Source organism: Pinus tabuliformis, chromosome 6, assembly GCF_031772625.1.
Source record: "Pinus tabuliformis cultivar Carrire ecotype Pingquan chromosome 6, CPIR1, whole genome shotgun sequence".
Classification (NCBI taxonomy): domain Eukaryota; kingdom Viridiplantae; phylum Streptophyta; class Pinopsida; order Pinales; family Pinaceae; genus Pinus; species Pinus tabuliformis.
The window spans coordinates 627612203-627756381 of NC_142292.1; the positions used below are offsets into that span (position 1 = coordinate 627612203).

A 144179-nucleotide genomic window follows, 5' to 3' on the forward strand; every position below is an offset into this window, starting at 1 on the left:
TAACTTCCTCATGCTCAGTGTAAAAGGTTTTTTTGTTTTTTTGTTTTTTGTTTTTTTGTTTTTTTGTTTTTTTTGTTTTTTTGTTTTTTTGTTTATTGTTGTTGTTGTTGCTGTTGTTGTTGTTGTTGTTTTTTTTTTAATGGAAATTTGAACTCATTCATGTCTTGATGCTCAGTTTGCCATTTTTCTCTTACCTCACTCATCCTTCTACTACAATGAATTATGATTGATTGTCAGTAAGTCTGCCTATCTTTCCCTTATTTCAATTGTATCATATCCCTTATTCAATTGGATCTGTAACAACGCTCTAATCCTAAGTAGTTTTCCCCTCTACACACACCTTCAATAAATAAATAAAAACAAATCTTGAACTCTTGTTTGATCCTTATAGCTAGCCTAAGATCAAGAGTTTTCAGTCACTAGATTGACTGAAAGAAAACACAGTGAAAGAGCCCTCTCCAAGGCTTGGCAAGTTGGACCTTAGACTAAAATCAGTTTGTGGTTACCTTTGAGATTTCTCTCCTCAACCTAGGGAAATTTACAAAGTGCTAACACTTACCTAGTAATATTCTATTTTCCCCATTGTCATCCAAGAACTCAATAACCTTCTCATAACAATCCACCTTAGTCATGTGAAGATAACAACCAATCCATACTCAAAAGCAAACTGTATGATCCCAACGGAAGTACATTTAGATGCACTAATGTAGGTAGACCATTCAACTAAAATGCACAAGCTCTTACCAATGATGAACTCTCTTCTTAGTACTTGTAGCCAACTGCACTAACTAAGGCTTTGCATGCACTTATTTTCTCAAACCACACTTATCCACCAGGGAAGGGTTAACATAACTATAATTAGATCCAAGGTAAATCAAAATAGAAACGAATTGATCACAAAGCTTGCTATCCATCTCGATAATAGATGCATGTTGACGTGTTTCCCTGTTATCCAATGTTACATAGATCTGAGGAATTCTCTGCCCAACATCCCCAACAATTTGCGCCTCTTGTACACCATCGATCTGAGGCCTACCACTTCAATACAACGGGAAATCCTTCTTGAGATGCTCCTTGCCACATATCCAACACTGCAATTGTCCCCTACCACCACCTCTATTTTGTTGCTCTCCAGGTTGCAACCCATGTCCCTTCTCAACTGCATTAAACTTCTTATAAGGAACAACATTTTGTTTCTCACATGTATCCTAAGGTCTTGTTCACTTCGGTGACCATTTATCTTTAGCCTTGTCTTTCCCTTTCCAACCCTACTGAAACTGTCTTATGCTTCGATTTCTCATAATAGTGCTTCAATTTCCCAATGGCTTCTTCCAGTGATTGAGGCTCATCATACTCAATTTGATCCTTGAATGCTAATGGTAATCAATTGACAAATCTCTGAACTTTGGCTTTCTCATCCTTAAGATACGGTACATACCTCAATAACTCCAAGAATTTAGGCATTTACTCCTCATCTGGCATCGATCTTATCTTCAACTCATAGAACTCCTTAGCTTTACTGTCATAGTACCTTTCTGACAAGTACTTCTTCCTCAAATTTCTCTTAAATTCATGCCAACTTAACTCCTCTCTCCTAATGTGTCTGACACGCTTCACATCTTCCCACTAGATGTTTGCTTTCCCTTTGAGGTTGAAAATAGTTATCTTGGCCTTCAAGTTCTCGGTGTAATCATGCAACTCAAAGAAGTTATTCATCCCAAGTAACCATGCCTCTACATGTTTCGAGATCTTCCACTCTCCATGAAATGTAGGTAGCTAGCCTTTATTTAACTCATTTGACAAATATCCACTGTCATTCCTCCTGTAAGGATTATAACGACAATGATTGTGATACATGTCTGAACAAGAACTAGAGTACAACCCATGTCCACTGCCTTTCCTATTAGGTGTATCCAACAATATGTCATCTATGATTGTGTCATCTCTATCCAACCTATTCCCACCAAAAGATCTGCTACCATATGCTCCATTAGTCATGTCCTCCTATCCATGGTTGATCCTAAGCGGTCCATGTCTCTCCAAGTCTTACAAACTCTAAAGGATAACCGCATTGACTTCTGCTTGTTTCTCCTGTGCCTTGGCATGTCTCTCTTCTGAATGAATGATTTTGTCATTATCTACTTTGCAACTTCTTATTTTTGCCTTCAAACTTCTCAAAGTGTCTGCAATGTCAGGAGAGTACCCATCACCATGATGTTCATTTGATTTGTAGGGGGAGTCTCGTGAACTATAATCCACCATTTTGCTAGTCATCTTTGATCTTCTACTTCCTGCAAGTATATAATGTCAAATAAAGCAAACATAAACATAACCAACCCACCTCAGTATAGTTCAGGGGAGGATATCTCATTTGAAAGATCAACCATATTAACGTGATACATGTATAATCATAATCACATTAATAAACCAACACGATCTCAATCATCATCCCAGTGACCATGCATGATGTCACAAACTTTAACACCAACTAGATATAATGCAAGCATAACAAAGATATAGAAAATTGACATGCATGCATGACAAACACATTCCACCCTTCCAATCCAAGTATGGAACCATGTTCTTATACCAATCTGTAACATCCTCCTCCCAAACTTACCCAAGTTCACTAGTCCACTGAGGTGAATATGTGACGAAAAGTTACTATGACATGACTCAACCTCCTAGGTACAATTTAGGAAGTGGAATTGTCCAACCAAAACTTTATTGACCTTCCTTGGGAGCTACAAAACCTCTAGGAGCTAAACAACCACTCTAGGTGCCATAACCCTAAGTTAACTTGCTTTTTCAGTGACCTACGCTTCCAGCCACATGAATAACAAGGCAAGCCAAAAATTGTAAGCCTCCAATCACATGGATAACCCTTCCTCCCAACAACTGCAGTCTAATTTACTTAGTTCTTGTGAAAATTCCTACACTCTGAAGGAACCCCTACTACAACAAATCTAAATCTACTTCACCTACTTGATTTTTAAAATTACATTCATCAAGTTAATCTTCTGAATACTGAAGCAAATTACTTCTGCAGCCTACACTAATTAAATGTTTGATCTCTTGAAATAGAAAACAGAGCAAAGAACAAGATACATAGGACACACTTATTTTTGGACGGAATAGTCCCCGGAAAAACCCAATGAGGGAAAATCGGTGCAACAGTTCTAAGGGTTTATTATAATGCAGGAAAAATATCTGAATACATATCTAGGATGCACATCTAGCAATCCTTTACAGAGAAAATACTAGTGGAAAATCTAAGTGAGTTTTACCTCGCTTCACCCAACAGAATTCCGGCTGATCCAACGCAAGACTCGCTAACCCCATCTATTTATGCGTTGGCTTTGCGTCAGCCCCGTGTCACCTTCTCTGCCCTCTACGTCAGCTCCCCTGGTTGTTCCAGTTGTCTCGAAAGTTTTGGATTCTTCTACATCAGCTCTCACGGCTACTACGTTGTCTTTACGTCATCTCTCTCGGCTGTTTCAGCAATTATGGATTCTGCGTGACATACAACTTTTATGCGTCAGCTCTCCCAGCTACTACGCTGCCTCTCTGCAAGCTCTCTCCGCCTCTCTGTTCTGTATTTTCTAGAAAGTCCTCCTCGATTCTCTCTGCCCCTCAGCTATAAGATCTCCCCAGTCGATTTTACTCCTCAGAACTTCTCACCTCAAAAAATCGATTTCCTCAATCTCTTTGTGTGTGTTTCCAAATGAACCCCAATCCTCCATTTTATACTTTTACTGTTGAGTCTTCAACGACCAAGGTTAAGTATCTGATCAACATATAAGATTAAAACATTACTTGATCCACCTTCTAGATCATTCTCGCCCATATTTTGATTAATACCCATTAATATTTTAATTTCCCTAAGTTTAGACTTAGGAACTCCATTAAAAATATTATTTATTTTAATAAAAAACAATCTAGGTGGAATTTCACCAAATGGTTTCTGGGTTCTTTAGGAATCACGTGCATTAGCTTCTCCACCAATTTTCAAGGCTAGATCACTTTTGATGCTACCAAAAACTAACAGTTATGTGCATGTGACCCCAAAATCTGAGCCACTTTTTCAAGTCTAGGATCTAGAACCTCTACCCAAAACTTGATAGAACTTTCCATAATGTTGAATGACACAAGGACAAAGCCATTAATGCAAAAACTTAAATAATAACTTGACCTAACAAGGCCTAACCATGGCAAAATTTCATCAAACACACTGTGCACATGTAATCTATAGGTTATAAATGCATGTATGAACATAAGGGTCTCATACTTATCTGAAAATCACCAAGAAGGTATGATTCCCTCACACAATAGATGAAATAATATATATTAGGTCACATATTCATTAACAATTCATTTACTAATCAAAACATGATGAGAGCCATAACTAAAGTCTATCATAAACCATGCTTATAACCAGAATAATAACAATGATAGAACAACCATCAAAGCCCCATAATACCAAGTATAAATACTCATGAAATACAAGAGGAAAATAGCTCTTATTAACTTATGCAAAAGCCAACCAATTTAGGGATTTCCACGTACCACACGACCATAGATTGCGCTGAACCAAATCTTTCTTTTAGTCAATCAACCTCGTGCCATATTCCAAGCATGAATATGGCACTCTGAACAAAAAAATTAGGGTTTCCTCAGGCTTTATCGCATATTCTGCCATTATCGGTCAAGGGATTTCTAGGCCTGAAACCCTCACCTATACAACCAGGCTTTACCACAATCCTGCCATTACTGGTCAAGATATTCCTAGGCCCAAACAAAGAAACATACACTACTAGGTTTTATCGCAATCCCACCAAAATCGGTCAAGGGATCACTAGGCCGTAAACAAGCATGGATGCCTCTGGATTTCTTCACCAATACCTTGAGGAATTTTCCTGTATCCACCCTTAGGCTTACCGCGTATCCTGCTATTATCGTTTAAGGGTTTTCTAGGCCCTTGTGAATTTTCTTGAGACCACCTAACCCGTTCGAAAACCATCCAACAATCCAACTCAACCAAATGAAAGAATCCCATCACACCATGGTTATTTAGAAATGACAAGGTAAAGTTGAAACCTCTGTCACACCTAGCAAATCCCATGCCAATGACAACAAGAGAACCAAATACACACATGCATATACCATGCATGCCAAAAATAGCAAGGAAATCATACATGCAACTCGATACCTTCAAGTAATCCCATTGTAGCCACTTGATTCAACTCTTCCTTGCTTGGTCTTTTCTTCCCTTTGTTTTCTTGTCCTTCCTTTCTTCAATGCCATAATGTTTCGAGAATGCTTTAAGTGTGCAAGAGTATGAGAGAATAGAGATACTATAGAGACAACTCCAAAACTGAGCTCACAAAAAGTTAACTAACAAAAGATGTGAATTGATCCTCATAAGCCTTTTTATCAATGATGCCTCTACTTTCTTCAATTTCCATTATTTTCCCTTCAATTTTCAACACATCCAATCATGTGACCTTTCACCTTCACTTTCTCCTAATTTCATTTATTTTCGTAAAGAAAATGTTAATTAATGCCTCTATTCCTTTTCAATACCTTTTCCATTACCTTTGCTAATTTCCTTAGCCATAATAAATCAAATGAACACCCACTAGGATGTTTTGCCCAACATTTAGATTGGAATACGTGTCCCATAATCTTGGTCTTATCTTTTCCTTTATTAACTTTATTACTCGAACTTTTAACCCGGGGTTGTTACATAAAATGACATGAGTAATTTCACCAGCGCTCAATGCTTCCAAAATCTGACCTTGCAAGATACCTTTTAAACCAAAAAACACAGTTCTTTGTTCTGCACACAGGACACTCGCACCCTAATCCTTCGAAACACATCTTGTCTCTGCTTCACACTGATGTTGTCTCATCACTTTGATTCCAATGCTCTGTCTAATGAAATCAATCAATCTCATGCAAACTCTATCCAACACAGAGGTCAACTCTAATATGTATCTTTGTTCAACTCCTTTCAATCACATGTTGCGAAATATTAACGTACAGATGAATGTAGAAACAACACTAAAGATTAAAATCTTTGCTATAGCTCTTGTAGATAGAAAAATCAATTGGGAAAGAGGACGCACCACAAAAATATCTCTCACTGCAAGTCCAAATTATCACTACATACCTAAGATTTAGAGCATCTAAAATGTCGAGAGTATATCTCTTGTAGACCAAGACCTATGTCGTAGATCAAAATCAAAGATACAATGTTATGGTCATTTTGACACTAGAGCTAACTATGTCTATATCCTCGAGGTCTATCTTCAACTTTGCTCAGCGTATCAGTTTCTAGAAGTTGTAATTATTTCATTAGCATGTCGAATATGCTCATTCTAGACAACTAGAACTCCTACAAATAATCAAATGACATAAACAACAACTTTGTTACCAATGAAATAGCCATATAAGGGTATGTTATGCAATTCCATGTGTATAAAAGTTCTGCAACAATTGTCAACATCCCAACAAATGCCATTAAGGTTCTATGCGTGGGAGTGACCAGATTTAACAGTCACGACACATGTATGAAATCAAATTTAGATAATTCACCATAAGAAATAATGTCGAGCGATAAGCCCAAAAGAGATGTTTGTATGCCTCTTCGTTGTTAATCACACTAGATTTAACTTAATGTTTTTCAACTTATGTGTGCCATAGTGCCATCGCATTCTTTGTGCTAAATTGTGTCACAGATTTGAGCTTTTCCTATAGTTTCAAAATGGACTTACACTCGTGTCAAATGTTGATAGAAAAGAAATCGCTTTTTAGAAAGGGGTCGCAGATGTGTGTTATGAGAAGATCGAAATACCTTTAGACAAGTTGCTTTAGAAAATATGTGACACATCTTAGATAAGCCTAAAAAACCAGCAAAACCATAAGCCAAAGATAAACCATATAGAGGCAAACAAAAATTATCCATGAATGTCTTCTAGTGCCTTTAACAAAATGATGATATTAAGACAAAGAAGTGAGTGCCAATCACTCTTGCAAATTCAGGCCACCTTTGTGTTGAAACATTATTCCACAAGACTGAATTATTTCATTGAAAGATAATTTTCTCATATTGTTGTATATATCCATGAAGGGCTAAAGTGGCAATCATATCCTTGTTGTATTTCAACATATTTACCAGGAAGCAAATAATGTGGCAGATTGTCTATCAAAGGAAAGTCTTCGTGCAGTTTTGGGCATCCTTTGTTACAACTATATTGTGGATGGTACTACTAGGGAGGAAGTCGTGTTGTCACTCATATAACATCTTGTTTTTATTTACTATTACATTATCTTTCCAAGTTGTTTAGTTTTTAGTTGAAAGTATGTCATATGAAGTTCAATATGGGATATTTTGATATAATGGGACCATAAAGATAATATGGAGATGCGAACTCTCCTCCTATAGTAATGCTTATTTTTAGATATATTAGATACCCACATTTTTGTAGGAACTTATATTTATATATATGGACAAATGTACTCGAATTTATATCTTAATATAAAACCAACTATTTTTTGCCTTTGAAAAAAAGTGGCCTTTATATAGATTTTGGAGGGACGTTCATGAGGGAAGTTTACTTGAACATTTGTGGAGGGAAAGCAAAAATCATTTTCAAATCGAAATTTGAATTTTTCTTGGAGTCAAAAACTTTGGTCCAAATTAATTTAATTTTTGGACCAATTTAATAATAAATCATGAAAAATAGTGACTTAATAATAATGAAAGTCCTTCAATGCCCATCGAATTAATAAGTATCTAATGATGGGTTGCCACATCATCTTTTTGGGGACTTTTACCACAACAAGGAGGCTTGATCTTCCAAAACCAATGATCACCTCATTTGGGGTTTTGACCTTCAAGATGGGGGCTTCATATTTGAACAATAATATCTCTCAAATCGTGAGAGCCCTCATGACATGCCACATACCGTTTGAATCCACACAACAAGAAGAATCTGATGATGATGGTCTCCAAGGCAACTTCAATGATTTGAGTCTGCAAAATCTTCAACAAATGCAAGGCGTCTAGGGCTTCTTGTCTTTTAAAGCTTCTAATCGATGCAAACTAGACAAATATTAAGTGCATTCAAGAATCGACGTTAGCATCAATGATAACACTATTCAACAGATAATGACTTGGCATGATGGCTAGGTATTGAGGTGGTGATCAAGAGTTTACACTACACACAAGCTACTTGAGGATCCCTAGCTCTTTATACTTCATACACATATAATATGGAGAGCTTATTTCCTTATAAAATTGATATAAATTCCATCCCACGATACATGCGAGATAAATAAAGTGGCTTTATAAATTAAAGGCCAAGATTCACATGAAGTAGATCAACGATTGTTGAGTCACTAGATTTCAAAGGCCATAACTTTAGTTTCAGATGTCCAAATTGTGTAGATGAGAACTCGCTAGAAAGCTAAAGACATGAAGAAAAACTTGGGGATAGTTTCCTTGGCTAAAATGGCATCTACCATGCCCAACAAAATTGTAATCGTGAGTAGTTTTTACTTGGTATTAAATACATTTAAAATATCATCAATTTAAAGGTTTTTTCAAACGTTGAAAGTGGGCCCTTCTTGGGGAACAAATGTTAAAGTTTATATTTACCAAAGGCACTTAATTCAATAAGCACAAAGAGGAAAAAAATCCCTAACTGTAAAGAGGTTGTGAGAAGATGAAGAGAGGATTATAAAAAAGATGTGAAGAACATTCCAAAGGATAAAGTGAACACTCTTCCAACATAGTAAGTAAAGCGACCTCTTAGTTGAGTCTTTTGATATATTCTTCTAAGCTAACAATTTTCCATCCTTTCATTTCAAAGTAATTTTGAAGGGTGTTGTAGCGGCTACAACCACCCTCCAAAATTTTGCCTTAGCTTCATTTTGGAGCCTCCCTACCAACCATCCTAGCAACATGTCTTGCACTATCAAGTACATAAGCCTCATTGGTTTTTTCAGAAGATTGCCAGGCTGTGCATGATTCATTGCTTCACTCCACTCACAAGCTGCCACTCCGGATTCAGTCCAGCTACTGGCTGAGCAACTCCCTCATAAAATTGCGCAATTCTGGAGGGGAACCAACCTTCCCTCCAGATATTGCGCAAATCTGACTGGCAATCTGCTGGGCTCAGAAATTGCACAAATCTGACTGGCAGTCTACTAGGCTCAAAAATTGCGCAAATCTGATTGGCAGTCTGCTGAGCTCAGAAATTGCGCAACCCTGTCAAACAACCTTCCTTTGGAAAATTGCGCAATCTGGCAGTGTAGCTCATCCCATAAATTGCACAATTATGGGCAACAGTCAGTTGCTCCTCCCAGAAATTGTGGAATCCCTCTAGACAGCCAGCTCAACTTCCTCCTAGAAATTGCGTAAAAATCTCCCTCAGTGAAGCAGGCTGTTGCATGTGCCTTCAGGTTGACTAGTTCCCCCTAGGAGCGAGAAAACTTGACTTGTATGCATGGGCTGTTTTTTTCCGAAACAACAAAAAAGATACATAAAAAAAGCATCCCTATATTTTAGGGATCTATTTTTAGCAGCTGGAGATAACATGCAAATATCATTTTTGAAACTTTCCTCCAAGTGTCATTTTTTCCTAGATTTGTGGCATGCGCATCATGAGCCTCCAACTTATTAATTTGATGCTTCAGAGCTAATTCTTTACATCGATATTGGAGCTCTGACATCCCACAGCACATCCAGGAGTCTTTGACACATCCAGCTCAACTATTTTCGGGTAAGTCCACTTTACTTGTCTTTTGCAACATTTCTGTCGCTTTTTGTGTTTTGGCTTATGCGAGTGTTGTCTACTTGATTTATGTGAACATTTTTTGTCATTTGCATGCATGTTAGCCTGTACAAGCACCGTTTCAGTTTTTGTTTGCATCTCACTGTTGTCGCATGCATGACATTGTTTTGCACGAATGGTCGCCGATTCAGCGACTCATTTCACACACATGCGTCTTGTTCCATTTTATAAATCTTGCATTCACTGTTTGCATGCATGATCATTCACACATGCTTACACTCAGTATCGCCATGCATTCACATATTCATTTTCTTTAAGTTGCCCGTCGGCTGGTCTGGGCAACCTTGGCTCGGACTCTACCTTACCTAGAAAACATTGTGCAATTCTGAGACGGAAGGCTCTACCTTCCTCCTAGAAAATGCACAAATATGGCAAGTCACTACCCTCCAGTATTGCCTTGCGCAATTCTGAGAGGTAGTGACTATTGGCCCAGAAAATTGCATAATGCAGTCCCTCGCCCTGCATCACTTGCCAGCTAAAATTGTTAGAAAATTATATATTACAGAGTAATGGAACACATAGAATATTGCATCAATATAAACACAAAAAATGCATAAAACCAGAGAGACGCAGATATACGTGGTTCACCCAGTTTGGGCTACGTCCACCCCGAATAGCCAGTCCTTCCTTTCTATTATCCAGCAAAATGAAGAGACACAACCTACAACAGATCTGTTGTAATATCCTCTGTTTTCTCTCATAGTCTCACTTCTTTGTTTCTCGCTTGGAGAATACACATCTATTGCACAGCCTCAAATACAATGTCCTCATACAAAGAGAGGGGTTGCCTTCTAAGGCAAAAAACCCTAAACTAAACATAAGTTCTACCATTAGATCATCCGCCTAATGAACGGCCCAGATTGACTAGAAATTACTATACTTTTACAAGGCAATTTTACATCTGTTTTTAGCCGGGGGACCGCTGGCCCCCGGACCCCCTAGCCGAGGGGATTAGCCCCCTCGGACCCTCGCGAGGGGAACAAGTCCCCCCCACACCGCCCCGGAGGGTTGTACAAACTTCCTGGGGTATACATCCGGTTGAAACAAAGACCTCTAAATAATCATGCTCCACACCTAACAGAAATTGCGTAATCTCAGCACCCAGCAGGCTAGTCTGGATTAATTCCAACAATCAACCAACCTCCCGACAGTCCGGACTACCTTTTGTGCAGTTCCGGCAGTCAGCCTCCCAGTGGAAATTGTGCAATCCTTGCCAGCAGTTCCCCGGGTATGTTGCATGTCATCCCTAGAGTTTGCTTTGTTTTTAACTGACATATTTCTTGTCATGCATGTCGCCATGTCTCTAGATATAGCAGGTGTTCATCCGTCTCTCAGAAGTTCAGGATCAATGGCCTCCAAGAGAGCAGGGTCAAAGGACACCGACGGAAGCGCAACTAGAGCAACAGTTGAGCGAGTGTCTACGAGTTTGCCAATTTACGAAGACACCAAGTTGATCGTAGACAAAGACATCAAGCTGAAATGGCAAGAGGTCAATGATGCATTCTCAGGCACATTTGGGGAAGATCTCGAAGACCGCCAAGTCTATGTGAACATTCACAAGTCTGGATTGTACCGGATTGCATGCAGGTATCTCGTGTTCCCATGTGTGGACATGATACATTGGATCATCTTGCACACTAATCCTGAGACGATGACATTGAGCAGTGTCAGCGAGACAAAGATTGCTACCTTCAAGGCACATGATTATCAACAGATGTACCACTTTTCGAAGCCAGTGATCACCATGGAGACACCCTTCAGCATACCCAACAACAATGCCAACTCCAGGGATGTCTTAAAGAACTGGGTGAAGGAGCCGGCCAAATTCAGGATGACACCCAACTAGATTTACAAGATGAAGATACTGCAGAAGGCGTATTAATACTTGGTCATCTTTGCATGTCGCTTGTATGGCCAAGAGAGCACCGAAACCTTCCCACATAGTCGAGAGATCACGTTGGGCTAACTGGCCAGTGAAGGCAAAGCATGTAACTGGTCCAACATGTTGGCTCATAGGCTGAAGGAATAGGTAATAGGAGCTTGGAAGCCACCCAAAGGTTAACAAGCAAAAATCTACATGTCTGCCTACATCTTGGATGCAATCTGTGCCCGTCAAGAGTTCCCGGGCTTGAAGTGGGCATGGACACTAGCGGAAACCTCTGTGAATACTTATTGTAAATTGTTTTTCGAGTGCATATTTAGAGGAATTATCACACAACTATCAGATCTTTTTGTCACCCTGGTGTACAAGATGATATTTGAGCAGGATCCGCCTTGCATGTCGAAGGTAGCAATGGAGGCACTGATCGACGTAGTAGATTGGTATGCCTCACTTTCTGGCACCTTCATATGAATGTACATCGTGGAGAAGCCTTTGCATGTTTTGCCGAAGTTTGCCATGGACAAGCTCATCGTGCAAGAAGTGTCATACCACATCTCGACAAGACTGTCAACTAGGCTGCACAGAAGAAGAAGGCACCTTGGCCCACTCTTCTGTTGTGGATCAGGTTGTACAAGATACAGAACCTCAAGCATGCAGATGTCGAAATAGAGGAGATCAAGAAATATCTTTTCGACACCCGAAGCTTTAATCCATATGACCCTCATTGTTTTGTGAAGGACCATTGTGTGAGAGTACAGTTTCGGTGGATCCACGGGGCATGTCATTGGATGAAGGAAGACCCATGGAGATATTGTCACAACTTATCCAGACCCAATGAACTGGTTAACATCATTGTGGAATGGTTAGCGAAGCAACGTGAAGCAGCATCCAGGAGAGCACCAACAATAGAGGTAAACAAATCGGTGCGCGAAAAAGGTAAGAGAAAGATTGTCGACAGTGCAGAGGCAAAACAAAGTTGCAAGTTCAGAGCAAAACCACTTGTGCAGAAAGGAGCTTTGGTAATAGAGGCGAAGAGGCAACAATGCGACAGGAGGAACATGCAAAGGCAGAGATAAAAACAGAGGATGGAGGAAACAATGAAGGAGTTGCATGAGTTAAAGGAGCAAATCCAAAAGGAATAGGAGCTGCACAAACAGGAGAAGGAAGCGCAACAAGGACAGGTACAACAGGGGGTGCAACATTTACAAACAGATGAAACTGCGCCTATATAGGTAGTAGACTCATACGAACAACTGGCACAAAGCAGAGAGGGTGAGCAGTCACAGGAGCAGGACTTTGCTCAAGAGATTGAACAAGTACTTGAGTAGATGGATACAGAGAGGGAGCAGTGAGAGTTAGAGCAAGACATCGTCCTCATGCCTTACCACCAAGAGGTCGACCCAATAGATTCATTGGATCAGAACTAGAGCAATTCCCAAGCGACCAAGGAGATACTGAGATCCTCGTAGACAACCCGAAAGAAGAGATGCACAACATATCATTCGACGAGTTGTAGCATAGAGTTGTGCAATCACTTAGAGTGTCTACTCCGGATAACAACACATCTCTTGTGCAATTTGAAGAACGAGTGATCGTGTTTAATGTGCGCAAACATCCAATAGCATTGGCCAATGCTACCAGAGCATATGGGGAAGCCACTAGCTCGAGTGTTCGCTTCTTGATAGTAGAGAACGAGCGAATGGCTGAGTTACAAATGACCAAGCAGGGAGGAGAATTGGTTACAGCATCCACCCGAGCAGAGTTGAAGAAGGCAATATTGGATGAAGTATTGTCCCTTGAGGCAGTCATGCGGACATTGCATTCCAAGTTTGGTACCGTGCATAAGGCAGTTGTCCATATCAACAGTTAGCAACAACGATGTGTTAGGAGAGCACATATCTTGTCAAACATGCATGCTACTGTTGACTATATGCAAACATGGACAATGAGATACAAGGGAGCCCCGTTACACTTGCCCAAGATGATGAAGTCCCGAGTGGTCAAGCTGAAGGCATGCATTCGAAGTCAAATCTTGAACTATGAATAACTCCTGCAACTTATCTAGTTTGTAGGCTTCCCATGCACAGGTATTCACAAGCAAGGATGTTGTGTTGTGTGCACATGCAATCCCATCTATTGGGACACTAACTGAGGCAAAGCCAAAGGCACAAGTCCGACTGGAGCTTGACTCTACTTTGACGAGTTGATACGCATAACCACCAGTGTAGACTTAGTGATTAGTGCAGACACCATGCATAAGTTTGTCGCTGGTCTAACCGCACTCAAGATAATGATGCGCATGTTATTAGACGAGTTGGACAGAGGAACAATAGCAGTGTACCCAGATGCAACAGACGCAAGAGTTCGTTTCCATAAAGATGTCACCACAGAGTACACAGACACTATCGCGGACTACCGAGCTTGGGATCAGTTTGCCACCATCGACCACCGTGAGGATTTCGAAGAGTTGGTATTCCCACAGTTGTTTGAGTCATAGTGATATCTTACATGGCTTGCTCAAGCCTATTTTGTTTCGCATGGGTACATGTGTAGATTGTATGTAACGTCTTGTCAAGTGGAACTTCAAGTGTCAATAGTTGAATGTAACAGTCATAGAGTAGTTGAAGAGTCATGAGGGTAGATGAACAGTCACAAAGAGGAATGTCAAGGGTCACCCCACCCTTTGCTCTATATACTCCCTCATAACTCATTGTATAGGTTTTTGGTCAACCAAGCTTCCAATAGGAGTATCTTAGAGAAAGCTTGGAGAGTATTGTAACAAGCCTTGGCTTCTCCAATGTGCAGAGCTAGTACATCTCTTTGGAAAGGGAGGTGACAGTGACTGTAATGTTCCGCTATCGAGGCTATTGGTTGGTCATGGTTGTACTATATGATTGGGACTTTCACTTCTTAATATAACAGAGCCAACATGTTTCATGCATATGTTGTTATTGTATTTTAGCTAACTTGTTTACTCTAATGAAATATGTATATGTTTGCTTACGCATGCATGTATGGACTTTTTTTGTATAAGTATGTATGAATCTTGCTGAAATGTGTTGTTGGTTTAACCATCACTTTGGATTGTTAGCTTACTTGCTTTCCAGTTTGTGATGCATCTTTACTTGTGTGTTCCCTTCTTAGCCACGTGCTTTCACAGGTTTCCAAGGGCGCACTCACATCACCCTCCATGTGTTAGAATCGTTCATGCACCTTCCTTGACTTGCTGCATATGTCACACCCTTGCTACCAACAGGGATATTTTACTTGCCTCTGCGCACAACCACGGTCAAGGTAATACCATACAACCCACTGCTAGGACTCCTACACCAAACGGCTTGAGGTCTAGTTGGGACTTCTTACCAGGGAGATCCCCTGACATGTTGGCAGATCCAGCACCGTCAACATTTCTAGTGCTAGGAGGGCCAGATGACAAGATGTGTCCTCTCATCCTATTTTGAACCTTTGCACATCTATCATCGATTCTATTACACTCATCCCTCCGCAATGTCTTTCGCATGCCGAAACTCTCAACATCATGAGGGAGTTTTTGATCTCTTGTCCGAATTCACGTATGATGGTGAAGGCAAAGTAGCCTAGCTTGAGTACCTAGAAGAATTCTATGTATTCCTTGAGAATGCAGATGAGTTCTATGCAGAAGAGGTTAGTCTGTTGCTTTCATACACACTTCGTGACCCCCCACAACGGTGGTGCTGGAGTCTACCTCCTAGTAGCGTGCACTCACTTAACAAGTTATGTGATCTCATTAATATACTTTCCATGATTTTAATCCAGAACCTCTTGACAAAAAATTGCTACAACAACGGAAGGCCCCGCATGAATCGCCTATGGAATTTTGGGACCGCTTCCATGTGTTGTAGTTTCAAGCTCCGAAAAGTCAGATGAAATTCCAGTATCTCATGGACAGATTTGAGTATTGTCTTACCAAATATGTTAATCCTAAAAGAAAGTTTAATCCCAAGCCCCGCTCGGCATACTTTGGTGATGGAGCTGCACAATCACAGACAGACGGTCGCTGTCACAAGTGACTGCCCGTCGTCCCCTCATCAAACAACTCCACCCCTGGAGAGTGATGTGGGAGAACATGTACACACATCTGTTCAACTGTCACATCCTCCCAACATCACTTCTCTCAATTTTCCCGCAAATTTGGTTGCGAATCCCATGGGTTGTCACATGTATGTTTTACCTCAACCTTCGTCTTCGTGTTTTGTTGATCCTTCGGATTGCACTATCTTGTGCTCTTCCATTTCAGACTCTAAACTTGTTGTGAACGAGGATCAAGTCATTGACGGAGTTGGTGTTACGCAAACAACCTGCGTTATCATTCATGAGGAGTATGACTAGGAGCTTGAGCATCAGTCCTCGGTGAAGGATGACTCCTTTCTGTCCGAGCTTCCTCCGTGTTTTCCTGACATCTTTGGTGATTTTTCCATCCATGATTTTGCATGTGTATCTCCGTCTATAGATGCACCCGTAGTTGATCATTCGCAGAACACACCGGATGTCCGTCCATCATCCGACAATGGAATTATTCATTGAAAATCCACTTGATATTTCATCTGCTTTTTTCAGAAACACAGAGGGTGAATTTTCCTGCTTCTCATCTACCTCTCTGTTTGATTCATCAAATCATGAGGATGTGATGAAATCCTTGATTTTGTTGATCATAGCTATCATGATCTATTTACTCCCGTATTCGATCGCGATGATGAATATATCGCAGTTGATTTTTCAAATCCACCTGTTTATGATGATCTATCTGTTGACGAAGTCGAAACCCCACAGACTGTCGAGGCACTTCAAGCCGAGCTAATGGTTATGTCAAGCCCTCGTTATCATGAGGTTGGTTTCACTTCCGATCAGGAAATTGTTGAAACACCCAAGGCTCGTCATCACTCATCTATATGCATTGAAGATCAATCTCACACACAGATTATGCTTCCTCCACTCAAACTACATGATCCCATCGCTCATGCATTGGAGGAGTCGTACATAGCAAGCACACATGCACGACGCAAGTTGTCTTTGTGTCTTTTGTTTTCTTGCATGTCATAGTGAAGAGTATGCGTAGGCTTAACAACTGCATGCAGTGTCACACAACACCATGGTAAGTCCACAGATTGCATGTCATACACTTGCACTCACTTATGTTATGTGGACACATTTAAACTTGGAGTGTGTTTGTCTTCATTGTTATATCTTTCATGTTTGCTGGTTCACACAGTTGTGTTGTTCGCGAAACATGCCTTCACCAACATGGGTCAACTAATGCGTCGGTGGGTGCATTGGAAGAATCACTTCATGTGAGTAGACCCATGCACCGTTAGCTTTGGAGTAGGAGTAGTGTTTGCTTTTGGTTTGTTTGCTTCTTAGCTTACATGTTTGTTTGCTTGCATGCTTGTTTGCTTACTTGCTTTGCTTACGCATTTACTTATGGTTTTTCTTTGTTTTGTGTTTGTTTGCTTATTTATGTTCGTAGGTTAGTTTCACATGAAACCGTGCGTGACACTTGAAACAAGTTGGGTAAAGTACAAGAGGACTTATGCAGTTATCAATACTTGGTTATTTGTTGTCCTGCCTCTGTATGAAAAACTTGTAATCTTCAGTCCATGATACGTCGATGGAAAATACGTACTATTCGAAGTGAACCTTGATGAAAACACAACACTTGTACGCTAACTAGTGTCACCTACTCTAGTCGGTTGCTTTTGGGTTAACCCTTGTCAGCTTGGTTAAGTTGACTAAGGTGAGGGGGAAAACCTTAACAAGCATGTCAAGGGTATATATAAACTTCTTCTTTGAAGAAACAACCTCTTCTTCTTTCAATAAGTAGGGATCCCTCTTCCCCCTCTGAAATGAATAAGTGCTATTCACAGTTATGAAAAATAAAAAATGGAAAAATGAAAATGTGAAAAAATTTCGAAAAATGAAAAATGAATAAGGCAAAAGAAGAGAAAGGATTCATGTGAAGAGAGGTGATTCAAGTAACTCCGCCAGGGTACTAACCAAGTTGGCTTGTAGCGGAGCGATGCTTGTGTTCCTGTGTGACTCCGCCAGGGTACTGTCCAGGCCTGCTGGCAGCGGAGCAACACCAGAGATGAAACTAAAACTCTGACGACCATACTGCTTGTGCACCAATACACCCCTCATCCCCAATCGAAACAATTGTGTTGGCTTGGCTTGGAATGTGTGTCAACCGATCAAGAGCTTAGGAGATGCTACAGCTTACAATCAAGCAAGTGTGGAAACCAAGATGAACAAAGAATTGAACAATACTTTCAGAGGTGTTAGACTTTCTTTTCTTGAACAAGGTCCATTCAGAGAGCTGGAGTTCTACCAATGTGTCGAGTAGCATGTCTTGCACTGTCAAGTAAATAAGCCTCATTGGTTTTTCAGCAGCTTGCCAGCCTGTGCATGATTCATTGCTTCACTCCCCTCACAAGTTGCCACTCCAGACTTAATCCAACTATTGGCTGAGCAACTCCCTCAGAAAATTGCGCAATTTTGGAGGGGAACCAACCTTCCCTCCAGAAATTACGCAAATCTTACTAGCAGTTAGCTGGGCTCAGAAATTGCGCAATCCTATCAAATAGTCTGGAAAATTGCATAATTTGGCCCAACAGTATAGCTCAGCCCAAAAATTACGCAATTCTAGGCAGCAGTCAGTTTCTCCTCCTAGAAATTGCGCAAAAATCTCCCTCAGTCAAGTAGGTTGTTACATGTGCCTTCAGGTTGATCAGTTCCCTCGGGACCAAGAAAACTTGACTAGCATGCATGGGTTGCTTTTTCCTAAAATAGCAAAAAGCTACATGCAAAAAGCATCACTAGATTTTAGGGATCTATTTTTAGCAGCTAGAGGTTACATGTAAAGATCGTTTTAGAAACTTTCCTCCAAGTGTCGCTTTTTCCTAGATTTGTGGCATGTGCATCATGAGCCTCCAACTTATTTGTTAGACGCTTCAGAGTTCATTCTTCACATCGATCTTGGAGCTCTGACATCCCACAACACATCCAGGAGTCTTCGACACATCCAACTTAGCTATTTCCGGTTAAGTCTGCTTTACTTGTCTTTTGCAACATTTCTGTCGCTTTTTGTGTTTTGGCTTGTGTGAGTGTTGTCTGCTTGATTTCTGTGAACGCTTGCTATCGTTTGCATGCATGTTAGCCTGTACAAGCACCATTTCAGTTTTCGTTTGCATCTCACTGTTGTCGCATGCATGACATTGTTTTGCACAAACGGTCGCCGATTCGATGACTCGTTTCACACAAATGCATGTTGTTTTGTTTTCTAAATATTGCATTCACTGCTTCCATGCACGATTATTCACTTCTGCTTACACTCAGTATCGCCATGCATTCACATCCTCATTTGCTTTAAGTTGCCTGTCAATAGGTCTGGGCAACCTTGGCCCAGACTCTGCCTTACCCAGACAACATTGTGTAATTCTGAGAGGGAAGGCTCTGCCTTCGTCCCAGAAAATGTGCAAATCTGGCGAGTCACTGCCCTCCAGTCTTGCCTTGCACAATTCTGAGAGGCAGTGACTGCTGGCCCAAAAAATTGCGTAATGTAGTCCCTGGGCCTGCATCACTTGCTAGTTGAAATTGCGCATTGCACAATCTCTGCACCCAACAAGCTAGTCTAGATTGCGCATTGCGCAATTCCAGTAGTCAACTAGCCTCTCGATAGTCCAGATTGCCTTTTGCGCAGTTCCGATAGTCGGTCTCTCGGCCTCCCAGTGGAAATTGCGCAATCCTTGCCAACAGTTCCCCGAGTATGTCACATGTCATCCCTCAAGTTGGCTTTGTTTTTAACTAACATATTTCTTGCCATGCATGTCACCATGTCGCCAGATACAACAGGTGTTCGTTTGTCTCTTGGCAGTTCAGGATCAATGGCCTCCAAGAGAGCAGGGTCAAAGGACATCGACGAAAGCACAACTAGAGCAACAGTTGAGCGAGTGTCTACGAGTTTGCCGATTTACGAAGACACCAAGCTGATCATAGACAAAAACATTAAGCTGAAATGGCAAGAGGTCAATGATGCATTCTCAGGCACATTTGGGGAAGATCTCGAAGACCGCCAAGTCTATGTGAACATTCACAAGTTTGGCTTGTACTAGATTGCATGCAGGTATTCGACATTCCCATGCCCGGACATTATACATTAGATCATCTCGCACACTGATCCCTAAATGATGACCTTGAGCAGTGTCAGCGGGACATAGATTGCTACCTTTAGGGCGCATGATTATCAACATATGTACCACTTGCCGAAGTCGGTGATCACCATGGAGACACCCTTCAACATACCCAACAACAATGCCAAATCCAGGGATGTCTTGAAGAACTGGGTGAAGGAACCAGCCAAATTCAGAATGACACCCAACTAGATTTACAAGATGAAGATACTGTGGAAGGCATATCAATACTTGGTCGTCTTTGCATGCCACTTGTATGGCCAAGAGAGCACTGAGACCTTCCCGCGGAGTTGGGTGATCGCGTTGGGCTAGCTGGCCAGTGAAGGCAAAGCATGTAACTGGTCCAACATATTGGCTCATAGGCTGAAGGAATAGGTAACAGGAGCTTGGCAGCCACCCAAAGGTTAGAAAGCAAAAATCTACATGTCTGCCTACATCTTAGATGCAATTTGTGCCCGTCAGTAGTTCCCGGGCTTGAAGTGGGCATGGACACCAACAGAAACCTCTGTGAATACTTATTGTAAACTGCTTTCCGAATGCGACTTCAAAGGAGTTATCACACAACTGTCAGATCATTTTGTCACCTCGATGTACAAGATAATATTTGAGCAGGATCCACCTTGCATGTCGAAGGCAGCAATGGAGGCACTGATCGACATAGCAGATTGGTATGCTTCACCATCTGGCATCTTAGAAATATTGTCGACAACGTAGAGGCATAACAAAGCTGCAAGTTCAGAGCAGACCCACTTGTGCAGAAAGCAACTTTGGTAATAGAGGCGAAGAGGCAAAAACGCGATAAGAGGACTGCGGAAAGGCAGAGAGAAAAAACAGAGCATGGAGGAAATAGTGAAGGAATTGCATGAGTTGAAGGAGCAACTCCGAAAGGAACAAGAGCTGCACAAACACGAGAAGGAAGCACAACAAGGACAAGTACAACAGGGGGCGTAACATGTACAGACAGATGAAACTATGCCTGTAAAGGTAGTAGACTCATTCGAACAGCTGGCACAAAGTAGACAGGGTGAGCAGTTGCAGGAGCAGGACTTCACTCAAGCGATTGAACGAGTACTTGAACATATGGATACGAAGATGGAGCGTCGAGAGTTAGAGCAAGACATCGACCTCGTGCCTTACCACCAAGAGGTCGACCCACCAGCTTCAACGGATCAGAAGCAAAGCAAGTCCCAAGTGACCAAGGAGATACTGAGATCCTTCGAGACAATCCAGAAGAAGCGATGCACAACATATCATTCGACGAGTCACAACATAGAGTTGTGCAATCACACAGAGTGTCTACTCCGGATAACAACACATCTCCTGCGTAGTTTGAAGAATGAGTGATCGCATCTGACGTGCACAAGCATCCAGGAGAAGGTAATCCAGAGTACCCAAGAGGTTATGAGTCGTTCAAGGACAAAATGGCATACTATGGCAATGTTGGACATCCATTCAACAGAAATCAAGGATATGAAGGAGTAGCGTATGGGAGTCGAGTCCGAGATGTGTATGGAGGCCGCGCAGTAGGGAGGGCAGTGCACAATTGAGGGACAGGGACCTGTGTAGGTGAGAAACGTTACACCAGATTATTATGCAAAGGACAAAGAGCATAGGAATGAAGAATATGGTAGATTGCAGAAATGACAGAAGGGAGTTACAAGGGCAAAGAGGGAAGCCAAAAATGGCATTGGCTCTGATACCATGTCAGGCCAGGAGGTAACTCCTCAAATGAATTGTGTTTATTCATTAAGATTACTCATGGTTATATACATGAGGGAGTGACTCTTAGGCTTCACCTCCCGTGGCTCTTTATTTTCCATTATTTACTATTTACATTATTACAAGTCTTCACCCAATCTCAATGATTAGGTGCCAACATGTACCTAAAAATAATTGAGCAAATGAGAGTAGGTAGATGACCTAAAGTTATCTTCAATGAAGGCACGAGTGAAAGAAAGAAATCATGGACGAGACAAAACAACAAATGGAGCAGAAATGGATATTTACCTCAATCCTTGTCCCACAAATAACAAGAAGTTAAAGAATTTTGTTATGCAAAAGCTTTGTAAGTGTATATGGGGAAAATAGTTAGGCAGAAAGAAGAAGTACTATGTTCAGGAATTCAATCCCACTTGTGATCTCCAACAAAAAGAGTACATTGGAGCTAGCATTCCATGGACATAAAAGATTCTTATTGGTCAATTAAAAACTAACTCGCATCAACTTCAGTGTGAAACAAGTCAGTGGAAAAGACCTAAAAAAGCTTGGGAAGAATGGGTGTGTACTTTTTGCACTTCTGGCGCAGTGGAATCGGAAAAACATTTCATTTTGGAATGTGATGCTTTCAGAGATATTAGAGATAGTTACGACAATATATTAACATCGGTTCCTTGACATTGTCTTTACATTAAGGGGATGGTTAGAAGGTTGAGTCAACTCATCATTAATTTGAGTAAAAAATGATTGAATTGCAAAAGGCGAAAAACAGGAGGTTGGAGATTCCATAGACTATTTTTAGTCTTGTGGACATTACAAATTCATTCATTCATTCATGATCTGACTATCCATCTTGTTTTAATGATGAACCACATTAAATGGTTCAAATAAAATTCATTCATTCATTCATGATCCTATCCATCTTGTCCTATAATGAACCACATTAGGTAGTTTGTAGACAAAATGTCCTTGATGGAGTTATTTACCAATTTTTTCCTAACTCTTTCCATTAAAAAACAAATATTTTAATTAAGAAAAAGAGAAAAGGAAAAAGCAAAAAAATCCCAATTAGATCGCATCACGCCAGCTTGGAACTCTGCTATGAAATCAAATGGTGAACACTGCCATGAAATCAAAGGGCATCCGGTAAAGGATTGGCGGCAGCCATTCTAAGCCACGAATGAAAAACAATGCTATTGGGTGAAATTTCTTCATTACAATGCTCCACTCCGAACGTTGCAGAGTAACCAGATAAGCTCCGGCATAAGACACTTCCATTTGATTTTACGAGAGGGGAGAAGGGACAGAACCTAAATCTCTGTTATTCGTAGGTATGCTTTTTTCAGCAGTTCAAATTCGTTTCATTTAAACCCTGTGCCATATTCATTGAAATAATTAATTCCCGAGTTAATTTTGGTCCGATTAACCTTCAGATAGTGTTAGATCGATGCAATCTTATGCATAGCAACAAGAACTCTGTGGTGTATGTTATACTAAGGTTTAGGGTTCGGTGGCCACGGATGTCTGTTATTCACCAAAGTCTTTTAAGGGAATCTATTACATTGGTCTCACCTTGGCATTTCGTAGAGTTTACGGATAACTAGTTTGAACCCTTTTAAGCCTAGGCTGGTGAAACGTCAAGAGTCTTTAAAACCTTCGAGGTGCACATCTCCCAATTTTACAGGTTTTGAACCTATGTAATTGTTTTTAGGGTTTATGAATTACCTTGTTCTTTAAAGTCGTTGACTTCTCATTCTTGAATTCATATAGAGATGCAGATGTCAAAGGGTTTTGATTTGGCGGTGAATGTTGTAGCATTGCTATATTGATACAGTCAACTTACCTGCATCTCAGATGTTTTACACTTCATAGACATCAGGGTTCGAATATCATTTTTTTCAGCTTTTTGTCTCAGGAAGCAGATTGTTGCGTGAAAAACCTGTGATTTTCGCAAATTTTCTGAAATTAGACGTATTGTTGGGAAACATGTCCTTATTTATTAAGTACGTCATTTATATTTTTTGTATGTTTGCTATCATGTCCTTGTACAGGTTCTTTCAATGTCACCTGTTCGAGCCAGGTCCCCTGCACGTTCAAGGTCTCCAATTAGGAGGAGGTCATCGCGATCATTATCTCCCGTTCGGGGATGGAGGAGGAGGTCATCGCGGTCATTATCTCCCGTTCGGGGAGGGAGGAGGAGGCCATCACGGTCATTATCCCCCGTTCGAGGAGGTAGGAGGAGGCCATCACGGTCATTATCTCCTGTTCGAGCAAGTAGGAGGAGGTCGTCGCGTTCAAAATCTCCCACTAGTAGAAAGTCACCATATCGGCGAACATCTCCTGTTCCACCGAGGACAGCTGCAAGGACCAGGTCTCCCGGTGGAACAAAGGTTCATGTTCATGTGAAGTCTCCAGTCCAATCGAGATCTCCCATTCAGGCAAGGTCTCCTGTTCGAGCTCGATCTCTCAAACGAGCGATGTCCCCTAAGTCTCCTTCTCGATCGCCCTCTCCTCGCTCCAAGCGGATGAGACAAACCCGGGAAGGCAAGGAATTTGATAGAGTTAAGGATAGGGTGCATGACGGAAGAAGCATTGAGGACCATGACAGAGGCAGGCATAGAGATAAAGACAAAGGCTCAAGCAGAGACGGAACAAGGGAGGACAAAGGCTCAAGCAGAGACGGAACAAGGGAGGACAAAGGCTCAAGCAGAGATGGAACAAGGGAGGCAAGAGGGCGAGATAAGTACCTGGATACCTCTTCAATGTCTCCAAACGATCACAGACAAAGACGGAAACATGGTTCTCGATCACCACCTCATAGAAGTAACGAGCGTGGACCAGACAAGCCCAAAACTGCAAATGCTGGAGCTTATGACGAGGTATGTGGTCTACATACTCCTTTCTGTGCTTTCTCTGAAATAAAGCAATTGTTATTGCTCACAGATAAGAAAACGCTGGTGTTTACCTTTTTTTACACAAAAGAGAACTCTCTCTAGATTTTTAGGGTTTGTTTGTTTATATTCTCAATGTTAACAGAGTTGCGATTTTTTTTTCAAGGCAAAACCAAAGGCAAAAATGAAGCTGTAACTTTTGAAATCCCACTTTTCAATCAATTTTCATAAGAGCTGTATAGCTTTTGCTTTGAACTCTTGATATTTTTTCCTTGTAACTTCAAGTCCCCAACAGCAATGACAATACTAATATTCATCTGAATATTGTGCGCTGTGCTAAGTGGATCTATTTGTTTCTCTTTCTCAAAATGATCAATATACTATCAGTTTCATGTTCTCTAAGTACACATATTCATTTTAGCCAGCTTAATTGTTCTTCTAAAGTTAAATGAAACTTTTTAATGGGACAATGGGCTTTGGCATCTGAGAAATTTAGATGTTGGTTTTCCTTGCTAGCTTGGAAGTATTTCCCTCAGTGCGTCACATGCATTGTACCAGATTATCAGTTTCAATTCTTAACTTGTATGTCTTTTGAGATTCTGAGGAATATAAGTTGCTGATTTTACTAGAGCGCTGACATAACTAGATGCTTTTGAAATGCATTCAGTCAATCATTCTATTTGTTTGTCAATGACAATATCTCTATTAAAACATGCAAAGCAGAGTCACATAGACCCTGGAAACTGTATTGGTCTCAGAAATGGTTACAGGTTATTGGACCCTGGAAACTTTTACATTATGACCTTGACTTGACTCTTATACAAAACCCTAGAGCACTCAATGGGTGCTTTGACCTTAAGACAAGAGACCAATGGGCAATAAACCTATCTTAAAATAATTTTTCTTTTTGTTTCTTTTGGCAAGTAGAATAATAATTACGTCAAGTCATGGTCCAAACACAATTATCAAGACTGAAACTAGGTACAACTTTCAACACTCCCTCTTAACTGGGGAGGTATTTATAATTGTCCACAGGTACTAGGATAATATCATAATACTTCCATTGAAAAGCTCTCATAAGAAGAGTCAGATCGGTAAGCCATCTCATAAGCTATCTTTTCAGCTTATGTCAGTGCATCTCATCATATCAACTAGCATTGTCATATAGCAAGGCCTTGACTAACAACTCTATCTATCCACTAGACTAGAGCACAACGCTGGGGAGATAATGATTTATAGACACCTTCATCATTGCCTCTTAAGGTGCATACCATCCGAATGTTCACAAGGTATGTCCTTTTAGGAACATTCCCCTCTTGGAATTACACCTACTCAAGGAATCTCGTCTTTGACTACCCTTGCTTTTGGATGCCCTACCTCATCCTCAAAGAGTATTGGTTACCAAGACTACTTATTTTCCCAAGAAGTATCGGTCTCAGACTCTCAAGTGCTTACCTAGTCCTCCATTCTTTCTTCATAATGCGAAGACAAGAATGATGTGTCTATCTCTCCCTCTTAACTAGGGAGGATCTAGTCATTCTTTACCCATGAAAGGAATATATCCAAGCTCCCTTTCAACTATGGATTTGCTTCCAATATCAACTGTCTATTTTTTCGTGGAGATCATGGCACTATCAGCTGCTTGTAGGCCTCCTTTTATATCAACTTCTATGCACATCATGGAGCCATCTTCTTTCACAACTTCTCGTAGGGATAGGCCATCACTTTCCATATCATCAATCTTTACCTGCTGCATATTCATGAACCAGTCACTATGGAGCTTGATCATAGCTCCTTCTGAGCATCGGGAAAGTGATTTACCAAGACATGATCATCAAACCATCTTGCAACCTGCTACCATTCCTATCATCGTGGTGTACTTATATGTCATCAATTCCTTTGGGCCATATGCCAAAGTCATCCATTCAATTTATCACAATTATACAATTTCCGTTTGTCACATATCTTCCTGCGATGTATCTTCTCAAGTAGCATAATCATATCGAACCATCAAAGCCATCGGATCATAAAAGTTTCTTCACAACATGTCATGTCTTGTTTTCATCAACATCCTTCATCATACTTCCAATCATTAGGAAGAGTTCCCTCCGTAGTCATTAGTCTTTCATACCATATCAGATGTTGATTACTACAATCATGTCTTTAACCAGAAGAGCCCAAACAAATTCAAAGCATGCTAATGCAACTAGGCATAATTTTGCAACCTGCTCTTCCTGGACACTGAAACCATGAGTTGAATCAAAGAAGAAATTTAACACATGCATACCTTCAACTAGCCTGCTCCTCATGTGACATCATCATGTTGCAACTGTATTGTCAAGCCTCTAGGAAGCTTGCTCCAAATCTGAGAGAAAAATGTTGGCAACGTCATCATGTTTTTTTTCTACCAGGCGAAGAAACCTTCCCATGAAGTCTTCCAATGGAGGATCTTTAAGTGATCCTTACCAATTAATTGCCACATGAACCTTTTATTATCTGCTTAGATGACTACTATAGATGTATAATGAATTCTTTAGTATCCTGTTTGCCAATTCTTCCTTTCCATCTATCAGCTTATAATGCCAACCTTCCTAACTAGGCATCCATATTCACACAGTAGTTTTTCACATGAATCTTATTTTACAAATTGGAGAGCCCAAGAATCTAGCTTGTTTATTAAGTTACTATTTTCATGGTTCTTATAGTTCCCTTCTTCCATCATGCTTATCAAAACATAGAATCTATCCATCTTCCTTTGCTTTCTTCATGATGCACCTGCAAAGTTTATTGACAAAACTACCAAACAAAGCATGTAATAATTAAAACATGATGTTAGCTTGTCAATTTAGGGTATCCATGGAATTTTAAAGGATGGACTACTAGGTTTTATAAATGCCAACCATAGACCTAGGGACTAGATGTCATATAAAAATCATCATCCTTGTCCATTCATACTTGTCATATGCCCTAGATTGGGGTTTCTAAGCGAATCAAGATTAGGGTTTTCATATGGCTAGTGTTTTCACATACCATCCAGGGTTTACAATCCTAGACATGAGCAACTTTCAAAACAACGAAAACTACAAACCCTAGAACCATATATCCAACTCAACCCTAAAAACATCTCATGTTTAGACCCTTAATAAATATGCCATACATACATATCTCATGATTACATACCTTTGTCATAGAAACTGTTATAAGGGCCTGCTCTTCTGGTTGCCATGATTTCCTTATCGTCTTCGTCAATGTGTATGTCAACTCAAGATGTTCTTCACTGTATCTAATATGCTCTTTCTTGAATATATATGCTGCTGCTTTGCTACAAGACTTTAAGATGGGTCTCAACCAGAGATACTATGCCAAAGATCCTTTCAATTATGTTAACTCTCCTATCTTCTTGAGACAGGGACTTATCACTGTCATTGTAAGAGGATCACTGCCTGTAGCTTTCCTTCTAGATCTCGTCAACTTCTTTCATTTGAAATATATGTGCTTGCTAAGAGAGACACCTTGAATGTTGTTATATGTACTTGGGATAACCCTCTGGTTAGGGCTTTTCCGAAGTACTGATATATGCTGGATCAAAAATATATGAGTACTCATAATAGCTTCAGAAGATTTGCTTAGGTTTGGACTTTAGATATACATGCTCTTGGAAAACGAGGAGGTTTTTGTCACACTGTCTAGATTTCAAGAGTTATATATATATATATATTCTTGTAGACAATTTCCAAACATCAACCTTTTTTTTTTTTTTTTTCCCATAGGAAAAATCGTAATTTCTATTAAAAGGAAATTACATTTTGTAAATGCATTTAAGCGTATTCAAATAGAGAGGCACTGCCTATCTTCAACAAAATTATGTTCAGGGACATATGTGATCAAAACATTGATGCCTTGTCCACGCAGGGAGGTATTAGTGGCTGTAAATATACTGAATAGGAGTTCTATATATTAATTTGGCACTTTGCGAGTGTAGATAAAATGTCAAAAAGAAACTATGAATATTTACAGATGACATATATATGAAGTCTGTTCTTCCTGTGAGATTAGCAGAAATTAAATTTATACAGCGATATCCATAAATGGCCGATGGTAAAATTGGTAATGTGCACCATCACGCTGTTCCTGGATCAACCAGTTGTCCGGATCCCTGTTCGCAGCCTCTTTGGATAGCCTGTCAGCAGCTGTGTTCTGCTCCTTGTAAATATGATGGCATGTAAAAGAGTCAAATGATGTAATCAATCTCAGTGCCTCGTCCAGAATATGACTCAAAGTATAAGCATTGCATCTAGAAGATTTATTTAGCCAATCACAAACAACTTTTGAATCCCCAAATATTTGTAGATCTCTATAGTTTTTCTCCAATGCAAATTGAATGAGGAATTTTGTTGCGGATAATTCGACATAGTTATTAGTTCCTCTGCCGAATCCGATAATAATACTGTATGAGTGATGTGCAATATGAAGGATGGTGCCCCTGCCACACCCATTCTCCTGTGCAGTGTCGTCAAAGTAAGCCCACGGCCCCTGATAATCAATCGTCTCAGGTATAATGCTGCGTGATCGAGGGGGTGGTGCATCTTCGGGGATGAGGGAGTAATCAGCCAGCACGCGGGCAGCAATGGAGGGCCAGTGAGGGGAGTCATTCTGGAAGGTGAGTCTGTTCTGGGCGATCCAAAGGGCCCAACAGACAAGAAGATGGATGTTATGTAGCCTGGTAGGGGAGGCATAGGTGCACCAGTTCGTCCATGCCTCAAGGATAGATGCGCCCTCCCAATTATTGTGAGGAGCAGCGGAAAGTAAAATAGTATTCCAGAGATTCTTTGCCGCAGAACATTCCAAAAATAAATGTGAGACAGATTTGTTGCAGCATTTGCAGAGACAACACTAGAATGGGCCGTGCTGTGATCGCTTGAGGAGGTTGTCTCCTGTGGGTATTTTGTTTCTTAGAATGGTCCACATGAGCAACCTACTTCTTGGTGGGGCTTTGAGCTTCCAGATACTTTACCACCAAGCTTCGGGTGCATGCGGTCTACGGTCTTCGGTAAGAACAAGATATCCTTCCTTAGGAGTAGATCTCCCAGATTTGGAGAAAGCCCAGATAATCTCATCTTCTCCCTCGATTATTCAGATGTGAGCTTCAGTAAGAGCCCGAATATAGTCGTTCCAATACTAAATCCATTGATGTGGAATGTTCAGCCTGTGGGCCGATTTCCAAGCCTATTGGAGGAAGGTAGTATGGTCGACATCCTTAATATGGTTCAGATGGGATATGTTTGTTGCATGAAGATGATTTATGAGATCATTTGATAGCCTATGCATATTCCCACAGCCAATCCAAGGGTCAATGCCCACCCTTACTGCCGAACCTGATTGAATTTTCCAGGTAAGACCAGCTCTGATGGGATCTAGTGCTTTAATCACAACCTTCCATATGATCGATATCCCTGTAGTGAGTCTTTGGGGCCTTTTGATCGAGTCCATAATCTGTAACGTGGCAATGTATTTAGAGATAGTCACCTTAGTCCAGAGACTAGATGAAGTAATGAGTTGCCATCCGAGTTTTGCAGCTAGAGCGAAGGAGAAGTCCTCTAGCTTCTTAATGCCCCAACCCCCCCATTTTTTTGGTAGATTTAGAGCATCCCATTTTACTTAGGCGAAAATCTTTCTCGAATGACTGCCCTTCCAAAGGAATCTACAACAAAGAGCTTCTATCCTAGCTAGGATGCCTATGGAGATCTAAGCCAGTGACATCTAGTAGATTGGAGTGGCCTCCAAAATGCTTTTTATGAGCGTAAGTTTGCCAGCCCTGGAAAGATATTTGAAGTACCAGGTGTTAAGTCACATATCAGCTCATGGGCACAGGTGGTCAAAGGAAAGGACAAGTTCCCTCCGCTCATAGCGATGGAGGAAGTAGTGCAGACAAAGCTCGTGGAGGAAAGAACCCGACGAGCAAGAGAATTAAATCTTAAGGTAAGAGGACTCCCTACACCTCCCCCCCCAGCGGACCTAATGGAACTAGGGAACAGGTTTTTATGTGACACTCTCGACATACCAAACATAACCTTGGACAAAGCCTGGTTAGGGCAGGACTCTACCCTCTTCCTTAGGTTCCGTGACTCCTCAGATAGACTTCGGGTACTCCGAGCCAAGCAAAAGCTATTCTCTCTTTCGAATAAAGTGTTTTTAGATGAAGACCTCACAAGAGCTCAAGTAGCTGAATTGAAACAGGCCAGGGAACAGGTTGCAGTAGCAAGACATGCAGGGAAATGGGCAGTGATTAGAAACCTTCGGGCAGTTATTTGGGACACCTTCCCCCCAGGATGGGCATCCCGTTCAGGTAGCTCTAAATGATGGGCCTGAGCGGAGAGGAGGCGGGGCACGGATCTCTCGGTTCACCGCTGGAATGGCAATGCCTCCTTATGGTCTTCACCAGGCCTACTTTATGAAACCCTTAGCTCAGCAGACATCCTCCTGGTTAACAAGACTCATGCGAGCCCAGTCCGACCTCTCCCCGACATTACAGGATACCAGTGGACCGCAATTTGCAGATAGGTGACACGGAGTTCAGGAGGTGTCAGGGGATTAGGGGGTGTTGCTTGCCTCGTCTGTGATAGCCTAAGGGGCAGAGTATCGATGGTCGCGACCGATGAGTATGCCAGATTCATGTGGATTCAGATCAGAGCCAGAACATTACCTTCGAGAGACATTTATGTCGCAGTCTGTTACTTCCCACCTATCTTGTCTTCCTACGCTATTCACAATAGCTCAGATGGAGACCCTTTTACAGACCTGTACTCGGACATCACCAGGTTTTTGGCAGTAGGGGATGTCATTCTCACGAGGGACTTTAATGCCCGGACCAAAGACCTCCAGACTCCTATGCACTATCGGACAAAGGATATATTTTGCACTTGGGGGATTGACCTGACCACGATCGGCATGCACCGGACCTCCGAGGATCACGTGGGACCTTTCACAGCCTATGGGAGATATCTGCTACAGTTGGGAGAATCTCATGAGCTGGTAATTCTGGATGGCCTACCATGTTTCCCATCCTCGCAATTCTTTACCTGCAGACCATTTGGAGGTGGGGCAAGTGTGGTTGACTACGCTATTGCAAACCCAAATCTCCTCCCTTACATCAAAAATTTCTCGATCACCCCCATCCCTCTCGCAGATCATGCACTTCTCTCACTCTCTCTGCAGTTTGACCTCCCGAATCCATCTCCTACTCTTCCCCGTGGCCCTCCTAGGACCACCTTCCGATTTGAGGAGGGTGACCTCGATCTCTTCTCCTCTATCCTTAGATAGACACTCCCATCGGAGTCCCAGTTCGCCTCTCTCAGCTCTGCCAAGGACAAATACCAGTGCCTCTCATATGCAATTTGGAAAGTTGCGCTCCAATCCTTCCCCCTTCTACCCGTACCGCCACCACTTCCCGCAAACCGAGAAATTTCCCTATGAATAAATGGTATGACAAGGTATGCAAGTCTATGCATCAGGACCTCCTACACGCATTCTAGAACTCCTTACCAACATACCCAGACCTCTGTTCAGCCTACCGTCGCCTCCTTCGCTGCAAGAAGTGCCTTCTCATTGCCCATAGGAGACAGGTTCTTTCTACTCTCCTCCTTTGCTCCCCTAAAGATTTCTGGGGGACCATCCTTTCCCGGCGCTCACCTACCCCAGTCGACCTTGATCCTGCCTCAATGTTCTCTCACACCTCCCAGCTATATGACATTCCTGGGCAGCCTCTGATTCAGGTTACTTCCACCCCCACCTCCTGCCACCTTTTCTCCGACAAAGATATCAGAGAGGCAATATGGACAATGAATAGCAGCAGGGCAGCAGACGAAGAAGGCTTCCAGGTAGAATTCTTCAAGCATGGACTTCGCCCCCTAGTAGGATATCTGGTGGACCTTTTCAACCAGGTGGTTCGGGATGGATTTCCGGATGGTTGGTCACACCACATTATCTACCCGATCCACAAGTCAGGGCCTACTTCTGACCCCAACAACTACAGGACAATCATGGTTGGGCACACATTCTCCAAGCTATATGCTACAACACTCCACAGGACACTCTCCCATTTCCTTGAGCAGAGACAACTCAAGGCCAAGGGCCAAGCAGGATTCCGCCCAGACCACCAGATGATCGACCACATCCTTACTCTTCGTGCGGTGATTGAGGAGGCTAGGCATCGATCGTCTAAAGTGTACTGTTGCTTTGTAGACTTCCGGAAGGCCTTTGACTCTGTCCCGAGGGAAGATCTTTTCCAGAGGCTAAGAGAGATTGGCATTTCCTTGATTCTCTTGATAGCTATCATGCGCCTCTATGAGGCCGTCCTTGGCCGTCTTCTCACAGTTGGAAGAATGTCGGATTTCATCCGAAGCACCATTGGAGTCAAGCAAGGATGCCCTCTTTCTCCTACTTTATTCGGGATCTATATTGATGAGCTTGAGTCCTTCCTCCGGGAGCATATCCAGGATACAGATGGGTGTCTCCTTCACCAGGTCTTGATTTCCATCCTCCTCTTTGCAGACGATATTGCCCTTATTGCCTCCTCCCAAGAAGGCCTTCAGAGACAGCTGGATGCTCTCGCAGCTTTTTGTGACCGGAGGCATCTAAATGTGAACTTGGGTAAAACCAAAGTGATTATCTTCAATGGAGTCAAGAAAACCTTGGACTTCCACTTTCTATTTAAAGGAGAAGAGATCGAGATTGCCAGCACCTATACATATTTGGGAGTTTAGTTTTCAGGGCCTTGCTTCAGCCTGCGGCCAGCCCTTCAGCCTCGGATCAACAAAGGGTATGGCTCCCTAGCCCTTCTAGAGAGGCAGTGTTTCCGACACCATTTCCAGGACATCTCGTCCAAAATGAGCATCATGGACACTTTGATTCGCCCCACAGTGCTTTACGGCTCAAAGATTTGGGGTCCCTCTCTCCTAGAGTCAGATTGGGCTTCAGCGGAGCGGGTCCAGACCCTCCTTTTGCACCATTTCATTAGGTGCAAGCAGACAGTTCCTCAGCACATCATTCTAGCAGAGTTTGGGGCTCAACCTTTTCGCCTAGAGGTGATATTCAGGTTAGTGTCACTCTTGCACAAGCTTCGGGGCCTGGCATACGCGAGGAAGGGTAGTGACAGATACCCATACTTAGCATATTGCTCCTCAGTGAACATTGCCCGTATGCAGACAGGCCGATCCAAATGTTGGTACACCGGTGTGATAGAGCTTATGGAGGCTTTAGGAATCCAGATTGACCATCTCCCTCCTTTTCAGTACTCTCTGAATGCTTCAGGCCACCTCCTTCCCAATCAGTAAGAGCTGAATAAAATCATTAAGGAGGATATTTACAGACGATACATTCAGACTACATGGACCAATCCTCCCAATGGGTTGCGTCCAAAAATGGCCTTCTACGTGGAGCATTGCCTGGAGATTAGGCATGGGCTCATCATCAGACCCCAGTACATGTTCCAGCATTAGATGCATGCCCTTAGAATCCCCCTTGGGCAACTCAGAGTTGGGTCTCACAGACTTCGGGTGGAGACAGATCACCACATCGATAGGGCAGATAGGATTTGCGAGCTCTGTCACTTACATGAGATAGAGACAGAGACACATTTCATCTTCGGATGCTCTGCTTACTACGAGATTCGAGGTCGTTTCCATCGTCTCTTCAGGTCTTCTTGGACTTTGACCAGCTTCCTCAGATATGTTGATCTGAGATGCCTCGCACTTTATCTCCAGGAGGCCTTCAGATTTCGGGCTCGTTTTCTTTAGCCCCCCACCAGATCGAACACCACACAGAAGATCACGGACTTCTTTAGGGCGCTACCATCAGCGCGGGGCACCAAAAGAAACATTGACTGACCCACAGACATTGAGACCAGATCAGTGCGGTCCTGGCGGGGGGGGGGACACACCAGATTGTACCAGTGCTCCAAGATTGGATCCACCCTTGGGAGGCACCCTAGAACCTCCAGGCGACAACCCAATATGCCCATAGGACAACAGACTTTGACAAACTTCTCTCAGTTTTCTTCTCTCGACCTCGGATGTTAGGAGTAGGAACTGGACAGGAGACTTCTTCTTCTTCTCCTTCTCTGCTTCATCGTAGTGCTTTGTTTCAAAGCCGAGAGCTTCTAGCTTCTACATTTACATTTACTTAGATTTTAGATGTATTTTCTGCTTTTTAAAAGAAATGTTAAAGGGGACCGTTTGGTCCATCGACTTGGCATGATGTAATCATTGTAACCGACAGTCTCGTTGACCTATTATGGTCATTTGTTGGACATTAATAAAATTATCTTATCTTATCTTCTCCATTCTAGCAATGAGCCAAGTCCAGTCAACGATTCTGTAACCCAAGGGTTTTAGCTTGTATCCTAGGTATTTTAGACCCTCCTCTAGTCTCAGGGGGGTAAAACGAAATCTTTGCGATGCAAAATGGGTCTCATGTTGTGTGCATCCTGCCGTTGTCAGAGCAGATTTTGAATCAATGATAGTCATCCCTGTAGCCACTTGAAATAATGAGAAAGTAGCTTTGATGATTGACAAATCCCCAATGCCTCCATTTAGAAAAATCAAGACATCATCCACAAAAAGTAGATGTGTGAGAATACAGTACTCAGTGATTTTATTTCCCTGTAGTCTACCCCTTCTGTGTTCTTCTTTGATAAGTCTATTGAGTCCTTCCATGACTAGGAGAAAGAGTAATGGTGACAGAGGGCAGCCTTGTCGAAGATCTCTTTCTGAATAAAAGAAGGGAGATGTGCTTCCGTTAACCAGGACACTGAAGGGTATGTTAGTATCGTAGCTCATGATCCATTTAATAAACATGAATGGGAATCCCAGATGAGTTAACAACATTCTAATATATAACCAGTTTACTCTGTCGAAAGCCTTTGAGAGGTCAACTTTAAGGATCATACCTTTGCATTTCTTGATATGCAGAGTGTGTAATACCTCTTGTGCAGTTCCCACTGCCTCATGAATTTGACGGTCTTGTAGGAAGGCAAATTGTTCAGGTGAAATATGCTTGGAAAGTATGGGCCTCATCCGATTTGCAATAATCTTCGCTATGATCTTGTATATGCAGTTACACAGCGAAATAGGCCTATATTCATCATATGAGGTCGGGTTATCTGATTTGGGGATGAGCGCAATAAAAGTAGAGGTGAGAGAAGCAGCCAGCTTGCCATTTATCCTGGTATCCTCTATGACTTTTAGGAGGTCTGTGCCAAGAGTCTCAAAGAAAGCCAGGAAGAACTCAATTGTCCATCCATCTGGCCCAGGGCTTCTGTCTTTTTTGAACCACTTGAGAGTGGCTTCCAGCTCTCCCAGAGAGACTTCCTTTTTCAGTTCCCTTTCCTCCTCTTGATCCACAAATCATGGGAAGAGCTGTGCCACTTGAATAATTTCAGCCAGGTTTACTTCCCGAGGCATACTGTAGATTTTTTTGAAATATGAGGTTGCCAGTGATGCCAGATGCGGGAAGGTGTTGACAGAATGGCCATGATCATCCTTTAGCTGCCAGATTGTGTTAATAGCCTTCCTCCCATTGGCATATTTGTGATAGAACTTAGTATTATCATCCCCTTCCTGCATCCAAATCGCCCTACTTCTCAGTCTCCAGACTTCTTCGTGGTCCTTAAGAATTTTTCCTCTAGCTGTGTAAAGTGAGGAGATCCTATCCTTGTGTTCATTTGATCTGTATATCCCCCCCATGATTATTTTCAAATGCTGCTATGTCAGCTTCGATCTGCCTCAGGGATTGATCATCCAAGATTCTTTTATTGTGTGCCCAAATTTTGGACAGCTTCTTCAGCTCCGAGAGATTGTGCACGAAACCGTTTATAATGTTCCCCCCAGCCCCAGGTGGGTTGGACATCCAAAAGTCTATGACCATACGAATGTAAGAGGCTTCCTTCAGCCAAGCTGAGCAGAATTTATATGGACCTTTGGGTTTAGCCCGACCCCCATCTATTTCCATGTATATTGGTAGGTCATCGGAGATACCTCCTGATCCCACCCACTGTCTGATATTGTAGCCATATTCCAATAAATTCTCCTTGACCAGAAAACGATCTAGTCTGCGAGCCAGGCTATCATCCCCTGTCCTATTGTTCCTCCAGGTTGCTTGGATCTTTGCAGAGGGGATGTCTATCAGATGGTGGGATTCCAAAGTAGTTTCAAAGTATTCCGAAAGAGGATCTCTTTGTGCTCGATGACCCCAGGATTCAGAGTGGCCGATTGAGAAGTTAAGATCTCCACCAAAAATGATATTGCCCATTTGTAAAATGTCAGATCCCAGTAATTTGTCCCAAAAATTGGGCCTGTGATGACACAGTCCATAAATGTTGGAAAATCCATTCCCAGATCTGCTGAGTGTATATCTGCTCCGATGTGCCGAGATCCTCCCCAACAGTTGAGTAGTTTTAACAACTTGCTCACATTTGAGCAAGTGTTCTAAGGAGATCTTTGGGCAACTTCTGCACGCCTTGACACTTAGGCCTGTGCAGAAATACTTTCCTGAGCTAAAAACATCTACAAGCAGTTTTTTTCTCAACAAGATAAAAAAATGAACAAAAATCTCCAGATTGTATCTTTCTTGAAATCTGGGGAAATATGTAGATAACTACAGGATTCCTCTAGATTTACCCTCTTTAGCTCCTAAATTGACTGAATGGGCTTGAATCTAAAGTATGCTTTATCAGGGAACTTTCTGACTGTGATACGCTCTTCATTCTGCATTTCCCAAATAATATTTACTCACTTTCTATGATTAGTAAAGTTATGAAAGAGTTTTGTATTTTTATTATCTTTTTCAAGCCACACAACTCTGCTTTTCATTCTCCATTCAGCCTCTCTCCATTCTAACATCCTGTTCTTCTTTCTCTCCACCTCTATTATCTTGCATTCTTCTTCTCCCTGAGGATGCCTTCCTCATTCTTCTCAGAGATCTCTGCAGTTTCTTTGTCAACACACTTCAGCTCCTTGTCCATTCTTTCTTTTTTGATAGAGGCTGAGGAAGCTGCAGCATCTTTTAGCTTCTTTAGCGAAGTTGCAAACTGAAAGCTAACGTCAACATTTTTGCTAGCAATCCTATCATACCCCACCCACTCTCCATTGATTAATTCCTGAAAATCATCTTCATCGAACCATATTGGATTGAGTTTGAAATGACTGTCAGGCTTTCCATCCAGTTTCCCCATTTGAAGGAGAACAGAGGAGTGATCAGGACCTATATCTAAGTTTTAATTGCAGGCATAATAATAATGACAACGATAATAATAGTTTAATTTTAAGGTCATGGCTAAGCCAGACACCAAATTGGTATATGAGACCCCTTTGTTTTTGGGATGAGGGATCCTCTTCCGTGACTGCTAAAATCTACGGAGGTGTACATACTCTGCTTCACTGTGGATTTAGACCTGTAACCTGGTAGGAGGAAACACATGTTCATAACCCTTAGGCTCACTGAAGCTGTACCCTTAGTTGACATGTTTAAAGATTTAGACCAGTGTGATCATTTGATATATCATGTTTCTTACCTGATGACAATTACTAAAATTTTAATGGTTATATTCTTGCAGGTACCAAATCAAAGCGCAGAAGAGATGCCTGGGTGAGTAGAAATTCTATTTGTTGAATATTCTTTCTTGTGATCTGCTTTTAGGTGCAAAGAGCATAATATTATCTACCTGGATTGTTCTGAAAATATATGAAGGTTCTTATTGCAATATCTCTGTGATTCTTATTTAATGTGTTTAATCACCCACATCCTATGCAAGATTTAAGTTGGAATCTTACCGCTATAAAATATGGGGCAGAATTTGTATTAAATTCTATATTTTTACTATTTAGTGATTGCGTGAAGTTATATAAGCAAGAATAAGTCAGAAGGTGCACCAATGCATCATGTATTCTTTGATAAATATTCCCACCACAACTTGTAAAATTTGCTAAATAATATGGATATCAGCATTAAATTTCCAAATTTTGAAGAGTACAAGCATGTTTACAGTAAACACAAGAGAGTGGAGAGAAAATACCAGACAACATTATATTACTGCTATAGTGAATGCACAATAGAAGGCCAGCCTGAGGTAGGCTTGTGATATACAGGCTTATGTACTACACTCAAATACATCTCATACGCTTCAAATAGTGCCATAGACTTCCTAATGTAATGGTTGGTTTAACCACCTAGCACTAACCTTACCTTTGATGGTTACATATTGGTCAGATGCTAAGTCATATGACAGAGGGACAGGGGACACACAGATACAAGTGTCCGATATGGGACTTGTTGGCCTTTTAAACAAAACATGGGGGATATATATATATATATATATATAAATTGAAAATAAAATGTAAACATAAAGATCCAAACTTTTTAGAATATTTACAGAGTACTGATACAACTGGTTACTATATCAAACACACAAGAAATTAGAGTATTCAAAAACAGTGCACATAAAATAGAGGTTTAGACTATGTTGCACAAAATGCCTAGCTGGGGCCATATTGGTACTGGAAATGCCTAAACGCAGTTGAAATGGCCCCGAAATTCTGCTGGCCATACCGTATAGTGTTTCGTGATTCCGAAAAGCCGTACGGTATGGACGACAACGTTTTGTGGCCATTTCAGCCAAAATCCGTCACGTTTCGGCTTTTTTTTGGGTTAATTTTTTCGATTTTGCTCAAACAGCATATGCAATTAGTAGTTACGCTGTGGGTTTATAATTTGAGATTTGTTGAAAAACAGTGCGGGGTGCCTTTGCCATAAAACTAAAATATTCCTGTAAATGCTAGAAGACTGATGCAAAGGATCATATTTATATTCACTTCACGGGTGGAATGAATTGGCACAGCGAATCAGCCCTGCTTTTCTTTTCTTTCACTTCATGGGAGGAATGAATTGGCATAGGGAATTGACCCTTTTTTTTCTTGCTGTCTGATTGGACAGAAAAACACCAGGAACAGTAGAAGGTTACGATCAGACGGTAGGGATCCTCCACGACAGTGTGGTCCCACCAATCTCTAGAAGACATGTGCTACAATATTTTAACCTTAAACTGTCATGTTCGATACATATTTCCTTTGCTGACTTATGAACATTGAATACATTGCATCCATGCAGGTTTACATGACAATTTTTAATACATTACATGACATTAATATATTAATATTTATATGTGTTGACTCAACACATTCACAGTCTGATGAAGAGGCCAATACCCATTAAATCTGATGAAGGGGGCCAATACCATTAAATCTTCTTATGCTTGCTGTTGTTGTAAAGATTGAGTGGAGTTCTGTGACCTTCGATGTTGAGACCTCCACCAGTGGCACTCCACCTCTTCTGACTTCTCCATAGTATATGCACTAGGCATGGGAGATATTGATGCATATGGAGTGGGTGGATTATTTTGGACCACATATTTAAATTTTTTTTGGAGGATGAAGACACACTGTTGCCCACTGCCCTTCCATGCATGAGTAAAACCAGAGAGTTGAATCCTTGTATATGCTATAGTGATAATAGTGCTTGATCCTCAATTTGTTTCCCTTCAAACAGAAGTTGTTGTTGTTCTACCAGAGTCTGTTGCATGTGCTTTAACTTTAGGTTTATATCGACCACAGAATCTCTAGAATGCATCCACATCATCAAAGTTTTACTTGAGAGTGATTTGGTCATGTTTCAAAACCTATGTTGCACTGCCTTGGGGGGGCGCGTCCCTGTGCAACATAGTTTGAAACCATGGTTGATGGTCTAGCATTTCTTCAAATACATGGCCTGCACTCAAACCATCATACACTTGGCATATAACATCAAATATACACAATGGCTTGATCCGGTTGTGCATAGGAATTTTGTCAAACATTTTGCGGGATGCCATTTTTTATTTAAATACTTCTTGTATAGGCTCTGCCACCATGGAGTTGTTAGCAAAGCCTACCAAAGCAATTAGATGCTTAAAAGAGAGAGTCGTGCCATAGAGACCAATCACCTTGAAATCTTCAATCTCTGTCTGCCCTAGCTCTTGTGCATCAGTTTGCATCACCTTCATACTGTCAAAGCCCTCTAGGTGCAAGAGATCATTTAGGGCATCAAACTTTGGCTTGTATTTAGGAGTAACTTTCTCCATGAATTTGGGGATTTTGAATTTTTCATATGCTTCTTTGTACTTGTCAACCAGATGAGAACCTTTACCCATTCTAGAGTAATCCCAATCATTTGGTTGCAGTTTCTAGGCTAACCCTGGTATCAAGAGTTCGCTTAACTTTTTCATAAGCTCAACAGATTTGGAAGAAACCCTTGCGGGATTAGTTTGAAATGAGAAGCTTTGGACATGCCATCTCAATTATTTGTCTTGGTGTTCTCCAAAATCTTCTTTTTCCTTCTGCTTCTTTTGACCATGCGATTCAATCTCATGACTAGAGTGAGATTGTTGATGCCTAAGTGAGGGCCTCTCTCACTCTCTCTCTATACACACACACAATGAATTACAAATACAAAAATGAAATATAGACATTAAGATCCAAGTTTTTAAATACATTTACAAAGTATTGTTACAACTAGTTACTATATGACGTGCACATGAAGTTAGAATATTCAATACACAAAATAGAGGTTATAAGTAAGAAACATTAACTATAATTTTATTATCTCATTTTATGTCACCAAAATCAAAATATATTACATAAGCACTGATATTGTAAATGGGAAACAAATGGAAAATACAAAATAGGGTGGATGCTAGAATCATAGATGGAAGAATTTGATAGCTCGTAAATGGTCGTCGTTCATGTTAGAATAATCAAGATCACCACCACTGCCACTATGTTCTCCTCCATCCTCTCCCTCCTCTATATCCAATCCAAAATCTACATTTGTTGGTGTGGAGGATGACATCTAAAGAGGATCATCATCATCATCAAAAGCGATCGGCTTTAGCATTGGATCTTTAAGATCCAAGTTGGCTAATACTAACTCAATGTTGCTGTCCAAACACATATCATTAGAAAATACATCTCACACCTTTGTCTATCCCTTCAACCACTCATCCCTCATCTTGTACATAAGGAAGAGATTGGCATGCACTTACAACATTGTTTTAGCTATGGATTGCTCAGGTCTGCTGTTATTCAAAGTGTGAAAATTCATGTATGTGCTCCAATTCTTCTTACAATAAGAGGATAAATTAACATGAGAGGAGAGCCTCATAGTTAACTACTATAGAATAACACACACTAACTTAAGAGTTCCCCATTGATCATAGGGATTTTTAATCCCCCTATCTCTAAGAACATCATAGCCTATGAATCTACTAGTGCCAATGGATAACTATTTGAAGCCCTCCTCCACCCCATCAAGGGATGCTTTGTCTTGATATGTTGTTCTAAATGCCTCCATCTTCCCCTATGAAATGTTAGGGTACTTTTCCAACATGTGGCGTAAAGACACGTAGGTGTTGGGGAACATGTCATGTTTCTTAAATAAAACGACGTTTCTTTGTTGTTGCTTGTAATGCATTCACATTATACTCTATTCTTGATGTTGTCACTTTTGAAGAAATGAGGCAACATGACCAATGAAGTCTTGAATAAAATTGGCATATTGTCAACACTAGTTTGATCTTTTATGGAATTGTGTGTTTAAAGGGTTCTTGGATATAACTTTTTGTTTTGTGATCCAAGGATGTTTGATTTATCGAGATCAAACAACATTGAATTTGATCTTCTTTTGTATCTAGGTCAAATATTTTCTTTGTTGAAAGCAATATTGATATGTTAATTGGTTAAAGTGCTGTCTTTTGTCATTAGGATGTAGGTAAGGTATACTTGTAGCTTGATTTTTCTTTAACATACTTTTAGAGTTTTCTTCATTCACTTTTGTTATTTTGTTGATCAACGAAATTTTGATAGTAGAGAAAACAAAGTCCTAAAGCTTTTGTCTCTATTATTTGTACTTGAATGTCTAAATATGTCTTGAAAGCATCCAACCACTCTACCATCAAATTGCCTCTCCTTCACACCACCTTGACACCATTGCACCTCCTATCCATTGTTTTCACCACAATTCTACACTTTTGTTTGCCTCTATCAACTGCCAAACATACACCATTGCCAAACATTGTTACATCGTACACCCTTATCTTCTAATCATCAAAATGGTACGACACCCACGTGGAGAGAGTCTTTAGTTTTCATATGTCTTGTTGGCATTGGTTGTTGGTACATGATTGTTTCTTTTCAAAATTGTTAGTGTTTGTAGCTCAGATACGTCCATGAGGGTGCCTACTTATGGAAATCATCTTTAAATTTATTTTATGCTTTTTCTTTCCAGAAGTTCTCTTTATTAATTAATTAATAAAGCAAACATATTTTTATGAAAGTGACTTTTAATTAATAAGGTGACTAAAGTGGGTCACTTAATTATTTAGTTAAAAGAGAGTCATTGATCTCACGGTTAGATATTAACTATTGAAGATTATGGTTTTGGTTCATGTCAAAGTTATAAAGAAAGAGAACGCAAAAGACAAAGAGACACACAGAGCATTCATTTCACAAGTCACGTGAGTGAAGGAGAAAATCAAAGATCTGAATTTTAGTTATTGGTGAGGAGTTATCAACAATAGTCCAACAAGGAGATGACAACCAATTAGCAACAAGGTGAAGAATAGTCGTACAACTGTTCGCCTAGATTTCGTACAGGTGTAATGATTCCATAAAATCGTACAATTTGCAGAGCACGCTACCTCGATTTCTTTGCAAACAAAAAAATTCAGGTTTGTTGTTTGTCTGATCAATTTCTCATAGCCATTTTCCTTGTCAGTGGGCGCTGGTAAGTTTTGAAGATATTTTTAAATGATGAATTGATATAAAAATTAGAAATTAATTGTGCACTGTGTGTAATTGCTTTTCTTGTTTCCCCCTGCTTGCCAAAGTTAATAATACCAATAAGTAACTAGATCTAATATTTTTGCTTAAATAGCTGGTTTTAGGATAATTTAACATGGTATTAGAGCAATTTCTATGAGATAAAAGCATATCTATTGTTTTCCATGTTACTTCAATGAGCTTGAGAGAGAGTTCAAGTTAGCCATGTTTGTAACCGATGTGAAGGTTGAGGATCGACTTGATGGGGTTTCACATTTCTTGCCATGTAAGGCAAGAATCTTAGTGATCTTGAAGGAACAAGACTTGTGGGAAATCGTGTCCAACTCAATTCTAGCTCCAATGTAGATCCCAGGGAGCACATATACACCAATAATGGTACACCCTTCAATGCAGGCATCGTGGGTTAAGGACATAAATGCATAAAGGGTGATCCTTGAAGCTATTAAGGATCATCTGATTTCGTATGTTGCGGAAAAGACTAGACCTAAGGAGATGTTTGATGCCTTGGTGTCAATTTTTCAAAGTGATAACATGAGTAGGAAAATGATTCTCAAAACTAAGACCAGAGAGTGCAAAATGAACCCCTCTAACAGTGCGACTAGTTACCTTATGAGGATCACACAAATTTGTGACTAATTACCGCTATTAGAGAACCTTTATTGGATGCAGAGCTAGTGAATGTTGCTCTGGATGGGTTCACCAAGGCTTGGGACACATTCATCATCGACATCTGTGCAAGAGAACATGTTTCCTAAGTGGGAGAGATTTTGGGATGACTTCATCCAAGAGGAGACTCGTAAAGAATCTAGGAACAACAAGCAGGGAGGAGGAACAACAGATGAAAACTTGGCCTTGGCTAGCAAGACGAAGAAAACTAGAGGGAAAGTTTCCATCAAGAAGGGTGATAGTGAGTGAGAAGGACAATAGTCTGGGCAAAAGAGAGATATGAGAAAGATGAAATGCTATATCTGCCATAAGGATGACCATTTTGCTTCTCAATGTCCACAAAAGAAGAAGGGCAAGGGGAAATTGCAACGACAACAGAGACGCATTTGAGTGAGCTTGCTTCCAAGTTCGAGAGTAACTTTTCACTTTTGTCATGCCTTTCTACCAACGCTATTGCTAGAAGTAGCTGGTACTTGGACAGTGGCACCTCCCACCACATGTCAGAGGCTAAGAGCTATTTAGTTGTTTTGTAGAGGACGACTTAAGTATCCATATTGAGCTTGGCAATGATGCCAAGCTTGCAGTGAGGGGACAATTCAGTTTCGGCTCGAGTCAAGAGGGTCCTTTGATGCACAGTGATGGAAAATGTAACTAGATTCGGTCTTCATAATTACCTTTGTACTTATGACATTGTATATATTTATAATAGAAGAAAAATATTATTATTTTAAGCATGGGTTTCATGCTCAAAGTTGATTTGTCACTAGGTCAAGCATGTTCTTCATGCTTCTAGGGTTTCTCAAGTCAAAATAATATTTGTCATGAGTCTTGAAATCAAGTCGCATTTGGACTTTGAAAAGAAATTGTAAAGAAAAAATTATTTTGAGTCAAAATGTCATTTTTGTCCGTACAAGACCAAGTCGACCTTGTCTCTTGAAGTCGGCCCTGTTTGGGGTAATTCGACCAACTTAGAAGTTTATATATAAGAGAAATTCAACCTCATTTGGAAGAGACATCCAAGCAAGTTCAATGTCTCAAGAAAGAGGGAGAAAATCAACGAAGAAGGCAAGGAAAGAAGTCAAAATCAAGGAGAGAGAAAGCAGGGTCAAAGGAGAAGCAAATGTGTCCTTGAAAATCTCACATGTGCGAAAATTTAGAGTTGCAGGGAGGCCAAAAATTGCAGGTATGTTGCAAGAGCTCGAAATTTTGTTGCAGGGGCCGAAATATGAAGTTTGACCATATTTGGAAAGGTTTGACCATCGTTGATTTGTGAAGACTTTGACTTGATGGAAAGGCTTAGAAGCAGCGCTGACTTGGGGCTTGTGAGTGTACTTGGTCTTGGCATTTAGGTCTTGGATTTCTCATTTGCTATAATTCTATAAGGAAAGAGATTATTTCTGGGTTTTCCCCTTGGGTAGATCATGTCATTGAGGCATTGGGACTCCAATCTGTATGAGGGTCATATATTGTAAATTAGTACTTAGAAAATTTAAATATTAAAAATAATAAAATGAATTCGAAAATTTAGTTCAATTTTTTTTACTCGTTGCGCTTTTTGTTGTGTATTTTGTCAAATACACTCCAGTTGCACTCACACCGAGAGGAACTGCTTGTTTGGCTGAGCACTCAAATGGCAAGCTTTTGGAGATGGGGCACTCTGCCACCATAGCTTGTCCACCAAGCGTCTACAAGTTAAAAGAAAAATGAGAAACATAAAAAAAGAAGTTAAAACATTGAAATTCTAAACTTGAAGCAAATTATGAAGAGACAATGTATTATGAAATTTGAAATTTGAAATTTGAAACAAACTAAAGCTTACTTGACATTTTGGTCGTCCTATTCTTAATTGCCATGGTAAAACCAAATGTGCCACTTTCCATCCTATATATCTCCATTTATTTAGAAATTTCTTCATGTTCTTGCTCAGATGCCACCATCCTCTCAACTAGGGTTGTGGGGGAGCGATTCCCCCCCTCGAACCTGCTCCCTTCGGGAGCGACCCCGGGTTGCTCCCTAGCCTTTTTTGCAATAACTTTTCAAATGCAATTTTTTTCAAAGAAACAAATAGTTTTTGGGCGGGGCAGCCTAATCTTCATTTTCATCATTTTACTTAAATTTTTAACATTACCATGAAATGACTCAGGATGTTTGAGAGTGGTTCTGTTAAAATTGGCAACTAGGGCCAAACTCCATGTGGGTCATCTTATTTATGGCAGTTGACATTTTTCTTGGATTCCTCTCTCTGAGAGTTGTAGGATTGATCTAAAGATATGAATTTATTTATATTATTGGACAATTTGTCAAGGTCGGCCAACAAGCAAATTACCCCAGCTCAACCTCAACATTGCATTATAAATAGAAGAGTCTTCAAGTCATTTGAGACACACACATCTCTTGTGATCTCTCTCCACTCGTTTGGGTTTGGTGGAAAGAGAGGTCTAGAGGGAGAGCCCTAACTGCTGTCTTAAATGAGATCAAGCCACAGTCATGAAGAAGCCGTAGACACAGTGAAGGAAGGGTTCTAGATGCAAATTGAAGGAGATCTAGCCACAGTTAATTGATGCCCTAATCCGTTGTTAAAAGATGCCCTAAAATGCAGCTAAAAGAGACCCTCATTTTCAGCTAAAAGGAAACCCTAAGCCACAGTAAAGAGCAGCCCTAGCCGCAGTCAAAAGGAGGCTTATACACAGTCCATAAAGGCCCTAAATGAAGGCCCTAATTCGCTGCATAAGAATGCCTAAAGCCACAGTTTGTGGAGCCCTAAAACACAACTAGAAAGTGACCCTAAGACGTAGCAAGAAGTGTGGACCTAGCCACAACAAAAGGAGTACTACAACAACGTGAGGGATTTGTGATAAAGCCTCATTGTTGTAGGTGACAACATGGTCTATTTCAGGGCTATTTGGACATGATAGGGCTGTTCTTAAGCTCAGTTTGTAGGGCAGAAGAAGCCGCAGAAAAGAGGAGCAAGGGTTTGTTGTTTAAACACTGTTTGGGGCACTGATGGAGGGGACCGAAGTTACAGTCCACTTCTGGGCTAGATCGCAGGCCATAGCCAACAGTTGGAGGCCTTTAGGAGCTGCGTTCAGGGAGGATAACAGCCCTATGACACAGCGTATAGTTGGAGGGACTGTGTGAAGGAAATCCACTTTAAATAGGTGGGTTATTGGGTGTATTTAGGGTGCTATAGCAGTCAGAGTTTGTGCCCTAACTAGTGACCAGATTTGCCAAGAAAAGCACCAGTATTTGCAACATGTAAAAGGTGCCTTAATCTGTGATGCAACGAAGGAAGGAGGATTGCAACCTCATTGTGTCATCTTCATGGTGAAGATCTATGATGTTAAGTCAATATTGACTTTAATTGATTGTACTCTATCTCTATCTCTCTGCTGAACTATTGAAGAATATAAGAAGAATTGATCAAGGGTTTCCCCACATTGGGGTTTGTCCTTGGCTGGTGCCACATCTTGTGTCCTCTTGTATTGGCTTGTCTTCTATTGTTTATGTTTATGTCCTATCTCCATTTTACTATCATGCTAATGTGATTGCATCTGGAAATTGATATTGGGCTAATAAAGAATTTTGAAGTACATTGCTCTTAAGCATAGAACATACCAAAATTTAACATGGTTTCAGAGCTGAGGTGAATACAAAGCCCAAGCAAGTGTGAAAGAGCAATCACTGAAGATAGTTGGAAAGGACAAAAGGCTTAATGGGTTCCTCATCCCACTTCCCGGTTGAAGACAAGCTTCGTCAAATGTTGGACTATGTGAAGGGTAAAATCCCTGAACCTCCATCAAATGCACCGACTACTACAAAGAACAAGTACACCAAGGGTGAAGTCAAAGCGAAGAAGATTATCAGAGATTCCATTGACAAGCGTTTGGTGGCTTACATCTCCGATCTAAACACCTCCAAGGAGATCTACGACAGATTGGTAAGCATGTTCAAGGTTAGTGATGCAAATCGAATTTTATTTCTCAAAAATAAGCTGAAGGATATTAAGAAGGGCAAAGATGAGGATATTCAATCCTACTTAAGGATCACTGAGATCAAGAATGATCTATCGATTGGAGAAATCATATCTGACAGGGAACTGACTATCACTACTCTTGGAGGGCTCCCATCTGAGTGGTATATATTTAGAACCACTATTCTCAATAATGATTGAATTCCAGGGTTTGAAGAATTGATGTCAAGATGCATTCAAGAAGAAACCAGGATGGTGGAGCAAGAGATGCCTTCTAATAGAGGAAACCCCATTGCTTTCTCCGCTAATGCCAAAAGGAGAAATAATGCAGGGTCTAAAGGTCATTTCAATGGAAAGCCCAGATATAAGGGTGGAAGGAAGGGCAGATGCTTTGCTTGCAATAAGTTTGGCCATTATGTGAGGGAGTGTCCAGATAGAAGGGACACATCACACGATGATGATCACAATCTTTCTAGGGGCAACTTCAACAACAACGATCGAAGGAATGACAAGTACAATGTTAAAGGAAAAAGGAATGTAGGATATCAAGGAAATGGTCGACCCTCCAAGAAATCCAGGAACTCCAGGTATGAAGAATCAAATGTTGTTTCTGATAAGAAAAAAGGAGTATTATCTTATATCGGCCCTCTCCCCTACCTCTCCTCGAGACTCTTCGGGAAATTGGCTTATTGATAGTGGTGCCTCAAGGCACTTCACCGGATACAAGGAAGCTCTCTCTAATTTGATAGAGAAGGAAACAAACTTCGAGATTATTCTTGGAGACGATGCCACGTATCCCGTAAAGGGTGTAGGGAATGTTACTCTTCAATTGAATCAGGGTAACACGATTCATTTACAAGAAGTTCTTTATATACCTGATCTCAAGAAGAACCTAGTGTCCATTTTGGCAATGGAAGACAAAGGTTACAAGGTGGCATTCATCGATGGAAAGGTACATGTCTCGAAACAAAATTTTAAAGATGCTTTTACTCTTGGGTTCAGGGTTGGCACTTTGTATCAAGTTGTAGGAAGTCCATTGGACACCATGTCGTGTGACCCATCTCTTCAATCTGAACTATGGCACCAAAGGTCTACCCATCTTCATTGTAAGGCCCTACCCGATGTGAGACAAATGGTGACAGGGTTGCCCGAGTTCAAAGAAGAGCATGAAGGTATATGTTCGGGATGTACTGAGGGAAAACTTACAAGTAATAGCAAGACCACAGATATGGAACAACCCGAGGGGTTTGAGGTTCATGATCAAGAATCTCATATTTGCAGGTTGAAGAAAGCTCTCTATGGTTTGAAGCAAGCACCACGGGCTTGGTGTGAGAGGATTGACAACTATTTGATGAAGCTGAGATTCACTAGGAGTGAAGCTGATCCAAACTTTTGCCTTAAGGTTGTGGATGATAGACCTCTCATATTGGTGCTTTATATGGATGACCTCTTTCTGACAGGTGCAGACCCTCTCATTTACAAACATAGGAGGGAGTTGGATTCTGAATTTGAAATGGTGGACTGCAAGCCTATGACTACCTTGATGGAGCTTAACTTTAAGAAGTTATGTGGTAGTGCTGCCGGACTTGAATTGGGAAATGCCTCTGAGTTTCATCAACTCATAGTAGCATTGATGTTCTGGTGAACTCTCGTCCAGATATACGTTTTGCAGTTAGCATGTTGAGCCTCATCACTCACATTGGATTGGTGCCAAGAATCTTCTGAGATATCTTCGGGGCACAATCACTCACGGATTGAGATACACTGCCAGAAATGTGAGGCTGCATTGTTATTCTGATGCTGTTTGGGCAGGCAGTGTGGTGGATCGCAAGAGCACTTCTGGGTGCTGCTTCTCCTTGGGTTCTGCTTCGATATCCTAGATGAGCAAGAAGCAGAAGTCGGTTGCTTTAAGCACCGCTGAGGTCGAATACATAGTTGCGAGGATGGCCTCCTGTGACGCTGTCTGGTTGAGGAAGCTCTTCGGTGAGCTGTTTGGATATGTGTTGAGCGTGATCCTCTGCGACAACCAGAGTGGGATTTGATTATCAAAGAATCTCGTATTTCATGATCACTCCAAGCACATCGATATCGAGTACCACTTTATCCGGGATATAGTACAACGAGGAGCAATAAGGCTCCATCACATTGGGACTGATGTGCAGGTTGCCTATATTCTGACGAAGCCCTTAGGAAAGGTCAAATTCTTGACTTTCCGAGAACGACTAGGAGTCGTGGAGAGACCCTCTCCTGATGGTTTTGTATGATATGGATATTGAGCTCTCGAAGCTCGGGGGGGCGGCTTGGGGTACTTCTTGGAGCAATGAGCAACCATAGGGTGAGTGGTTCAGCCTTCCCCTAGTGGTTTGCTATGTAGGCAGGATGAGTGGTTCATCCTTCTCTTGCTAAGACACAGTCTTAGGGTGAGTGGTTCAGCGTTCCCCTAGTGATTTGTTGTGTACAGGGTGAGTGGTTCAACCTTCCCTTGGGATACCCCATGGCAACATGTAGGCAAGATGAGTGGTTCATCCTTCTCCTGCTGAGACATCCTACCCATGTAGTCTGGGACTCATGGGAAGTACCTCTCATCTGGCCAGTGAGTAAGGAAATGAGGATAGGGACCACAGTACTACCGATGGACGCATCGTGTACTACTGTACTCGCTATGTTAGGATGATATTGATCTAGGATCAATTGGAACTTACTTCGGGTTAGTAAGAGTGGTATGAGACACTCTCTTTATTTGAAACTGACTTCGGGTCAGTAAGAGTGGTATGAGACACTCTTTATTTGGAACTGATTTCGGATCAGTAAGAGTGGTATGAGACACTCTCTTTATTTGGAACTGATTCGGATCAGTAAGAGTGGTATGAGTGGTATGAGACACTCTCTTTATTTGGAACTGATTTTGGATCAGTAAGAGTGGTATGAGACACTCTCTTTATATGGGACTGACTTTGGGTCAGTAGAGAATGGTATGATACATTCTCAATCACTTCTTCATAGTTCAGTAGAGTAGAGCAGAGTAGTGCAGGGTACTGCATTGATGGCAGAGATAGTACAGATTGGCAGATGAATTAACAGATGGAGTTCTCCCTAGTTGAGAGGGAGAGTTAAAATTGGCAACTAGGGCCAAACTCCACGTGGGTCATCTTATTTACGACAATTGATATTTTTCTTAGATTCCTCTCTTCAAGAGGTGTAGGATTGATCTAAAGATCATTTGATTCCGACATGTATTTATGGAGAAATGAATTTATTTGTATTATTTGACAATCTGTCAAGGTCGGCCAACAAGCAAATTACCCCAGCTCAACCTCAACGTTGCATTATAAATAGAAGAGTCTTCAAGTCATTTGAGACGCACACATCTCTTGTGATCTCTCTCCACTCGTTTGGGTTTGGTGGAAAGAGAGGTCTAGAGGGAGAGCCCTAACTGGCTGTCCTAAAGGAGATCAAGCCACAATCATGAAGAGGCCCTAGACGCAACTAGACAAGGTGTCCTAGCCGTAGTGAAGGAAGGGTTCTAGACGCAGATTGAAGGAGATCTAGCCACAATTAATTGATGCCCTAATTGCTGTTAAAAGATGCCCTAAAACACAGCGAAAGGAGACCCTCATTCTCAACTAAAAGGAAACCCTAAGCCGCAGTAAAGAGCAGCCCTAGTCACAGTCAAAAGGGGGCTTATACGCAGTCCATAAAGGCCCTAAATGATTGCCCTAATTCGCTGCATAAGAAGGCCTAAAGCCACAATTTGTGGAGCCCTATAACACAGCTAGAAAGTGACCCTAAGACGTAGCAAGAAGTGTGGACCTAGCTGTAGCAAAAGGAGTACTACAACAGCGCGAAGGATCTGTGATAAAGCCACATTGTTGTAGGTGACAACGTGGTCTATTTCAGGGCTATTTGGGCATGATAGGGCTGTTCTTAAGCTCAGTTTGCAGGGTAGAAGAAGCCGCAGAAAAGAGGAGCAAGGGTCTGTTGTTTAAGGACTGTTTGGGGCACTGATTGAGGGGACCGAAGTTACAGTTCACTACTGGGCTAGGCCGCAGGCCATAGCCAGCAGTTGGAGGCCTTTAGGAGCTATGTTCAAGGAGGATAGGAACCCTATGAGGCAACATATAGTTGGAGGGACTGTGTGAAGGAAATCCGCTGTCAATAGGTGGGATGTTGGGCGTATTTTGGGTGTTGTAGTAGTCAAAGTTTGTGCCCTAACCAATGATCAAATTTGCCAAGAAAAGCACCAGTCTTTGCAGCATGTAAAAGGTGCCTTAATCTGTGATGCAACGAAGGAAGGAGGATTGCAGCATCATTGTGTCATCTTCATGGTGAAGATCTCTGATGTCTAATGTCCTGTTTGGCAAGTCAGTATTGACTTTAATTCATTGTACTCTATCTCTATCTCTCTGCTGAACTATTGAAGAATATAAAAAGAATTGATTAAGGGTTTCCCCACGTTGGGGTTTGTCCGTGGCTGGTAGCCACATCTTGTGTCCTCTTGTCTTGGCTTGTCTTCTACTGTTTATGTTTATGTTCTATTTGCATTTTACTATCATGCTGATGTGATTGCGAATTCGGAAATTGATATTGGGCTAATAAAGAATTTTGAAGTAAATTGCTCTTAAGCATAGAACATACCAAAATTTAACAGGTTCCAACCTCATTGGATTTCATATGGAGAAATTAGAATTTTAGATCTCATTCAAAATCCAACAGACTTATCAGTTTTTCAGGATTTCAGGATTGGGGCGATTGCAATGTTTCCATTGGATTTTGTCATGTATTAGGGTATGGAACTCATATTTAATCAAGAGCACCAATCCCTCTGTAGCTTGATGTTAATGACATTGGTTGTCGAACTCCTCTATCATGACCCTACTAAAAATGTACCCATCACTCAAACAAAATATTGACTTGACATGCTATGTTTTTTCTATCTTATGTTAATGCTTAGAGGATGCTATTAACGACAAAGATCCTAATTTTCCAACAAGACTAACAAATTAGACATTTCTCGTGGCGGCAAGAGGCCCAAGCGTTAGCAATAGATAATAGATTTACTTGTCTTTTCTAGTTTCTAGTAGTTTTTTATCACTGTTGACTCTTTCATATTTATTACGATATTTTTTGTAAAAAAATATGACAATTTAAGTTTGAAGTTTGAAGTTGGCAATTATAACTCATTGGTAATGAATTATGAATATGATGCTTCATGAAAGCTGAAAGTTGTTTCATTTCATTTCATTTCATGTTAGATATTCTTTGTTGTAAAGGTTATGCTTAGCTTACAAGTACAACTTTGGTGATCAATGATGATAAATGCTATATATTGAATTTTGAAAGATTGAAACTTTAAGATTGATGAATCATGAGACTCAATATGTTGTATGCTACTCACTTGTGGACGTGGTTGATAAAGATTATAACTTCTAGATGATTGATGTTATATGGTTCAATCTATATATATATATATATTTTGTTTTTTGTTTTTGTTATCTAATTCATCATTCTACATGCTTTCGCTGACATATATGCATAAAAAAAATCTATTATATAAAAATTCACTCCCCGATTCGCTCCCGAACTGGGAGCTTCTGAAAATGTTGCACCCGCTCCCGCTCCCCGTTTTTGCTCCCGCTCCCATTTAACCTTGCTCTCAACACAAGTGAGGAATCCATCCATCACCTCATCATCAAATCTAAAACCACAGGAGTAGGAAAATACGACGTTGAGTTAGATACCTGTAGCATGGATGTGGCGATGGAGGGTATTGTTCCATCGCTCATCAATCACTCTCCATACCACTTGTTGTTTCTTTAACCCCTCGTCTCCCTTATCTTCATAATTCTCCCTTATCTTCATAATAGGCACGAATGGCTTCTTTGGCCCTATCCATGGCCTCATACAAGTAGCCCATTATGGGCTTGTCTCCATCAACCAACCGAAGAACACTTACCAAAGGTTTTGAAATGGCACACACCTCTTCTACTCCTGCCCAAAAGCTCTGATCATATGAAGCTAGTCTGCATATGCCCCTTCACATCCCACATATAATTCAACAGAGGCTGAAGATATATGAAAGTAGTGGCAAATCGCGTAATGGAAGGACTCACCAACTCTTTGTTGTTGGTGAATCTTCTCATCAAGCTAAGCAAAGATGCATGATTATATATAAATTTTTCTATGCTCTTGGATGATTCAACAATATCCCTCACAAGAGGAATCTTACCTATATACTCCAACATCAAGTCAATACACTGAGCAACGCAAGGTGTCCAAAACAAGTTAGGATACCTCTCCATAAGCAACTTGCCATCAACAACATAATTTGTGGCGTTGTTCGTTATGACTTGGACAACATTTTGTGGATCTACTTCTTAAATGAAGATGTCCAACAACTCACATAATAAACGTGCATCTTTAATGTGTGCAGATGCATCAACAAATATCATAAATATTGTCCCGTTAGGACAACTAACCAAGAAGTTAAGAAGGGTCCTACCCTTCTGGTCAATCCAACCATTTGACATGACTGTGCATCCAATGTGTTCCCATGATGCCCTAAACAACTCCAATCTAGCAGTACAATCAACCTTTCTTTTTGAAGAAGAGGCCCTCTCAACTCTGCAAAGGTAGGGGTTTTGTAACCCAGGGCAACAACAACAATAACAACATCAAACATAGGTTTGTAGAATGGGTTGGTCTCGACAATGTTGAAAGGAACATCACTCCATAGAAGACACTTATGGAGCAACTGTCAACTTCTGCCTTTTCCTTTTTTTTTTAAAGTGCCAATTTGATGCCAGGCAATGTTTTAAAACTTCAACTCGGGTTTGGAACTGGCCGAGGGTCGGCTTCGACTTCGAATCCGGGCTCGGTATCGACTTGGCCGGTTTGATTTCAATGACTCAGTGGTTGTAAAAAATATATTAAATAATTTTTTTTATTAAAAACATAATTTTAAATATTTTCATTCATGTTTCCAAAGACAAAGCATTAGAATATTCTAATATAGAGAGAAGACAACATATGATCAAAGTAGGCTCATGAATATATCCATTATATCAAAATGGCACCCAATGCATGGTTTGTTACCGAACCGACAGAGTCGGTGACCGACTCAGCTGGTTCGGTAAAAACTGGCCATTGAATCGATTTTTCTGCCGAGCCAGATCGGCCAGGGGTATGGCTCGGTCAGCTCGGCCGAATCCGAGCCGGCTCGACCATTTTTTAAAACAGTGATGCCAGGATATGCACCAGGTGTGGTTCTAGGGAACAAAAAGATGAGAAAGCTGAGGGGTTGGGACATATGGGTGTGGAATGTGATGCATGTTACCCACCACCCGTGGGCAGTATCCATAAGAGATTTTTTTTCTCCTAGATGGTCCTCAACTTGCAACCAATAGCTCCTTGTAGCCACTAGATAGCTCGATGTGCCACTATCTCCACCACCTGAGCTAGCCATATGCTCCCTCGTCCATTTGATATGATCATATGTTTGAAGGTGGGCCTTCCAACGTTGAAGGTATGGATTTTCATTGTGTAGTTTGGTATTTTTGTTTACTTATCATGGACACTTTTTTGCATGGATTAGTGGGGTGATTTGGCAGAAAGACCGGGCTTGGTTTGTACTCTTGTCTCCTCTGTCCAATTTGATGGTTAACCTTGTATCCTAGTCCCGTGGGATCTTCTTTATTGACTACTAGTTTTAGGGGTGGCACTACATGGGAAACCCTGATTTTGTTGTGTGGTCTCGCTTCCCGACACCATATACATCACTCCCCTCCGCTCATGATAACCCCCATTCACCATTTTTCCCATTCGGGTCCACATTTGTCCATTGGGTCCGCAAGGAGTTAACCTCCCCCTGTCCTTGTCCACACTTTGGGTTGGGCCATAATTTGGCCACTCTCAACAGGAAATGTACCACAGAATGCAAAAGATGGTAAGGACTACAAATTTAGCACGTGGGGAAAACCAAACATGAGTTCTACCTGTATCATCATGGTCATCACCCTAGTTCCTAGGGCCCCTCATATTGGCCTCTTACATCATTAATGAACCCATGATTATCCCAACCCTTGGTGGGCGATGAACTGCCTCACCCTAAAAGGGTATTCACTGTTATATCTTACATATCATGCTCTCATCCCTTGGAGCCCCGAGTTGTTACAAAAAGAAAAATCTAGAAAAGGCAAAAGGCGTGTGGAAAAGGGTGGAAAATCAATGGCCGGGTAACTCATGTACCATGATTTCTCCCTCTTACATTCATATAACCAAGTATGGGCTTGCCTTATTTTAGCCACCCTTGTACTGCAACATGTGGCTTGGAGCCTTCCCCTAATACCCCACTCCATTCCATCATTATTTCACATACCGCCTGCCATTTGATGGATGTGCCATGGACATGTCACCCGCTTAGTGGTTAAAACCTCCTAATAAGGTCCTTGGTTAACCTTCTTCTTGAACTTGGAGACACTTGTACGTTCTGAAGCCCATTATGGAAGGGCATGCCATTGTGAAGTGTCCACTTGGTTCCATGATTTGTAAGCTCATTTACTCAATTGCACTAATGTTTGGTTGTACTAAAAGGTGAGGGGACGCATTGGGTCTTATACAGGATTGCAGGTGGGTCTTCGTCTAGGGTTTGGTCTCCCTATACGGGGTTAAAGCCCTCCAGAGGGTCATATTGACATTTGTGGGGTGAACGTTTAGAGCCACGAGTCTCCACCATAGTAGAGAGCCGATTGCCACTGCATGGGTTCCTTCAACTTCACTCATGACGTGCTCGTGTTCCACCTATTGGACGACGATTATGCACCTGGACCACCTTGCCTAGTCGACTCCACTCTTGTACCACACACTTGGCAGCGGATGCAGGGCCCAAATGAGGATGTGTCTCGTCATGGGAGACAATGGGAAGGTTTGCATCGTTCTTCTGCCCCTTACAAATGGGATACAAGCTTGTTCGATCCGTGTGGAGACCCATGAGGATGTTTTGTGCCACCATAGCCACTTGGGGACACCACAGGTTGTTTGCTTGGATACCAAGGGTTTGATCAGTTTATTGCTATGTGTGGAGCTCATTCATTCATCTTGGCACACATTGGACTCCACCAAGCTTCCTCAATGGCCCTTCGACCCATTGTATCTATTATTCTGCCCTCTTGCGAGGCTTTTTTTTTATATTAAGGAGCTATTTGGTGGGCTTATCACCAATTAGGGTGTTATTTTACACATTAGAGACACTTTTAGGGGTTTGTTAGGCTAATTAGACCCATTGAACTATTAGAGGCTCATATAAATACAAGTGAGGCCTCATTTGTAACTCATCATCACTTGGATTTGGATCATTGTTTCTTTTGGAATTTCGCTATAGCTATTGAAGGACAAATTGGAGATTCTTTAATGCATTTTGATGTTTGGGTTAATGCTATTCTATTTTGGAGCTTCTCTCTTGCAAATGTGATGGATGGATATACTTTTTCTGCCATGTAAGTTTCTCTTTTATGCGAAATTTTCATTATATGTTTAATGTATGGAATATTGCATCATGATGTTGCTTGTGCTCTAAATTATGCGAAAATCTTGAATCACTTTGGTAGTCTTGATCTATTGCATGTGTTATTCATTGGGCAAGAAAAAGCGAATGTTCCTAGGGGTTGTCTTTGAAACCCTAACCCTAAAACTCCATTATTTGACAAGTCGAATTATAAATCCTTCTTGTCGCTGGGTAGATGCTTCATTAGGGCATGTGAAGTAGCAATTAGACTCCTTGATAGAACAAAACCCTAAATCAATCTCATTCTTGACTTCATTCTCCCAATAGACTAGGCATTGGTCCTAGATCCTTGGTGATCACATTAACATAACGAAATATCATTCTTTCACCTCTTTCCTTCCTCTTTTCTTCGCCCCCTAAGGATAAGGAGATTTTCTAGGGCTTGGGGCGAAATATTAGGGAGGAGGAATTTGAGGATTTTGTTCGAACAAGTTTCTTCATTTATGTCTCCTCTAGGCATCCTCCAGTTTTAAACAAATTCTGACGGTGGAATTTCAAATAATTTGATGCCTTAGCTATCACACTAAGAGGGAACCCTTGAAGCCTCTTTAACTTGGGGATTTCTTGAAGGTTTTCACTTTGTAGTTCATCATTCAAAACCTTTTCTCTTAACTATAAGTGATCACTGGATGAGCCTTTATCATGGTATATCTCTCAACCCTTAGTCTCTTATATTATTTCTCTCAAGGGGTTTTTCATGGAAAGTCACCCTAGCTTCTCCCAAAGCTCACACCTTAATTGAATCTTTTCATTGAATGAGCCATCCTTGCCTCACTTTGAACCCTAGTATAAACACATCAATCACAAGTGAGGGATTTTGGAAGTTTTGATCTTAGGCATTCATCATGTTTGAATATTCCTAAACCTGTGGTCATCCTTGCCTCAAGTCTTTCTTGGAGAGCCCTTCTTTTGCTTCTAAAACAAACAACCTATTATTTGAGCCTTTCCTTTGAATGGGCATTGGAAATCACATTGTGCATCATTATTGACCTCATCATTCTAGTGATTTCCCTATACCAGGACTCCTCCCATCGGTGAAAGTCCGTAAAGAGCAGGGGACATTGATTGAGGTGACAGTGGGTCCTTGTCCCATTGTTGCCACTTGATTTAGTAGTAGTCCCTTTGGAACCCCTCCTAGGATCCCTGCTAAATTAAGCGGTAGTAATGTTGAAGAACCACTCTCACTCCCCCCACTCTTGAGGCCCCTACAAGTTGGCTTTTTATCGCTGCCCTGATGTTTTTGCCCCCCTCTTTATCCATCAATGATTTAATGGTCTGCTAGATGATTTCTGCAGTTGGATTTTGGCAAAGTTCTATATTTTGCCTTGAAATTTGCCCTAGATGGAATTTTGATTTGTTGACATCCCCTGACATATGCTTGCCACCAAACTTGCAAGTCAAATATTGTCTATTGACCACCCCACTTTTGGGTATAGGATCAGTTCACCATATTCCCACATAGGGTCCAAATTCCTTGACATTTTGTTTGAAACTTTGAACTTGAATTTGAACCTAGGGTCCAAATTCCTTGACAAATGTAATTGTTGATTATAAATTTTAAATGCCTCTTCTCACTCACTTGAACACGCTCAGATTCACTAAACAAAGGTTTGAATTTTTGATTCTTGAAAGTTGAAACATGCAAACAATCTAAACATTTTGAAGTTTTGATTCAATATAGATTCTAAACAATGTTTTGATACAGATTTCTAAGCAAAAATAAGCTAAAAACAAACTAATAGAAAGATTTAAGAAGCCATTTGTGTAACAAAGACTGAGAGAGAAATTAAAGTACGTACCTGGATGCAGCGAATCAACACCTTGAGTCTCTCATGTTGAGCAGTGGACAAATCTCCAAATCCACACCACAATGCTAGTAAATCTCCTCCTCTTGGGCGATGGAAAACACCTGCTCTCTCCATAGGGATGAATGGTAGAAAGAAGAGTGAAACTTCCAGAGGGGGTAAGTGTTCATATGCCCATAGGGAGCAAGTCCCGAGACTGCAGTGACGATTGGAGTGTGGGAGGGGAACTTATATAAACATCTTTCCCTAGCAGTAAGACTCGATCCAAAGGCATTTTGGATTTGATCCTTTCTGATTTAGCAGGGCCTATGTCAATGTCTTCAGTAAATGGTGCATCTTACTATGTGACCTTCATAAATGACTTCTCCAAGAAGACTTTGATCTACTTCATGAAGATGAAGAGTGAAGTATTTAGTCATTTTAGTGCTTTCAAATCTCTGGGGCAGAACATGATGTGAAGATAGATCAAGGAGTTGAGGACAGATAATGGGTGTGAATACATCTCTGATGAGTTCATTGATTTCTGCAAGGAGGCAAGGATCAAGAGGGAGAAGGCAGTGGCCTACAATCTGCAGTAGAATGAGGTTGCAGGGAGGAAGAATTGATCTATTATTAGTGCGACGAAATCCATGATCCATGATCAAAGTTTCCTAATGTTTTGGTTGAGGCATGCAACACAACTGTGTATTTGTGAGATCACATAAGATTTTGGAGGATAAGACACTAGAGGAAGCATTCATAGGCAAGAAGCTTGAGTTAGGACATCTTAGGATGTTTGGTTGTCCAATCTACTTGTGGAAAGGAGGAAAATGTTGTAGCTCTCAGTTGAGACGTATCATGGTGGGATCAAACGAGGATTTGAAGGCTTATAGAGTCTTCATGATTGATCAATGAAAGACAATGGTGAGCCAAGGTGTCAAGTTCGAGGAGAACATGACATTTAGGAAATCTCAAGACCTACCAACAATTGTAGAGGGTCATAAGGGGGAGGAACCAAAGGAGGAGCCGAGAGCAGAGATTTCTAGTAGCAGAGATAGCCAACCTTCAGTGCAGGAGGAGCAATAAGCTCCTTTGACATTAGTCAGGAGGCCCAGGTGGGTAGAGCAGAGCTTCTAGTGTAGGAAAAGTAACTAGGTTCGGTCTTCATAATTATCTCTGGACTTGTATCAAAAGCAAAAAGAAGAAAATTAAATTTATATTATTATTATTTCTTTAGTCAAGCATGATCTTCATGCTTCTAGGTTTTGTCGAGTGAAAGAATTAGTTTTGAGTCAAAGTCCATTTGGACTCTTTGTCAGAAAAAGGAAAAAGAATTCTTGTTAAATAAAAGAGAGTCAAATTGATGTCCTTAAGACCAAGTTAGCCCTCGAGATGGTCATGTTAGCTTGCTCAACATATGTGACCCTTCACATTGACAAACAACTATATATTGGCGTGAATCCTCCTCCAAAAGGCAAGCAGTTCGTTTATGTTCTGAAGAGATATGTGAGTATCTGTGACAGGGGATATGTGAGTTTCTTTGAAGCATAGATGTGGTAAAAAATGTGAAAAGAATGAGAATTCCTGAAGAGATATGGGAGCTGTTCCTGTGATGACACGAGAACTTTAGAAGGACTGTTATGATTGTGTTATGCAAGCTATGAAAGGATCATGAGGTCCGTGGACTACAATCTACAGGGAGGACAAATTTCTTTGTGAAGACAAGGCATCTAAAGGGCAGATTGGTGACAAATCAAGGATAAAACATGCTAGTGAATGGAGGGCTAAAATGGGGATGGAGATAGTTGTCTTGGTCTTGGTTTTGAATATCTCATTTGATTTGATTCTATAAGAAAAGGATTGTTCGGGTTTTCCCCAATTGCGGGGTTTTGCCCTGGCATGGAGCCTACATCTTGTGTTTTGTTGTGATCTTCATGTACATTTTGGTAATTGTTTGATGAAGAAAAACATAATAAGACTAAGAAAAAGCCAACAAAATTCACAAGCAGTTACCATGAAGGAGAAATCTAATCTAACATATGATCAAATTGATTTCTTAACATGGTATCAGAGCTATGGTATATGGATAGAGATTGAAGATCACAATCTATTGGCATGTCTCTATAACAAGTTCGTGAATCCTTTGGAAGGTTTTTGAAGAAGCTTATTCAATACACTTTTCTTTGGCATACAAAAATCTTGGCATATCAGCGTTGTAAAAAGAACAGGAGTTCAAGTTTCTATAAAGACCTAATGCAAGTTTCTAAGTATATACAAATTTTTGTAGAGGTCTATTAATTGGAGTTATTGTGGAGGCTTTTTTGAGTTGATGCATGGCTCTGTATAATTATGATTCAACTCCTCTAAGGTATGACTATGATGGAAGACAATGATCCAGCTTGTTTAGAATTGCAATGCTAGATACATCTTTTAATATCACAGTGATGTGAACATGAGAGTCATCTCTCTTATGTGACATGAGTTACTGAGATAACGGTAATAAGAAGTAATATACGAGCTCCTGGTGGCCTACACTAATCTATGTTTATGAAGAAGCTAGATTGCTAAATTGATATGAATCTCTTGAAAAGTAGTTCATGATTTGTTGTAATGCAATGGAAGAGTATTCCTCTGTGATGCGAGCACATTCCTCCGTGGATCAAATATAGTTGAGAGTCCTCCTTGACAATGATTTGAAATTCTAATGCAAGTCTTTCCTAAAGGATGATGCGAGTAATGCTTTACAATTCAAATCAGGTCAAAAGTTTTGGAACAAGCTTGGTGACAAGAGTAAAACAAGTCTCCCTTTTGAGATTTATATAATACCCTTATACCGTGGACAATAAGTCATTAAAGTATGACAATAACATGAATCATTTAAGTAGTGATGTCAACAATGAATGTAATATGACAATACTCCTGATATGGTAGTAACCCTATCCAAAAGTAAAGCATTGCCATTGAGAAGAACATGAAACAAGTTCCTGCACTCTACTCTCTGTGGAAACATGTGTGTGAATCTAAGAGACCCTACAATGTAGTTAACAATGAAAGATAGAAGCATGTCATAAACATCATTGTGACAACTCCAATGTAAAGGTTGCAGACCCTCAAGGAGCTGAGTCAACTAGGAGAGGAAGATATGTTTAGTTTCTTTGTCTCTAGTTTTGAATGGCTAAGTTTGTAGGTCTATTGGATGAGTCTTCTGTGGTTATATGCATATGATTGTGCGTAAATCTCTGTGTAGAGGGCCGAAAATGTCTGAGTTGTTAGAGTTTTTGGATGGGAGTGGAGGAATTGTGTGCTAGTGAATTTTTGGTAAAGGTTCTTTGCTTGGTTGCTGGTAAGAAGCTCGCAATGGGCTACTTGTATGAGGCCATGGAAGTTACCCATCAATATTATGAGGACAAATGGGAAGATGGATTCATGAGACGAGATATGGGTTGCGGTTAATGAACAATTGAACAACACTCTCTATTGTGCAATTCATGGCATGGCTCTACATCAACCCCACACACTCTTATGCAAGTGGATTTAGGTTTGATGCAAAAGTTATGGATGGAATTTTCCAATGTGTTTAGAGGATGGTGTTGGCTTTCACTGTATGCTTGGAGATTTTAAATAAATTGAGATATATAACCTGTGTGCTGGGACACTTAGGTATGATATGACTATCAAAGATAGGATTGTTAGGATGCCAATGATATGACTATCAAAGATAGGATTGTTAGGATGCCAACCATAAGTAAAATTTGTTTTAATTCTAAAACTTTCAAATTTCAATATTTTTCTTCTCTGTTTTTCTTTTGACACCAATGAGTAACTTTGATATTAATCTTGCGCCTGAATGCAACAAAATACCCAGTAAATGTTACATTGAGTTCCAAGCTGTAGGTTCTTGTTAAGATAACAAAAGAGAGATTCCAAAATTTTGAACTAAGACACTGCCATTGACATACATTCTATCAATTGAACGACAACCATATGTTCTGCAAAATTGACTAAACAAAAATTGACTTTACAATAAGAGATCATGATTCACGGGGGGGATCAATAAACATCTTGTCAGATTAGCTTTCATAAGTGTTGCCTGCAGTGCTACTTTGCTCATTGATAGTCCTTTGTGGTTGGAGCTCAGCCAATTGGCATCAAATGGCATCTATTTCATCCTCCTCTCTATTCACCTGAGCTTTGAGTCTTTGCAATTCCTCAACCAGAAAAAAGGTTGTGTTGGATTGTTGATGAAGTTTTCCATTGGAAGTCCATGTTCTTAGCTTGATTTTCGATTGGGAGGTGCAGATAGTTGCTATAGGCATTGGTGTTTCCAGAAGTGGTTGAAGCCAACATTTTGAACACCATGAGAGATTGACCAGAGGGAGGCAGACTGAGAACCAAAGGAACAGAGCACTAGGTATAACCTGAAATGGGACTAAAGAAGCAAGAAGTAGCAAGGGGCAATTAACAAAATATTGCGAAGGGCTAAACGTGGGGAGGGAGGAGGACCCAAGTACTCAAGGTTAAGGAAACACTGTGGTCCAAAGGAGAGCAGGGATGAGATCCCCCTAAATGAGCAGAGATGGACAATGCAGAAAACAACTCTATGAATAACTTTAATGCAGGTAGAGAGATACCTTTAGAGAGCCGACGAACCAAGAGCCTATAGACTCCTTCTAGACCACTTCTATTGGCTTGAGTCTTCATTGTCTAGAGTTAGAGGATTTGAAGGAGCACAAACCAATCGAGGGGGCCTTGAGGTCTTCAGTAAGAACTATAACACAACCTTGAAGGACCATTGAATTGCAAGAAACATAGAATTCCCAACTCCACATGTCATAGATGAGTGAGTCGGAATTCGACGCTGAGCCAGAGACTAAGAATTCCTAATTCTATTCCGCGCAAAAATGGAACACAGTTTCATAGTCAAGTTGGGGCAATGACAAAACTCCAATTTGGAATTTGCGATGTTAGGCTCCAATCACGACACCAAGCAGAAGATTATTTCCACTACCTGGATCAAGACTAAGGTTGGGACCTTTGTGAACCTGAAAAACCACTCTGCACCAAGGACAATTAGCGAACATCCATACAAACCCCGACCACCTGAAGCCTGAATGCTCATCCCCTTTTTGCCTTCCATGATTTTAATTACAGAGATTGAAATCTTGCACGCCATAGAAATCTTATCGACATTGAATTTAATTGATATCCACCGCCTTGGAGCCTTTCAGAAAACGGTACGAGGGAAAAAATCGTCTTGCAATACCGTCTAGAGGGATGTCTTGCCACATGTAGGGGATGAAAGGACTGGGAGTGCGCTTGGCTTGCACACCCTTTGCCAACCACCTCAACCATGATGACTAGTGCATTTAACAAAACCTTTGTCATATAGTTGCTTCTTTTCTCTTTATTTGTTAGTAATTGAAAAAATGAAATATAACTTACCGTCTTTCCTTTGAAATTTGAGTCCTTTCCATTTAGTTGTTGTAGATGTTTGGGGGGGAAAACTATAATAGAAGAGTCTTAGAGGTGCAAAAACTTGCCATCGGGGGCAAAGTCAAACTTGTAGCTCTTCAGGGTGCAAGTGCAATTGGGATATTTTTGAAAACTTACACTCCAAGAAGCGCAACAAGATAGAAATTTAATAAGTTAATTAATTTAATTTATGGCATATGCCCATGGGAAATCATCCTCTAATAACAAAATGCCCCTCATGCAAGTTAGATGTCCATTGCCCCAATGACATGGTCTGTGTCTACTACAATCTTAGGTTATGAGTGAGGTATATAAACAAAGCACTCAATACATATTCCATTTCGTTGGATGCACTTGACACCATGAGTCTGTTGAGGGTGGAGATCGAGAGACCTATTGTAGAGAGGCACTTCAGTGGTTGGAGCAAGAGGTTGAGGAGTTGGAGGAGGATGTTGAGAAATCCAAAATTGACGCAGTTAAACAATTTCTATGATTATGACATTATCTTGTGATGTTTTCATCATTATTATTAGTTCTTATTAATTGTCTTTTCTTATCATCAAGAATAATGGCAAGTAACAAATAGAAGATAAGATAAGATGTAGGTAGGTTGCCATGGGCAAAACCCCACTCAAGGGGAAAACTTAGTAAAAAATTCTTCCTTAAGTAGATTCAAGATGAGACGACCAAGACCCTTACAATCTAGACTCAAGACACCCTCCATCAAGTCATCCTTGTAACTGTGAGAGCACCGAGTCCATATCACTGGGATAGCAACGAAACCATCTCACTGTGAGACCTTGTCCTTTGGCAACACTGAACCCTTCTCTACTGCATCTAGACCTTGTCATTGTAGCAACACTGAAAGCATCTTGTAATAGCACCGAACTATGGTTACTATTGTAGCACCAAGATCATCCCTGTGCCTAATCCGAGCTCATGTAGTGACACCGAAACATCCTCTTTGAGATTAGATCGAACTACTCACTATAGTGACACCGAAACATCCTTTTTGAGCTCCTGTAGTGACACCGAGACGTCCTCTCCATAATCCAAACCTCTGTGATTGCACCGAAAACATCCCTGTGATATCACCAAAATATTTCCTCTGAAATTCTTGTCCGAAAACTATGATCTGAGAGAAGGCCTTTAGGCTTGTAATATAGTAGTCTCCATGACAAATAGGTCGACATGATAGCTTGAACAATTGTGTCGCCATTTTAGGTGAGGCCGACACCAGTTCTTTTAAATGAAGTCGACTTGATGATGATCTATTCGAAGCCGACTTGAAGGAGACTTGATGGAGGAGTCTTTGACCAATGAACAAATTGACTTTGACCCAAATAAATAATCCTAAAGCCTACAATGGAGGCTTGACCTATAACAATTGACCTAAGCATGAAACCCATGCTTTAACAAGTCAATTAAATCAATAATAAAAATTCCTTTTGCTTTCTTTTGACAAATATATTACATTATGATTTCAAGTGCAATTATGATGACCGAATCTAGTTACATTCTTCAACACTCCCTCTTAACGAGGTATTCATATTTACATATAAACACAGAGGTACGTGGAAGATCTCAAAACGCATCATCTACGAAGAAGTTTAGGCATTGCAATGCATGGACTAGATTCCTGACCAGGGCAATCTATCCATTGGTCTCTCAACAATTTAGGCACCGCAATGCCACAGACTAGATTCCTGACCAAGGCAATCTATTCGGGTGGGACTAAGATGGACTCAAGCTTTTAGCCTCTCTAGGTACCATCAGGCTTACTTGTTAACCATCAACCTAGGGATCCAGGTGTGTATCCGAAATCAGAGCTCTATAACCAACACCACCTTTCCAACTTCGGGACTTTGACATCAACAGAAAGTGCCATCCAGATGTCTCTTAGGCAATGTTTCACTCACAAAGCCTCAACACTCCTTGATCCAGCAGATCAAGGACAACAAATCTCACCCGAGCAAACTGATCGGTAACCAACATGCTTTCAAAACTTTCGAGAGATTTACCTGTACAAACACAACCCCAATCAATAATATACTTTCACATGTTTATAAACAAATACAAACCTCTCAGTTCGTTCTAGATGTTGCTTCTCAACTCAGTAGGACTATCAATCGAATCGTTGACAGAAGATTACTTCCTTTCCTACTTCACATGCAACAACATATTCTTCAATCGGATCCAACTTTCCTTCTTTCAGCAACACCTCAAAATGCATTCTCCAATTTCCTTTTCTCTCTCACGGACTTCACTAAAACTTACGACTGTTAGTCCTGGTCTGTCACTCCCTCTTAATTAGAGAGGATCTAATCATTTCTGTACATCCTCTTATCCTAGGGAGAATCTTTTCATCCAAGCTCCCTCTTGACTTATGGAGATTTCATCCAGGCTCCCTCTTAACTTAGGGAGTTCTACTTCTTCTTTACAACATCGAAGAATCTTTCATGGCTTCCATCCTTCTTATCAGAGTCATTCATATATCATGCTTATCACATCAACTTTACTTACGATCATCTTCACCATCTTGAAGATGATGTACCTGCACAACTTAGATAGCAAGTACAACCAAAATTATAGAAGCATGAAGTTAGCCATATCAAAATCTTATAATAATGGAAGCATTAGACTTTTCAAACATAATTAGCAAGAGACTATACTTCAATACTTCAACTTCTTGCCCAGGTTTTGTTACAAACCCTAAATCACATCCACAACTCAAAATATTAAACTCATCTAGGGTTTCAATATTCTTTCAACGAGATGACAAGTTCTTTCATATAGCAAACCCTAGAAATAATTCAAACAAGTAATGTGTCTAACAATTATCAGAATTCATATGTTAGACTCCTCACTAAGATTTCATACATATCCTAGATTTTATACATGAGCTTCAACAATCAAAACCAATCACAACTTAATCAACATCATGACTAGCATCTACTAGGGTTTGATGTAAACCCTAGATTTCCATCTAAAAATTCTCAACAATCACTATATAGATTCATAAATTCTAGATGGTTATACGTATTAAAGAATTTAACTACTACTAGGGTTTAGCTGCTAAACCGTAGATTTTCGAAACAACATCATCCTAGACATAGTTTTAAAAACTGGAACCGGTCACTGGACTGGTCCACCCAATAAACCGGGTTTCAAATCATAACTGGGCAAATCGGGATTGGTCAAATCTCAATGAACCGGTCTTTAAAAAAATACATGAAATAATTAGTTTTTAATAAAAAAATTATTTTTAAGATTTAAAACCATGATTCCAAACTAATAGAGACAAAATATGCAAGGTTTGCTCATCTATATACCATGTTAAAGTGAATATATTAAAATAGTATAGAGTGCAATACATATTAGCAACAAAATACATAATCAATGAGGCTCTAAATGGCCCCTAGAGTCTGAAAAGAATGCTCTAAGCTATGGGGCCACTGACCTACTACAAGTCTACATATCAGTGATCAACAACACGATCACTCCTCATCATGAACAATCTCATCACCACTACTAGACAAGGGGTCATCAACATGAGCTACATAAATAATATGGCTCAGAGTTTGAGGACCCCTAAAACTCTACAACCTTAGTAGTAGTAGTAGTAGCAAAAATAGACATCAAAACTACAAATCACTGATCAACATGGTCACCCATGAAACTCATCATTGATTCAACGCTACTAGAAGTGGAATCATCAACAAGAGATACATAAACATCATCTAGCTCAAAGTCTTCAGACTTGGATTGCTCAACCTTATAACATGATAGAAATTGAAAAAGTTTAACATGCCTAACCAATGATTGGTTTGAGTGAAGGGTTCACCTCAACCTTATAATGTGGTAGAAAAATATTAGCATGCCTAATCAATTGTTTTCCTTTGAGTGAAGGGTACATTCTTGTTAAGGCCATGGTACTTGGTAGAGGAGTTCAACAATCAATACCACCAACATCAACAAAGTTCAACAATCAATGCCACCAACATCAAGGTTCTTAAAGGGCTTGATGCTCTTGATCAAATGCCAATCTCATACCCTCACGCATGATAGAATCAAATGGAAACATTACGAACTCCCAAACCATGAAATCTTGAAAACCATTAAGTTTGCTGAATTTTGAGTGAAATTGTTATGAATTAAATATTTCATAACTCTATATAATAAAATGACAAAAATATTAAATAAATATAAATTAATAATTAAGTTGATAATTATAATTAAGTTAGGGTGTTCAATTAATCTTGAGGAGGCATCAGTCCCAAGGGACATGTCCTTTGAGGCTCATGGCCAGTCAACTTCTATAAAGGAGTCAACTTTTATAAAGGAGAACTGCCATAGCCTTGTAACAATCATCCATCAATTGAATAATATATATATATCTGTGTGTGTTAATATACATCAATGTTTGTGAGCAAATTGGCTGTAAGTGAACAACCCAAGCGTTGCAGAAATAATAAAGGCACACCAGTGGTATTAAAAGCCACTATTTTGTTGGTTCGACGTCATCACATCACTTCGCTTCTGTACGTATTACAGTGTCTGCAGCTTCGCTCCTCTCTGCCATAAGTCGCCATCTCTTTTGACCAAACTTCGTCGAATGTCCGATCATCTGGCATCCCTATCCCTATTACGCCCTCCGCCATCATCAAGTTCTCCAACCTCGACTTCTGCTGTGCCGACAACCATCGTTTTAAAAAAAACCAACAACACCCATTAAAGGAACGAGGCATCCTCTGCTAATTGACGTGCCTGGTCAAAAGGTCAATAGTGTGGTTCTGGCGTCGGTTCGGTGCATATAAATTCGTGGATTCAGTGATATAGTTCACAACGCTGGTTAAACCCCCACTGAACGTGCTTCGACCACTGTCCGTCCATTTCACTGTTTGTTGACCCAACTACAACTCTACCCATCCATCACCGTGCCATTGTACCGACAATCCAACAAAATTAATCTTGTTTTTCCGCTGTTTATTCCATCATGTTGTGGATAGAACCAAGTGCCTTTGCAATCAAAAGGCACGTGGATAATAAAAAACGTTGGACGTGCTATGCCCAGTAATAGTTAAAAAAGGAACCATATAATATAAAGTTAACATATATAACATATAAAAGTTAACATATAATACATATATAAAGTTAACTATTATATAGTTTTATAATTATTGTATATATAAATAAATAATTATTTGTTGAAATTTGGTACCGGAGGACAGGGGGTTCCCTTAGGCTTTGATCTTTGGCCTAGGGAAAAGTGTCCAAAAGAATTTAATTTTTCTCCTAAAGTGACTTTATAATTTTATAAAGTTAAATTTAATTTAAAAGTGACTTTAAGTGATAAAGTTACTAAGTCTAATTTTAAAGTAAATGAAAAATTAGAAAGGAAAAGTGACTTTGGAAATAAATGACTAAGTGGGTCTTTATTAAAGTGGGGTGAATTAAAAAATAGAAAGTGAGATTTAAATGAGCATTTAATCTCAGCCATTGATCTAAATCTATTTCAGCCATTGGATTTAGAGATCACCCAAAAGTCACTTGGATCACTCAAAAGTCACTTGGAGTTATATTAAAGGAGGAAAATGAGGAAAAGGTCATTCATTCTTTCATGAGCAGATTGGGAGAAGGAGAGCAAGAGAGCAAGAGAGATTTCTGAGCAGGGAGGAGAATGAGACAGCAGCTTGGCACACATTCCAAGGCAGCAGTTGAGCAGATTTGTACAGCTGATTTAGCACATAGTGAAAGGCAGATTTTTGCACAAAAATCGAGGAGCAGTTTGCTGATTTTTCTGCACACAAAACGGAGGCCGTACAACATTTATTGCTGTCCTGTTTGCTGTAATTTCCAGATTGCTGTGAGGCACGGGAAAGGAGATAAGTTGTAAATTTGCTTGCTGATTTTTTGCTGAATAATTCTCACTGTAAAAAGGCAATTTTCAGAAATAAAGAAGAGCTCTCAAATTGGTTTTCCCCAAGAGTTGTAGGGGGTTTTTCCAGGGTCAAGTTGACCAAAAATATCAGTGTTTTAATGGTTGTTTTTGATTGCTGATTTTTAATTCTGCAATTTCCAGCATTCTGAAAAATTTCCAGAATTTGTGTTTTCAGCAATATCTATTTTTTTTCAGTCTGTTAAATGTATGGTTATGGGAATGGACATTTAACTACATGGGAGAAATAAGGAGAAACTGAAAACCGGGGTGGGAAAGCAGAGATTTTTTACATGGTATCAGAGCTTGAGTGCTGAAGGGCAGTTTGGGACAGCAAAAAGAAAAATTACAGTTGCTGATTTTTCACTCAGAAAATTCCAGCAAGCTGATTTTTTCATAAACAACAGTTTTATCTTTACTACAGCAGTGCTATTTTTCAGTTTTAGGACAGCAAGATGTCATTGGGATTGAGGGTGGAGGATAGGCTGGATGGGCATATAAATTACAGCGTTTGGAAGGAGAGAATGCAGAGTATCTTTGAGGAGGCAGAAGTCTGGGATATCATGGTGCATACCGCACAGAACCCTGTTGTTGTGCCCACTGATGTTACTCAGTTGGCTGAGTATAAAAAGAAGAACAATAAGGGTAAGAGGCTGATTCTAGACGGAATCAAAGACCATTGCATTCCTCATGTGAGAGGAAAGAGCAATGCCCATGAGATGTAGACAGCATTGTCCAATCTCTACCAGAGTACCAATGAGAACTGAAAGATGGTCCTGAAGGAGAAGCTGAAGAACATTAAGATGGGGAATGATAGTGCAGCTGGATATCTCACAAAGATTACCAATGTGAGAGATGAGTTGGTAGCGATTGGAGAGGCCATTCCATCCACTGAGTTGGTGCGTATTGCAGTGAATGGCCTCCCCCGTTCATGGTTGAACTTTGCTGATGGGGTTTGTGCACGTGAGACCCTTCCCACATGGGAGAGGTTTTGGGATGATTGTATTCAGACAGAGATCAGGAAAGGACAACTTGGGGCAGCCAAACTAGTTGAGCGGGATGAGGACGTACCACTGGTGGCAGGAGGCAAGAAAGGCAAAGGGAAGAAGCAGGCTTCCACAAGCAGTGGTGGGGGCAAAGGCAAAGGTAAAGGTAAACAGGGGAACACACAGAAGGACTATTCCAAGGTGAAGTGTTGGAATTGTCAAAAGATGGGACACTATGCAGTTGTGTGTCCGGAGAAGAAGAAGAAGGGGAAGAACCAGGACGTGGCAGCTTCAGCAGAGATTGAGGACTTTGCAGGTCATTTTGACCGGGAGTTTGCATTCACTACGTGTGAGTCCTCTAGTGCAGGATCACCTGCCACACAGGTTCAGAGGGAGCATGCTTTTCCCTCGATTAGCGGAGCATCTACAGGTATCTGGTATGTGGACAGTGGGGCTTCACGTCACATGACAGGAGTCCGTGAGTACTTCTCAGAGCTTTCAGAGAGTGGCACTGATATTGAGGTAGTACTCGGTGATGACAGAGTTGCTAGAGCAGTCGGGGTGGGGACAGTGACATTTTAGAGGGAGTCCAAACCTCCCTTGAAGGTGTCAGAGGTTCTTTATGTGCCAGGGATGAGGAAGAACCTCATATCTGTCTCAGCTTTGGAGGACAGAGGATATGAGGTACTGTTCAGGGGAGGACAGGTGTTGATGTATCCCAGGGGCACTCCTGCTGATTCAGCTAGAGTGATAGGTGTACGCCATGCAAAGGTGTACATGTTTGCATTTCAGCCCCTTTTGGCATTGAGCAGTAGTACCGACAGCAGAGCTAGCAGTTCTGAGCTGTGTGAGATTTGGCACCGCAGGATGGGACATATGTATCATGGAGCTTTGAGGACATTGCGGGAGATCACTACAGGTGTGCCAGATTTCAGTACTGATCACTTTGATACTTGCAGAGGTTGTGCGATGGGCAAGTTTGCCAAATCCCCTTTTCCCAGCAGTGACAGCAGAGCGATGGGGATACTTGATTTGATTCATTCTGATGTGAGCGGTTGGATGTCTCATGTTTCCTTGAGTGGATATGAGTACTATGTGTTATTCATTGATGATCACTCCAGGAGGACCTGGATTTATTTTTTGAAGACCAAGAGTGAGGTCTTCAAGCGGTTTCAGGAGTTCAGAGCTCTTGTGGAGACTCAGACAGGTCGAAAGATCAAGTCCTTGAGGTCGGAAAATGGAGGAGAGTACACCCTTGGAGAGTTTGTTGACTATTGTGCGGAGGTAGGCATTAGGAGGGAGTTCACTGTTCCTTACAACCCCCAGCAGAACGGGGTTGCGGAGAGGAAGAACAGATCCATCATAGGGGCTGCCAAAGCCATGTTACATGATCAGGGGTTGCCATTGTTCTTGTGGGCAGAGGCCTGCAACACAGCTGTTTACTTGCAGAACAGGAGTCCGCATCGTGCCTTGGGGCACATGACTCCGGAGGAGGCTTTCTCTGGGAAGAAGCCTGATATTGGTCATCTTCATATCTTTGGATGCATTACATACTCCTATATACACAAGGAGAAGAGGACCAAACTAGAGCCCACCGCAGAGAAGGGTATCTTTGTGGGCTACAGTGAGACCTCAAAGGCCTTTCGGATTTGCATTCCTGCACAGAGGAGAGTTGTTGTCAGACGGGATGTGAAGTTCGAGGAGGACATGGCCTTTAGGAGGTCACGGGAGTTAGAGTATCTGGATCAGCCAGACCCTCAGCAGCAGTTGAGTCAGTCGCAGGGATCCAGTGGGCAGGGATCAGAAGGATCAGGAGGTACATCTATGAGGATGTCAGGTCCGTCAGTGAGCAGTGGCTCATCGAGCCAGAGGGGTGGTGCTCCGGGCAGCATGCAGAGCAGTTCACAGAGCAGTTCACTAGGGAGTCCACTGATGGACAGTTCACACGGTACCTCAGCTTCTACAGGTTCAGGTGCAGGCAGGAGGACAGCAGATAGACAGTCAGGAGTTCAGGCTACTGATGATGAGGAGGAGGAGTTTCATTCTCCGGTGGGAGAAGTGCGCTCAGGGAAGAGGAAGCCCAAGTGGCTTCAGGACACCTTGAGAGATGCCACATCTGTTGCTGAGCCGAAGAGGCCGGTCAGAGAGAGTAGACCACCTGAGAGGTTTTGTAGCTATATGGCGATGGTTACCAGCATCCTTGACTCTGAGCCTTCTAGCTATGAGGAGGCAGCTAGCCAGCAGGTCTGGAGAGAGGCCATGCAGGAGGAGTATTCTTCTATCATGAAGAATGATGTTTGGGAGGTGGTGCCGAGGCCTGAGGGCAAATCCGTGGTTACTTCCAGATGGCTTTACAAGGTAAAGCATGCTGCAGATGGCAGCATTGAGAAATTCAAAGCGAGGTTTGTGGCTAGAGGGTTCTCCCAGGTAGAGGGAGTTGATTATGAGGAGACCTTCGCTCCCGTGGCTCGATATACTTCGATCCGCTCCATTATATCGATAGCAACAGAGATGGGTTGGAAGATCCACCAGATGGATGTGAAGATCGCATTTCTCAATGGCTTCATACAGGAGGAGGTGTACATTGAGCAGCCACAGGGCTTTGAGGTGCATGGGAAGGAGTCCCATGTGTGCAGATTGAAGAAGGCCCTTTATGGCCTGAAGCAAGCTCCCAGAGCTTGGTACTCCAAGATAGATGCATACTTGCAGGGGATGGGTTTCACAAAGAGTGAGGCAGATCCGAACCTTTACTTTATTGTGATTGGTGAGGAGCCTCTCATTCTGGTGCTGTACGTGGATGACTTGATCATTACAGGTGCAGAGAGACTCATAGAGCACTGCAAGAGAGATATTGCGGCGGAGTTTGAGATGAAGGACATCGGTTTGATGCATTACTTTTTGGGTTTGAAGGTGTGGCAGGAGGAGGGGCATTTCTTCCTGGGGCAGGGGAAGTATATTGTGGACATCCTTAGCAGATTCCACATGGAGGATTGTAGACCCATGTCGACACCGATGATCACCAACTGGAAGAAGCTTCATGCTTCGGATTCCGAGTTGGTGGATCCCACATTGTACAGGCAGCTGATTGGTTCCTTGATGTATTTGGTCAACACTAGACCAGATATCTGTTTTGCAGTCAACACGATGAGTCAGTTTATGTGTGAGCCTAGGAAGCTTCACTGGGTGGCTGCAAAACACATTTTGCGGTACTTGCAGGGGGCAGTGGATTATGGTCTGGACTACAGGCAGGGAGATGGAGTGAGATTGGCAGGGTACACTGATTCTGATTGGGCAGGTTGTGCTTCTGATAGGAAGAGCACTTCAGGGTGTTGTTTTGGGTTGGGTTCAGCAGTAGTGTCATGGTTCAGCCGGAAGCAGTAGTCAGTAGCACTGAGTTCAGCGGAAGCAGAGTATATGGCAGCCAGTCTAGCTAGTTGTGAGGCCATCTGGCTTCGCAAGATGTTGTTTGGCTTATTTGGTCAGCCGTTGAGACCTTCAGTGATTTACTGTGATAATCAGAGTTGCATTAAACTCACGGAGAATCCAGTATTTCATGACAGGTCAAAGCATATCGGGATCAGATATCATTTCATCAGAGACTATGTTCAGAAGGGAGTTGTGAAACTTGAGTATATTTCCACTGATGAGCAGGTTGCAGATATTCTTACCAAAGCCTTACCACGGGGCAAGCATGTCTACTTCAGAGACAAGATGGGTGTGGTGAGGAACACCTTCCTCGGTAAGAGGGAGTGTTGAAATTTGGTACCGGAGGACAGGTGGTTCCCTTAGGCTTTGATCTTTGGCCTAGGGAAAAGTGTCCAAAAGAATTTAATTTTTCTCCTAAAGTGACTTTATAATTTTATAAAAGTTAAATCTAATTTAAAAGTGACTTTAAGTGATAAAGTTACTAAGTCTAATTTTAAAGTAAATGAAAAATTAGAAAGGAAAAGTGACTTTGGAAATAAATGACTAAGTGGGTCTTTATTAAAGTGGGGTGAATTAAAAAAATAGAAAGTGAGATTTAAATGAGCATTTAATCTCAGCCATTGATCTAAATCTATTTCAGCCATTGGATTTAGAGATCACCCAAAAGTCACTTGGATCACTCAAAAGTCACTTGGAGTTATATTAAAGGAGGAAAATGAGGAAAATGTCATTCATTCTTTCATGAGCAGATTAGGAGAAGGAGAGCAAGAGAGCAAGAGAGATTTCTGAGCAGGGAGGAGAAGGAGACAGCAGCTTGGCACACATTCCAAGGCAGCAGTTGAGCAGATTTGTGCAGCTGATTTAGCACATAGTGAAAGGCAGATTTTTGCACAAAAATCAAGGAGCAGTTTGCTGATTTTTCTGCACACAAAACGGAGGCCGTACAACATTTATTGCTGTCCTGTTTGCTGTAATTTCCAGATTGCTGTGAGGCACGGGAAATGAGATAAGTTGTAAATTTGCTTGCTGATTTTTTGCTGAATAATTCTCACTGTAAAAAGGCAATTTTCAGAAATAAAGAAGAGCTCTCAAACTGGTTTTCCCCAAGAGTTGTAGGGGGTTTTTCCAGGGTCAAGTTGACCAAAAATATCAGTGTTTTAATGTGTTTTAATGGCTGTTTTTGATTGCTGATTTTTAATTCTGCAATTTCCAGCATTCTGAAAAATTTCCAGAATTTGTGTTTTCAACAATATCTATTTTTTTTCAGTTTGTTAAATGTATGGTTATGGGAATGGGCATTTAACTACATGGGAGAAATAAGGAGAAACTGAAAACCGGGGTGGGAAAGCAGAGATTTTTACATTATTAAAAAAAATTGGGGCCACTAGGAAAAAGAAGAACAAAATGGGAAGCAGTGATAATGACGATATTTCGAAGAAATTTCAAGACCAACTCGACAGAGTGCGCAAGTGCCTTGACGAGTTCGAAAGGAAGCAAGATGATTTCAGGAAGAGTCAAGACGAAATGGCAGAGAATATCATAGCAATAAAGAGCATGATGAGCTAGTTTATTGGAGGAGCTAATCCACCTTTTAACCCCTCGGCTATGCAAAGTCCCAAGACTCTGAAAGGCGAAATTTTTCCAAATCATGAATTTCCGTTCATGTACGAAAAGCCACAAGTACAACATATACAGTTTGAAGGAAGTCAGTACCATACAAAGTTTCCCGACAAATACTATCTTAAAATTAAAAGAGAATTACCTAAATATGATGGTAAGGACCATAAAGGCGACATTATATGGGTAAATAAAATGGACGCCATTTTCGGAGCAAACTCGCCAATAGGTCATGACCGCATCCAACTACCTGGAAGCAAAAGCGTATGATTGGTTCCTATGGTGGTCTAACAAATGTGCAACTCGCTCATTCAATTAGCAAAATTTTAAAAACGCCCTGCTAAAAAGGTTTCATGACAAAGAAGAGGATGATGTTTATGAAAGATTCTTTCACCTCAAATAGAAATGATTGGTAAGCGAATAAACTCACAAATGGGAAGAATTAACTATAAGTCAAAGGGGATTCTCAGACGAAGAGCTGTTAATAACGTATCGTTGTGGCCTTAAGGATTATATTCGGGAAGAATTAAATTATATAAACTCCAAACCATTGAAGATGCTAGACATGCAACAATAATTATTGAGCGGAAATATAAACTCCATAAAGCACCATATGCCAGTAATGAAAAATCAAACAACCACTGCCAGGGGAAGTCAAGTAAATCGTCTTCAGAAAATATTGGTAAGTACGTTCCACCACCAATGCGCAATGGAGGAAAACAATAGTCTAATATTGAAAGAAAAAAGGATGGCAAGTGTTGGACATGCGGAGACAAATATTCCCGAGGGAACAAATGCACTACGCAAAAAATTTACAACTGCGAAGCAGAACAAAAAGAAGACTCTTCAGAAGATAGCTCTAACGAAGAGAACAATGAAGAAAACGAGACCCCTAATCCAGATCCAGAAGAGGATATGACAAAAATTTATTTGGCAGCCATCACAGGGATAGCTTAGCCACAAACCCTGAAGCTTAAAGGACATATCAAGAAACAAAACATTATCCTTTTAATAGATTCAGGAAGTACACACAACTTTATAGATGTCAATGTCGCCAAAAGACGAAATATTTTTGCCTACCTTGTAGAAGATTTAAAAGTGATGATGGCCATAAAGTTAAAATGCAATTGAATGAATATGAAGTGGAGTTCAGTTTTTATACGGTCCCCTTAGGAGGAGTAGACACCGTCTTAGGAGTACAATGTTTGCAAACACTCGGGACATATTCGACAAATCACCAAAAACAGTTCATTAAGTTCAAAATGGATGGAAGAAAGTATAAGTTGTTTGGATTCCAAGCTCCACCTACCCAGGTCATTTTTGCTTAGCAAATGAAAAAGCTTATTCGCAAAGGAAATCTAAAATTCTAGTTTCTCCATATGAAATCCAATGAGGTCGAAACCACTCTCAAACATCTTGAGTCATTTCATGGTAATGTTAAAAATTTAAGTAAAAGGAAATGTCATTTTTACTTTAAGAATTTAACATTACCATTAATTGCCAACATTGCTAGGGTTGAGATGTGTTAGGCAAATGACAGGGTAGGCACGCTTTTCTTGGAGGGGCTATTTTTGGAGGAAAACAACCCCAATTTTCCCTCAAAACAACGTCAAAAATCACAAAACTGCAGTCTGAAGAGTCTGTAGTTGGCATGGCAATAAACCAACTGGTTTAGGACGAAACCAACTGGTTTAGGACGAAACCAACCAGTTTGACCATAAATCGACCGGTTTCGTCTTAAACTGGCCGGTCCGTTTTTTGTGAAATTTGGGTGAAATAGACCCTTAAATTGGGTTTTTTGGCTGGTTTGACCTGGTCGCCCAATGAACCGGCTGGTTTGACCAGTTTTTGGTTCAAGCCGATCGGTTGTTAAAACTATATGATTCTAGACCATCAAACTTTGGCTAGAGCTTGTTTACAAACCCTAGGACTCATGACCATCAATAAATACATCAACACGTATATCTAGGAATTCATCAACATATCATAATCACATCATGTGTCAGGGAATATTAATATGTTAGACATAGGCTTGGGTTTCAACCAAATCAACACATACCTAGCGTTCCATTCCTAGGACTCTAAATACATAACAAGGGTTTTGTTTATAGACCCAACGAAACCCTAAGGATCTAGGGTTTCAATTCATAACATAGAAAACCCTACTTTACCAACACTTCAAAGGTTCGGGATTTCAGACAACATCATTTCAATGCTAACAAGTTAGGGTGTTCATGATCATACTAAAACCCCAAACATGATATCATCAACAAAAACTTCAAATAGTATTTCCGAATAACCCTAAGCAGTTTTAGGGTTTCAAACATTGATATTAGCATATCCTTAGGTTAGGGTTTCCCAGAGAACCTGTCTAGGGTTCTATAAAATCAATTAAGAATATGAGGAGGGTAGATTTATCAAGTGATGAATCACCCAAAACAAGAATCATTATGATTCAAGACAGTTAGACATAACGATGTTAGTAATGTAATGCAAACTTCAAAAATAAGATGATCACACTTTAAGAGAATCTTGTAAGTTGTATAGTTGAAGACATACCTGGAGATGTTCCTTGGCAAACCTAGTAAGGATTCCTTGAAGTGTTCTCTTTGTATTAAGCCATCATCTTTGATACCTGTAGTACATACTTACAAGCACAACATGTGATTCCTTGAAGTGTTCTCATTGTATTAAGCCATCATATTTGATACCTGTAGTACATACTTACAAGCACAACATGTGATACCAAGGACATAATTTAATTTCTCAAGTTAGATCTTCTACATAATCATGGTGGATGGAATCCTATGATAAGTTGTTCATTCTTTCAATCATCAGTAGGACTTTTTACTTGACATTTAGATGGCTTCTAAATCCTAGAGGATAAGGATTAAGGTTCTAGTATGTTATTTTAGAAAGTACAACCTTTTACCCTTGACTAGCTATAAACCAGGATCAATTGAAAATCTAAAAGATTATGTACCTTATGATTTCATACCTCTGATTTGATGACTTATTAGACTTGCATGTGCATCTTGACAATACTTACTTGAATTCCTAGATCTAGTACCTTGTACTTGAGCTCGCATAAAATTTGTATTTCATAGGACAAACTTCAGATAGTCTTCAAATGAATGCTTTTGTTTCATCAAATCCTCCTTTTGCTCCCTGTGATTAACTATTTTCCTCCTTCAAAAGTATATCGAAACTTTGTTACCTAGATCAACCAACCTCTTCTCTGCATTTTCCAGCATAGTTACTTTTCTAGTATACTGTAGCTTCACTGAACTCATTCTCTGAGATTGATCAAACTTTACTAATGTATCATTGTGACAACCGAGCTTTCTTCTTGAGAATTCATTACTGAACTTTATCCGAACAACTCACTTTGGTATACTAAGATCCTAAAAACCTTCATTGTATATACATATCATTGTTTTAATCTTATCACTGCTTCAACATATCAATGAGCTCGAATGACTATGACTGTGACTTCTTTGAAAAACTATGAACCCAATTTTTGAGGTGATCAATCTGTGTCACTGTAATTTTCACCGAAATTGATTCGAACTATCTTGCCAATGTCTTGAGTTCATTACTGTAGCTTTTACAAATTCCTTATTGAAAATTTTGTTTGAACTTCACTTATTTCTGTGGATTATATCACTGTCCTATGGAGTGAAGTTACATTTCTTCTAGATAGTGAGATCATCGAACCTTTCTCTCTGAGATGATTTGACATTTTCATTGGTTTAATTAGCCCAAGACTGCCTTTGACCATGACCATAACTTCGATACCATGTTGAGAAATCCAAAAGTGAGGCAATTAAATGATTTCTATGATTATGACATTATCTTGTGATGTTTTCATCATTATTATTAGTTCTTATTAATTATCTTTTCTTATCATCAAGACTAATGCCAAGTAAGAAATAGAAGAGAACACAAGATGTAGGCACGTTGTTAGGGTAAAACCCCACTCTAGGGGAAAACCCAGTCCAAATTTTTTTCCTACAGTAGATTCAAGATGAGACGACCAAGACCCTTACAATCTAGACCCAAGACATCCTCCATCAAGGCATCCTTGTAATTGTGAGAGCACCGAGTCCTTATCATTGTGATAGCAACGAAACCATCTCATTGTGAGACCTTGTCACTTTGGCAACACTGAACCCTTCTCTAGAGCTTGTCATTGTAGCAGCACCGAACGGTGGTTATTGTGGTAGCACCGAGATCATCCCTGTGCCTAATTCGAGCCCCTGTAGTGACATCGAGACAACCTCTCTATAATTCGAACTCCTGTAATTGCACCGAGAACATTCCTGTGATATCACCAAAATATTTCCTCTGAAATGCTTGTCCAAAAGCTATGATCTGAGCGAAGGCCTTTAGGCTTGTATATATAGTAATCTCCATGACAAATATGCCAACATGATAGATTGAACAATCGTGTCTCCATTTTAGGTGAGGCCGACATGAGTTTTGTTAAATGAAGTCGACTTGATGATGATATTTTTGAAGTCGTCTTGAAGGAGACTTGATGGAGGAGTCTTTGACCAATGAACAAATTGACTTTGACCCAAATAAGCTGGTAGGGCCGACTTGTACTGTGGAGGTTTCCAAGACTTTTTAGACTCAAAATAAATTCTTTTACAAGATATATTTTCCTTGGAAGGGTCTTATAAACATGGTGTTGACTTTCTTGACTCATGAAAATATATCATATGACCTAACAAACCCTAGAAGCATGAAGAACATGCTTTTACCTAGAAGAACATTAATAAAACCCATGCTTTAAAATAATAGCATATTCTTTCATGGAAGGGTCTTATAAACATGGTGTTGACTTTCTTGACTCATGAAAATATATCCTATGACCTAACAAACCCTAGAAGCATAAAGAACATGCTTTTACCTAGAAGACCATTAATAAAACCCATGCTTTAAAATAATAACATATTCTTTCATATTTTTGTTTGTTACATAAGGTACATATTGAAATGAGTGCAATAACAATTATGAAGACCAAAACTAGTTACATTTCCAACACTCTCTTAACTAGGGAGGTATTCATGAATATACAAACAATACAACATCATTCTCAAACTGAAAGTTCTCATAAGAAGAGACAGATTGAAAAGCCAAACTGTAAGTGTCAACATTATGACCAACACTGTCTTGGATTGGCCATCCTCAAGGAAACCACAAATGCTTATCTAATCGTCCATCATTCTTTCTTCATGACCTACACATGAAGAAGAGAATGACATGTGATGTCCAACATCACTCCCTCTCAACTAGAGAGGATATCCCTATTCTCTTTTTGATTAGGGAATAGATCCTAGCTCCCTTTTAAGGAGACTCCTTTGCTCCCTCTCAAAACCAGAGGAGATTCTAGAATTTCTTTTGACTTTGGAAGTCAATACCACAAGCCTTACAACTTGTCTTTATAAGAGTATCAACTACTTGTTCTTCATAGGTACATGGCTCCCTCTTTCCTTTGCATCTCTTGCTTCCTTTTGAGGTTTCATGGGGCCATCTTCACTCTCTAATCTTGCGACCGGTCACAGGATCCATGCCATTTCTTTTGCACATCACTTTCATCTTGTCATCATGGATGAAAGCATTATATTGAGCCTTTCTAAACTTCAAGCTAATCATAGCTTTTGCATGAAAGTGATCTCCCTTGTTGACCTTCAGGTTATCTTCTTGTACTGCTACCTTTCCTTCCCAAGATGAATATGTCTTGACTTCATAATTGTCAAGCATCATCCGTTGAGCTTGCCTCAACATTCTTCATATTTTCCTACAATATCCTTCCAAGTAGCAAACTAATATGTTAACCAAATAACCAACAATAATTAAAATTAGACTTATCTTACCATGATGACCACCTCATCCAAGCGTCAACATCCTCATGGTCTCTCCACTCGAATCTTCCTTCATGCATTAAAGTGACCAAGGCTTAAACTTGATTACCAAGTTAGAACTTTTCTTTCGGAGATTAGACTGGATGTTAATCATTATCCATAATCTAGAGAAAGTCTTAATTCTTTATTTATCCTCGAGTAAGTCAAATCGTTCCCTTTTAAACATCACATAATCATATAAAGCATGTTACAAGATTCTTGCACATATGAATCTTATCAAGAGTCACTTTCAATATGCATTCATATGCTTCTTATTCCATCATCTAGCTATATGTCTGATAATGAGCTTGCATCCTGACCCATTACATTCCTTCATCCTTTAAAAGTATTGTTTCGATACTATATGGAATGTATACTAGCCTTGTCATAATGTTTCTTCCAAGAACCTTCCAAAATGATAATTCTTACAAGATCATGATGATCCACCTTAGCAAGATGATTGCCTCTAACATAATGTTAGATAATTCCCGGATGAACAATACGCAACATGGTTTATCTATCTATTTATAAAGACTGGATGATTTCTACAAAGCGTCTTATCTAAGTAGACTCTAAGTATGTCACTATCCCATGCTTCTCTCTATGATGCTATACAACAACAATGCATACTAAAGACCAATCTTCATAAAGAACCTGATAAATAGGGTGCCTTGTTTAATAGTAAATATCTTTCACATCTTCTTTCTTCGGCTTCTTCTCAGGTTCTCCCATTTCCTCCACCATGCGAGCCTCACTTCTTTCCTTTCTTTTGTTGTTTGGACAGTCCCTCTTAGAGTGTCCATATTCATTGCACTTAAAGCATTGAACCTTGGACATAGCGTTCTTCTTGGACTTCCCAAACTTCCCTTTCTTCAGCGTCTTGACTCGAGCTATAAAGGCTTGAGACTGTTCATCTGATCCAATGCCATCTTTTGCCATTATCCTAGTTTCTTCCAAGATGCATTGAGCCCACAACTCATCAAAAGGGGTTGAGTCTCTCTTAGAGTAGATGCTTGTTGCAAAGCTGCTCCATTCTGGTGGCAATGCATTCAGTACAAAGATGGTCATTTCTGAATCAAAAATTGTCTCTCCAAGCCCCTGCAAGTGATTTCTTAATTGAGAGATCTTCATTAGAAAGGATGCCATGTCCTCATCCTTTGATTTCTTCATTTTATATAGTTTATTCCTCAAAGACATCTTTTTGTCCTGATGTACTTACAGAGTACAAATTTACTAGCTTGTCATACATAGCCTTAGAGGTTTTCAAATTTGCAACAAATGGAACAAGATGATCCTTAATGGATTCAACTATGATCCTTTGTGCCCTTACTTCTCCTTTCTTATACTCTATAGTTCTTGAGTCTCGCCTTTTCTAGGTTCAGTAATTTCACCAGTAACATATTCCATTACCTAATGTTCTGTTAGTGCTAGATCAATCCTTTTCTTCCATGCTAGGAAAGTTCATGCTCCAACGAGCTTATTGCTTTCCTTGTAGAAAGAACCCATATGACCTGTAGATTTAGACATAGAGTAACAATATGATACTTGATGATCAAGAGTCTTCCTTTTTCTGATGATGACTCCAACTATCTTGGGGTGTCCAAGATATTCAAGGAGACTTTAATGATGTCTTTAAAAGTGATGATATCAAAGTCCTTCGATGCTTCCTTCAAGGAGGTCTATCAATGAGCATTCAACTAGATCCTTTTCTCAAGAGAGAACAACAACCTTCTTTAAGTTTACTTCCGATGAGGCCCTTCTTTTAGATCAAGAACTCTTCCTTTTCCCCTTAGCAAACCCTTCTTTTGTCCACAAGATGATCCTTTTCGCTGCCTTCTTGTTTACCTTAGCTCTGATGCCATGTTGGAAATTGCAATGTGGCAACTATTAACTCCAATTTTCCTTTACCTTAATACTTGCTTGTGAGCTTTATTATTCTTCTTGTGTTTCCTTATTAGATCTTTTTCATCAAACAAATATCAAGAGCAAAAATAATAGAGACAAATGATACAAAAGTTAGGCTCCAAGCCAGGGCAAAACCCCTCCAAGGGGAAAACCCAAAAACCTCTTCTCTTCTTATAGAATCTGCTTCAAATGAGACAACAAAGACCCAAACCCTAGACCAAGCCCTCCTCCAAGTACCAAGCCAACCCTTCCAATAGCGTTAGATCACCACAACTCAATCCTGCATCAATCAACTTCTAGCTGCAACTTCGACCCTGCAACTTCTGCCATGTAGCTGCTGTAGAAAGCCTAATCCAACGTATTCCAAGAGATCCTTGATCAAGACAGATCTTCCCAAGGTAAACAAGGTCAAGACAGAGTATTCCTCTTCCCAACAACTTGATATTGCAATTCGTCCTATTGCAACCCAAACCCACAATTTTGGCCTCCTTTGTAGTTGTAGAAACCCTAGAACTTTGCACGTGTGAGAAAGATAGAGCCCAAAACAAGTCTTCTTTGATTTCTTTTTCCTTCTAGATCTTCGCTCCTCCTTCCTTGCTTCTTCTAACCTTTGATCAAACCCTTTCTTGGAAGATCGAACTTGTTGGTTAGTGAGTGCCAAATGAGGTCGAAATTGCTCCTCTATGTAGCCTTTGTAGAGGGTCAAATTCCCTCCTTTAGGCAGACTTGAAGCTGCCAGGGCGGACTTGTACTTTGGAGGTTTCCAAGACTTTCTAGACTCAAAATAAATTCTTTTACATGATATATTTTGTGGGAAGGGTCTTATAAACATGATGTTGACTTTCTTGACTCATGACAATATATCCTATGACCTAACAAACCTTAGAAGCATGAAGAACATGCTTTTACCTGGAAGACCATCAATAAATAACATGAAACCCATGCTTTAAAATAATAACTTTTTCTTTCTTCTTTTTGTTTGTTACATAAGATACATATTGAAATGAGTAGAACATCAATTATGAAAATTGAAACTAGTTACATTTCCAACATAAAGGGCTTTCTTCAACTTGCATACATGAGACTCTCTCCCATGGACCTGAAAGCCTTAAGGTTGCTGATTATGCACCTCTTCCTTAATCACCCCATTGTGCAAAGCAGTCTTCACATCCATCTGATGTATCCTTCACCCCATCTTTGGAGCAATGGACATGATTACTCTAATCGATACATATCTTGCGACAATTGCAAATGTCTCTTCGTAGTCCACTCCATCTTGTTGGGAGAACCCTCTTGCCACGAACCTTGCTTTGTACTTCTCAACACTGCCATCAGCTACATGTTTGATCTTATAGGTCCATTGAGAAGTGACCACTGATTTTCTCTCAGGCATTGGCACTGTGTCCCACACCATTCCTCATGATGGAGCTATTCTCCTCTAACATGGTATCCCTCCATGCCTTCTCATTTGTAGCCTCCTCAATAGTATAAGGCTTGGAGTCACTGGTGCTGCTTGATATGGCCATGTAACTAGAAAATCTTGCTGCTGGTCTATTCGGCCCATCTTGGCCACCTCTTGGTAGAGCTCAAGGGAACATCTCACTCCTCCTCCAGATCCACAGGCTGTGTCCCTGCTGCTGGTGTGGCTGTTCCATACTCAACGTTAGAAGACTCTTGCTCCTACTAACAGTTTTATATTCATATTTATGTGACATTGTGTTCAATTGATGTTGATGTTGCTTTAGAAGTTCTAACATTTTTAGAAGTGTTTATTTTTGTTTTTTAAAGTTTCCCAATAAATTCTGATAATTTCCTCGATATTGCCAATAATTAAAATTTTTGACCCTTAGCATTAAGTTGCTGATATTGATAAATATAACATTTCATTTACGTCGATCCTCTAGGGACAGTAGTAGACACCACCCAATTTTGATTAGACTGCCTAAGCCAAGTTTTAAAATATGGTAGAAGAAGCTTAACATGCCTGATCAATGATTTTGATTTGAGTGAATGGTACATTTTTGCTAACACCATGACAAAAGAGTTTAACAATCAACACTGCTAACATTTGGATACATATAGGGCTTGTTGCTCTTGATTAAATGCCAACCACATACCCTCATATGAGATAGAATCCAAGGAAAATGTTGCAATCCCATCAGTCCTGAAAACTGTGAAGTTTGCTGAATTTGGAATGAAATATGACATTCTTCTTTCCCTATATCTGATGAGGGCTGGAACCACTCTCAAACATTCTGAAACAATGAATGGTAATGCTAACAATTTAACTTAAAGGATAAAAAGGAAGTATTAAAAGTTGATGTTACCTTTATCTTTTCTTTTTATCCCCTTAAAGAATTTAACTAGAAGGACAAAAAGGAAGCATAAAAAGTTGACATTTCCTATTTATCTTTTTAAGTTAACTAAAAGGATAAAAAGGAAGCATAAAAAGTTGACATTTTCTTTATCTTTCTTTTTTATCCTTTTACTTTAAGAATTTAACATTACCATTAGAGAGTGCCTAGGGAGTGTGGTCGGGGTGCAGTTCCAGGCTTTGGTAGTGTCCTTTGGAGTGTCACCCTTCCAAATTGGCAGGCAACGTGCCCAAAAGGTCTGGAGGGCACTTGCTGAGTTCACTCGCATTGAGCATGGTTCCTGAGCCAGAGCAGAAATGGTGGGGGAATGCTTCTGGCGATCTTGCTCTGATCACTATGAATGTCTTAATGTACCTGTAATTGGATGATACTGATGGAATCTAACTCGAACTTAACCGTCCTGTTGCGTAGGCAATCTGTGACTACACTAAGTCATAATTACATCACCTTATCATGAAGACTCTAACTAAGACTTTATTTCTTATTTATGACCATTATATGTAACATTTTGGAAAAGCATAATCTTCCTATTTTTTGTTCTTTGATTGCGTGTTATGAATAAAGTCTATATATCTGTGTTAATAGTATTTTAACTCATTTAAATGCTGTCAATACATGTGGAAATTGTTAAATAGTTCATTTCAATTGTATGTGTTCAAAAGCAATTGCTATGTAGGTTTTTTTGAAGTTTCTTGTATTCAGTTCTATCTGTTGGAAAGATTAGTTAATTTGAGTCTGTTTAAACTTTAAAAACTGGGAACTTTTGTGTCTTTTCTAATCTGTATATGTACAATTGTTTCAGAGAAAGCTGGGGATATAGTAGTTAGAGGACAATAATTTCTAGTTGTCAAGAAATGACATCCCTTAATTGAAAAACAATCTTCTTATTACCTAGGGCAGCTTAAATTGACTATTGGCATCCTTCGTGGTGGTTTCCAGTTGTTACTTTTGTTACGTTAAGTCACATGATTATGTTTTATATGGATTACTTTTGCTATGTTAAGTCATGACCACAAGGATGATACTTGGATGTATTGATTCATGGATTTTACAGGAGTGAAAATCCTTCCCATGATTCATTAGCTAAGATGAAAGCTGCTGAGGAAGCTCTACAAGTCAAACAAAATGATAAGGTCTATCCTAACCTTACCATCTATTTAATTTCCTTATGACGATTTGTGAAGCACGCACATTTTTTCTTGTAATTGAGGTTTTAAAATATAGCAAAGCACTGCAAAATATCATGTTTTTATATTAATGCCTGTCTTTTGGTAATGTGCAGGTCAAACCTTCATTTGAACTGTCAGGGAAGCTTGCTGCCGAAACCAACAAAGTAAGGGGTGAGGAATACAGCCTTCTACATTAGATTTGATGTAGATATGTTGAATTTCTTACATGCACTAACGAAGAAGCATAAGAAAATCCTATTGTTATAACTTTAGTGATTGTTTCTATGATGTAATCATGAGCCCTTATCATCATACTGCCATTTTCTGAGACAGCTAGTATTTCTCTTGGTCCAGATGTCCGTGTTTAAGTAATTTGTTTTTAGAAATTGCATTGCATATTTTGTAGCTAAACAATAAAGAATGTCTGACTACATCAAGACGTAAACATATTGAGACAGGGTGTGATGATATAGGCTACTTCTGCCTACATGAGCAGGGAGTGGAAGTGTATCTGGCTTGATTTGAATCTCGAGAGAGTCTATATCGTTTATAATAATGCCTATTTTGTATAGCTAAGTTTATTTGTTGTCTCAACTGTGGTGTTATTGTGAAATGTAGAATAGTTTGGAATGACTGATAGTCTCTTAAGATTTTTACAAAATCAATTTTATATGTGACAGGTGTAGCATTGTTATTCAATGAACCACCTGATGCACGGAAACCAACGATCAGATGGCGTCTCTATGTTTTCAAGGGTGGAGAAGCCCTCACTGGTAATTATACAAGTGTTTCAGTGTTTGTTTGTGTCCATCTCATTTGTTTCCAATTCTCTCCATCTATCTCTGTTTGCTATCCACATTTATTTAACAGCTCTGACAGCATTATGGATTTTCCTCTATCTTGATTTGATTTGGTTAAGGCCACGCATTGGTATGTATTATATTGATATCACTGGACAAAAATACTATGTACCTTACCTAAATGAAAAGAATGTTCCAGTTAACAATTTCTTGGGTGCAAGGCTCTTTTTTGGTCGTTCAGAATTATTATTTTTGCATGTTCCATCTCTGCTTATATCATTAAGAGAAGGCTCACCCTTGTACTCAGATATTTCTCTATATTATTTTTTTGTTGTCTAATTTGTCAGCATTTCTCTCCATCTCTCTATTTGCTATCAACCTTTATGTAATAACACGGGTAGTTTTATGTATTTTTTCCATCATAGTTTGATTTGGTTAAGGCCTGAAGAGAATCAGTTGGAGAATATATTTTCGATAGATGCTTACAGTCAACACAAGCGAGCCACCATCCAATATGGTTATTATATTGAAGCAGACACACGTCACACACGAAAGCCATCCTTCAGCTAAACAGCTGTGACTGGGGAGTATCTAGTTCACCAAAATTGTCAAGTGCATGTCCTCTAGCATGTCGCTTAAGGACATGCATCAACTTATAGTAAACTCTCCAAATGCCAGTCCAATAAAACAATTTAAGATACGTGGGGCTAGGGTGTCATCATGCACCCCACATCACATGAAGTGCACTCCTTCAATGGTGTAAACACTTTGGAACAACCCAAAAGCTAAGATAAGGTGTCAATTGTTTTCACATTTCCATTGATGATGTTGATAGTTTTATGCAGCACATAGATGCAAAGGACCATGTATACTTTGGTTGAAAATGTATAGTGGCTTGAGCCTTGTTCTTTGACTGGTGGCTTGAGGCTGATTGAGCATGACTAGTTGCTTGAGTCTTGATCCATTAAGTGATAATGTGTAACAATAGTTCCTGTTGTTATTTGAAAAAATATATTTGTAACTGTATAAATGTATTGATATATAAATAATTGATAGAACGAATAATAATCATGATAAAATAACCCTCGTTATAGTTTACTTTATAGTGTTGATTGGTTATGAGGTGAAAAAGTACGCGCCCCTTGATTTAATTAATTAATTTTATAAATAGATTTATGCTTATAACATTGCTGCCCTCTCAAAGAATGCTTTGTCCCCGAAGCATAAGAAATAGGATTTTGTCTAGTTGGGCACATCTCTGTAGTGAACTGAAGTTTATCTATGTCTGTGGGTTTGACGTCGTTTGCACCTTGAGTGCTGTCGAGGTTCGTGTGTATTGTTTGCGTCTTTTTGAGAGTGGAAGCTTTAACACCGTATAGTTTATAGTTTTGCCTTTACCAATTAAACTCCATGAATTGTTCTTCAAGGTTTGTTGTATATTTTCCCAGTTGCATCAACCATTCCACCCGTAGCACTATATATCCATCTCTTCAAGTGGTAGAGCGTAGATTTCTGTTTGTAGGTCCAACTCTTGTATCTGAATTGACACCTTATGACATTTTGCTACTTCTTCGACCTTTTGTCCATATGCGACTGTCACGATGAGGTCTTTGGTGGGGTAAACAAAAAGGTTTAGTTGTGTTGACAGTGTTGGATATTCCACCAACAATAGGGGGTCTCCCCGGTGTGAAATCCCTATTGGTGCCCCATCCGGTATGTGGGCCCGGCTGCCGCCATGTGAGTTTTTCTCCTGGCTATCAAATGTAGAGATGTTAGAGTGAGGGCAAGAATGGAATGCCTGGAGAATGGGGATGAGATCAGCTCATGATTTGATAACCTGCAGAACGGGATACAATAATTTAACAACAAAACAATAAGATGAAGCATGCCTCAAGAAAGAGTTAGTGAGCTAAAACCATCTTAGACATACATGAACTGGGTGGTGACAAAAGTTAATTGCAAATCAGTTCACAGTAAGTTAATGGCATTGCGTGAAATAAGAAAGCAAAGATTCAAAGTAGACATACAAGCCATAAGCCATGAATGAGTTCATTAACACATCGCCTAGATGAAAGCGCACATATAGACAAAATGGAAATATAGGATAGCCAATACAACCACCATAATTATGCATGAGAATCCATGTTGAAAGTGAAGAACTTCTCATTGTCCATGCTGCAAATTCAAGTACATATTCAGCAAGTCCATCAAAGCCCAGTAGTGGAACATGGGCTGCTCATACGACCTTATAAAGCAAAACCCTAGCCTCACCACAACTCAACCTACTATTACCAATCGCTGAGTGCCTCGAGCTCCTTAAGCGCAAAACAACTATATCATCCAGGCCCTAGCTTAAGTCCCAAAGTCCCCCCACAAATGAGGCATGAGGGTATATTAACTTAAAATTTCTGTGTAATGAACTATCTTGATTTGCATAGAGTAATGTGAGGATGTTATCCTTTTTATTTTTATTGTTGTTATGTTAGCTTACCATTTAAAAATCCCAATTTTAATAGATTGACATAGTGACACTTCCATTGACATGGCACCACTAACTTTCCAAGGTAATTTTATGATATAAATCAGCAAGCTAAGGATAATTTGTGGCATGTATAGCAACCCCTATTGCCTTACATTTTCATGCATTTACCCTCTTTGATCCATGCTCTCTTGATTCCATTTGCCCAAAGGCATGATTAGGCGCTTGGGGTTTTTCATCTTTCCTTCTCACACCACTCATATTTCCACCATTGCTACAACTTCTTGTTTTATTTAGGCTGACTCTTCACAAATCACCTTGTTCCTCCAGTGTCCACTCTACAGCCTTAGTAATCCTTCCTTTTAGAGACGATCTATTTGATTTGGAGAAGAGCCAACCAAAATTGAGAGGAAGGCCCAAGGGCTATTGTTTGACAGTGGGAAGTGTTCTTGAGTTGCACAAAACTAGCCCTTTGATGCTTGGGACCATACATCATTTGGGGGTGCTAGATTTTGTTGTATCAGGTCACACATTGCCCCTCCGAGGGTCACACATTACCCCTATTAGGGATTAGGGGCCAGAATTGCCCTGTCCAAACCAGAAACAACCAAGAATGGCCCAGAGATTTTCCAGATTAGAAAGGGCCAGAAAATGGCACATAAATGGTGTTTCGCAGCCATTCCAGTGTGATTTTTTCCCCTTTCTGACGGGGTTTGGAGGGGCAGTGTGGGGTGGACGCAGGAGTTCTCTGCTTCGTTGCCTCTGAACTACGACCCTATTGGCTACTGGATTATAATTTATGGGTGACTTGTAATTAAGAGTAGACAAATACAGTGCTCAAAGGGAATACCAATCTGCTTTTCCATTTAACTCTCGATTTGGGTAATATTGATATAACACTAGGCTGTGAGCTTGTATCCTTATTGACAGCAATGTCAGCGTCCAGATCTTTTATGCCTGAATTTTTTTAGTGAGTGCGAAACCCTTTTCTCAGTTCCTATATAAAGGCTAGTGTCATATTTGGGGGCAATTGTGATAATGTGGAATTCTGGGCTGTGGTCCTTACTGGAGCACGCATCATGAAGGAAGAATGGAAATATGGGCGAGTCTATTGCAATACTAAATTATTGTAGATGTAAACTTTCACTGTTGCTGGATGTTTGGGACTATCAACTTTTCAGTGTCCGATATCAAGTCAAATCCTCATAAAGATATCTATGATGAAAGCTGAATCTGACCATGCTGTGAGACAATGTAGAGGTCATCATGGCAAGCAGTGCATATCAATCTACTTTCTCTTCGGGTATTACAGATGGGGCTGCAAAATATGAAAGCTCTGTTACTTTGCAGTCTGTTCCAGATTGTCTTCTTGATTGGCAAAATGTTTCTAGAACAGGGCTTTGATGTTACAAATAGCTAGCCCATATGCTGCCAGCGACCAACATGCTTTCAAAATATAAATAATCCAGAAATTTTACTCTAGAAAAGAGTTTCCTTCATTTTTCTTTTGTAAAATTATCCGCAATTGATGTTCAGGTAATTTACTACTCTTTTGTCTCCCTTTCTCACACTTCTCTTCATGCATGTTGTTGAGTCTTCCATCCAACTTGAATATAGACACTTGTAAGACAAGATATTTTCCAGTAAGTGTGGGACACTGTTAGCACCTCTCTAGTTAAGCCTAGAATGAAACTCATCTTAATCCTTTTCAGTTTTTAATTTCAATTTCATTTTCTGCACGGGAACATTCTTGGAGGTTTCTTAACTTATTTATGAATGAACGATGTGTAGAGCCTCTTTATATTCATCGTCAAAGCTGTTATCTATTTGGAAGAGAAAGGAGGGTGGCAGATGTTCCTACTGATCATCCCTCATGTAGTAAACAGCATGCTGTTATCCAATTCAGGTACTCTTCTATCAAAATAGGTTGTGCGTTTAAGATTGCGAACTAGCTATCTTGTCTGAAGGCCTTTTGGAGTCTGGCAATTTAAAAATTTATTTGCTATTTCATCTTATCTGACTATATAGTCTCTCTGTAGGCAGGTGGAGAAAGATGAACCTGATGGCAGAGTATCAAAGAAAGTAAGGTAATGATGTGGAGAACTTGCACGTCTATTGTTGTTGGCGTGGTTTTCTGGCTTTATTTTAACTTCTTATGGTTGTTGTCCATTAGGCCCTACTTGATGGATCTAGGAAGTACCAATGGCACACACTTAAATGTAAGACTTCAGTTTCAACGCTAAGTGATTGCTTTTTCTTTTTTCCTTCCAAAATAGCGTGCCTTGTAATTTCATTTTGGCACAGTTTGCCATCTACTTTCGTTTCAATGACTATGCATTGTAACTTTTTTATTTTTAATGTTTATGTTTAAACTGATAAATAATTTTTGTGGGTGCAGGATAATCGTCTTGAACCCCAACGTTATTATGAATTGTTTGAAAAAGATACTATTAAGTTTGGCAATAGTAGGTATGGTGGTAGTGTTGTGGTGGCCATACCATGTTAAATATTGGCACATGCTTTCAAAGTTTACGGAGATTCTCTTTTATTATTTGCTTGAAACTTGTTTTAGCTTTGCTGCTTCAAAAGTGTTCACTAACTGTTGTTATTTATGTCTGCCAATCATATTAAATTTTGACCAGACAAGATTAGTGAAAGTTTCATGTTTAATGGTTTTATTATGGTTGGATTATGTAGGTGTTAGGCTGTTCGATTTTCCTTAGATTGGTGTAGGTTTTGTCCAGCTTTGTTTTTTTTGTGCTGTCTTCTAGTAGACTGCAAAAGCTTTTTTCATTTGAAAAATTGATCGTTTCTGGAGATGCAACACATTTTTAAAGCTGATCTTGTGTGGATGCAACACTTCTGAACTGTTTAGCTGGGTTTCTCCAGATTTTCTGGTCTCACATTTTCCCCTTTTTATCTGTTTGTTTCCGGTCTTCAGTTTTGATTTTCAGCCTTCATCTCTTCTAGTCGTCATTACAGATACTATGTTTTTGTTTCTTGCAGCCGAGAATATGTGCTTCTTCATGAAAACTCTGCTGGTTGATGGGAAGCGGACTACTGGTAAAGATTGCATGCCTGGGAAACAAAAATTCTTGATAGAATCAAACACATGCGAAAGATGCTTGGGGATCATGCTCCACTGTTTATCATGATCCTTACTGGCCATGTTCTGTGTGGGTGTGAAAGTAGTGACGGCCTTACACCATTGTTATTGTTATTGCCTGTTAATGTCATTACTTTAAGATTCCAGTCAAATGCTGGATTGCCCACAATTACTGACTTTACTTGTCCAATGAGAGATTCAAGCATACCATTTGATGTACAGTTAGGTATCCTTGGATTATTTTATATTTGTACATTTACAGGATGTTCTGGGTTGTACTTGTTGGTCAGTAAATCACACTTAATTTATTTGAAACCTTGCAAACATAAAGGACACTTCTTTGTGTGGTTGAAAAATATGCCGAGTCATCTATGATTAGCCATTCTTGAATCACAATTTATGCTCAGGAAGTTGTATGAAATGCATTATGCATGTACAACAGACTACCTCTTCACACTTGATGCGTGCATTTCTTGGGCTTTAATAGCGAAAATGAAAATATCTTCATGTTATGGGCTTCAAAAGATTAAATCCTGGTAAAAATTTATAGTTCATGTTTGAAGAATCAAGGTTCAAATAGATCTTTATGTAAGAATAATTGGTTGCCATCAATTTTTGAGTCCTAAGCATCTAGTTTATGTTTTGGAAATTTAAAGAAATAGTCATGACAAGGATTGTAAATTGCATAGCACGAGATTCGTGAAGGTTATGAACTGGCAGTAAATACTATTCTCTCAGAGTATGTCAAGCAACTCTATATGCCTCTCAAGCAGCTAGGCGGCAATGAGAAGAAGGAATTTTTCTTCTGTAGGAATTATTTGTTTTAGTCACCGTGTTTTCACGAGTCGAGCCAAATTTCAAGTTTTAAAATATCCAAATTTCCACTATCTATGGCAAATTCGTAATGTGACATTCATCGTTCTGAACTTTCGATAATGTTGAACTTGATGAAATTAGCCTTCTATATTGCTGGTTGATTCTGATGATACATATACCAGTTTTTGTTTACTGGGACGAAATGAGTTCTTGTGAAACTATTTTCTTCCTATTCTTCTTTGATTGTCTTGTTGATCTTTTGCGTTCACTGTCTTCCATCTGACAGAACGTCAGGTTTGTAGATCATCTATTACATACTGGGGAAACGGTTGAATGCACGTCTTGAGAATCTACATTCTGTTTAATTTCATAATTTGGAGGAGTTTCGCGGGTAAAATATGCAAAGCACTTTATTCATGTAAGATAACCGCTCTGACTATCTTGTGGTGCCTGGTTGGATGTGATTTGTTTGGGACCTTACCAACAATATTGTTAATGATCACATACTTGATTCAGATTAATTGGAGATCTTTGCGAGCCAATCCTTTAATAAACAAAGTAATAAGGTAATCTTCGACATTTTAATTTTGTATTGAAAGACAATAAAGGGGTAATAAGGTAATCTTTGAAATTTTACGATGATGGAAGACAAGTTTCAAAGGTCGACAGAAATGAAACTTGATAGTCATTTCTAGTATCTCGATAGAAATGCTCGGATTCTGCATCTCTTTATTAATGAGGATGGCATTTACATAATCATTATGATAATGGATTTTGATCACAGCTGCACTGTTTGAGATTGTATTTCAGAATAACTACATTGCTCTCAGGACAATAAGAGAGGCCCAATTGCCCTGGTGACAGATCGTACTAGTCCAATTCCAAACATTTACTCTACAGATCATATGACTGCCTTTAATGTTGATACAATCTCAAACGGACCCAACTGTAAGAGCTTTTGATTGATATCATTGCCCAACTCTGAAATCACTAATGACATGGTCTTGGAAATTAAATTTGGAAACTCCAAAGATCACCAATAATAGGCATGTTTTGTAGTTGAGAATGGGGCTCCATAAATAGCATATCCCAATCTCTACATTCGAGGAGACGTGAAAAAATCTTGTCGACTGGGAAGTAAGCTGAATGCCTAATCTTGCAAACAGTAGCCATAAAGTCCATTTGTGGGGTTTTGCGAAAAAACAAATGGAAAGGGATATGTTAAAACCGTCTGAACCCTCAAAAGATCAAATATTTTTGCTTCTGCGGTTTGGCGTTTCAGTGGTCATTGTACAAAAGAGAACAAGAGAAAGTGTTACAAGTGTTTCTAAATAATGGAATATTGAAATTTGCCTGAATGCTGTGGTAGACATTTGCGGGATTTGTTGATGGAAGCAGAGCAAGCAACCCGATTATCCCTCATGAATAATTTCAGGATGTAGAGTATTTGTTATAATCTTGCCACTTGCAAGGAAGGTCTGCTTTGCAGTGTAGATGATGTGAAAGTGATTCGATATCCTAGATGTAGAGGAACTTGGGGTTCTTAAACATTTGAGAGCAGCTGTGCATAGGCTGTATGAAGATGTGAAAGTCAAAATTAGAACTTCAGCAAGGTATTTTTGAAAGTTTTAGAAGCGATATCGGGGTCAAGCAAGGTTGCCCACTGTCTCTTACCTTTTTTGGTTTATATATCGACAAGCTTGAGGAGTGGTTAAATTCGCAAGGGGGTGATGGTATCTATTTGTGCAAGTTTATTATAAGGCTTCTTTTGTATGCAGATGGCCTTATTCTGATTGCTAAATTGGCTCTTGGTTTGCAAGAGCACTTGCTATCCCTTGAGCATTTTTGTAGAAGTGTGGGGATGCAAGTCAATATCAACAAAACGAAAGTAGTGGTCTTCTCTAAGAAAAGAAAACATAACTAGCATAAGTTCTACTTTGAAGGCAACATTCTGGAAGAAGTTGCGGATTACAAATACCTCGGGATTGACTTCAACAAAAATCTAAGTTGGAATGGTTGTAGAAAGAAAATAACTTTGGGGGGTTGGAAAACATTTTATGCTTTTCAAAATAGGTGTAGAGAGGCAAAGTTATGGGACTGGAAGACCACTCAAACTCTTTTTGGGCTTCTAGTGATTCCGATGATTCTCTATGGTTGTGAATTGTGGGCTAGCAGTACCTCCGACATGCAGTGGAGACAAATTGAGAAAATTCAGAAGTATTTGATTACAAACAAATTTAAGATTAAAAGTGCAGTTCCTTATGATATCTTGTTAAGTGAAACAAGAACTGCTCTTATTGAAACAATTTCTATGGTGTGAGTCATAATGTATTTAAAAAAAATTGAGCAAATGGAAGAGGGTAGATGGCCTAAGGTTGTCATTAATGATAGATTGTGCAAGAGCAAAAAAACTTGGATGCAACAAAATAACAAATGGTTTAGTAAATGGGGTATTTGCTTGAACGCGTGTCCCATAAACAATAAAGAGATAAAAGCTTTTGTTATGGAAAAGTTCCACAAACGTACTTGGGATACGGAGCTAGGAAGAAAGAAAAATTACTATATTGAAGTGTTTAATCCCACTCATAATCATCAACCAAAAGCATACATAGAGGCCAATAATCTCTTGGAGAGCTAAAATTCTTATTGCTTAGGTAAGGACTAATTCTCATCAACTCCGTTGTGAAACAGGGCGCTGGAAAAGGCCAAAGGAAGTGTGGGAGGAAAGGGTATGCATTTTTTGTTTTTCCGGAAAAGTGGAAACAGAAAAACATTCCATTTTAGAATGTGACTTCAAAGACAATAGAGAAAGTTATGTATATACGCTGGCAGCTAGCTCTTGGGATAATCTATTTAGCGAGGGGTTTGTCAAGAAGCTGGAAGCATTTATTGTGAAGCTTCATAGAAAAAGGGCCGAATACATCAAGCAAATGAAGAAACAATCTGTCCCATAGGCTATCTTTAGCTTCGTTGACGTTAAAATAATTTCTTTCTTTTTTCCTATTAGTTATTGAAGGTATTGTTTTAGTTGTACAATGGTTTTGAGCTACTTTTTCTTAGACTGCAATTCATGAAATTTTGGACTTCTGGTCAACTTTACTCTTTTACCTGTGGTGGTGAATTGAAGATACTCATTGGGTTCAATTATACGGCACTTCTATCATGTTTGTTGGGATCAAATTGGTATTAGAGTATAGAATTGCAAGACTCTGCTTTCAAGGGGTTTCATATTTCACAGAAAAATACCATGTAGGATTTGACATGTGGTCTAAGAAATTGCAACCCAAAGGCATTTAAGTTGTCAAAATCACCCAATTATTACATTAGGGCTGGGCCATATTATTCTAATTAAATTGAAGGACAAGTGGGTGGGGTTTGATCTACTTACATGTGCATGAGTCATAAGACCATTTATTGTAATCTATCTATGCCAACCACACATTCAACTATTACTAAAAAGTGCCCCACGACTTCAGGTTAAATTCTCTTATAAATTAAACTTTGTTTAATGATAAAAAATTCCCCATTATCCACCATTAAATTCAAACCTCATTTTAAAAAAAATATATCAAAGGGTCAAATTATTAATATTCTTATATTCTAATTCATCTTTTTAAACGAATATTTTAATCATGTAAAACCATTATTTTCTTAAAATTAAACTCGAACATAATTTCAAATATTTATAATTGTTCTTTGCAGTGCATTGATCCAAACATCCTATCTAGTCAAAGGGAAAACATTACCAATTTTTATAAAACTTTATAATATTAAAATCTCTCCATATTGCCGAAAATATAAAGCAAATATAAAGCTAAGCTAGTTTTATATAACTGTCCATATTTCCAATGTATGGGGTGAAGCTAGTTTTCACACTTATTGTGTGAAGTTTGTCTCTAACTTTAAAATATGTATATTTTTCATATACTAACATTCATTAATCAAACACACAGGGATGATATTTAAAGACATAGTAGTTGTTTTAAAAGTTGGGTATATTTTTATGCTAAAATGCTATTGTTTTTTTTTGACTTTAACGGTTATTTGTTTTCAAAGGCGGCAAAACAGCTGCCGCATACTTGTTACACAGAATTCAGATATTACACACTATTTCTTGTCACACAGTTTTTCTTATTACACTGAAAGGTTTTCACTCTTTGAAATAGCTGGTCCTTGGAATTGCTTTGCAGGTGCGGAAATGACTAGACCGCCCATTGAAGGATTTGTATCTCTGAATCCATGATTGGAGGTACTTTGAAACTGCAGACTTTGATTGGACCGCCTTTTGATGTCGGAGATATAACCAGAATGCCAGAATAGAATTTACTCTGTTCATTGTGCTGCTCTGTTCAAACGTTAAGGACCTATGCCTGCTCCTCTTCCTTCCACTAATCCATGGCCATATGACATACCAACCGCCTTCTGGTTGATCTAAATATAAGCATAAATGTTTCTGCGCATCTGTTTGGGGATGCGATTTAGAGCTAATACTTTAGAAAAACCCACTGTGCCTAGAACCTGGACTTGATGTCTACTTGTCTTCAGATATTCACACTCTGGCATATGCAACGATTGAGGACTCTCGTGCAACTGAGCATCCAGAGCATCAATCTTTTCTGTATTGATTGCCTGCCAACGGATCCTGGTGCGAATGAAGGCATACTGATTCAGAAACAGTTGATCAGGGAATGGAGGACGCCTGGGAATAGCCTGATGCTGATCCCATTGATATTAGTACTGATTCAGTTCCCCAGTGCAGCAGAGTGAACCGGTTTTCTGAGCATGAAGGCCTTAAGAAGATTAAGGGATGATACAGAGAGATTTTTCGTTATTGACTGAAAGAGTTCTTTGGCTACAGGCAGAGCCAAGATTGGCTTCCAGATCCGCTTGCGAATTCAGATGCCTCAGAATATGATAGAAGGATATTTTCTGAAACTTGGCCAGTATGGATCTAATTTTCCTGAGAATGTGGACTAAATGGATCTGCGACGGATTCGACAATGAGTTCAGCGCTTGAATGATAAGCCTGGAGTCTCCGAAGACCGTTAGAGAATGAATGTTCCGCTTAAGAGCTAGAGAAAGCCCCTGCCACAAAGCCAGAGCCTCAACTCTGTTATTTGATTCGATTCCCAGACCCCAATGAAACCTGAGCAGAGTAGAGCCATCAGGGTTCAGAAGAACTCCACCCCCACCCGCGGCCCCAGGGTTGCTTTAGAGGCCCCGTCGAAGAAGAGACTGTGGTCATCCAGAGCAGAACGCCACTTTTTAAACTCCTGTTCTTCCAGGCGAATTTCCCACATAGCATGGCATGAGGCTGAAGAAATAACATTGGTTTGATTATTTGAAACAATATCTTTCAGCCAAAGTTCCTCCTCACTGTCCAGAATCGCTTCATTCCTTAAAGCCGGATTAGCATCCAAGGTCTCTCCCAATAGGGCTTTAATTTTGGAGATAACGTTGTTTGAAGTGCAGGTTTCACCCCTGAACAATCTGTTGTTCCTTTCCAACCATAACTTCCAGCAGGTGAATTTAGGGATCCACATCCAAGCAGTCTTAAGCAGGTTTTTTTTATTGAGGCAGAACGAAGATAGCTTGCCCCACTCGTGAATCAGATTTGGCATATTTCTTGGCAGCTCCACCTTGTCAGCCCTTGATCTCAGGACCCCCTTCCAAACTGCTTTGGCAAAAGGGCACAACAGTAACAGGTGATCAGCTGTTTCTTCCTCTGACATACACAAAGGGCATCTGGTTGGCCCTTCCATTCCACGTTTTCTCAGGTTATCTCCTGTGAGGATACTGTTGTGGGCTAACGTCCAGCAGAAGAAGTCTACTTTTGGGAGCGAAGGGAACGCCCAAATAAACTTCCATTGCATTGGATTAGGAGGGACATTAGGAACAACAATCAAACTTTTGTAACCTTCAGCTATCGAGAAAGAACCAGAATGGGAGCCCCATCCTCTTTTGTCCTTGGCTGTTGTTGAGATGGGAGATTTTCCTTGAAGATTGTCTAACAGTACCGAAGCTTCAGTGTGCAATCGATGTGGAACCTCTCCCAGATTCCAGCTGTCCCACCGTCTACCAGAGTCCTCCGTCTAGGTGGATATGTCCCAAAGGGTTTCCATATTGTTGGACTGAAGCCAACTTTTAATATTTTCCAGGCCTTCTATATGGTTCAATGGATGATCTCCTAGAATCTGGTCTTCCCAAATTCTGATTTTTTTCCCATTTCCTGGGATCCAATATAGATTGGGACTGAAATGCTCCAGAGCAGCTATACATAGCTTGGAAATTGGGGACCCTTTGGTGGTTTTTGGCGGATGATCCAAACATATCAACCGCTGACCTTGAAAATATTTCTTCCACAGGACTTTCTTGCTCCAGCTTATTTTCCCAGCCACTATATTCCAAAGGATTTTAGAGCCTAGAGCTAGATTTTGTGCAGCCAAAACTCTCATTTGAAGACCTCCTTCCAGGATTGGCCTCTTAATGGTATCCCAATTAACTAAATGAAGTCTTCTTTCATTATTTTCCCCCCTTCCCATAGGAATCTCCTCATCATACCATCCATTTTACTGAGAAAGGTTTTGGGAGCAAGAAGAATGGAGTGTTGAAACAGAGGCATGCTTATTAGAACAGATTTTATAAGAATTATTTTCCCAGCAGTGTTCAGCCAGGAGGCTCCCCAGGCTTGAATTCTGTGCTTAAGTTTGTCTAAGAGGGGCATCCAGTGTGCGACTTTAGGAGTGGACTTGAATATTGGTATCCCAAGATATTTAAAGGACTCCCAGGTTTGACAGACTTTCATCTCCAGGAGCCTGGCAATGTCAGCCGATTCTTTGACCGAGCAGTTCCAACCATAGATTGTGCTTTTTGAATAGTTTATCTTGCTGCCGGAGGCCTCTTTATAAGTGTCCAATTCCTTCTTAAAAGATCTGGCCGAATTAATGCTCGCTCCTCCAAGTAGCAGAGTATCATCGACAAATTGGGCATGGTGTATGTCTTTAACATTGTGCACCATTCTGAGGCCTGGCAGAGTTTGGACTTGTTGACAAAATTCTAGCTGGAAACTAAGCACTGAGGCTTGGATAGCATAGAGGAGAGGGGACAACGGGCAACCTTGTCTTAATCCCCTAGATGCATTAAAAAATTCAGTAGAACGGCCATTTACCAGCGGTGCAATCCAAGGAGAGGCAATGCAGGCTTTCACCCAATTTATGAAGGTTATTGAGAATCCCATTTTCGTCATAACAGTGAACAGAAAGTCATGCCTCACCCTGTCAAAGGCATTTGCCAAATCGAGTTTTATTACCATTCCTTTTTCTTTTCTTTGGCCACTTGAATGAACCGCCTCTTGAACCAGCACAATATTATCCAGTATCTTTCTCCCTTTGATGAAGCCTCCTTGATTCTCCGGTATGATGTCCGGCAGAATATTCTTGAGTCGAATGGATATTATTTTGGTAATCAATTTGTAGCTAGTATTACACAGCGAAATGGGACGGAATCTACTAAAATCTGAAGCTCCTTTCTCTTTTGGTAGCAATGCAAGGAAGGCTGAATTGGTACTGCCTCCTATCTTTGAGCAAGATTGGGACTTCCTAACCATTCTCAGAAGGTCTTTATTGATAGTTGACTAGCAAGACTGAAGGAACCTAGTAGTGAACCCATCAGGCCCTGGCGCCTTATCCGGTTCCATGCTATCCAAGGCTTTCTTGAGTTCATCCATGCAGATCGGTGCAGTCAGCATAGTATTGACAGAGTCTTGAACACAGGAGAGGATTAGATTATACGGATAGGCATGAGGATCTATATGAGAGTCAACAGGCGCTGAATAGAGCTCTTTGAAAAAGGTGAAGGCTGCTCTCTTGATGCCTTCAAAATCTTTAACTACTGCATCTTGGGAGCGGATTTCTGATATATTTTTGAATTTCTTGCGAGCTTCAGCTTGCTTGTGGAAAAAACTAGTGTTTTTGTCGCCGACCTGTAACCATAAGTTTCTGGATTTTTGTCTCCAATACTCCTCTTCGTCCCTACTAGCTTTATGGAGGGCTTTTTGCAACTCAACTTCTTTTTGGAGCAGACTTTGGGTGACAACAAAATCCTCCATTGATGATTGGAGGGCAGCAAGGTTTTCTAAAGACTCTTTTCTCTTGGCAGCTGGAGTTTTCAGAGATTTAGCCCACTCCTTGAGCCTTCTCTTAAGAGCCTGCAACTTTTCTTCCCACACAAAGAAAGGTGATCACTGGATTTGCTGGTTCCAAACTTCAGAAACCACCTCATGGAACCCTCTTGCTGAATCTATAAAGGGATAAATCTAAATGGAATGGGGCCAAGAAAACCATCCATGGAAAGCTCGAGACTGATGGGTTTATGATCGGAGGTGTAGTTAGGAAGAATTTTGGATGAGGCCATTAGACCACTGGTAAGGAAGGAGGCTTGGACGAGGAATCTGTCCAAACGAGCAGCTATATGGCTGGGACCTAATCTTTTGTTAGACCAAGTGTATTTCCCAGTTGAAGGTTTGATATCCTCCAGATCCCAGCCAATCATTATATCTTCTACCCATTCTCTAGCTGGGTCCCTTACAGGAGAACCACCTTTTTTCTCTTCAGCGGCTAGAGTAACGTTCAGATCCCTTGCAATAATGATGTTTTCTGGATTGTGTAATAAAAGAAAAGACTGAAGCGTGTCCCAACAAATTTTTTTCTCTGTTGGAGAGATCGGAGCATAAAGGTTGAACATACTTACTTGTTGACTAGAGTCTTTGTGGAGGAGCTGAGTGAAGATACAGTGTTGGCAACTTTCTTCTTGAATCAAGTCATATTTGGCGTTGTCCCAGAAGGAGGCAATCCCACCAGAGGCGCCTCTAGCACTGACAGCTCTACGAGGGCCTTTGCGCCAGAATGTTTTGCTGGAGTGGAGAAGGAGGGTGTCCTCCAGCTTTGTCTCCTGGATGAGAAGGATTTCAGGCGAATGCAACCTCACAATGTCTTTCAAGGCATCTTCTTTCAACTTGCTACCTAATCCTCTGCAATTCCAGGAGACGTATTTCATTATTTACTAGGTTGGGAAGGAGTGGCTCCTTTTGGAGCCCTGTTGTGCTTGCGCCCTGATCTGGTGTTCATCATTCCTTTGAGAGTTTTCTGGGAGCCTTGAAGAACATCCAGATAAGTTTTCTCCTCTCTTTGTTTCTTCTTGGATTTCCGGCCCCTGGTCGATTTGATAGGAGTTATTTGTGAGCTGTCTGATTCAGAGTCTCTTTCTTCTGATTCTTCCCCTGAGTCAGATGCAGGACTAATGTGCTCATCGTTGCCTGCGTTTCCCCCTTGATCTGCCTCTGTTAGGGGTACATTTGTTTCTTCTTCGATTTCTTTCCCTTTCTTCAATTGATCTTCAGTTTCTTCATGGTTCTCTGAGTCATCCACCTTTTCCCCTGAGGAGGGGCCTTCATTTGGAACTGGTTTGGTCTTGTCTTTTGACTGGAGATTTCCCCTTGGTCCCGATTTCTTCTGCTCGTTTGGCTTTGAGACTACCTTACCCTTTTTTATTTCTTTCCATCCTTCTTCTTCCACTTTGTCCCGATGGTGCTTTGGGGCAGTTTCGTTGAAAGTGACCGTGCTCATGGCAGATTCTGCATTTAAAAGGCAGTTGCTCGTAGTTCAGCTTCTGGAAGTGATGCCAATCTCCAACTGTAAGTTTAATGGCTTCCGACAGACCAGCTTCCAAGTCAACTTCCACGCAGATTCTGGCGCAGGTGTATTGGCCCTTATTATCAGCTTTGTCGATGAATCTGCCCAGTCCGTTTCCTATCTTTTGCAGAGATTGGAAGCTCCAGCAGTGAATTGGTAGGTTGGGTAGCCGGACCCAAACCGGGACCTCCTTTGGGACATCGACTGAAGGGTTGAAATCGGGAGTCCATTTGTTCAGAAAGAGACCTTGGTTTCCCATGAAATATGGACCGTTTCTGAACACCAGATCTCGGTCTTCCTTGGTAGTGAATTCGAAGATGAAAAAACCTCTTCCGACCGGATAACAGATCACGTTATTGGGCAGAAGGGGCCTCCAGTTTCGTTGAACCCATTCATTCGTCGATTTTGCTGTTGGCCAACGACCCATAAATTGTCCCACTGAACCTCTGTCAGCCAAGGCAAGGGCGATTTTGATCGTTTGATCTTCCGGCAAAGCAATTTCTGGAATTTCATCAAGCTTTTTAATGAACTTCGGGACGTCGGGCTGTGGTCGTTTTTTCCCCTTCTGCGATAGCATGCTGCGGAAGGCCTCTGCTGTTGATAATGGAGGGGTGGGAGAGGGCTCTGCACCCCCTGGTGCACCCATGGCGGCGGGCAGTCCTGACTGCGATCTGACCTAGACGGGAGCTCGCAGAGGAGCAGCGCGCGCAAAAAATTTTGCTAAAATGCTATTGTTATTAGCATAAATTTATGTTAATTTTAGATATATAGAGTATAGAGAGGGATCAATTATTTTTAAGCATATTTTTTTTAGAAAACAAAATAATTTTTTTTTTACATTTAATTCGATCTCTCTACACTTATGGATATATGATTAACATGTAGGAATTTCTCTTTCTACATATAATAATATTTTTTAAATTGTTATGTCAATTTAGGAATTACAAATCCCTATTATACTTACATATTTAAATATTTCATTCATAATCCACATTGAAATTTTCAATAATTTATACATCTATATAAAGTTATAGTCATACATCATACTCACTTGTAAAGGGGTGGTTTTTTTTATCAACACCCTTCTATAGATTCTGACAATGAAGGATGCATTAAAGAAATTGAGGTAAAAAATGGGTCTCAAAACAAAAATGTATAATCAAAATCAACTTTATAAGAACCAATAGGATTCGAGCTAATGATGTCAACCATGGGGATGATTCCCCATTTTTGTAGTAAAAAATAAAAAAATAAAAAAAATAAAAATTACTTTTCAACTCATAATTTCAAGTTATCTCCCTACAGTGTTTCAAATTTCAAGTCACCCTATATAAAAATTACTTTTCAACTCATAATTTCAAGTTATCTCCCTACAGTGTTTCAAATTTCAAGTCACCCTATAGTGTTACTCAAATATATTTTTTTGTCAATTTTTGTAAAAATATTCAAACTGGGTTTTGTATAGTTTTTATAAAATTTAGGTGGATTTTGATGTAAAATATTTTTACTTGGGTAAATCATTTAGAAAAAAAATTAATGTTTTTGCTAAAAAAGACCTGGAAAATTAGCCCACAAATAAATTTAGCCCCTAAAATTTTCCTTAAATCTATCAAAGTCACCGTAGGATCACTTAATATTTAGACATTGTTATGAATATAATTTAGATAAAATTAAATAAATGCAAATAAATAATAAATAATAAATAAACGTAGTTATATTTTAAATAGCCATTAGTTAAAATAGAAAGGCATGTCTAAAAAGACATCTCCAATGATCAATGGGCACTTACCTAGGTATATAAGCGGGCCCTCATTGTAACATTCAATCATACTTGTACACTCATCTTATTAATAAAAATATTACTACAATACATTGTGTATTTTTACAGTTTAAAAGCACAACAACTCCAAGTCTTGTCACTTCAATGGTATAGAGCCATCCAATTATTTGGATGTTATTCACTACACAATATGTCATTAAGTTTAGGTACTGAAATCATGGAATTAAGTGAATATCATAAATCTAAACTATTAAATGAAACTAGAGAAACAATACAACAAATAAAAAAATCATTTGCAGAATCATTAAAGGCTTTCAAAACACCACATTCAACACCTACAATGGACGGGGATATTGACATGAAAGGGACTAACAATAATAAATGCACTAATCAGGAAATTGATTTTGAACACGCTGGATTAGGAAATCCTCAATGTGACATAGATAATGTTGTTGAAGAAGATGACAAAATTGATGTTGCAAGCCAGGAATCATAGATTTTGATCTAGTTAAGTCAATTTCCAATATAGTTGATTTGCAACAGACAAAAGAGGAAAATACAATGCATGGTTTATCTAACAGTGATTGTTATAAGGCAAGTAACTTTAAACATTTTGAAAATGTAGAAGATCCTATGTATCACCTGAATGAAACAAGCCAAACATGTAAAAGAGGAGGATGAAAAAGAAAAAAGGGACTTTAAAACCTAATGTATTAACTTTATTAATTAAACAATATGGTTCAAAATTGAAAATCAATATAAAACTAAATTAATTAAACACCATATAACTAAGGTAATTACTCTATACAAATCTAAAATAATTACACAATACATAGAAATATATATCTAAGTTAATTAAACAATAGAATCTAAGCTAATAAAACAAATATATAAAACCTAATGCATTAATCATAGTTAATCAAACAATAGACATCTAAATTAAAAAACAAAATAACACTATACTAATTAAAGCAACACACATCTATGAAAATTATACAATATAAAACTTAATTAATAATAATAATAATAACAATATAAAACTAAATTAATTAAACATTATATAACTAAGTTAATTACTCTATACAAATCTAAAATATTTACACAATACATAGAAATATATATCTAGGTTAATTGAACAATAGAACCTAAGCTAACAAAACAAATTTATAAAACCTAGTGCATTAATCGTAGTTAATCAAACATTAGGCATCTAAATTAAAAAACAAAATAAAACTATACTAATTAATGCAACACAGATCTATGTAAATTACACAATATAAAACTTAATTAATTATGCAATATTCAAAGTCAAAAAGAATAGGTCAGCTAGTTAATTAAAATTAGAAAAACCTAGCAATCAGCAGTAAGGCTAGGTTTAATGCATATTCAGTTAGTAGCTTAAATAAAATAATAAAATTTAATAATTTATTAAATGATCAATGGTCGGCTAAACTTCCTAGCTGTCATCCTTCACCATATTTATCACAAACTCTTTTTCCTCTTCTCTGTATATCAAGTCCTGATGATGAGTCTTGCTCTAGACTCGAAACGTCGACAAAAAAGAAAAAGATGAACACTGTGGATTATCCGAATTCAATCTCTCAAAAACCACTCCACAGAAACCTGCAATCCAAAAAAGGGACTATCATCCCAGGGCACAATACTCTCTGCACATGAAAAACAACTCGATGAAATTAATTACCATCGATCTAAAACAAAACCTCAGATGCACACAAAGCATAAATCTTCTGTATTAAGCAAAAAGAATTTTGAGGACAATAATACAAAAGAACTTAAGGACAATAATACAAATCTTGTAAGAAAAAGCGTATGTTTTAGGGTGTGGAAAGTTGAGAACAATAAAGAATCTGAATCACTACTACATCTATGACATCAAGCCAGAAAAATCAAGGATATGAAAAATGTATTCTACGTTGTGTTTTCTCCCGCAAATCGACTCACAAGGTGGTGTTCCTAGGGTTTCAAACAATGTCAACGACAGAAAATCACCAAAACAAGCTGAGAAGGAAAGCCCTCCGCCATATTTCCATAAGCTTGTTGGCATTCTCGGACTAGTTTCTGGATTTGTTGCAAGTGTGGCATACAATAATTTTGACAAACAAGCCTTAATTGCAATCTACAGCAAAGGTCTTAGGTATTTCACACAAGTTGCCATGGGAGAATATTTTTGTATGCAATTCGGTGTTGAAGAAGAATCCCACCCTATTCAAAATGAATATAGATGTTTAGAAGTCATGGAAGAACGTGTTCCAGTGCATCTAAGAGATTTGATTGTTGGGAAGTTGAATGAATGCGCGGTTTGTTACGGAGAACCCTGCATCATTTCTTTCAAATTTGGTAAAATCCAAACTATAATGAAAGAGACCGATACTGAGGATGTTGTGACTCTTGTTATTGTTTCTTCAAATCCCTTATCAATTAATCAAAATATTTTTGGAAAAGCATAATCTTCCTATTTTTTGTTCTTTGATTGCGTGTTATAAATAAAGTCTAAATAAAGTCTATATATCTGTGTTAATAGTATTTTAACTCATTTAAATGCTGTCAATACATGTGGAAATTGTTAAATAGTTCATTTCAATTGTATGTGTTCAAAAGCAATTGTTATGTTGGGTTTTTTTGAAGTTTCTTGCATTCAGTTCTATCTGTTGAAAAGATTAGTTAATTTGAGTCTGTTTAAACTTTAAAAACTGGGAACTTTTGTGTCTTTTCTAATCTGTATATGTACAATTGTTTCAGAGAAAGCTGGGGATATAGTAGTTAGAGGACAATAATTTCTAGTTGTCAAGAAATGACATCCCTTAATTGAAAAACAATCTTCGTATTACTTAGGGCAGCTTAAATTGACTATTGGCATCCTTCGTGGTGGTTTCCAGTTGTTACTTTTGTTACGTTAAGTCACATGATTATGTTTTATATGGATTACTTTCGCTACGTTAAGTCATGACCACAAGGATGATACTTGCATGTAATTGATTCATGGATTTTACAGGAGTGAAAATCCTTCCCATGTTTCATTAGCTAAGATGAAAGCTGCTGAGGAAGCTTTACAAGTCAAACAAAATGATAAGGTCTATCCTAACCTTACCATCTATTTAATTTCCTTATGATGATTTGTGAAGCATGCACATTTAAGATTTGGGACATGATCAGCCTTTTTGTGAAAATGATTTAATGACATTTTTACTAGAATTACTACCCTTAGTGAGCATTGAAGGCCTTAGTATTGCAACAAGAACGCTGCAACTCCCAAGGCTACAAACTTAAATTATCAACCCAGGGTTCGTACAAACTTAGAGGTGACAATGCTATATGCACAGTAGGTCAAGCTTTACTAATGTCACCTTCAGTCATTGAATCAGATCAAGGTATGCAGAGACCACTCCTCCAACTAGCTTACAAAGAGAACTTGCATGAAAAGACAAGATTCTACTCTAATTGCAAGAAGGTAAACATCATCCTAATTGCAGAAATGAAAGTTCCATTCATCAAATGTAAAGGCTAACTATAATTGCAGGAAGAGAAAGATTGTACTTAATTGCATAAATGAACCATGCTATTCTACTTGCAAAAATTAAATCAATACTCTACTTGCAGAATGTAAATCATTACTCTACTTGCAAAATGTGAAAAATTGCTTGAAAGAGGAAACTTGATCTAAAGAGTATGACTAGAAAATCTAAGGACATAACTATTAAAAAGACTAGGTCTAATCTATTTGCATTCAAGATTTTCCCTTCTTATCATGGAGTTCAAAATAATTTAGCTTCAGTAATAGAGTCTTTACACATTGCATAAAAAAACAATATTTTTTGTTCAAATGTAGAAATCTGTTTACCAATTCTAATTGTTGTTCTGTACTTGCAATGAAGGAGATGGGTCTAGTGTTGTCCTTGGGTATCCCCACTCATGGATTCAAAGCCTAGAGGTCATTATTCAATCCCAAAATGCAAAAATAAATATCTTAGAGAAAATCTGGCCAAGTTTAAACAATGCTACATGGTTGCTATAGGATGCTACTACAAGATTGCCTTATTTTTCTATAAGATTGGATTCAAGAGCATCCAGAGGGTAAGAGAGGTGTTTTGAGTGCGGGATAAGGTAGATGAGGGTGTATGAAGAATATGTGAGGACTTTTCCAAGATTAGCACCCCTTAGAGGCCCATTTTGAACAAAAGTACTTGCTCACGGTGTTCCCCAATAACCTTGAAAAGATGATCTTAGTGGTAGAATTTGAGAGCAATATGAGGTGTCAAGAAGGAAGATGGTGATGAGAAAATGGAAGTTAGATGAGTGTACCAATCCCTGCAAGTCACTGGTAGTACATGCAGACTAGAAATCAACCCCATTTTACTCTTGGAAATTACATACGTCTAATGATCAAATTACAAGAAATCAAGATGGAAATGATGAGTTGAATTTTATTTCATCAAGAGCTACTCTATCCTACAACATGCATCTAATCCATATGCAAAGGAATGATCTTAACTTCTAGGATGCAAAAACAGAGTATGCAAGAGAACTATAAACCAAATCCTAGCAACTTTCAAAGGAAAACAAACAAATATTTTTGGCTTGTTGTTGTAGACTCCTCACCCACACTTCCCATAAGAGAGGTGGTAATTAGGCCTGCAACCACAATTTTTGAAATCTAACTTCTGTTTAAACGAGGAAAGAAGCACCACTACTCAAGTAATGACAATAAAATACATAAGAGAGACTAAAGCCTCCGGGTTGGGCCATAACCTAAGGGTCCCAACCCTGCAACGTTAACTCAGGTGCAACCAACAATGAATATTTCATTAACAAAAAATGGGATTCAAATACATCATTTCAAAATGAAAATAATAGTTTGAAGTACTTGGATCTCAATAGATCTCCCTAGATCCCAAAAGTTTGAATCCTAATGAGCCCTTAGGCTTTTTTATTTATACAAAATATCACTGAAGGGGAACCCCTCGGAAGGAGGATTGCTTCTCTCCAAAACCTAAATTTTTTTGGATCTAGTTCCCTTAGATCCTCTGATGAACTTGAGTTCATCGATTTCCAGTGGACCTTAAGCTGTAGGTGAGTGCAAATGAGTGATTCTAGGGATCACTTTGAGTCAAAGGAGAGTAAATGCAAGGGACAAGCCTCCTGCATTTCCTCTAGCTGCCTCCAATGTGCCTATGCATTGTGAACGTACTAAAAAATGTTGAAAAGTGTAACTAGGTTCGGTCTTCATAAAGACATGTAATTGTGATTTTAAGTAATTGATGAAAAGAAGAAAAATAAATTATTATTGTAATTCTTGTCTCATGGGTTTCATGAGCAAGAAATTTTATTTTAGTGATGGCCCCCATTGTGAGCCTTTAGGTTTTGTCGTCCAGTCATAAAAGTCAATTTGAGTCTATGTCATGTAAGAAGTACCCTTCTTTGGCATGTTACATTTTATATAAGTCATTTAATAGGTATGAAAATCCCTCCAAGAGAAGCACAAGACCTCTCCTTCATGTCGGAAGAAAAATAGAATAAATATCTCCTACAAATGACATGTTGGCTCACCCTCCTACAATTTGACTTATTTTTACATCGAAACAACTATAAATAGAGTTGCTCAGCTTAATCTCAGAGAAAAAAATTTGGTAAGGTTTTGAAGTCAACAAGCGATGCGAAGATTAGCGAAAGGGTCAAAAAGATAGTCCTAGAGCTAGCAAAGTCAAGTAAAGGGAGAGCAAGGTCTGTGGCATTATTTAGATCTGTTTTGGGATTTGTTTTGAGTCATGTACAAGACTTATGCTGCAGTAATTACAGTCCTCTTAGGCAACCGATATTGGAAGCAGTTCAAGTCATACGGGAGGTCGAATAAAGCTAGGAAGAGACTCCATCCCAAGCGAAGGAAACCAAGGCATAAGAATAGGTCTTATGTACAAGTTAGGGTTTTTGAATTAAGGAGGTCGAAGGTTTGAAGAAGGAGGTCAAAGTGGAAGAGGAACCTATAGGTTTTAACCTCGTACAGAAATTACTTGCATACGAATTCTAAGACACAGAAAATAAACAATGCGAGAGCATAACACATAAAACACATATACACAGAGATTTCCCCTGGATCCCAAAACCGAGGCTACCAGCTTGATTTTTCATTATGTTCCTTTCAATGTTATAATACATATTTATACATGCCGAAGCATCCAATACCATGGAATGAAAACCATCGCGTCTAATACCATGGACCGAAAACCATCGCATCCAAAAAACATGTGCGAAAATCATGCACAAAACCATAGGTGGGTCCGCCCAACCTAACATAGGGTCCAAAACCAAAATTTTCTGGGGTGTTGCCCCGGACCCCATAAAGTGGGGTTACGGGTACACCTCAAACCCCCTGTGATCCCACCCTGCTACATAATCAGCGCAACGAAGGGGGGCTCTGCCCCCCCTTTAACCCCCTGGTTAACTACGTGGGCTAGTCGTGGAAAGAATATAACACAACCCAACATTCTCCCACTTGTTGTTTTCTTTCCACAGGGGGCCACAAGAGAGCTTAGTCATTTTTCCAGCCTTGAAACACCCATTGTCTCTCTACACCAAGAGAACTTCTCAGAGCTCACAGATTTTGTCAATGCATCTGCAGTATTCTTCAAAGTGTCCACCTTTACCAGCAACACCTTTTTTTCTTCTATCATATCCCTCACAAAGTGATACTGAACATCAATGTGCTTTGTCTTTGAATGATATGCGGGGTTCTTTGCCATGAAAATTGCACTTTGGTTGTCACAGTCTATCCTTATAGCTCCCTGTACTAACCCCATACTTGAACACGATCTCTACAACCAAACTGCTTCCTTGCTTGCATGAGTGGCTGCCATGTATTCTGCCTCTGTAGTTGATAATGCCACTACAGATTGTTTCTTACTCATCCAATTGACTGCACCTCCAAATAGGTTAAACACATACCCACTTGCAGATCTTCTCTGATCGAGATCTCTAGCCCAATCTGCATCAACAAAGCCACGAATATCCAACATTCTGTCCAATCCTGATCTTCCTTGGTAGCACAAACCATAATCACTAGTGCCACGCAAATACCTGAAACCCGCTTCACTGCTGTCTAGTGCTCCTTCCCTCGTTTTGACATAAACCTGCTCAATACTCCCACTGCATGTGCAATGTCTGGTCTAGTACAGACCATTGCATACATCAAGATACCGACTGCACTTGCATATGGAACACGGGACATGTCCTCTTCCTCTTCTTGTGTCTTGGGGCACTGTTCAGCAGATAACCTCACACCTACAGGAATAGGAACCTTCACCGGTTTACTATTCTGCATATTAAACCTCTGCAGTATTGTCTTGACATACCTCCTCTAGTTTAACTAGAGCTTCCTCTTTGCTCGATCTCTTTTAATTTCCATGCCCAAAATATAGTTTGCAGCACCAAGATCTTCATGTCGAATTTGGAGGACAATTGGGTCTTCAAATCCTGGATAATTTCTTTGTCATTTCCAACTAGCAACATATCATCCACATACAAGACCAGATAAATAACACGGTCACCAATTACTTTAAAATACAAACAATGATCTGCTTTGCTTCTGGTGAAGCCAAGTCCCTGTATAAATGTATCAAATTTATGATACCACATCCTTGGTGACTGTTTTAACCCATACAGAGACTTCTTTAACTTGCATTACAGTTCTTTCTTACCCTTCACCGTAAAGCCTTCAGGTTGCTTCATGTATATTTCATCTTCCAGACCCTTGTGAAGAAATGTTGTCTTCACATCCATCTGTTCTACCTCAAAATCAAAAGTAGCAGCAACAGATAAAAGTAATCTAATAGAAGTTACCTTGGCAACAGGAGAAAAAATATCACCAAAATCAATTCCCGACACCTGGGAATAACCTTTTGCTACCAACCGAGATTTGTATTTCTCCACCTTTCCTTCTGCATTTGTCTTCTTCTTGAATACCCATTTGCTGCCAATGGGTTTCCTTCCAGCTGGCAACTCCACCAGATCCCAAGCCTCATTTTTGTGCAAAGATGCCATTTCATCAACCATGGCCTCTTTCCATAGTTTTCCATCCTCTGAATCTACTGCTGCCTTCACAGTTCTAGGATCATCGTCAGTAATAGATAAAGCAACATTTGAACAGAAAGCAGATGGACTATACCTTTTTGGCTGCCTTATTTCTCGAACTGATCTTCTCACACCCGGAGTTTGTGGCTCTTCATCTTCTGATTCCTCCTCTGCTATAGAGTTTGATTCTTCCTCCTTAAGCTCAAACTCTATCTTCTCAGGTTCATTTGGTTGGACTTTATGTTTAATAACATATTTTACCTCTCTGAACACCACATCTCGGCTGTACACAACCTTCCGTGTGACAGGATTCCAAAGCTTATAACCCTTTAAACCATCCTTATACCCAATAAAGATGCACTTTTCAGATTTACTATCCAACTTGGTTCGTTTCTCCTTTGGAACATGTACATATGCATCACATCCAAATACCCTCAGATGTGAAAGAGAGGGTTTTTTACCAGTCCATACCTCTTGTGGAGTCTTATCTTCCAACGCTGATGAAGGTGACCTTTTGACCAGGTAACATGCAGTATCCACCGCCTCTGCCCAGAATTCCTGTCCTAACCTGGCACCACTGAGCATGCTTCTTGCCCTTTTCATCAACGTCTTATTCATTCTTTCTGCAACTCCATTTTGCTGAGGTGTATATGGAGTAGTCTTCTGTCGTGTTATACCACACTTCTTACATAATTCTTCAAATTCCTTGCTGCAAAACTCTCCACCATTATCTGTCCTAAACACCTTTATCTTCTTCTTTGTCTGATTTTCCACGAGAGCCTTAAATTCTTTAAACCTGTTAAAGGCTTCAGATTTCTTTTTAAGGAAATATATCCATGTATTCCTTGAGAAGTCATTTATAAATGATACATAGTACACAGACTTACCAAGTGATGGAACCTTCACAGGTCCAAACAAATCACTGTACACAAGTTCTAATATCTGTTTCGCCCTCTTACTACCAGAGGGGAAACTCACCCGATTCTGCTTCCCATATACAAAATTTTCATAGAAATCAAAATCCAGAGAGATATTACTCATACCTTCTACCATACCTTTACCATGAAGTATTCGAGGGCCCTTCTCTCCAATATGTCCAAGCCTTTGATGCCACAACATGGTCTTCTCTCTAGAGACCACTAGATTTTCTGCACCACTTTCAGGAACCACAGAACTGTTGCACCCATCAATAATAGTGCTACCTTGTAGCTTGTACAGAGTTCCAATTCGAACTCCCCGCATCAATACCAGTGCTCCCCGAACCATTTTGCAGGTATCCTTCTCGAACACTGTTTTTACACCTGCATCATCCAACTTGCTTACATAAATCAGATTTCTGGCTAATGCAGGAATATGTAGAACACTTGGAAGCGTTCTAACCCTTCCACCTTGCAACTTCAACTTTACTTTTCTGCGACCAACGATTCTAGCCTTCCTGTCATCCCCCAAGAAGACATCACCACCATCATATTTCTCATACTCGCAGAACCACTCTCTATGGGGAGTGAAGTGAAAGTATGCACCTGAGTTAATCAACCATGCCTCATGATCTACATGTATACTTGAAGAAGCCAAGTACACATCCTCACCTTCATCTGAGGTGGTTTTCACCTCTACAGAAGGAGCCTCATCAGATCCCTTTCCTTTGTCAGGAGCTTTAGATTTACAGTCCCTTTTAAAGTGGCCTTCTTTTACGCATTTCCAACACACCATCTTTACAGTTTTTCCTGGAGATTTAGATCTCCCTCTAGATTTAGATCTCCCACTCGATGACTTATTTTTGTTTCTGTTCTAGGACCGTCCTTGTACAGACAAGGCATCACCATTCTGGCTCTCCATATTTTTTCTTCTCATCTCCTCCGTCAGCAAGGCTGAGAGTATTTCATCAAACTGCAAGGTAGTTGCATTGCTACCTATTGCAATAACCAGAGTATCCCACGAATCTGGTAGAGAACACAACAAACTGATGCACTTATCTTCATCTGAAATTTTAATATCAACAGATGCTAACTGACTTACCATAGTATTAAATGCATTTAGATGCTCTGTCACCGAGTCTCCATCTTTTATCCTCAGGTTATACAGCGTTTTTTGCAGGAACAGTTTATTCACCAGAGACTTAGATTGGTACAAAGTCCCTAACTTGTCCCACAAAGCCTTCGCCGTAGCTTCCCCTGATGCATTCAACAATACTGAATCTGAGACACACAATTGTATTGTGCTCTTTGCCTTCCGATCCAACTTTTTCCATTCTTCATCGGACATACCCGTTGGTTTAATACCCAGATCTACCGCGATCCACCTTCATCCACCAACAGATCCTCCATCTTGAGTTTCCACAACTCAAAACTCTGATCATTAAATTTCTCGATTTCTATCTTTCCACTGCTCGCCATCTTCTTTCACCACCAGAATCGATCTCGCAGATCTCCCACTGAACAGGGTCTACCACAAGCCCGAGCGAAACCCCTTAGCAACAAAGGCGTCCCCTTGAAGCCAAAACAGCTCTGATACCAAATGTAGTTTTTAACCCCATACAAAAATTACCTACATACAAATTCTAAAACGTAGAAAATAAACAATGCGAGACATATACACAGAGATTTCCCCTGGATCCCAAAATCGGGATTACCAGCTTGATTTTTCATTATGTTCCTTTCAATGTTATAATACATATTTATACATGCCGAAGCATCCAATACCATGGACCAAAAACCATCGCGTCCAAATAACATGTGCGAAAATCATGCACAAAACCATAGGTGGGTCCGCCCAACCTAACATAGGGTCCAAAACCAAAATTTTCTGGGGCGCAACCCCGGACCCCATAAAGTGGGGTTACGGGTACACCTTAAATCCCCTGTGATCTCCCCCTGCTACACAATCAGCGCAACGAAGGGGGGCTCCGCCCCCCCTCTAACCCCCCCGGTTAACTACGTGGGCTAGTCGTGGAAAGAATATAACACAACCCAACAGAACCGAGACAAAGGAAGGAGTAGAAGGGTGACTATCATTAAGGGAACTTGTGTCTTGGTCTTGGTATTTGTCATAAGAATATCTATAAGAAGAATAATTTGTTCTAGTTTTCCTCTTAAGTGGGAGAGGTTTTGGCCCTGGATGATAGCCTATATTCCGTGTCTCTTGTCTCTTTATGGTTTATGCATTGGTAGCTATTTGATGAAGAATAACACTAATAACTTGTAAAATAAGATCCTAATATAAATAAGTAAAAATCACTCTAAAGCAGTTACTAATAGAAGAGAAATCACCTGATCTCGCTGCCCTATATTCTCAACATGGTATCAGAGCTAAGTTTACTAAGTCAAGGAAGGACATCTTATCAAGGGACACTCAAGGATCAAATTTGAAGGAAGACATCAAAGCGAAGATCATCTTGAAGTCAAAGGAAGGATCATAACCCTAGATCAAAGAAGTCTACAAAGAATTATTGAGATCATCATCAAGAAAAGAGGGGAAAAACCCTACATATACTCAAGTGAAAGTGTTTTGAAGACTATTTATCCAAAGGAAGTTAGATCAAAAGGTGGTGTCATCTCACTCCATGTGGGATCAAGGATCATTCTTGAAGAAAACTACCTTCATCAGTGAGAAGTTTTCTATCCTCTATATCATCATCAAAATCAAGGAAGAAACAAGGAGCATCCTATCAAGTAAGTATATTTATGTCATCTTGAAGTCAAAGGAAGGATCATAACCCTAGATCAAAGAAGTCTACAAAGAATTATTGAGATCATCATCAAGAAAAGAGGGGAAAAACCCTACATATACTCAAGTGAAAGTGTTTTGAAGACTATTTATCCAAAGGAAGTTAGATCAAAAGGTGGTGTCATCTCACTCCATGTGGGATCAAGGATCATTCTTGAAGAAAACTACCTTCATCAGTGAGAAGTTTTCTATCCTCTATATCATCATCAAAATCAAGGAAGAAACAAGGAGCATCCTATCAAGTAAGTATATTTATGTCCACATCTAAATCTGTCAAAATGTATTTTTGCAAGGAAAGAAACAAACTAGTTGGGGCTTCAAACTATATTGCATGGAAGAAAAGGACAAATCTGAATCTCATTGAAAGTGAGGTTATGGAACATGTCAAAGGTTCTATCACTAAACCGAGAAAGGAAGATGCTCAAGGTCTTGCAGAGTATATGAAAGGGGAATTTAGAGCTTAAAGGATTATCATAGAATCCATCAAGGATCCCCTCATCCCATACATATCTAAACTAGAAACTTCAAAATAAATCTATGACAAACTGGTAGAGTTGTATTCCGTAATCACTGCTGGAGAAGTAATCTCATTAAGGAAATAAATCTACAAGATGAAGATGTCAAGGGAAGATTGAATAGCCTCATACTTTATGAGAATATCTGAGATTTGGGACCAACTACAAGATCTGGGATAACTTATGTTTGATGGAGAAATGACTACAATTTTATTAAATGCACTATTGAAGGAGTGGGGTAAGTTTACTTCAATTATTTATGGGAAGAAATAAGCCACTCCATTCCAGGATATATGGTCACTGTGCAAGATTGAAGAATATAGACTAAAGGCCAAATCTGATGTGGGAGCAGGTGAGAAAAATTAAGCTTATGCTACAATGACGAAAAGAAAAGGAAAATTTGGGAAGTCTGATTCTCAAAAAAAGAAAAGGAACATGGCTAAGATCCAATGTTATAGGTGTTAAGAATATGGACACTACAAAAGAGATTGTCCTAAGATCAAGAAGGACAATAACAAAAGAGAAAGAGAAGAAGCTCATATCACCTAAGAAGTAGAGGACGCTGAAAAGAAGAAGTCCAAGATAGAGGAAGTAAGAGATCTCTATTATGACTGAGATAGTCTTCCTCACCTAAATTCTTTTCAAGTTCCTTAGTATTCTTTTGTAATATATGGATATCATGATTCACTAAATGGATGCATCAAGGCATCATAGAGGATTTGGAAGCAAGAGCTCAGGACATCATCATAGAGAAGCATGAAATATGGTTAGAATATATGGAATTCAAGGATACAACTCTTGTGAATATCATTGGAAACACAAGTGGCAAAGTCATCTAATTCAAGGTTCATCATACATCTGTCAAAAGGAAACATCTGCTAATGGGGATACTTAAGATCCACAAGATCCTTTGATGGAATCTTTATTAAAAGGTTCACCGATCATAAGGGGAAGCAAGTGCTTCATCAAGAATTCCAAAATTTTGGAATTCATGGGATGATAGTATGATGACATAAAAGTGAAGAAAATCAAGGGATTGAAGCTCTTTCAATCAAGGAAGTTGTTGCAGGAAGTCTGAATGACCCAAAGGAGAAATGAGGTATGTGTGCTTACATTTGATATTATAAAATTCATGTCATATGGTTGCAGGTAACATGGATCAATGCTCTATCTTGAGAGCATAATCAAAGGAATTATCTCCTCCTTCAAAGGAATGAAGAAATGCATGGGTCACACATTCACTAGATGAAATCAACATAATATGTCCTCATGAATTATGAGGTGGTTGATTACAATTGAGGAACTCTAATTGGAAGCTCATGTGAATGAAATGTGTGAAGAAAGGAAGGAAAATATCATGGGATATACAACCATGGAAGAAGGAAATAAACATCCAAAGACCAAGAAGATTTAACTAGGATATCTCCATGCAAGACATGAAGACTTTGATGGAGTCTAAAAAAGAAAGAGATCCTTGAAAATGTATATCTTTGGGAGGATGATGATGATGCAAACTAGAATATGTCATGATGAAATAAAATCACAAAGGTAATGTTGATTTTAATGTTCATTCCTTATTTCTGAACAAATATCTAGATGGGCTTATGTAGGGTCGCCAAGGGAAGATCTATGGATGCCTTCCACCACTGATGCACATGTAGTAGGATGAAAAATTCTTAAGTAAACATGGCATGAAGGAAGGCCATATATGGACCGATGAATCACTTTTTGATGATGACATCGTTGACTCATGGATGAAAGTGATGGATGGTCAGTTCCCTATGTAGAAGTCCCAAACATGAAGACTCCTAGATAACGAAAAAAATTCATGACATCATGAAGGGGAGTTATTCAAGTAGTTAGTAGTCCCATCATCTCCACCGGAGGAGCTACTGTAGGTACCTAATTAAGAGGGAGCTTGAAAACAAGTTTCTTATCTGGAAGAAACTTGGAAATTCCTAAGCCAAGAGGGATCTTAGGTACATTCCTTCTGTAGGAATCAATACATTCCTTTATTGGAATAGATATGTCCTCCCTAATTAAGAGGGAGAGATAAACACATCATTATTGTATCCACTTGGGAAGACAGAAAGGAGGATTGGGTAAACATATGACATCCAATGCTTTTTGAGGATGTATTAGGGCATCCAAGATAAGAGTAGTCATTGAGGATTGATATTCTTTGAGATTTGGGAATACAAGATAAAAATAGTCCTGGTGGAACACACCCTGAGAACTCGGGTGGGGTATGTTCTGAGAGAGACAATGATGAGGGTGTCTATACATAATTGGTCTTGCCAACATTGTGTTCAGATCTCACGGAGAGATAAAGGTGTTAATCAAGGCCCTGCTATGTGAAAATTCTGGTTGATATGATGCTATACAGATGGGTTACCAATTTGACTCTTCTTATGAGAAATTCTTCAGATTGAGATTGACCAAGTACCATTATGAATACCTCTCTAGTTAAGAGGGAGTGTTGAAAAGTGTAATTAGGTTCGGTCTTCATAATGACATGTGTAATTATGATTTTATGTAATTGATGAAAAGAAGAAAAATAAATTATCGTTGCTTGTCTCATGGGTTTCATGAGAAAGGGATTTTATTTTAGTGATGGCTCCCATTGTGAGCCTTTAGGTTTTGTCATCTAGTCATAAAAGTCAATTTGAGTCTATGACATGTAAGAAGGACCCTTCTTGGGCATGCTACATTTCATATGAGTAATTTATTGGTATGAAAATCCCTCCAAGACAAGCACAAGACCTCTCCTTCATGTCGGCTGTAAAATAGAATAAACATATCCTAGAAATGACACGTCGACACACCCTCCTACAAGTTGTCTTATTTTTACAGGGAAGCAACTATAAATAGGACTACTCGACATAATTTCAGAAGAAAAATTTTTGGTAAGGTTATGAAGTCAGCAAGTGATGTGAAGACCAGTGAAAGGGTCAAAAGGATAGTCCTAGAGCCAGCGAAGTGAAGCAAAGGGAAAGTGAGGTCTATGGAATTATTTAGATTTGTTTTGGGGTCTGTTTTGAGTCATGTGTAAGAATTATGCTGTAGTAATTACAGTCCTCTTAGGCAGCCGAGATTGGAAGCAGTTCAAGTCAAAAGGGAGGTCGAATCAAGCTCGAAAGAGACTCCATCCTAAGCGAAGGAAATCAAAGCATAAGAAGAGGTCTTATGTACAATTTATGGTTTATGAATTATGGAGGTCGAAGGTTTGAAGCAGAAAGAGGTCGAAGTGGAAGAGGAACCGAGACAAAGGAAGGAGCAGAAGGGTGACTATCATCAAGGGAACTTGTGTCTTGGTCTTGGAGTGGAAAATAGGTCAAGGGTCTCAGTATTGGTATTCATCAATTGGAATATCTATAAGAAGAAGAATTTGTTTGGGTTTTCCTTTCAAGTGGGTGAGGTTTTGGCCCTGAATGATAGCTTATATTCTGTGTCTCTTGTCTCTTTATGGTTTATGCATTGGTAGCTATTTGATGAAGAAGAACACTAATAACTTAAGTAAAAGAAGATCCTAATTTAAAGAAGTAAAAATCACTCACAAGCAGTTACTAATAGAAGAGAATTCACATAATCTAATGCCCTATATTTCTCAACAAAAAATTCTCTCTTTCCTGCACATAAAACATTAGGCCACAAAGAATGACAAACACCCTTTAGTCTTCCTACTAAGAACGTTGTAGCAAAAATGTAAACTAATGTGAGGAAAGAAATAATTTATGGGTTGGAGGATACCAATATGGGCCTTAAAATTTACCTATTAATGGGACCCATCAGACTTAATGCAGCTAGGACAAACTACATTATGAGAAAAACAAGAGCATACACATTATACACAAGGAAGAACCGAATTTGGGAAGAAATTCCAACCAAGTTTCATTAGAGAAATTTTGAGGTCTTAAATGGGCCTAAAAAAAATGTACAACCAAAATTAACTTTATAAGAACCAAAAAGATTCAATATGATGGTGTCAATCATGGGGGATGATTCACCATTTTTGGAGTGAAAAAGTAAAAATATTAAAAAAATAAAAAAATAAAAAAATAAAAAACTATTTTTTTCTATTAGTATTTTTAATTTATCTCCCTACAGGTTTACTCAAATTTCAAGTGGGAGCACCCGTTGGATGTAGAATTTAATTCCTCATCTAAGGAGTACCCATGTTTCATACTTTTGATGGACCATGATACAAAAAAAAAGAGAAATACATGAAAAATGTGATGCATCCAGGGAATGCTCCCACTCAAAATTTGAGTAAACCATAGGGAGATAAATTGAAAATATGAGTTGAAAAAGTAGTTTTTTTCTCTCTAAAATTTGATGATGTAATCTAATATTATTTTATAATTTCCACTATTATTTTATAATATTCCTTAGGAGGCCCATTTTATACCTCAAAAATTCTTTAATGTATTACTCTTAATGTGTATTTATACATAAGAGATTTGGTTGGAGCGACTGTACCTGCTATCAACAAACTGTTCACTTTACCTCATACATTTACCCTTTGTTCCTCATTTATTTATTATGTATGATGACTTACATAGGCCTAAGAGGCCCCTAAAACATCTTCCCCACTGTTAATTCCTTGCTCGTCTCGAGCAAGAATGCAACAATGTCTTGGACCACTACTTCTTGTAGAAGTATCCTTATTGTACATCAACCATGCATACTGGGATGCATAAGTAACTCAACCACAACAACCACCAATTAGATAAGAATATGCACATATACAAGGTTACTATGACTTCTATTCACTAGGTGGCTACATATTGCAGATATATCTCTAAATCATTCTATAGTCTCTCTACCCCAACCATGAACTGTTAGATAATTCCTCTTCAATCCAAGGGTGTTTCTTCGCTCTCTCTATGATGAGCCCACTGCATGATTTTTGTTCCTGGGATTTTCTCATTCACACATAAAATTAGTGAAGGTTGTAGCATTAACCCACCTATTCCTTACCACTATCACAACCGAAGAAACATTCTGCATCTTTCATATTGGGGGGATACAATGAGTTCAATTGTTCTTTTGTCATCATCTTTCCCATTCAACACTTTCTGTGTATGTTCAACTTGTATATTCTCATTCTTGACTGCATTCTTTCACTCCTCACCCATTGCAAGTATTCTTCCAAAGATATTGCTCATCTCAATTACTTTGTCAAATTTGTCTACTACTTTGTTGTTGTTGTATGTTTTCTACTATTGTAAACATGGTTATGGTTTTTCCAAATTTTTTAGTAGTAAATTGGAGTGTGAAATTTCAACTTTACATCAAAGATAACTCTCTATGAATCATTGACTCAACAACATGAATTTTCTTGCACTAGACTTAACATTATCAATGACCAATATGAATTTCTTTAAATTTTATAATAATGCTAAGTGACTACATTTTAATGCTAACAACTTAATCGAAATAAGCTCTTTCATTTTTGAAGATGACTAACTTCTAACTATACTAGGCTTAATTGGATAATTCTCCTTCATATAACATATTTGTACAAACTCCATACAACATCGCGATGAAACATAGCATTTCAAATTCCTACCATATTTTCTTAGGGCCTTTAACTAAAAATGTAATCAATGTAATAAATTTAAAAATGTAAAATCCTTTCGTAGTTCCATTTATGTGGACTGCCATAAAGAATGCATCCATTTTCATCTGTCATCTTCAATCACTGGGTTTACTTAGACAACATTGGTATGGGCTATGTTGGTAGCCTTCTAAAATTCTTATGATTATGGAACTCTATGGAATCATGATTCACATATTGACAATGTAATTTTGTATGCTATCAATGAAAGCATGTTTTTTTTTAATGTTTTTTTCCTGAAAAAAAATAAAAGTCGAACAAGTCAAGTTGAGATTGAATCCACCAAATGGTTGAAATCGACCTCACTGAATTCCATGCAAGTCGATTTTATTTAGTGAATGCAAGTCATTTTTGTTTAGTGGCTGTAGCTAGGTCAATCAACAGAAAGAGATAATCCATGGAAATATCTCTCCCATTACATTGAATTGTATATAATCCATTTGGGTTAAATTATATTCAATATAGATTTGTGCCCTAATTCGCTAATGGAATTTTGAATTTATTCAAAAACACCTCCTCATCAAGGTTGACTCTTGCTGAAGTACCCAAACAACTTTGGCTTCATTGACATAATAACCCAAATCAACAACTGCCTTTCTCCAGGATCAATCCGACAGAAAATAGAAGGCCAATCGATGGGAGAAAATAGAACTCTCTAATGGAGCTTGCCTACCCAAAAACTTGTCAACCTCCCACATCATGTCAATAAATTTCTTATCGCTTGACTTGGCACATATAACAACAACTTGCGTACTTACTATTCCATAAAATTTCACTTGAAAATAACTGAAAGTTGTTCCACCCTTCTTGATTATGTTGTTGTTCCAAAACAAAGTGAAATATGTTCTAGGTTTAGATGCAAGGCAAATTTGGTCCAAACAATTTAGATGCAAGGCGAGGAAATTTCATCCAGTAGGCGTACAACTGTTGGCAACTTAGATGCAATGAGACAACCAAGTGAGCACATCATAAACAAATTTACTAAAGCAGACGAGTTTATCATTGCAAGGATCGATTCTTTCTTCTATGCAATCATCGATTTGTTTTGCTATAAAATCACCAACTTTTGCAGCATCACAAGAGTAGGTTGACCATCACTACATGCATTGACCATAACACAAATAGGTGTCCATCAATTAAGTACCTTTTTTTCACCGGCTTATTTGGTTGGGCCCTAACCAGGAGATTTGATCCCGTGACCTCCCAATTGGCAAAGTACTTAGCAACAAAAACTCAACCAATTGAGCTATCTTTTGGGCTAGTCTATTAATTAAATATTATGCCAACATCCATCATCAATTGTTCGCTAGTTGACATTGACTCTGCTTCTTCTATTCAAAGATATGTTTAGAAGGCTCAGATTTAAACTCAAATGAGGACTGTTGATCTTGGGCAACAGAATTCTAGCGCCATAGTGGAGTCGACATCAACTTGGCCCATTGGTTGAGATCAATGTAACTTGTAAATAAACTCTATCAGGTCGCTCTCCAAGGTAATACTCAGTGGAATCGAATACACATTCAATTCCTGTCAAGCTTGTTCATTCTATTCGGTTGGCACAACTTGTATCCACGAGCATGTGCAAACATTCTTGGAAAACAATCCCTTGATTAGCTTTCACCTGCTTATATTCAACAACATCTCGTTCTTTCATATGCATTTCTCTCACATCTTTAGATTGCTTATTGCAGGTTCACACCATCATCATTTAATGTTACTCAATACCAACAACAACGAAACGAGATATTGAAGGCTTTAACTTCATGGAACCAGAAAGAACTACATCATGAGTACAATGAGAACATACACATTGTATACAAAGAATAACATAATTTAGGAAGGAATTCAAACCAAGTTTTTATTAGTCTTAATGTATATTTATACATAAAAAATGTGGTTGAGATATGGTTGGAAGGGTTGTACTAGCTCTCAATTAACCATTCACTTTAACTCATGCATTTACCTTTTTTAATTCACATTTGATTATTATGTATAATGACTTACATAGGCCTAAGAAGCCCCTAAAACAATGAATTTGATAAAATTCATCAAGAGGTTATCACTGGAAGGAATATATCAAATTAAAGAATGATGTTCAAACTAGGATCAAAATATTAGAGGATGCTATTTCCAGAGTGTACAAAACTTAATGACCAAAGGAGTAATGATTTCTTCAAAACTATTAAAATCATCAAAGATCTTCAAGTGCCAAGAATGATTAGAGACTCCATGCTAGTTCCAAAATATTTGCTACAAGAAGATTTGGAAGTTATTAAGACATCATGGGGAAATAAGTTCAACAACTTAACAATCTTTCGAGATGAATAAGTCAAAAATTGGTTAGCTATATTTGTTAATGAAAATGATGACCAATTGTCCGTCATTGAACAATTTCATTCAAATTAAAAAAAATAAAATAATAAATCTTTGTGTTATGGGTATAGCTAGACATAAGTGTCCTTCCTATAAGCAATATATTGAAGAATGACTTAAAAGATCTTTAAATGGAATTATTAATCTTGAATAACTGCCCCAATAGTTACATTAACAAATATATGAAGTATAATATATACTCCTAAAACTTGATGCTGCAAGAAAAGAGAAGATTCATTCCACTAGTCGTTCGTTTGCAATTTTGGGAGTGTTTAAAATTTTGTTTGAAACTTTTTTCCTTTCTTTCTTCCAAGTTTTAGATCACCCAGATTTGTAATTTTTGTTATACAATTGTAAATCCAAACCCTAACTTCATCTCTTTATTTTCTTCCAACTTACTTTATACTATTTATTGGTCCAAGGGAGTCCCATCCCACTGCCTTGAGGATGAATGCATTCAAGTTATGTATAAATATACATAATTTTGTAGAGTGCATTAGGCCCCTCTTTTATTTGAAATTTAGACTATTTCCTAGAGTGCATGACATTTCCTAGAGTGCATGACATTTGTGATTTAATATACTTTTCATTAAGCATTGAAATTTTATAAATATTCCCTTATGAGTCTTTATAGTATTGGATGAGTGAAATCATTTTAGAGCCCTCCGAAAGATCTAGACCATTTCTTCATATTCTATCCTTTATTTTCTTCAAATGTGTCTTCCTCATTATATGTGAATGGATATGTATCATGGAATGAACCATCATAAAGATTATATTCATTATTTTTTTTATTTTTTATTTCTTATTTTCAAAAATCACATGGTCCACTCACAAGTAAATACACTAAATATTTTTATCTCATTTTTCAGTTAATTAGAAAATTTGTGTGTGTGAAAGAAGAGTTCCTCCTCTATGAAAATGTAAAAGGAAATTTAGAAAAGTCCCTAGGAGGTTGACTTTGGTCCTTAATAAGAAAAAAGATCAATATTTTTGCGACCATATCGGGGATGATTTTATATGTTATATCTAGTAAATGACTCGTCCTGACCTAGTTCAATGTCATTTTGTCATTGGATTAGAAAACTAAAGAAATGCCTTAAATAAATTATATGATTTGTCATAAATACTGTAAGAAATCGAGTGTTATAAAATTATATATTATAGAGCAATGGAACACATAAAATATTGCAGAAATATAAACACAGAAAACGCATAAAACAAGAGAGACACAGATATACGTGGTTCACCCAGTTGGGCTACGTCCACGGAGAAACAGCTAGTCCTTCTTTTATTATATTATCTAGCAAACTAAAGAGATACAACCTACAACAGATCCGCTGTAACTCCCTCTTCGCTCTCAATCTCCTCTCTCTTCCTCACTCAGAATACAGATATTCAAATATACATAGACGTAATACAATTCCCTCATATATAGTGAGGGGTTGCCTTCTAGGGTAAAAAACCCTAAATTAAACATAATTTCTATCGTCAGATCATCCGCCTAATGAATGGTGCAGATTGACTAGAAATTACTATACTTTTACAAGGCAATTTTATGTCTGTTTTTAGCTTTGGGGGCGCTGCCCCCAAGCCCCCGCCGGGGGACCACTGGCCCCTAGACCCCCCAGCCAGGGGGGATCGCCCCCCTCGAACCTCCACGGGGGGGAAAAGTCCCCCCCGCACCCCCCTGCGTGGAGGGGTGTACAGTCTTCCTGGGGTATACATCCGCCTGAGACCTTTGAATACAAAACATAATCAGGCTCCACACTCAACAATCTCCCACTTGGAGACCAATTATAGCAACTCCACCGCTGCTTCATTTGCCAGACAATGACTCCACTTTGGACCTGGTTGTTTCTCATCTTCCTCATCATACTTGAAGACCAATTGATACTGAGCAGATTCTCAGTTTCTCCCTGGTTACAACTTTTGTTGACATATCTGCAGGATTCTGGCTAGTGTGTATCTTTTCCAGCTTCAATTGTCCATCTTCTAATGCTGACCATATGAAATGATACTTGAGATGTATATGCTTAGTCTTGGAATGAAATGCAAATTTCTTTGCAAGATGTATGGCACTCTTGCTGTCACTGTATAACCTACCCAACTCCTGCTTCTTACCCAATTCACTAATATGAAGAAGATGCTATTGCCACTGGCCTTCCTGTAAAACAACCTTGCCCCTCCTATTTCTTCTCTGGCGGCTTCGCACCTTGAATAGTTCCAAACTCATAGATAGATATGGCCAGCCGAATTGACTACCGAAAACCTTTGTAACCAAATCATTTCTTTGCTAGCCTTTGTAGCAGCAACATACTCTGCTTCTGTTGCTGAGAGTGCAACAACACTTTGCAGTTTTGAGACCCAACTGACAGCTGTTCCACCTACGGTAAACACATACCCTGTTGTGCTCCTCCTGTTATCTCTACCACCCGCCATATCTGCATCAACATATCCCTGTAGAGAAATTTTTGAACCACCAAAGCATAATGCTTGATTTGTGGTACCTCTCAAATACCCGAGAATCCACTTCACCGCCATCCAATGTTCTTTTCCTGGATTGTTCATGTACCTGCTTACAACTCCCACTGCATGTGCAATATCAGGCCTTGTGCAGACCATTGCATACATTAAGCTTCCAACTGCTAATGCAGATGGAACTTTAGACATATGAGCCATTTCTTCCTGAGTCTTGGGACACGCCTCCTTACTTAATTTGAAATTGCTAGCCAAAGGTATATTAACTGGTTTTGCATTCTACATTTTAAACCTTTTCAACACCTTTTCTATGTACTCACTTTGAGACAATGTTAATTTGTGATTCTTCCTGTCTCTAGTTATTCTCATACCAAGGATTTGTTTTGCAGCACCCAAATCCTTCATTGCAAATGAGTTTGCCAATTTCCTTTTGAGCACATTTATTTCCTGCATGTTAGAACCTACAACAAGCATGTCATCTACATACAATAACAATATAATATAGCTGCCATCATTTTTCCTTTTGAGATAAACACAATGGTTAGAGTCACATCTAGTATAACCTTGTTCAGACATAAACCTGCCAAATTTTACATACTACCTTGGTGCTTGCTTTAAGCCATACACGCTCTTCTTCAACCTGCACACTAGTTTCTCCTTCCCTTTTACCTCATATCCTTGTGGTTGTTGCATATATATCTCTTCCTTCAAATCCCCGTGGAGAAAGGCTGTCTTTACATCTAATTGCTCAAGATGCAAATCTTCAGATACTACTAGACTTAGAATAGTTCTGATTGAAGTCATTTTCACAACAGGAGAAAATATCTCATCAAAGTCTATACCCTTTTTCTGTGCAAACCCTTTCACCACAAGTCTAGCTTTATACCTTTTTCTACCTCCATCTTCTTCCTTCAACTTGTAAACCCATTTATTCTGCAATGCTGTTTTACCAGCAGGGAACCTGACTAAGTCCCAAGTTTGGTTATGTGCTAAGGAGTCCATCTCTTCTTTCATGGCTTGCTCCCACTTCTTCCTAGTTTCTACCTGCACTGCTTCTTCATAACATTCCGGTTCACCAGAATCAGTCAACAATACATAATATAATGAAGGAGAGTATCGTTCAGGGGGTCTACTTATCCTGGTAGATCTTCTAACACCACTTTCAGGTGTTTGAGGTGCTTGTTGCTGTTGTGGTTGTTGTTCTAGCTGTTGATCATTATGATTTTCAGGCACCATCACTTTTCCTGTGATATTGTCAAGCACTGTGTATTCTCTGTTTTCTTTTTCCTGTTTCTTTTCCTGCAACTGATTCTTATACAAGACCTTTTCATTGAATATTACATCTCTGCTCCTAATGATTTTGTGATTTTCATAATCATATAAGCGATAACCAAAATCATTAACACCATATCCAATAAAGGTACATTTCTTTGATTTTGCCTCAAGCTTTGTTCTATTTTCTTTATTAATGTGGACAAAGGCTTCACAACCAAAAGTCTTTAAAAATGAGTAGTTTACCTTTTTACCTATCCATGCCTCCTTTGGAATACCACCATCCAAGGAACTTGAAGGCCCTCTGTTTAACAGATAAACTATAATGTCTACAACATCTGCCCAAAATTGTAAAGGCAATCCTGCATGCAATGTCATGCACCTTGCACGCTCCATGATTGTCCTGTTCATCCTTTCTGACACACCATTTTCTTGTGGTGTTCCTGGAACTATCTTCTCTCTGCGAATTCCATTCTCTGAACAATACCTATCAAACTCTTTGCTGCAATATTCACCTCCATTATCTGATCTGAGACACTTCAACCTTTTTCCTGTCTCATTTTCAACCAAAGTTTTCCATTTCTTGAAAGTATCAAATACGTCAGATTTATTTCGAATACAATAAATCTAGGTTTTTCTGGTTGCATCATCAATAAAAGTAACATAATAACGAGAGCCACCAAGAGATGATACCTGAGCAGGTCCCCATACATCTGTATGCACAATCTCTAATTTTTCGCTCTTCTTTTCTTTCCCAACTCTAAGGAATCTGACTCTCTTTTGTTTTCCATAAACACAATTCTCACAGAATTTTAAATCAACATGCTTCAAACCTGGCAACAAATTTCTTGAGTGAAGAATCTGCATCCCCTTCTCACTCATGTGCCCAAGCCTATGATGCCACAATGCCGTATCTTCTCCTGTAGAGGTTAAAGCATTAACATAATTAGAAATACCATTGCATAAGTACAATGTACCAACCTTTTCTCCTTTCGCTATTACCAGGGATCCTTTAGTGACCTTCCAGGTTTTATCTGTGAAAATAGTTACGCAACCTTCACCTCCCAACTGTCCTTTTGAAATCAGATTTTTCTTCAGATCTGGAACATGTCTTACCTCCTTCAATAGCCATTGATTTCCATTCTGCAGTTTTATGAAAATTGTACCCATTCCAACGATTTTACAGGGTTTATCATCACCCAATCGAACCTATCCAAAATCTCCTTGAACATTGTCATGGAAATGTTTCTTATCAGGTGTGGCATGGAATGAGGCCCCTGAATCTACCACCCAAGCATCAATAATATTTTCTAATGAAAGAATCATAGCATCTTGCAACACATCACCTGTTACATTCGCTTCATGATTAGTTTCTTGCTGTGCATCTCCTTTTTTTCCCTTCCAAGACTTGCATTCTTTCTTCAAGTGTCCTTTCTTCCCACATTTCCAGCACACTATCCCCAATCTGGACTTGGATCTGGATTTTCCCGACTTACTGTGATATCCTGGGCTCTTTCCTCTTTCCATTTTTCTTCCCCTAGTCTTTTCAATCAAAGCATTACCTAATGTCTCACCAGAGCTTTTCCGTCGCATTTCCTCGCTAAGGATTGCACCGACAACATCATCAAAATTTAAAGTACTAGATCCAGAGACAGAGTTACTAATGGCCATAACTAAACCATTCCAACTTTCTGGCAATGAGCATAGAAATAACAGAGCCCTAACTTCATCATCAAAAGTTACCCCTACAGAACTTAACTGACTAGTAACTGTATTAAATTCATTTAAATGATCAGCAACAGATCCACCTTCTGACATCTTCATATTAAATAAACGCTTCATAAGAAATACCTTATTTGAGGCTGAGGGTTTTTCATATAGTTTGGCTAATGCTGACATTAAGCCCTCTGTTGTCGTTTCCTTTGAAATATTAAATGCTACCGACGCTATTAGGCACAACCGTATTGTTCCAAGTGCTTTCTTGTCGAGAATATCCCATTCTGTGTCTGTCATACTTGTCGGCTTCTTTGTCTTTCCGCTCAATGGTAGGTACATATCTCTCTGATACAGATAATCTTCCATCTGCATCTTCCACAATTGGTAGTTTTGGCAGTTGAATTTTTTCGACCCTAAACCTACCATCTTCCGCCATTACTCCCACTCGAACCAGGAACCCTTCTCTCCTGCAAGTTTATCAACCAAATAGACCTTCAGCTCTGATACCAGTTGTTAGAAAATTATATATTACAGAGCAATGGAACACATAAAATATTGCAGAAATATAAACACATAAAACACATAAAACAAGAGAGACACAGATATACGTGGTTCACCCAGTTTGGGCTACGTCCACGGAGAAACAACTAGTCCTTCTTTTATTATATTATCCAGCAAACTGAAGAGATACAACCTACAACAGATCTGCTGTAACTCCCTCTTCGCTCTCAATCTCCTCTCTCTTCCTCACTCAGAATACATATATTCAGATATACATAGACGCAATACAATTCCCTCATATATAGTGAGGGGTTTCCTTCTAGGGAAAAAAAAACCCTAAATTAAACATAACTTCTACCGTCAGATCATCCGCCTAATGAACGGACCAGATTGACTAGAAATTACTATACTTTTACAAGGCAATTTTACATCCGTTGCTTTGGGGGCGCTGCCCCCGAGTCCCCGCTAGGGGACCACTGGCCCCCGGACCCCCAGTCGGGGGGGATCTCCCCCCCCCCCCCGAACCCTCGTGGGGAGGACAAGTCCCCCCCACATCCCCCCGCGTGGAGGGGTGTACAGTATTCCTGGGGTATACATCCGGCTAAGACCTTTGAATACAGTAGATAATCATGCTTCACACCCAACATTGAGAACAATTTGAATGATCTTTGCAATATTTGGCCCATTAAGAGCTTCCATTCCCACATAATTGAAAGGCGACTCTAGTAAAGAAAAATATTGAATATGGAGGAATCCAAGATTCTAGAGGGGGAATTAACCTAAAGTCAGAGTAGGTATATTGGTTAAAAATAAATCCCTTTTGTGAATGAAGATAGTTTTCTTTCCTTCCCACCAAAACAAAACATAATGGTAGATATTGAAGAAAGACAAGGAGAAAAGTGAGGAGGAAGGAACAATGACAGGCCAATGATTCAAAGATAGAGAAATAGAGTAAGTCCTTTTGCCTTAGAAGGGGATCAACACCAGTTACCAAATCTATCTTCAGTAGTGTTTCCAATATCCAATGGTGATCGTATTTTTGATCTTGATAATATTATTGATTAGTTTCTAACTATTTGTGATATTAATGGAATAATATACATGTACGAAGATGTTATGGTTAGGGTGTTTCTACAAACCTTGGTCAAACCTATCAATGATTGGTATCTCTCTTTGCTTGAGGATTTGATCACATCTTTTAATGATACAAAAACTGTGTTTATAGGAAGATACACTCAATAAGTTTCATACCATGATCTCCTCATCCACTTCACACAAGATCATTTAGAAAAAAATAAAAAAGTTATAGATTTCAATCTTCAAATTTTTAATACTTTACAAAGAATACCACAAGAATCATAACACAATAATCTAATTATATTTGGGTGTTTTAAAAATGCAATGCTTGTAAATGTTAAGTATGCATTTAAATATGCCGATATTGCTACACTACAAGAGGCTATTAGGAAGGAAGAAGATATGGAAGATGATATGCCAGAAAGCATTGTTATATTGATATTATTTTTGGGAAATTCCAAAAGGCAATATGTATTTTTTGAAAATTTCAAAATCAAGACAATCAACACTAATTCAAAATGTGCAAGATACAATAGTGAAAAGAGGCATCTTTCATGGTTTTCCCCCAAATGGCGAAATGTTGCAACATTAGATGAATTTTCTCATTAGAAAATAGATATAGAGATTGCACAATTAAATAGACCTATGAGGAAAATGCAAAATGCGATAGTCCAAATAAGAACAGGATAAGAGAAATGACCTCGACAACAACAAACTATTGGAGGACCAACATATGATTTTAGAGAAAGATTAGAAAGAACTCAAAATATTAACAATATTGCTCCAAGTTGAACTAGGGCCCCACATCTTCATAATCCCAATGTTGTAGTAATGGATGTTGGAGGAAATATGTGAAGATGATCAATTCGTTGATTGGCCTCAAATGAACAATGAAGAAAATCCAACGATTCTTGAATCTATGGAAATGGGAGATAATACGACATCATTCCCAAGAGAATAATTAATCAGAGAAGAGGAACAATTTGCTAATATAGAACAAGACAATACAATTCAAACGAGGGCCTAATTGAAAAAAATGAAAGGAAAAGGACCAATACCTCAACAATCAACAAGAGTTCAATATGAGACTTCAACTCCTCAGAAAAATAGTCATCAAGAAAAAATAAGTATTGTCTAAAAGCAATAGAGGGATTGACATAGTTAAAATGACTTACAATGTCATGGACAATCTAAATAAATTGCAAATTACCCTTTCATTTTTGGAACTAGGAAGGATTCCCCAATAAAGAGAGAATCTCCTCAAAGCCTTAGAAGCTAAAGACACAACCTTAAGAGAGTAGAAGTAACAATTATTGGTCACCAACAAACACATCCTTCTCTAAAGACATGAGGAATATTTTCCCCTATTTATATATATCATTGGAAACATGAGTGTTTGCATTGCACAACTTCTTAATAGATAGTGGCACTAATAATATTATACCATTATACCTTTTTCTTGTGATGGTTAGACCCATGGGGGATTTGAACATTGAATATCATGGTTTAAACAATACTTTATAACATGACGTTTTCCAATTGAGTTGCCCCCCCCGTGGGCTATTATGCCACTATACATTATGTGAGAAATCAATCTCTGGTGTACTAAATATTATGAAACGAGGGAAAGAATTTTTGTGCAACTAATTCAAGAAAGGTGTCAACATATGGTGAAATCAAGGATTTTTGTGCATTGATAGTTCTTGCACCTCATATTACCATTGTTTTTACTATAATTGTGGTAGATTGATTTCCTGCAACATATGGTATGGTATTGGGAATAGAATTAAACTTTCCTTTAGGAGGCTATATAATTAATAATGGAAGTTTCTTTATGCTCCAAAATAAATAAGGTCGGTTAACAAAGGTTCCTTGTGAACAGAATAAATTAGTTTTCTTTGAAAAGAAAGCAATTGAAGTAGTGGTCAATTATATTGATACTAGTCATGGTAACTATGCTATGTTGAGTGATGTAAATATTGTAAATAATATTGATTAGAATACATTTCAAGATTTTGGAAATTTTTATTTGATGGTGCTTCTTGAAGTGTTGGATTAGGAGTTGGTATAATATTCAAAAATTCTGAAGGAGAATGGTTTTCAAATGTCTTTCGACTACAATTTTATTGCACCAACAATGAAGCACAATATGAAACATTTATTCAGGGCCTGATATTTACCCATTAGGTGACAATTAAATATGTTATTGTTATGGGGGAATTTGAATTAATTATTTATTAGATTAACAAAAAATATAACACTAAAAAGAATAAATTGAAATCTTATGCAAAAAGGGTCTGGGAGTTAATCCAAAATTTTAATTCCTTCAATACATTGCTTGTTCGAACAAAGAAAATACGAAAGATGACTATTTGCAATAGTAACTTCCTTATTCAATTTAGAATTAACCCATAATTCATTTCACATCAAATTTATAGTTTGACCATCTATTCGAGATAATTATAATATTGGCACATATTTGATAATGCATAACCTATTGTTAAGTTTCTTGTTAAACAAAATAATGAAGATGAATTATTAGAAAATCATAACAAGATACCAATATATCTTGAATCCCTATTCACTTGAGAGGATGAAATTTAAAAAAGCTTGCCAAAATCATTCACAAAGAAGAAGTACAAAAAGCTGCCAGGATGAGTGAAAGATTGAAAGCCCTGGAAAAGGACTTGACACTGATAGAACCCCTTGGCAGGGTTGAGGAACAACTATGGGCCAATATCATTGACTCTGTCAATGATATTTGGCCATCTATTCAGGTGATTTTTGAGCAAGTAGAGTTGATAAAATTGGCTACAGAGGCCATCCAGAAAGAAAAGGAAGAATTAGGACAAATGCTAGAGGAGGCTACCAGAATTATCCAATTCCTTAACAGCAAGAATAAGTACGAGCTTCAGGAATTGGAAATAGAAGACATAACAAAGACAATTTTGGAGGTTAGAAAGGTCCTCTCCAAGAGAACTTAATGCAAAACTTAGAGGATAACTATCAGAATATGCAGATAGCCATCGATAGATTTATGGCTAAGTTCCAAATTTTGAGAGAAAAGGGATTACCCAGTCCCTTAGTGATTAATGACAAGATCACGACACGAGTATTACAACAAGAAAATCAGAGAGGTAGCAAAGGATCAAGTGAATACATCATCAATGAAGGCATTACCAACAGGAAAATTACTCAACTAGACATTTGAAAACTTGTTTTACCTCTAGTATGAGGTAAAACACTTGTTTATCAATAAGCCTACCTTTTCCAAATACACTGAGGAAGATGAAATATATAGGAGGATGCTAAAAATCCAATTACCTGATGTAGAAACATAGGAGAAATTAATTGATTTACTATATATATATGCAGTAAAAAGGTTAATGTATAGTAAAAGTAAAACAGAATGGTAAAAGGATGAAGACAGATCAGCAGGGTCAAAGTGTATCAGATGAAAGCCTAAAGTAAATAAAGCTTCCAGTGTGAAAGATCAAACAAAAAAGCAGCATAAAGGGCTAAAAATCACAGCATAAAAGCTAGCAATACCAAAATAAAAGGGATAGCATGAAGCAGTTCAATAGCTGTCTCTATCTTCTTGCAAGAAGATATTATTCTTTCCTAGATTAAATCTCAAATTAGTTTGAGATATTTTGTAATAAACTTTTATATACATACTTCACAATTCGAAGTATGTAGTGTGGATTCTATTAGACATTTCTAGAGACTTTTTGATCAAGAAGACCCAGAAGGTTATTGTATCAGTTGATGAGCCAGCAAGCTGGATTGATTAATAAAGATCAGATTTTCCCAAGGATTCATGTGTTGAGCCAATTGTAGACAAGTATTTTCAAAGTTTTATTGTCATTTTTCTCAAAGTTATTCATAATCTTATATGTGTTTCTCAATCTAAATGTTATAACTGGAATAATATTTCATAACTTGTTTAAACACACTCTGTCTTAACAGTTAAGAATTTGAATGTTTTCTTCTAATATTTAAATTAAAGAATTTTTAATTTCTCTTTGGTTTAGATTGATTTCATGAGTAATCCAGGTTAAAGGATTCTTAATTGCCCTTTGATCTTGATTACCCCTTCCTTCATCATTCATTATCCGGGTTTGAGAACCCTTAACTGCTCCTCACCCCGAGTGAAACCCTTTCACTGCTCTGTCTCAAACATCTGAAATACACTCTGCTATCTTGCCCTTGGAAGATCCCCTTTAGTGAGTTAATCCATTTTTGCTTCCTTATTAGTTGACTCCATAGCCCAATTGTCTAAAAGACATCAATTTATCCATCTGTCTAAGCAGATCCCACCACCCAATCTCAAACACAAATCAAACACCCCTTGAAAAATCATAGCTAGCCTAAAAGCATCTTAACTAAAACAAAGTTAAATTTTAAAGGGAGAGCCCTCTCTGAGCATCAGGAAGGCTAGGTCCTGATCTCCAAAAGTGGATTGTGGTTACCTTTGGTTTTTCCTTCTTATTGCTTCAAAGGAATTATCAAAGTGATAACACTCCCTTCCACTAATCACATAGATTAAAAATACCAGATATTATTATGCATAATCACACTTCTTGATATTTTCCGGTAGTGGTGTTTCTTCCATGTCTCTAGTACCTATGTAACATGTGATATCTGCTCATCTCAAGTAGCATTGTATACTGATGTATCATCCAAGTAAACATCAACAAATGAATCTAGATATGGGCACAATATATCACTCAATAATCTCATGAACGTAGCTAGTGCATTATATAGAGCAAATGGCATGATTAACCATTCATACAAACCTTGTCTAGTTTCGAAGGTGGTCTTCCAAGTATTGTTTTCTTTGACTCAAACCGAGTGATACCCCCTTTTTAAATCTAACTTGGTGAAGTATTTTTCTTGATACAACTGGTCTAGTATCTCATGAATCTTATGTAGGGAGCACCTATTCTTGAGTGTAACAGTGTTTAACACTTTGTAATCGATGCACATTATCTATGTAACAACCCTAGTTAAAAACCTTTGTAAAAAATATATAAATACCACGAATGTTGGGACACTTATTCCAAGCTGAATGTTGTGCAAGACATCCTAGGGGGTGTTCATTTGGTTGTTTATGGCTAAGGAAATTGGAAAAGGAAATGGATAAGGCTTTGGAAAGGTAAAATGGCATTTTTGGCACATTTATTTATGAAAATAATGGAAATTAGGAGAAAATGAAGGTGAAAGGTCACAAGTTGCATGTGAGGAGGAAATTGAAGGAAAATGATGGAAAATGAAGAAAATAGAGGCCTCATTGATAAAAAGGCTTCTTGATTAGTTCAATTTTGGAGCTCTCTTCTATTTTCTCTCTCACACTCTCTCTCTTGGACATAGAGTTTTCTTGTAGCACTTTGGCATTGGAGCAAGAAAGGAAAAGAAGGAAAGAGGAAGCAAAGATCAAGCAGGGAAAGGTAGGATCAAGCAGCTACAACATGGTTCTCTATAGGTATCGCTTTGCATGTGTGATTTCGTTACTAGATTTGGCATGCATGGTATTTCATGTGGCTCTTTTGTTTTTATGGCATGGTTTTTGCCAAGTGTAACAGTGTTTTTCAGCCTAGCCTTGCCATTTCCAGATATCCATGGTGTGATGGGGTTCTCATGCTTTGGTTGAGCTAGATTTCCAGATGGATTTGAAGTTAAGTGAGGTGGATCTCCGAAATGATAGAACACATAGCCTAGTAACCCTGAACCGGACTGTGCATTGTGGTAAAGTCGTATTTTGTTTTTCCTCAGATGGCCTAGGAATCCTTTCCGATGAATGGCAGGATATCGGGTAAATCCTAGAGGTGGTTTTCTCTTCATTGGGCATAGAAATCCCTTGTTGATATATGCAGTAAATACTAGAGAGTGGGTCTTGGTTTAGGGCCTAGTGAATCAATGTGGATTGTGGTAAAGCCTGAGAGGTTGGGGTCTCGGTTTAGGGCCTAGTGATCTGAGATTGGATTGCTAGGCCCAACGAAGAGCAAACCACCAATCCCCTATTGGTATATGTGCTAAAGCCTAGAGAGTGGGTCTTAGTTTAGGGCCTAGTGATCTGGGTTTGGATTGTGGTAAAGCCAGAGAGACTAGGAGACATGAAAATTCCTCAGGGTGTAGGTGGAGAAATATGGTGGCATCCATGCTTGTTGACCTAGTGATCATGTGTAGATTATGGTAAAGCCTATTATGATGTGTTCATTGTGTTGGCATAGTGATCCGAGATGGATTATGGTAAAGCATGGTTTTTATTAATGAGGGTGAGGTGGTTAAACCTCGGTATTCCCTAGTTGGTTCTTTTGGTTTGAGTCCCACATTCATGCTTGGAATATGGCACAGGGGTTAATGGCTGAAGAGAGATTTGGCTCATCCATTCTATCGTCAGGTGGAACGTGGAAGTCCCATCACGAGTTTGGTTTTTGCATCATTAATGAACGGTTATTTCTCCTTCTATTTCTATGAGAATTTTAATGGATTATATGTGGTTTATATGGTTGTACTTTCATGAGTATTTATGTTGTTATTATGTTGGTTATATGTGTGTTTTATGACAACCTCTATGTATGGATCTCGGTGTGTTTTTTCTTGTAAATGAATGGATAATGTATCTATGGCATAATAGATGGTAATGAAGAAAATGGAATGAGGGAACAATGGTTCTTAGAGATTCTAAAAAAAGTACAAGATACCTATGTTTAATTATGTTGGTTACACCTGTATATTACATGCTTGCAACATGTTTGATGAAATGCATGTCATGGCTAGTAGGGATCTGATTAAGGTATTGTTTAAATTATTGATTTTGCATCATTGTTCCCCTATTCTTTTACTGCTCCTAAGTTATCATTCCATTCTGGGTAGTGACTTGGGATCTCGTCCTGCAAAAGTGGCTCAAATCCTGGGGTCGCTGGCATAACACTGGAAAATTGGGTCTCTGGACTCTGGCAGGTAAGCCTGTGAGAGAACTTTGGGTTTATGGACACTCTCATGCCTATAGCATGAGAGTGATTGAGGCTTAAGCTGTACAGAACATCAGTGGGACCAAGGGATAGGATGTATCAGTGGCTGACATGTCTTCTGATGGTTTTGTTGCTGATGTGGATAGGTTGGTTGATGTGTTCCGTCAATTCCACTTCCTTAAGGTCACATAGGAGGTCAAATCCAATCATAGTAGCCTCTCTTCACATGTTTACCCTAGTTGGATGGTTGCACTCTCCTTGGGTGAATGTGTTGTTCATGCATGCATGTCAGTTGCATGTGTGTCTCTTACTTGCATTCCATGTGCTTGTTGCATTGCATCATGTTGATCATGGCTGTAGTAACATTGTCATGAGGAACTTGATGTTGAATTTGTGGGATGTATCGTCAGGAGTATACAACTGGTTACATGATTATATGTAGCTTGATTACATCCTTGTATGTTAGGTTGAATTCTTGTATGTTTTATTGCATGTATCAATCTTGTAGGTTGGTTACAAGAATTGATCACTCATGCTCGACTACATGCGTTCATGTGTATGTGTAGTTGATTAGGCATTGTTTATGCATGTTGATGGTTGCATGTGGAAATGTGTACAATGGAGTAATGGTTGTTTTCATGCATGAGGTCATGGTTTGTGTAGTTGATATGGCCATGCATTGATGACTAGACTCTAGCTAGAATGATGTGTATATGGTTTGGTGCTCATGTGTTATATGTCTATATGTAGTTGTCACGAATGAATGGTCTTGGTTATAGGTATGCATGAATAATAGGTCAAATACTCCTTGTGAAGTCACAGTATGCAATCTAGGTCATCAGGGTGATATTGGTATGTTATGATGCTAATGTGTTGGCTTAGATAGAGTAGGAGATGTAGATCATCATAATGAGGTTGCAGCATTAGACTTTGGGGTGAGAGTAGATCATCATACAGGTATTGTATGTTTGGCATGCAGGTATGTAAGTTAAGAATTTTTATATGCATTAGGGTTATATACATTAGGTTTATGTACATGTCTTTTGATATTATGGTTACGTACATGATATATGCTAGTTGATTAGTGTAGTCATATGCACATGTGTCAGATAGTCATAAATGATGGTAACATGTGGTTGTATGCATTGCTATTGTTGTTTTATGTTAGATAACTTGATGATTATGTTATATGTTGTTGATGAGTATGTTACAAATTAACTTGTTGTTGTTATATGATAGTTAGCTTGATGATTAGGGTTATTTCATTTAAGATCTTGATGTTATATGTATCATACTAAGTTGGATTGGCCTATGCAAATGGTTATGGTTACAACATTCAGGTATGAGCCAACATATTTTTGATATGGTGTTGTACTAATCTAGATTGACTTTGCATATGTGATTGATATGTATGAACGACCAATGTTTATGAGCTTATGGTGTGAACATGTTAGTTATTTACTATTATGGATATCATGATTTATGTTTGAGTTGATATGTTGTGAATTTGTATCGTGCTAACCTAGATTGATTATGTAGACAAGATAGCCTCCCCTAAGATACATTAAGGTACGAGTTTTCTTATGTCATATATGTGGTGCTTGATTGTTTGATTAGATCATCTAGTTAATTTAGTTAACATGTTATGTATGCAAGTTTGTTGAATGTTTGATTTATTGCATAATTGAGTGTGTTCAAATGATCTTGTTTTAAGATGACTATACTAACATATGTGTTGAGAAAGTTTATATGTGCTTTAGTGTAGTAGGTGACAGTTGTAGCATTATGTCTAATGGCTATGAGTTGACTATGGATTATGACATGATTGTTAGTCTTGGTAAAGGTTGATTTCAAAGTGATAGATATGATTGCCTTGATATTTGGAACATGTGGTTGACATGTGTGTGAATTTGCAGGAAACATTCTTGGTATTAGCATGATGAGGTAATAATTGATGTGTTTGTATAACTAATAGTTGGGTGACATGACAGTACATAGTAAGACTCAGTTGCAGCAGGGTAAAGGTAAAAGAAAGGAATTGGGTGAGAATTCCTTTGGCTATGTTTAGAAACCCTAATTACAAACGAATGAGTGCTTTGCATACATGAAGTCTTCTTAACCTTAATCTTGTCTGACATTATGTGGATACATGTTATATTCATGAGCATCTACTTGACATATATATTAGCTAGTCTTTAGTTATAGGTGGATCTGTCAAAGGATTGGAGTCCCTTGAGAGATAGTGTGGGTGTGTTCAGTTGCAAAAAATGTGCTTGGCACAACAAGATGAGGTAATTGGTGTATTTTTATGTTTATTTATACACTAACAATTATGTGTTAATGACAACATAAGGCAGGGAGTTCCATGGCAAGAGAGGTTGCCATGAAATCTTGAAGAAGGCTCAGGCCGGGTTTTCCTTGGGAACCATGGGGATTGAGTCATGACGTCTGTTGTTAGTCTTGTGCTTTTGGTATTTTGTGATTATTGCACTTGATCTGTGATTTTGATTGTGTATGGTGCATAGTTATGCTACTTTGTTGTGGTGTCGTATTTCTTTTGGTTTTCATGGTCTTCTTTTTGTTTTTTTCGTTCTTGCCTTTTATTATTTTGAATCTTGGGAATTGGTTGGGAAAGAGGAAAGTTAATAGAGCTCTAGGAGAGTTGTGTGCTACCCAATAGGTAATGTAAGCCACAGGTGAAGCTCAGTGCATGAGTAAGCGCAGTGGAAGGTAAGACTATGAAATTCAGTTGGACTGGTTGTTTCCATTGTGGTAAATGGATGGTGGCAATAACGTCATGAGAAAGGTAACCAAAAAGGTAAAGTAAATGGATCTGAGGCATCAGATGCTTTGGCTATGTTGGGAACAACTATTCTTAATGTTACGCATGTGTTGCATG

General features: G+C 39.2%; 1 protein-coding gene across 3 annotated transcripts; it reads left to right on the forward strand.

Moving 5' to 3' along the window:
• Nucleotides 1-22775: 22775 nt before the first annotated feature.
• Nucleotides 22776-94985, forward strand: DDL (SMAD/FHA domain-containing protein). Of its 3 annotated transcripts, XM_089419830.1 has the most exons (12): nucleotides 22776-23011; nucleotides 23451-23560; nucleotides 23732-24559; nucleotides 38181-38212; nucleotides 88156-88234; nucleotides 88384-88441; nucleotides 88951-89043; nucleotides 93341-93455; nucleotides 93589-93636; nucleotides 93723-93768; nucleotides 93948-94018; nucleotides 94556-94985. In XM_089419830.1, exons 3-12 carry the CDS (start codon nucleotides 23741-23743, stop codon nucleotides 94593-94595), a joined length of 1401 nt encoding a protein of 466 aa, XP_089275956.1. In that variant the 5' UTR covers nucleotides 22776-23011; nucleotides 23451-23560; nucleotides 23732-23740; the 3' UTR covers nucleotides 94596-94985. The 3 variants fall into 3 exon arrangements, with proteins under 3 accessions (XP_089275956.1, XP_089275948.1, XP_089275960.1); XM_089419822.1 differs by lacking the exon at nucleotides 23451-23560; XM_089419834.1 differs by lacking the exons at nucleotides 23451-23560; nucleotides 93723-93768; nucleotides 93948-94018 and having other exon boundaries at nucleotides 22777-23011; nucleotides 93589-93631.
• Nucleotides 94986-144179: the final 49194 nt, after the last annotated feature.

Coding starts and splice junctions, on each gene's coding strand:
- DDL (XM_089419830.1), top strand. CDS start 23,741: ATGTCACCTGTTCGAGCCAGGTCCCCTGCACGTTCAAGGTCTCCAATT. Junction 24,560..38,180: donor ATGCTGGAGCTTATGACGAG/GTATGTGGTCTA, acceptor ATATTCTTGCAG/GTACCAAATCAAAGCGCAGA. Junction 93,769..93,947: donor CCAATGGCACACACTTAAAT/GTAAGACTTCAG, acceptor TTGTGGGTGCAG/GATAATCGTCTTGAACCCCA.